This window comes from Diceros bicornis, unplaced genomic scaffold (genome assembly GCF_020826845.1).
Source record: "Diceros bicornis minor isolate mBicDic1 unplaced genomic scaffold, mDicBic1.mat.cur scaffold_92_ctg1, whole genome shotgun sequence".
Classification (NCBI taxonomy): Eukaryota; Metazoa; Chordata; class Mammalia; order Perissodactyla; family Rhinocerotidae; genus Diceros; species Diceros bicornis.
The window spans coordinates 612,109-756,287 of NW_026691812.1; the positions used below are offsets into that span (position 1 = coordinate 612,109).

General features: G+C 36.7%; 1 long non-coding RNA gene across 4 annotated transcripts; it reads right to left on the reverse strand.

The window, feature by feature from the left end:
- Positions 1-10,649: 10,649 nt before the first annotated feature.
- On the reverse strand, positions 10,650-58,869 carry LOC131403830 (uncharacterized). 4 transcript variants are annotated; one of them, XR_009219554.1, is made up of 5 exons: positions 58,734-58,869; positions 53,710-53,869; positions 43,109-43,190; positions 38,049-38,212; positions 10,650-10,731 (listed from the first exon to the last, which is right to left on the reverse strand). It is a non-coding gene; the product is annotated as an uncharacterized LOC131403830 (long non-coding RNA). The 4 variants fall into 4 exon arrangements; XR_009219555.1 differs by lacking the exon at positions 58,734-58,869 and having other exon boundaries at positions 53,761-56,457; XR_009219552.1 differs by lacking the exon at positions 58,734-58,869 and having other exon boundaries at positions 53,710-56,457.
- Between the last annotated feature and the right edge of the window lie 85,310 nt (positions 58,870-144,179).

The following is a 144,179-nucleotide window of genomic DNA, read 5'->3' on the forward strand; positions in this document are numbered from 1 at the left end:
CTGGATGAGACCCACTGGGACACCCTACTCGCTCCTAAGCCTGCAGGTGGCATCCTGGGAAAACTGGCAGAAACTGGCAAAGGGTAAGAATTCATACCAGTCAGCTCTCCTGATCTCTGTCTGTGGTGACTGGTCGAGAGAGGAAGGTAAAATTTTATGCTGTCCCTTCCTTTCCAAATTCAGATTGGCAGGAAAAACATTGGTTATCAGTCCTTTCTTTCCCAGGGACAGCTATTTCCTTCTTGTTTGTCTCATTTTGTGTCCTGAGAACTTGGCTTGGCAACCATCAGGTTGGGGGCCCCCAAAATATGAACAGAGATGTAAGTGGCACCCCATTTGTGGCTAGATATGGCTGTACATAAGTGTAAGTTGCACTCCATTTGCTGCGATGGTCCTGCTGACTGTTGCCAGCTCTCAGGGGAATCATCTAAGTCTTTCTTTTGGTTGTCTTTGGGAGTGGCTCTGGGTCTTGGGAGGACAGTATCTTTTACACTCTCTTTAGAGATGCCTCTTGTCCCCATGGTATTGTTCAATACTGTCAAGAACATTTACTGTTTCTCCTGGCTGAAACTTGATAAGATATTTAAAAGGATTTTTTTTTTAAGCAGCTCTATGGTCAGAAGTTGGCCATATTGGAAGCTGATATTCAGAACCTGATAGGCAGAATAAAAGTATTTAATGCTGTTAACTCTACAGACATGCCTATTTTAATTAAACCAACAAACTTAAACTAGCTCTTATTTAGTGAAGATTATCCTAGATCACATGAACTTGAAAAACTTTTGGGTTAGTTTCTATATTTCTGAGACTATACTTGATTTATATACATGATTGTCTTTGAGCCAATTAAATAGAGCTCTTTACAAATTAATTTTGGCAATATATCATCCAGAGATAGAAAAATATCACACATCTATAACTTACATATATAGACATACATAAACATATAGACAGGTGCAGAGATCTTCTAGCTTTTGTTTTTAAAATTTTAGCCATGATACAGGTATGATAATGCAAAACTCACTAGTTTATCAAAGAATAGTTGGATCCAAATTGTATTTCCAGCTGTTATAATAAGTTAAGGTTACCTGCTCAGATGGCTAAAGCTTTTACTAATATTTTTAGAAAAGGCTCCTGTAAGTCACCAAAGACAGAAAATCCTTGATTTGTCAACATTGCCAAGATCATCATGATATCTATTTAAATTTTAAAAATAAATAGCTGCCCACAATGACAAAGACCTACAGTAACAATTGTACTTATAAAGATAAAAGTTAATGTAGAGAAAGATGTTAATTAGGCTCATAACATTCTAATAATCAATCATAATGCAAGTTGAAAATAAATATGATATGAGAGTATTTTTATGTTTTTCTTTCAGGCACATAATTTTTTAATTATGTGACACTTTCTTTCAAAACAGAAAATCTGGTGGTTTTCTTAAAATTAGGGTGAAGGTAGGGAGAAATTACTTAATGGGAAGTAAAAGAAAGAGTCACATTATAAGTAGGTTACATTCATAACATAATAAATGTACCACAGGTCAGACTTTTAAATAATTGCCTGCCTTATTACTCTAGAAATGCTGCCGCATAAACTGGGCTAAAGAAATTGAGCAATTTTGTCACAGAAATTTGAAAATGATAGCACAGAGATTTTCGGTCCTACTGATGATTTGCCTGTCTATATAACTTTACTACATATGGGGGAGGAAATAAACCATTATTCCTATTATTCTGTTTAATAATTTACTGGTAAATATCCAGTAGCTTCATTTAAACAGATGATTTAAAATTATACATATCTTCAAAATTATGCCATGTATTTAGGTTTTTTGAACACATACAGCAATATTTATAAGGAAATTATGGGTAAGATTAGAACGTAAATAATAGAAATAAAGTGACTCACTTTTACCAAATAACTAAAATTTATCATATTTTATAAATATTTTGCTTTATTTATTTTATGGCACATGCAGAAAATACATAATAGAACATGTAATAAGAAAATGTTGAAGAAATAAACCAAAAATGGGTTTGATTGGTTATGATATTTAGAAAAATGTAGTGAATCTCCCTTTTAGTTGTGAATGTTGATTTTGGTATGAATTTGATGGTATTGAAATTTTTCCACCCAATGCTTCTGCATTGATTATAACTAATATTTATATGTTATCAATCATGTTGCAATGATTGAAATTTATTTAATTTTGTATATTTCAATACTTCAAGTGATTGAATTTTTATGTTTTCAATCATAATGCCATGTTCCTACTAGCATATTAATCACTTGAGGACAGAGGCATCGTGTATCTTGTTTAGTGCTTTCTTCCCAACTCTTAGAGCAGGACCTGTGTATAGTAGAAGCTCAATAAATATTTGTTGAACGAAAGACCATTTGAGACCTTTATCTCTTGTGGAAAGATCTGTGAAATGATTCCTTTTCTGGAGACATCAATGCCAATAGAGTTAAGACCAAATGTTAGATCATTTGATCATTAGAGTCATTTGACCTAATAGATTTTTAAACCAAGACCAAATGAGATTTCTGAAATTAGAGTGTTAACAATATCAACATTGTCATCATCATCATGAACAATTACTATGAGAAGCATTTATAGAGTTTAATATACATTCCACTCATTTTGTTAGCCATTTGCAAAGACCATCGCATTCTAGCCTTGCAAAAAAATATTATATTTATTTTATATAAGGGAAAATTGTAACTCTGACCTTACCCAAAGTCACTTGGTAGGCAAAGATAAAAGGAAGCAATCACATCCAGGTCTGTTTCCATCTAAAGTTTTGCTCTTTCTTTTCTACCATACTCTTTCAATTTTGATATATTTGTCATCAACAACATTTACCTTATTGCCGTACATATATTGATGGATGATTATGCAACCTAACATTGCTGAAGAGCTTTATTTTAACTTTATTTTTTTAATTTCAATGTAAAATTTTTCAAACATAGAAAAAATATAACAAAGTCAACATTAAGCTTCAACACCAATCAACATTTTTTATGACGGTTTCGTTTATTCTCCCGTTTTTCTTTTATATTTGTCTGTTGGTATGTTTTAAAACAAATCCCAGACATTATGTCATTTCCTCTCTAAATGTTTCAGATAACATCTAAAAATGTTAAAGTTCTTGACAACTCCAATTGACTTTGCTTTGTGGATCGTAATATTATTTTATTATTTTTTATTGAGATGCAATTGACATATAACATTATATTAGTTTCAAGTGTACAACATAATGATTAGATATTTGTATGTATTGCGAAATGAGCACCACAGTAACTCTAGTTAACGCTCATTAGGACACACAGTTACAAAATTTTTTCTTCTTCTGTTGAGGACTTTTAAGATCTACTCTCTTAGCAGCTTTTAAATCTACAATACAATATTATTAACTATAGTCACCATGCTGTACATTACACCCCAGGACTTATTTATTTTATATATAGCTGGAAGTTTGTACCTTTTGACTCCCTTCACCCATTTCACCCACCCCCACCCCCCAAATTGATTATTATTATTATTCAGTGACAAAGGTCCAAACATTAATTTCTTTTCACTTACTTTTCTCACATAAGAAACTATCATGATTCTCTTATTTTATTTATATTTGTTCTTAATCACATTCGTGTTGGGAATGTGGGGGATCAGAATTTGCCACCCCAAAGTGTGTCTCTTTGGCTTGATTATTTTTAAGAACAAAAGACTCGGAAAGAAATTTGACCTTCCCCCTAACTGCTAAAAGAATTTAAGATGGAAGGTCTGTTCTGGGAAGGAACTAGTACCATAAGGAACTATAGTATAGTATGAACTAGGTGTGATGGACAGGGAGGAACCTAGCAAGGTGCGTTGAATCAAAGTCCTCTCCATGTTCCGTTGTCTCTGCAAGGTATGGCAAACATTTGTTTACCAAACTTTTGCTTTTTCACCTCATATGGATTGCCTTCCTCCCCTTTGATGTCCCAAACCACTACCCCCAAGATCCTCCATTGTCTTTAACTAAAGATGGTATTTAAGGTGGTGGCTTCAGCCATTTTGGTGAGTTACTCAGTTTTCCTGGGTTTCTCCCATGTATACATGTTACTAAACTTTGTTTGATTTTCCACTGTTATTCTGTCTTTTGTCGATTTAATTCTTTAACTCTTAGATCAGCCAGAAGAAGTTAGAGGGTAGAGGAATAGTTCTTCCTTCTCTACAGGATAATTATTAAAATATTTAAATTATCAGAATTTACTGATGTTATTAATAGTGGATAAATCATCTAAAATTAGAGAGAAAAATACAAGTATCAAAAGTCAATACAGAGCCAGCCCTGATAGCCTAGTGGTTAAAGTTCTGTGCTCTCTGCCTCAACGGCCCAGATTCGTGTCCCAGCTGCAGAACCACACCACCCATCTGTCAGTTGCCATGGTGTGGGAGTGGCTCACACAGAAGAATGAAAAGAACCTACAAATAGAATATACAACTATGTACTAGGGCTTTCAGGAGTTAAAAAAAAAGGAAGACTGGCAACAGATGTTAGCTCAGGGCGAATCTTTCCCTGAAAAAAAAAAAAAGTCAACACAAAATACAGAGAAAGAATTGTAATAGTGCATGCGAGTTTTATTTTCATTTATTTTTCTCTGATGAACTTCATGCTAACAGAATAATTATAAATTATTCAGCTAAGTGGTCTTCCTGCACTAGAAATATGCATTTACAGAGAGAGGAACATAGAGGAAATCTCCCTTCCCATTTGCCATTCTCTCCTTCTTTGTCACTTCCCAGATTCTCTACTATGAAGAATTCATTCTATAACCCTAGTCCTTGTAATTCATTGCTTTGAAAGTTAAATAACACACAGAGGAACTCTATATTTTCAGAAAATGCAGGTCCTACATGGTCAGCAAAAATGCATAACATTTTGCAGAACCTGTGTCTTTAGCATTTTTTGTGATTACATGTCTGATGTATTCATTGAATATGCTTGTTATACATTAGGCTTTCTATCTTATCCCAAATCCTATTTACAGGAATAGATTTGTGGCATTTAAAGTAGAAACTAGAGGGGCCGGCCCAGTGGCGCAAGCAGTTAAGTGCGCGCGACCCACTTCGGTGGCCCGGGGTTTGCAGGTTTGGATCCCGGGCTCACACCAACGCACCACTTGTCAAGCCATGCTGTGCCGGCGTCCCATATAAAGTAGAGGAAGATGGGCATGAATGTTAGCCCAGGGCCAATCTTCCTCAAGAAAAAAGGGGAGAATTGGCACCGGATGTTACCTCAGGGCTAGTTTCCTCACAAAAAAAAAAGTAGAAACTAGAAATTTAGCCCAACATATTTTACCACGTTATTTACTCTGATACATTGTCATATCATATTAATCAGAGTAAATATCCCAAGATAGATTCTGTTTAAGAAATTCATTTTGATTATTGGTACACATACACACATTCACGCACGCAAACACACACACACAGAGGGAAAGAGAGATTTCAAATGCTATGTCTATTTGAAATCATTTACATAAATAGTTAAAACTGCATACTCTTCTATTCTCATTTGCATGTATGCTTATATTTAACCAAATTTTAGAGCCATTTGGGATCATTTGAAACCATTAGCTCTGACCAGAATTAAGCAGAATAAGCAAAACTTAGGCAAAATTAAAATACATTCACTGACTTTTCCATCTTCTAAAATCAAGAAAATAAAGTTCTCCAAGCTTGGACACTTTATCCTTATCTTCTAATACTTTTGTGACTGCTTATTCTTCTAAGCTCAAGTCTGTGGTAACTTTACACTCATTTCTCTCTCATATCCAGGTCATTTGAGGAGGGAATGTGAAGAAGATGAAGGAAAGAATTTCATTTTCTTGAAGAACTGTGTTGGGTCGTCACTCTACATACGATGCCTCATTTCACCATTAGAAAGTCTGTCAACACTGAACTTGTTTTTGAAAGATACAATTAATGTTGCATTTGGACCAGGTGGTATATTGGGGAAGGAAAGAGACTACGAAGGAGACAAAGAGGGAATATGCCATCAAGAACTTGAAAGAATCTCTAACCTTTTCTGATATAATTTTGCCCTTATTCCCCTTGTCCATTTCTTTCATACTCTAATGAAATTACTCTCTGCCTTGAAACCTTCCCCCTTCCATTCCATTTTCCATGCATGTAATGAAGACACCTTTCAAATCTCTAGATCTATATCATTGCTTTCTTAAAAAAAGGTAACCATTCCTTTCCACCACATGGACAAGATAAAATGTGTTAACATGACCCTCCATTATATGTGGCACTTGTCAATCTGCCACTTTTTCTTCACTTATTCATTTACTCAATAAATAAATCTTTTAAATGTCTGCACTGAGAGAAAATTTAGCATGGTGATTTAGGACATAGGCTCGGGAAACAGACCACCAAATTTTAAAGTTAATCAGACCTAAGAGGTGTATGAACTTGGGCAAATGACCTAAACCTTCCAAACCCCAGTTTTTACATTTATAAAATGAAATGGGAATAGACGCTACTATATGTAACTACGTGGGGACTAAATAAGACTATCAATGCAATTTATGTAGAACAATGCCTAGTACTTTGTGAGCACCAAATAAATGCAAGTCATTTTGCTGGTAATGGGCCTGGTTTCTAATGTATCACTGTGTATAACAGACTGAACAGAGGAAAAAATGGATGGCAAGAGTAGAGATGAGTTAGGTCCCTATTGTGATAGATCTAGCAATGGATGATGTTAGTTTGGAGCTGAGTGGTAGAGTGGAAATAGAGAAAAATGAACATATTCAAGAAAAATTTGAATTTAACATATGTAAGATTTAGTGATAGATTAGTTTTGTGGAATTAGGGAAGGGAGATGTCAAGGATCATTTCCAATGTTTTAAAATTTATTTTTATTGAGGTATAATTGACATAACATTATTAGTTTCAAGTATACAACGTAATGATTCAATATTGCAAAATGATCACCACAATAAGCCCAGTTAACGTCCATCACCATACATAGTTACAAAATTTCTTTTCTCGTGATAACTTTCAAGATCCACTCTCCTAGCTACTTTCAAATACGCAATACAGTATTATTAACTATAGTCACCACGCTGTACATTACATCCCCATGGCTTATTCATTTTATAACTGGAAATTGTACATTTGGACCCCCTTCACTCATTTAGCCCACCTCCTACCCCCTATCTCAGGCAACCATCAGTCTATCCCAATTTTTTATTTCTGTGATAGGATGAGGGAGGAGAAGGTTTGAAGGGGGCCAGGGCAAAGATCAGGAAGCGGAGTAGAAGATCCTGGAGTTGGTTTAGTACAGGTTGAATTTGATAAGCCTTTGAGTCATCAGAGGATAAATGTCAGGTAGGCAACTGGATATACATTGAAAGTGTAACAGGAAAAAACATCAGCAGTGGAGCTTCATCTCTCATTGATCAGGACCTGCAATTTATACTCCAACAACAGTGGTCTTTAAAATGTCCCTTAAGTTTTTTACATCTATGTCTTTTATCATGTTTTCCCCTCTTTCTGGAATGTTCTTACCCAATCTTCTTCATCTGAATGCCAGATTCACATCTTTAAAGTTCAGTTGAGATGAAATCTTCTCCAATAAGCTGTCATAAGCAATTAGTCAACAAACTTGTTTTTATTCCTCCTAATTCACAGCTTCCCTTGAGGTTAGATGCGGTCTTGTGACTAAGTTGTGGTCAATAGACTATGTCCCACTTCCAGGCCTAGCCTATAAAAAAAAAAAAAGACCTACAGGCCTTCTTGTCCCCTGTTTCCTGCCTGATGCACAGGATCCAGCAGTGGACTCTGAGGCCCTAGGAGATGCCAGAGCCATAGGATGGGAGCATTTAAAACACCAAGTGAGAGGGGCCCCACCAAGTATATCAAATATATAGAAACACATGAGCTAGAGAAAGTCCTACTGTGTTAAACCACAATAGTTTAGAATTATTATGGTAATTAGCCCACCCTTATGTCTTCCTAATTTTCCATGACCATATTGTGGCCCCCTATGTTCACAAAGCCCCATGGTACATTTGTATTATTATACATTCCATATAGGGTTCCACATTGACTTATATGCCTGTGTCTCAGAAACTAGAAGTTTTATGAGGGGAAAGTCCATGTCTTTCTCTTCTTTTTATCCCTAGAGCCTAACATCTTTCCTGAAATAGTTGGCTTGTGGTGAACATTTTTAGAATGAGAAAATGAATGAATTATTCATTTCATTTCGTTCATCCAAAATTTTCATGATGTTTCCCCCAAGACCAAGTTGGTGCCATAACACAAATTAACACCTATGCATTACTAGGGTTTCAATTCCTTAATCATATATTAATTTCTTATTTGTATTTGTCTTCCCTGATTCTGTCTCCTAATATCCAACTCCTCTTGAGTTGTTGGAAAAAAATTTTGAATTCTCTCCCAGTATATATTATTAAATGGATTTTGATACGTTAAAATTTTCTTTTAGGACCATAACTCTTCCTTATGAAATATCTGCATTTCGTTGTTGTCTTTTTTTCTTTCCACATTAACATTCTTGCTTTGTTTCTATTTCAGCCAAAATAATGAGCTTTTGATTCTATCCTTTGGATAAAATTTATCCTCTGCTTTTAGATTTCTAAAAACATTCCAATCAATTTTAAAAAATGAACAACAAATACTTCCGTCATGAGTACTGGAAACAAAAATTACGCTCTATTTTTCCTTAGCCCTAATGCCTTGCTGTTTTCTAAATTCAGCTTGGCATCTTAAAGTGCCATGAAATAATTAGAGAGATCACAGAAGGCTACTCCTCTCCTTGGCTAGGGAACAAAACATGTCAGATCACCATATGCTACCCCTACACGTCAATGCAACCTTCTGAAAACTCATAAATTTCCCACTTCAGCGTTTCTAAGCAACCACTTTAATATTTTCAGCCACGAATTGGATGAAAGCCTCAGTGACAGCACACAAAGAAGAATTCACGGAAAGAACCCTAGGAAATGCCATGTGCACGCTCAGACAAAGGGGAAGGGAAAGTGCCTCCTCAAAGGATGTCTACGTGTTGCAGGTGGGTTCTAGTCATCACAATTAACGAGCGTTTTACTGTAACAGCAAATGCTGTAAACATCAATAATTTTAAAAGGAAGCTTAACGCTTAATGCTGAGCTTTTCTCATGTCCTCTTGGTATATTTATGGTTTTAGTACATTTAAGAGTATGAGTGACTTAAACATTTGTGTATAAAAGAATAACGTGGCCCCTAGAAGTAATATTTTTCAGAGACTCAATTTTTATAAGCATTTAAGTTTTGTTTATTTGTTTACTCATGGTGTCAGTATGGTGTAAAAATGTTTGAATTTCATGAAGCAGAAATTTACAATATAATAAGAAAGAACAGACATAGAATATCCAATTTTCAATTTTGTCACAAAGATTTATCAAACATAGAGTCATGAATTTCTCTGAAAGATGTTCAGTAAACCAAGGAAAATTTTGACATGAAGAAACACTGATCAAGGATTGGTGTTTGGGAATCAGAGATGTAGGCAAAGAACATGACATCTAGAATTAGAATCATCTAGATCTGAATTCTAATCCACCACCTACACGCTGTGCAACCCTAGTCTAGGTATTTAAACTCTCTCAGCTCTAAAATGAAGATTATGATACCTATATGGATTGTTGTAATGATTAAATAAACATGAAGTCCTGAGCTACTATTAATTAATGGCTATCATTAGTATTTATATATGATTGACCTGTATCATCCCTCCTAATTATCTAACTGTTCTGTGGAGGAAACTGTGTGAAAATATTTTATTCCTCCAGGAAATGAACTCTCTGCCTTTCTGAAAAGGCCAGTGTGAAATTCATCAAGCAGCCGCAGAACTTGTCAGGGCGTGTGCTAACCACTTCTTATCCCAGCCCCCTCAGATGGCTGTTTACTTTCTGCTGTCATTTATTGTACTCTAATATATCGAAGGTCTTTGGCCCATCTATTTCCTTTTTCTTTCCCAGACTATCTGGCCACAGCAGTAATCAAACCTACCCAGTGAGTGAGTAATGAACAGAAATGTCACATATGCAGCAGGACTCTATACACAAGCAATCTCCTTATTCTCTGTCAAAATCCTGTGGACTTCCGGAGAGGGGAGAGGGGCTGGAGATTGAGTTCAATCACTAATGGCCAGTGATTTAATCAACCATGCCTATGTAATAAAGCCTCCATAAAAGCCAAAAGGAGGGTGTTCCGAGAGCTTCCAGGTTGGTGACCACGTGACTGTTTGGCAAGAGTGAAGAGTGTGGAAGCTCCACGTCCTTTCCCCATACCGTGGTCTATGCACCTCTGCCATCTGGTTGTTATAAACTAATAATCTAATAAGTAAATGTTTCTCTGAGTTCTGTGAGCATTCTAGTGAATTAATCAAACCCAAGGAGCGGTCACTGGAACCTCCGATCTATAGCCAGTCCGTCAGAAGCACAGGTGACAACCTGGACTTACAGTTGGCATCTGAAAGGGGCGGGGTGCAGTCTTGTATCACTGAACCCTTAACCTGTGGGATCTGACACCATCTCCGGGTAGATAGTGTCAGAATCGAGTTGAAGTATATGACACCCAGCTGGTGTCCAAGAATTGCTTAGTGTTGTGGAAACCCTCCACACACATTGTAATTGGAGTCAGAATTTTGCATCTACACATTTTAATAGCTGTAAAAAAAAAACAAAAAAAAATCTTTCACAATCATTATTGTTTCATTTGGAAAATCATCATAACATTATGAGGAAGGGAAAGCAAGTATTGTTCCCATGATGTGAGTTCAGTAAATCTATGTTGAATGAATGATTGTGAATGAGTGAACTCTTACCCCATGTTTGATGAGGGGGCTGACTGTTATGTAATGGACCTATTTCATCTTGAGACCAATTTTTTTGACTTGGTGTGAAAGATTCTTTTTACTACCCCATGCTTAAACACAGTCAAAATCTAACTCAGGCATTTAACACTGATTTTATTTTAATGACACTGTGCAAGGCTTTGCACAGAGAGAAAGATGTAGGTCTGGTTTTTGTCACCTAAGAACTTATATTCTAACTAGAGTGCATTGAGGCAGGCATATGAGTGCAAAAAACACAGAGGCATAAAAAATATTTAAAACAATGAATTTTTGAGATATATGGATGCCCAGTGGTTCTCTTTAGGGCTAGAAGTAAATATTTTCATATGGAATTCTGAAAAGTTAGAAGACTGATTGTCTATGAATATCCATCAATAGTTAACACAGAAAAGTAGTTGTGGGAAAACTATGGTCTGACCTGGTAGAGGGCAGCTGGCAGATCTCTATGTAATTTGGGAAGAGTTTGAAAGAGGTAAAAACTTGGAGCTACTCAAATAAAACTAGAGAAGTTAGAAGGGAAAAAGTGGAAGAAGCCAGAGTAGGAATAAACTGCTGTGATACTTCTAAAAAAATGGGGTAAGGAGCTTGGTTGACCTTCTCCCCAGAAAAATATCAATTCCACTGGTGAAAATTATAAAAAACAATCACTTAAAGTCTCTGGAAATTGTCACAAGAGTATATAGAAAATGCATAAAAATTCACTCAAGAAAAGCTACTCAATATTGGTAAGAACACTGAGAGTCTGTGGAATTTGAGCCAACCTCATTTCATTACCTACCTCCACTCCCCAGCTCCACATTATAAAAGCTCTACCCTAGGGATAGGCAGCCAAGAAGACAGGGATCCCTCTCCCCCAGATCCTAGGGTCTATGATATCATCCCAGGAGCAGCAACTGCTGGCATTTCTCATCCCTCCCTGAACTCCTCCCTCCCCCAGCCCCCACAGAACCTCTATTCCAAGCAGGTGTGGTAAAGGTGACCCTGGTCCCTCTTCCCCCATCTCATCCCCACTCTGCCCCAGGCGGAGGAGGTGGTGGACACTGGGGCCCATCACCTCTGCCCCAGCACCTGTTAGGGTGGAGATTCAATGCCCAGAAAGGCAAGCCAAGAAGACCAAGAGCTGCCACACACACACACTCTGGTGCCTATAGTGGATTACAGATGTCACTTTGGGAAAAGCAGATTTCTGCCCCCAGCTCCGGTATGGTAGCACAGGGATTCTGTCCAGGGAGAAAGGCAGGTCATAAGGGTGAAGAGGTTCTCAGCCCTGCCTGAGGAGAATAACGTTATTTGTAACAGGAAATAGAGAACTCTAAGTGTCAGAAAGACTTTCTGCGTGCACCAGGCTGCACCCACTCAGGGGCAAACACAGCAGGATGTGGGGCAAGCTTGACAGCATTCCCAAATGATACACAGACCCATCAACACAGGGCGAAAGTCTGAATGGCAACAGAGGCTGACAAGTTTGAATTTTACTGGAACCCTCTCATCCTGGAAAACCGTCATGGTTAAAGAAATCCCCCACTCCTTGTGTTCTGGAAATAAGTTACTGCAAAGGAACACCCTTTCCCATATGACTTAGATAAGACTCACATATGTCCCCCTCATTGACCTATGACAAGACCAGACACAGACATTCCAAATTCCCATTCTTTGCCTCTTAAATATTTGCTGAACTGCTTGTCCCCACTGATAAATCTGAACAAAGTACTTGTTAACCAAACTTTGGTTAAGTTTCTCTCTTTCCTGCAGACCCCTGAACTTTGACCTACCCTCATTCTGAGCCAGCATACAACTTCTCCTAAACAGCCCCTCCTGAAAATAGGCTGACATCAAGATAAAATATTCGTTGATCCGCTATCCCATCACTCCACCCTTTCATTCCCCTTACCCACATCAAGTTCTTTCTAGCCTTGTTTACTCCTCCCTGTAAAAGAAAAACTCCTTTTGCCTAATGCTTGTTGCTAAAGTTGTTGCATCCTCCCTGTTACAATAGTCCCTTTCCTCCACTTTGCAATAATCTCTTCAATAAAGTCTCTCCTTACCTAAATCTGGATACCTTTATGGCGGTGCTTAAACACAACTTCTGACTAAACACGGAGTGAACAATACTCTCATCCAGGGTTGACACCTAAGAAGCCAGGATTTAAAATAATATCACAGTCATCCTGGAAGTCTGGAAGATTGTGTGACGCCCAGGCTGTGCTTTCCTGTGAGAAATCAGAGACTAAAGCTCAGAGAAATCAGAGAATAGTACCAGGCTGAAGAGGGGACAGAAAAGACATAGAAACTCCCTGAACTGATATAGCAGCCTTCAAGCACACATGTATACCAACAGTAAAGGATAAAAATCTAACTAAATAAGGAAGCTTAAGCAAAACTTTAATCAATTAATTGTTATGCCAAACCAGAGGGTTCTCCTAGGTAGCTCGGATAAGAGAAAAACAAAAAGCAAAAGAATAGTCTTAGCAGGGGTGTCAGAGGTTGCACATGGCAAGGGAAAAAGACATTACAGAATTTAGGTCAAGTCACTCAGCATATAAACAAATGACCAAGCAACAGCAATAACTCCTTGGGAAGGTCAGTATCCAGAATTACTGCAATATACTATCTGAAATGTCTAGTTTTCAATGAAATCTAACAAGATATGCAAGGAAACAGGAAAGTGTGACCCATACTCAGGGGGAAAAAAGCAGGCAATAGAAATTGCCTTTGAAGAAGTCCAGATGGTAGACTTAGCAGACAAAGATTTTAAATGACCTATTATAAATATATAGAGAGAGTTTAGGGAAACCATGCTTAAAGAATGAAAAAGATATATAATGATAATGTATCATCATATAGAGAATATCAATGAAGAGACAAAAATTATTTTAAAAAACAAAAGAAAATTCTGGAGTTGAAAAGTACAGTAACTGAAATGAAAACTTTATTAGAGGGGCTCAAAAGCAGATTTGAACTAGTGGAAGAAACAACAAACTTGAAGAGAGATCAATAGAGATTATACAATCTGAAGAACAGAGAGTAAAAACAATGAAGAAAAATTAACACAGCTTCAGAGACATGTGGGATACAATTAAATACACTAACATATATCTAATGGGAATACCAAAAAAAAAAAGAGGAGAGAAAGAAAGGGACAGAAATAATATTTGAAGAAATAATGGCTGAAAACTTCCCTAATTTGATGGAAAACGTTGCTTTACACATTCAAAAAAACGAAATTAATTCCAACTGGATAAATTCAAAGAGATCCATGGTTGAAGTGTTGAAAGATAAAGAGAAAATCTGGAAAGCAACAAGAGGAAAATGACTCATCTCGTACAAGGGAATCCCAATAAGGTTAATATCTGGCTTCTCATCAGAAACAGTGGAGAACCGAAGGCAATGGGATCACATTTTCAAAGTGCAGGAAGTGTCAACCAAGAATCTTATATCCAGTAAAATTATCATTAAAAAATGAGGGCGAAATAAAGGTATTCCCAAGTAAACAAAAACTGAGAGAATTTGTTTCTAGGACATCATCTTTACAAGAAATACTAAATGAAGTTCTTCAAGCTGAAAGAAATTGGCACAAGACAGTAATTTGAATCAACACACATTAAAAAAAAATGTGTCAGTAAAGGTAATTATGTAGGTAATTACAAAAGACAATGTAATTGTATATTTCTTCACCTTTGTCCTTTAGACTAATTTAAGAAGTCTCATAAATCAATGCATATAAAATTGAATAGACTTTTAAACATGTCGTTAGAAGAATAACGTCCCCTTTCCCAAGATGTCCACATCATGATCCCTAAAACCTGTGAATATGTTACCTGACCTGGAGAAAGGGATTTTGCAAGTGTGATTAAGATGAAGGATTTGGAGACAGGAAGATTATCCTGGATTATCCAATGGGCCCAGCCTAATTATATGAGCCCTTAAAAGTAGAGACCCTTTCCCAGTTGAGGTCCATTAGAGGGAATGTGGAAAGAAAGTCTAAGGAATGCGATGTAAAAAAAAAAAAAAAAATGCGAACGTCAAAGAAGAAAATATTTACTTCTACCCCTAAAGAGAACCACTGGGCATCCATATATCTCAAAAATTCATTGTTTTAAATATTTTTTATGCCTCTGTATGCTAAGGCTGCTTTCAAAGATGGAGGAAGGGAACCATGAGAAAATGTGGGCATTCTCTAGGATCTGGAAAAGGCAAGGCAACTTATTCTGACCTAAAGCCTACAGAAAGGAACACTGCCCTGCCTATGGCTTGATTTTAGATCAATGAGACGTGTCTCAAACATCTTACGTAAAGAACTGTGAGATAAAAATTTATTTTGTTTTAAGCCACTAAGTTCATGGTAATAAGTTATGACAGCAACAGATAACCATTACAAGTGGTGAAATCTAGCTAGTAATTTTTAAACTACCCGAAAAGAAAAGACTCAGGTAGAACTCAGTTAGACTGAGTGAAACTAGACTCAGCTTCATTCATGTATTCTTTCAAACATCCAAAGAAAATTCATATCAGTCCTTCTCAAACTCTTCCAAAAAATCAAGTAAAGGCAACACTTCTCAATTCATTCTATGAGCCAGTATTACCCTGATACCAAAATCAGACAAAAATATCACAAGAAAATGTAACTACAGACCAATATCTCTTATGAATACAGATGGAAAAGTCCTCAAGAAAATACTAGCAAACCAAATTCTGCAACATATAAAAATTATATTATACACTATGACCAAGTGCGACTTGTCAGGAATGCAAGGGTGGTTCAACATAAAATCATTCACATTAATAGGAAAAAGGGAAAAGCCACATGATCATCTCAATTGAAGTAGAAAGAACATTTGACAAAATCCAACACCTTTTCATGATAAACACACTCAACAAACTAAGAATAGAAGAGAACTTCTTCAATCTAAAAAAGGGCATCTATATGAAACTCACAGTTAACATCATACTTAATGGTGAAAGACTCAATACTTTTTCCCTAAGATCAGGAACAAAACCAAGTTGTCTGCTCTTGCTACTTCTATTAAAAATTGTCCTGTAAGTTTTAGAAAGAGAAATTAAGCAAGAAAAATAAATAAAGCACATCCATATTGGACTGGAAGAATTACAGCTACCTCTATTTTCAAATTATATATATATTCTAAAGAGTCCATTAAAAAACTACTAGAGAGGACGTCAGGAACATGGTGGAGTGAGCTGTTCCCTGTGTCTCTCCCCTTTGAACTACAACTAAAAGGACATTCATCAACCAGTGGAGGATACCCACACAGCACACCAGGATGCCTGAGAGACCCAAGCAGCTGTACATCTGAAGGTGGATGGACTATCCCCCCAGAAGGTGATGAAGATAGGTGAGCACCCTCTGGACTCCAGGCAGCCTAGTGCACGTGTGTGACTACTTTCCTGGCTGGAGCAATCATAGCACTGCTGTGGCCCCAAGGGTGGGAGCATGCCTCAGCATGACTGTGGAAACAGGTGATGGCAGCCCTGGGCCCCCCATGTGATCACTTCCTCATCTAGTGGGGGAGCCCTCAGGGCCATGCAGTCCACAGAGAGCAGCACAGGCTTACACTCGGTGGGGAAGCCCCACCCACCAAGCACAAAGGCCAGTGCTACCAGGAGCAGAGGGCGACTGAGCTGCTACTGAGGAGAACAAGCTCCCAGTTGCCATGAACACCCCTAGTATTGCTGCAGTTCCAAAGGGGGGAAAAGTGTCTCAGCAGGATTGTGAGAACAAGCGGCAATGGCCCTGAGCCCAGTGTGATCACTCGTTCATCTAGTGAGAAAAACCACAACCCCACCATGGTCCCAGGGAGGGGCTTCGGCTCGGTCCCAGAGGGGAGGTCCCACCCACGAAGCACAATGGTTGGTGCAACCTAGGTGTAGAGGGTGGCTGAGATCCCAGTCCGGGTGAACAAACTCCCAGCTGCCGTGAACACCCATGGTACTGCTGCAGCCCCAAAGGGGGAAGCGTGTCTCGATGTCACTGTTGGAGCTGGCGGCAGTAGCCCTGAGCCCCCGTGTGATCACTCTCTCATCTGGTGGAAGAATCTACAATCCCACCTGGTCCCAGGGAGTGGCCTTGGCTCAGTCGTGGAGGGGAAGTCTCGCCCACCAAGCACAATGGCTGGTGTGACCTAGGAGCAGAGGGCGAGGGAGACTGAGATTCCAATCTGGGCAAACAAGCTCCCAGCTGCTGTGAACACCCATAGTACCGCTGTGGCCCTGAAGCAGGGAGCACAGCTCTGTGAGTCTATGGGAGCAAGCGGCAGAAGCCCTGAGCCCCCCATGTGACTACTTCTCCATTTGGTGGGAGATCCCACAGGGCCACTGTGATCCCAAGGAGTGACTCAGGCTCAGACAGCCACACCTGACAGGGATCGCAGCAGTGGGCTCAGACTATACAGCTCCTGCACCCCCTCAAGTGGCAGCAGGTGGAACCTGCATCCAGAAACTATCACTATGCATCAGCACAAATCCACTCCATCAAATGGTTTAAAGAAATATATCAATACTCCTGACCAGAAGGAAAAAGACAAACACCCAGAAATCCACCCTGAGGGCATGGAAATCTATGATCTAAATGACAAAGAATTCAAGACAGCCATCCTAAGATAACTCAACAAGCTACAAGACAATTCTGAAAGACAGTTCAATGAAATCAGGAACCAAATTACTGAACAGAGGGAATTCTTCACAAACGAGATCAAAACTATAAAGAAAAACCAAACAGAACTGTTAGAGATGAAAAACAAAATGGATGAGATAAAGAAAAGTTTGGCGTCCTTAAACAATGGGGCTGATAATATGGAGGACAGAATTAGCAATCTGGAGGCTAGGAAGACAGAAATGCTTCAGATGGAGGAGGAGAGAACATAGACTAAAAAGAAATGAAGACATTCTCCAAGAAATATTTGACTCAATTAGGAAATGCAACATAAGGATTATAGGTATTCGACAGGGAGAAGAGAGGGAAAAAGGAGCAGAGAGCTTGTTCAAAGAAATAACAACTGAGAACTTCCCAAACCTGGAGACGGAGCTGGAATTAACACGTAAAAGAAGCCAACAGGACTCCTAAGTACACCAATGTAAAAAGACCTTCTCCAAGACATATGTTAGTAAAGCTGGCAAAAGTCAACGATAAAGAAAAAATATTAAGGACAGCAAGGCAGAAGAGAACAACCTATAAAGGAAGCCCTATGAGGCTTTCAGCAGATTTTTCAACAGAAAGCTTGCAGGCGAGGAGAGAGTGGAATGATATATTCAAAATTTTGAAAGACAAAAACTTTCAGCCAAGAATACTCTATCCAGTGAAAATATCCTTCAGATATGATGGAGAAATAAAAACTTTGCCAGATAAACAAAAGCTGAGGGAGTTCATTGCCACAAGACCCGCACCCCCCCCCACAAGTTTGATCAAGAAAGCCCTCGTACCTGAAAAGAAAAGAAGAAAGGGTTTACAAAGCCTTGAGCAAGCAGATAAACAGGCAGACAAAATCCAAAATTGCAGCTCTCTATCAGAACAGATCAGCAAACACTTAATTATAACTCTAAAGATAAAGGAAAACAAAACATCAAAAATAAATATTATCACTTCATTTTAACCACAAATTCACAACACATAATGGGATAAGTTGTGACAACAACAACTTAGAAAGGGAAGAGGAAAGGGACGAAACCTACTTAGACTAAGGAAACAAGAGGCTATCAGGGAATGGACTATCTCATCTACGAGATCTTTTACACAAACTGCACAGTAACCACTAAACAAAACATCAGAACAAAGACACAAATGATAAATAAAGAGAAAACCATCATAGACAGCCACCAAACTGAATTAGCAGTCCAAAATTCATGGGATGGGAAACAAGGAAAATACATAACAACTGAAAAACAAGAGATAAAATGGCAGCATTAAGCCCTCATATATCAATAATCACTCTAAATGTAAATGGATTGAATTCCCCTATCAAAAGACACAGTGGCTGGATGGATTGAAAAACCAGACCCAACAATTTGCTGCCTCCAGGAAACACATCTCAGCTCTAAAGACAAATACAGGCTCAGAGTAAAGGAATGGAAGATGATACTCCAAGCTAATGGCAAACAAAAGAAAGCAGGTGTGGCCATACTTATAACAGACAAAGTAGACTTCAAGATAAAAAAGGTAATGAGAGACAAAGAGGGGAAGTATATAATGATAAAAGGGACACTCCACCAAGAAGACATAACACTTATAAATATATATGCACCCACCACAGGAGCACCAAAGTACATAAAGCAGCTATTAACAAACCTAAAAGTAAATATCAACAACAACACAATAATAGTAGCGGACCTTAACACCCACATACATCAATGTATAGATCATCCAGACGGAAAGTCAATAAGAAAATAGTGGACTTAAATGAAAAACTAAACCAGATGGACTTAACAGATATATATAGAGCACTCCATCCAAAAAGAACAGATTACATATTCTTCTCAAGCGCATGGAACATTGTCAAGGATAGACCATATCTTGGGAAACAAGTCAAACCTCTATAAATTTAAGAAGATTGAAATCATAACAGGCATCTTTCCTGACCATAATGCTATGAAACTATAAATCAACTATAAGAAAAAAGCTGGGAAAGTGACAGAGATGTGGAGACTAAACAACATGCTACTGAACAACCAATGGATCATTGAAGAAATTAAAGGGGAAATCAAAGAATATCTGGTGACAGATGAAAATGAAAATACACCATACCAATTCATATGGAATGCAGCAAAAGTGGTCCTGAGAGGAAAATTCATAGCAATACAGGCCCACCTTAGCAAACAAGAAAAATCCCAAAAAAGCAATCCCCAACTACACCTAACAGAATTAGGAAAAGAAGAACAAACAAAGCCCATAGTCAGCAGAAGGAGGGAAATAATAAAAATTAGAGCAGAAATAAACAAAATTGAAACCAAAAAAAACAGGAGAAAGGATCAATGAAACTAAGAGCTGGTTCTTTGAGAAGATAAACAAAATTGACAAACTCTTAGCTAGACTCACCAAGAAAAAAAGAGAGAAGGCTCAAATAAATAAAATTAGAAATGAAAGAGAAGAAATCACAATCACCACAGAAATACAAAGGATTATAAGAGAATACTATGAAAAACTATAGAAAAACTATATTCCAACAAAGTGGACAATCTAGAAGAAATGGATAAATTCTTAGACTCATATAGCCTCCCAAAACTGAATCAAGAAGAGATAGAGAACCTGAATAGACCAATCACAAGTAAAGAGATTGAAACAGTAATCAAAAATCTCCCAAAAAATAAAAGTCCAGGACCAGATGGCTTCTTTGGAGAATTTTACCAAGTATTCAAAGAAGATTTAATACCTATCCTTCTCAAACTATTCCAAAAAATAGAGGAAGATGGAACATTTCCTAACACATTCTACAAGGCCAACATCACCCTGATACCAAAGCCAGACAAGGACAATACACAGAAGGCAAATTACAGGCCAATACCACTGATGAACATAGATGCAAAAATACTCCACAAAATATTGGCAAACCGAATACAGCAATACATTAGAAAGATCATACACCACGATCAAGAGGGATTTGTACCAGGGACACAGGGATGGTTCAACATCTGCAAATCAATCAATGTGATATACCACATTAACAAAATGAGGAATAAAAACCACATGATCATCTCAATAGATGCAAAGAAAGCATTTGAAAAGATCCAACATCCATTTACGATACAAACTCTCAACAAAATGGGTATAGAAAGAAAGTACCTCAACATGATAAAGGCCATATGTGACAAACCCACAGCCAACATCATACACAATGGGGAAAAACTGAAAGCCATCCCTCTGAGAACAGGAAAAAGATAAGAGTGCCCACTCTCACCACTGTTATTCAACATAGTGTTGGAAGTTCTGGCCAGAGCAATTAGGCAAGAAAAAGGAATAAAAGGAATCCAAATAGGCAATGAAGAAGTGAAACTCTCACTGTTTGCAGATGACATGATTTTATATAGAGAAAACCCTAAAGAATCCATTAGAAAACTATTAGAAATAATCAACAACTACAGCAAAGTCGCAGGGTACAAAATCAACTTACAAAAATCAGTTGCATTTCTATACTCTAATGACGAACTAACAGAAAGAGAACTCAAGAATACAATCCCATTTACAATCGCAACAAAAAGGATAAAATATCTAGGAATAAATTTAACCAAGGAGGTGAAAGACCTATACAATGAAAACTTTATAGTTTTATAAATAATTTTATAAAACTATTATATAAAATTATAAAATAGTTTTATAAATAATGTCTATAAAACTTTATAGTCATTATTGAAAGAAATCAATGGTGACATAAAGAAATGGAAAGATATCCCATGCACATGGATTGGAAGAATAAACATAGTTAAAATGTCCATACTACCTAAAGCAATCTAGAGATTCGCATCTGTAGATTGATTTGCATCTATTGCAATGCAATCCTAATCAGAATCCCAATGACATTCTTCACAGAAATAGTACAAAGAATCCTAAAATTCGTATGGGGCAAGAAAAGACCCCGAATAGCTAAAGCAAATCTGAGAAAAAAGAACAAAGCTGGAGGCATCACAATCCCTGACTTCAAAACATACTACAAAGCGATAGTAATCAAAACAGCATGGTACTGGTACAAAAACAGACACACATATCAATGGAACAGAATTGAAACCCCAGAAATAAAATTCACATCTATGGCAGCTAATCTTTGACAAAATAGCAAAGAACGTACAATGGAGAAAAGAAATTCTCTTCAATAAATGATGCTGGGAAAACTGGACAGCCACTTGTAAAAGAATGAAAGTAGACCGTCTGCTTTCGCCATACACAAAAATTAACTCAAAATGGATCAAAGACCTGAAAGTGAGACCTGAAACTATAAAACTCTTGGAGGAAAATGTAGGCAGTACACTATTCATCATTGGTCATAAAGGGATCTTCTTGAATTCCGCGTCTACTCGGACAAGGGAAGCAAAAGAAAAAAAATAAAACAAGTGGGACTTCATCAGACTAAAGAGCATCTGCAAGGCAAACAAAACCAGAATCAAAATGAAAAGACAACATACCAACTGGGAGAAAATATATCTCCGACAAGGGGTTAATCCCCATAATATGTAAAGAACTCACACATCTGAACAACAAAAAAACAAATAACCTGATCAAAAAATAGGCAGAGGATATGAACAGACATTTTTCCTAGGAAGATATACAGATGGCCAATAGGCATATGAAAAGATGCTCAACATCACTAATCATCAGGAAAATGCAAACTACACTAAGACATCACCTTACACCCATGAGAATGGCTATAATCACCAAGACAAAAAATAACAAATGTTGGAGAGCATGTGGAAAAAAGGGAACCCTCATTCACTGCTGGTGGGAATGCAAAGTGGTGCGGCCTCTATGGAAAAGAGTATGGAGATTCATCAAAAAATTAAAAAGAGAAATACCTTATGATCCAGCTATCCCACGTCTGGGTATTTATCCAAAAAACTTGAAATCAACAATCCAAAAAGACTTATGCACCCCTATGTTCATTGCAGCATTATTCACTACAGCCAAGACGTGGAAGCAGCCCAAGTGTCCCTTGAGTAATGACTGAATAAAGAAGATGTGGTATATATATACCATGGAATACTACTCAGCCATAAAAAAAGACAAAATCATCCCATTTGCAACAACATGGATGGACCTAGAGGGTATTATGTTAAGTGAAATAAGCCAGACAGAGAAAGACAAACACTGTATGACCTGTCACATATGTGGAATATGATAACACACAGACAGAGAGAACAGTTTGGTGGTTACCAGGGGGAAAGGAGTTGGCGGGTGGGCACAAAGGGCGAAGGGGTGCATTTATATGGTGACTGACAAATAATAATGTGCAACTGGAATCTCACAATGTTATAAACTATTATGAAATCAACAAAAAAATTAAAAAAAAAATAAAGTAGGCTTTAAAAAAAAGTCACAACAACAAAAAAACTACTAGAACTATTGAACAAATTCATCAAGATTGCAGGATACAAGATCAATATACAAAATTTAATTGTATTTCTCTACACTAACAAAGAGCATTCCTAAAATAACATTTAAGAAAACAATTCATTTAAAATAGCAACAAAAAAGAATAAAATATTTAGGTATAAATCTAACAAAATAAGTACAAAACCCATATACTGAAAACTACAAAACATTGTTGAGAAAAATTAAGAATATCTAAATAAATGGAAAGACATCCCATGTTTATGGATGAGAAAACTTGTTATTGTTATGATGGCCATACTCCCCAAATTAATCTACTGATTCAAAGCAATCCCTATTAAAATCCCAGCTGATGTCTTTGCAAATTTATTTGGAAAAGAAAAGGACCCAGTACAGACACAACAATACAGAAAAATAATCATAAAGTTGAAAGACTTAGACTTTCCAATATCAGAACTTATGGCAAAGCTACATTAATCAATACAGTGTGGTCTGGGCATAAAGACAGATGTATAGATCTGGAATAGAATTGAGTCCAGAAATAAACCCTTGAATTTATCATCAATTAATTTTTGAAACGGGTATGAAGACAATTCAATGGGGAAAGAATAGTCTTTTCAACAAATGGTACTGGAACAACATGATAGTCACATGCAAAAGAGTGAAATTGAACCTATTAAAATTAATAAAGGGAAACTTCATTTAAAATGGAATCAGGAAGCCCTGTAGGGGGAGTTCTCACACACACACCTTCCATTGCAGCTTACTTTACAATTTGGGGCAGGAAGTGCAACCACTTTACTACTCCAGAAGGAAGAGGGAAGATTTTCTCCCTGCCCAGGAACAGCCCAGCCAATGAGAAGCCATCACCACCCTGAACTCTTACCTTCCTTCAATGAACTTTTATTTAGAACAGCCCCTCCCACCTCCCACCTTTAATCTATAAAGGCAAGCTCTCCTGCTTTGTTCTCTGGACTTGCTTATGGTTCACCATAGTTTGCATTTCCTGAACTGCAATTCCTCTGCTATTCCTGAATAAACTCTTTTTGCCGGTAAAATAACTTGCTAACTTATTTTAAAGTTGACAGACCTCTACCTCACACCATATACAAAGTTACTCCAACTGGATCATAGACCTCAATGCAAAAGAAAGCAAAATCTAAAAACTCTCAGAAGAAGACACTAGAGTAAATCTTCATGAGCTTGGGTCAAGCAAGCTTTCTTAGATATAACACCTGAAGCACAGATGGCAAAAATAGATAAATAAAACCACATCAAAATTAAAATCTAAACTTCTTTGCTGCAAATGATACCATCAAGAAATAAAAAGATATCCCACAGAATGGGAGAAAATATTTGCAAATCATATATCTGATAAGAGACTTACATACAGAATATATAAAGTTTATACAATTCAATAATAAAAAGACAAATAATACAATTAAAAATGGGTAAAGAATTTGAATAGACATCTAAAAAAGTATACAAATGGCTAACACACATATGAAAAGATCATAAATGTTATTAATGGTCAGAGAAATACAAATCAAAACCACAATGAGATATTACTTCATGCTGACTAGGATGGATGTAATATAAAAGACTGACAATAACAAATGTTGATGAGGAAGTGGAGAAATTGAAACCCTCATGCATTGTTGGGTGAGAATGTAAAATGGTACCCCTACTGCGGAAAACAGTTGGTGGTTTCTTAAAAAGTTAACCATAGAGTTACCAAATGACCCAGCTATTCCACTCCTAGATGTATACCCAAGAGAAATGAAGACATATGTCCACCCAAAAACCTGTTCATGAATTTTCACAATAGCGTTATTCATAACAGCCAAAGTTTGAAAACAACCCAAATGTCCATCATGATGAATAGATTAAAAAAAGATGTTATATACACGTAATGGAATATTATTCAATGATAAGAAGCAATGAAAGACTGACACATGTTACAACATGGATGAACCTTGAAAACATTAGGCTAAGTGAAAGAAGTCAATCACAAAAGACCAAACATTGTATGACTCCACATATATGAAATGTTCAGAATATGCAAATCTGAGGAGACAAAAGAGTAGTGGTTGCTTAGGGTTTGAGGTATGGGCAGCATAAAAAATTAATTACTAAGGGAGTTTCTTTTAGGGGAGACAAAAATATTTTAAAATTAGTTGTGGTTTAGTCAGAATCCTGTGATTAAAAAACAGTGAGGGGGCCGGCCTGGTGGTGTCGTGGTTAAGTTCGTGCACTCCGCTGTGACGGCCTGGGGTGTGCGGGTTCAGATCCCGGGCATGCACTTACACACTGCTCAGCAAGCCATGCTGCAGCGGCGTCCCACATACAAAATAGAGGAAGATGGGCACAGATGCTAGCTCAGGACAAATCTTCCTCAATAAAAAGAGGAAGATTGGCAACAGATGTTAGCTCAGGGCTAATCTTCCTCACCAAAAAGAAAAGAAAAAAAAAACACATTTAATTACACACTTTACACGGGTGAATTGGATAGTATACAAATTACATCTCAAAGCTATTTTTAAACGGAATAAGCTGCTGCTTCCAGAACTGGTTAAGGATCTTTGAGTAAAAGAGAGAGAGATCAACTCTGTCTAAACTAAGCAAAAAAAAATGTTGGAAAAAATTGGGGCATTTTACTGAAACGAAGAATAGAATGCATAACCAAGGCTTCACTGAGCAACCACAGCATCCCTGAACTCGTTTATGGACTCCACCTACGTTCATGCACAGCATAACGACGTTTCAGTCAATGAGGGACATATACGATGGCGGTCCCATAAGATGAGTACCACATAGCCTAGGTGTGTAGTAGGCTACACCATCTAGGGTTGTGTAAGTACACTCTACGATGTTTGCACAACAACGAAATCGCCTAATGACGCACTTCTCAGAACATATCCCAGTTGTTAATTAGCACATGACTGTATTTAAAAGAGAAAATAACTTGTCTAGGACAGCGTTGTCTTGAGTTTGCTGTCATATGTAGCTGAACCTAGCTCTAAGTAAACATGCATTTTATTAAATGAAGAAAACTCACTTCTCTTTTTAGCTTGCTAAGGGTTTTATCAGGAATAATTGTTAAATTTTACAAAATGCTTCTTACATATGGTTTTCTTTATTACCTTAACTTAGTGAATTTCTTAACGACTGTATTCTTGTCAAATCTGAATCCGTTGTTTATTTCTTCTTACTCTTCCTCATTGCAAAGCTTCCTCCTATTATTTCTATGATACCCTTGTTATGAGTTTATTTTCCTGGAACTTTATCTACCGGAATTTTTTGAGTCCTGCAATAAGGTCCGATCTTCCAGAGAGGATTTTCATTCGCCTCTGTCAACTAAAAAGCCAGGGCTACTTTACAATAAATTCTGAAGTTTGGGGTATTCAGCCATCCACTTTTTTTGAAATCCAGATCTATAGGCACATTAGGGACAGCTTACATTTAGATCTGCTTAGGGAAAAATATTCCCCCCTCCACCTACAACCAATGGTTGTAAATGGCATGTTTCACTGACGGTGTTAAAAAACAAAATTTAACCGAGTAAATTTGAAGCTCTAATTGGCTTTACTAAATGATTCATGGAACAAGCACTGTCCCATCTAGCAAGTAAAAGTGTGCTGCAAGGAGTTGTACAAAATGGAAGGTTTTTATAGGCAAAGGGAGGGTGAGGTAAGGAAGTTATTAGCAAAAGAAAAGAAAGGATTGTTTCAGGCCAGGACATCTTTTGAGAGGAAAGGAACAGTGGGAGTTTTATCACACAGATTACCTCACTAGTGCTGATCAGAAAATTTCAGATTGACTACTTAAAATCACATTCTTGGGAGATGTTTAAAACTGAAATTATATCTTGGTTTGCTGTCCTGGAGGCAAATTACTCCATTTTGGGCCTGTTATTTCTTTTCTAACAACAGCGTGAAATTTTTTATTTGTTTATTTATATATGAATATTTGTTTAGCTTTTCTATTTCATTAAGTTGACTTTATGCAGAAGTTTCCAATCTAATGGCTTATTGTGTTTGAGCCCTAGGCTTTGTCTTCTGTTCCTCGCAGAATAAAGACCCATTTGAAATGAAGCTCTGGGCGAACAGATATCGAGAGGCTTCTGTGTTCACTTACCCATCAGGATTTGTTCTGATCTCTTTTTGGTCTTCAGAATTTTCCACATTTTTTTGCCTTCTCCTCTGCTATGTTTGTAAAACGTACTTTTAATGTTTATCCAACACCTTAAGAGATTTGTTCTTGCCCACTTTCTATTCATTTCCTAGACAATATAAATATTTTTCACTGGTTTTTGAACTTTATATAAAGCTCAACATTGTGATTGTAAGAATTCTGTTGCTGGTGGAGGTGTAGTTCATCCAGTTTCGTGGCTGTATAATAGTCCAATGTACAATTATATAAAAACATTTATTTTTTATATTGCACATGAATATTTTGATGTGGAGAGTTGTAGAGTATTTCAAAAAAAAGGTTGCTATGAAAAATTTTTTACACATATATCCTCCAGCATATGTGCATGCATTTCCTAAGTGGATATTCATAGGAGTTGAATTTTTAGATGTGTGTACATCTTCTGTGTTGGCAGATTGCTTACTGACGTGGATGTACCAATTTCTATTCCCACCAGCAGTGAATGAGAGTTTCTGTTGCTCCACATTTTCACCAGCATTTGATTGTGTCACAGATTTTTTAACGTTGCTAATTTGGGGGGTGTGTAATAATATCTCGTTATCACTCTAACTGGCGTTCCCTGATTGGTAATGTGGTTGAGTATCTTTTCTTCCATTGTCTCCTCTGCTTTTTTTTCTTCTGTTAATTGCATGTTTCAGTATCTTGCCCATTTTTCTATTGGATTATCTGAGGTTTTTTTTTTCAACACAGGTTTTCTTTATCTCTTAAAACTCACTAGGAAGGACACAAACTAGGCTGGGTTGGAAAGTTTTCTTTTCCTCTAGATATGTATTAGCTGACACTTCTAGGAAATATGCACAAAGGGAAAAATAAGGAGCTATCTGAGGAGCACAAACAGGAAAATTCTCAAGGAAAAAGAAAATATTAAAATTACGATGTAAAGAAGATAGATGAAGAAGTGTTATCACATATCTGGCAGCTCACATGGAAAGAAAAAAATAAAAGAAGAGGAGAGGAAATCATGATTAAGACTCCCCTAGAATTAAAAAAGGAAAAAGATGATGTAAGCCTACGGAATGAAAGTTTTCCTCACAAAACAAATAGGATAGATAAGGGAAAAAAAAATACAGTTTTTTAAGATCAGAAGCAAAGAGACAGCAAAAGAAATCAAAAGAAACAAATTATCTATAAAGGAACACAAATTGACTCTGGATACAAGATGACAATGGGGCGATATTCTCAAAGTGCTGAAGGAAAAAATATTTGAACCTAAAATTCTAACGTCCATTTAAACTTTCTTTAGATGCGAAAACAAGATAAAGTGGGTCTTCAGACACACTAGACCCAATTTAAAAATGGTTTTCAAGAAAAAAGTCAAAAGAATCCAGGAGGAAATACTATGGAATCTCTTATCATGGTGATATAGTTATTCATATTAAGTAAATTTAAGAGGCATTCATCAATAAGGAGAACAAAAATATAGATCTTTAAAGCATAGATGCATATCTGTGACTATATGTTAAATACATTAGACTGGCTGCCCATGGTGGAGGGAGGGGTCGGTGTAAGAATGGGAATGCAGAATGAAGAGGAAAAAAATACACAAAAATAAATAAAACAAGAACCAAGTTGCGTACACTGTTGAGGCTGATGTGCCATGATTTGTGTACCTGCAGTCCCCCCCCCACCAAAAAACTGAAGCAAAAATGTTACAATAGAACCACAAACAGCAAACAAGGAGACTTTGAATTACACAGTTATAGTTAGAGAATTTGTCACATTATTTTCAGAAACAGATGAAGCTGAACCCAAAATAGGGAAAGACAGAAAAGACTTAACTAAATCAAGAATTATGAGTTAATAGATATAAACATGCATATAAACAATGCATGTTTTCCAAGCATTCAAAACCACCACAAAAATTGTGACTATATTGAAATTAACATTTCAGTTCAATAAAGAACGCCATATACAAAGTTAACCGTTCCAGACAGGAAATGGCATTTCGAATGTCTATGCCCAACAATTAATTAATATCAGGAACATAAAAGGTTCTGCTGGTAATATACAACAAACCGAAAATCTAACAGAAAAATGAGCAAAGGCCATAAATAGCCAACAAACAATAAAAGGAAATTCAAATGACTTAAAAACAGGAAAAGATGTACTCGGCCTCACAGATAATTAGAGAATAATTGAAACAATGGCATAGCACTTTCACCCTTAAGTTTGGCGAGAATATTATTGTTAAGTAATTCCAAAGATTATCAGATGTGGGAAAGCAGAATCCTTCATGCTCTGTTGAGAGGAGGCCAAACTGGTGAGCCATCTGAAGAGCACTGTGAAGCATTTCAGGGAAATGATGTAGGCATGTACACAATGAGTCAATAAGCCCCCCCTGAGTATATGAGTCAGAGAAACTATAAACAGATTCATTAGGGTACAGGTATGAGGCTGTTCCTCTCTGCACTGTTTAAGGTAAATGGGAGCTGAAGCAACTAAGGTGAACTTCACTTGGGAAACGGGAAAGTCAAAGATGATAGATATATAAAGTAGAAAATCATACAGGAGTCAAAAGCAATGTAATACACACACACGCGCGCACACACGCAGACAGACACCATTAGGGATATAATTCAAAATGCAGAACCGTAGCCTGCTCTCACCTGCTTCTGGTCTATCTCTCTCAATCCCCTCCTCTCAAAACTACTAGATCGGTTGGTCTAGAATTTCAGTTCTTGATTATTATGGGGTTTTTTTTTTCTTTTTTTTAGAGTGGGGTTAATCACGAAAAAATTGTTCATCTTTTTTACTTACCTTTATTTTCCATATTTCCTTTGGATCTTGTGGCAAAAAGAGGTTGTGTAGATCAAAGTTACAAATGATGAGATTCTGGACTAAGAAAGTGGTATTGTAAGGACTAAAACCCCTCTCTGGCTGGTCATGGAATTTCAGGGTCGCTGGAGTATCAGAAATGAAACATTTCAAAGGATTATCAGTTCAGCATTATTTGACGCCTGTTCTGCCCAAACTAGCACATCATGAGGAGCAGCACAGATTGCTACCCTACACAGAAAATGAACAGAGCCATTCTCATGACCACCCCCATTCTTAGGTAAAACTAATCTTGCCCCACCCAGTATTGCCATAAAATACCAGGACCAGCTGCTTCTCATAACCAATGCTTCTTAGCATAGAACTTTTTAATGTGTGTCATTATGTAGTAGTAATCCTTTCAGAGCAGAAGATGAAGACTGTGAATGCAAGAGTCTGAGCATCTGCGTTAGTTTTGCCACGGTGAATCCAGCACCGAAGTCAGTAGTGCAGCTTTAACTAAACCAAAAATATTAACCAATTCAGTTGTTGCTGCTTTTAAAATTAGTTATTTGGTCACTTGTATACTCTTCACGTGGGAATAGATATTTTTGCCACACCCACCTGATTTAGCCACCTTTATCTCTTTTATTCTAGTACACATTATTAATCCCATCAACCAATCATCAACTGGAGGAGATAGAAATGGATAAGGCAAGTAAATATTGTTTTGATAGAGAAAGAAACATTTAATCTTGGTATTTACCAATTTAGGCATGGTAAATTTTAGCACGGTAAAAATAATTAAAAAATAAATTAGTGTACTATATGAGCATGCTAAGTGACAATTGTATGTGAACAGTTTTGCAGGCTGAGCTCTTTTATGGATCGCTATGTGGTTAAACCAGAAGCATCTTTGTACGTCAAGAGGGCTCCCCATCTTATCCCTGTTAATTCAAGAGTTCTGTCTTTGAGACTAGCATTCACACATTTTTTTAAAGGAAATTTACATATTCTGAAGCTGTAACACCTCCCAGCTTTTGTCCCACAACCACACACAGGCAATACTCTCAAAAACACCAAAATTCTGTTCCTTTGTGGAACATGTTGGACTATATCCCTTGTCCAGTGTCACATTTCCCTTGTAATAGATTTAAAGCACAAACCCAGCTCATTCCAGGCAGTTCCCGGTATCATCACTGTCTAGGCATACAAGATTTGTGTCTGATCTCCCAGTTTTCTGGACGTGCAGTAACTTCCCTCTTTTCCCAAAACTGTTCTGGAAGAAACTTCCCTAAGTGAAGTAAATCACTTTCTTCTCAGTCTAAACTTCACGCTCATCAAGTCTTAGAAGCCATCAGAAAACGTCACTGGAAATGTCCCAGTTGAAAACAATCACATTTTCTGACCCTGACTTCTCAGTATCTGGGTTGCCTTATCATCACTTCTCACATTCTAGGAATCCACAAATCACAATGAATCTGCTGCCTGCCTGGCTGACTCTTTACCAGCACATAGGTCACCAGCTTGGTCTCAGCAATGGCTACCACGTGTCAGTGGTGGTATAATGGCTCCCCTCAGTATCCACCAATTTGCCTATATCTCTCAAACAGTTGGAGTTTCCTTTTTTAATTAAAATGCCATAAATTCTCTCTATTCAACATTTTATGTCCAACCCTTTCTATTACACACACACAGACACATAATCTAGAGAAATACGTGTGTACATACAAGTACGTACGTAATCATGAGTGCATTTACATATTTATAGTCAAAAAAATCCTAAATCATTTAATTCAACTCTACTTATATTGTGTGTATATAACTTCCTCTATCACATTTCAGGCAAGAGATCATTAAATCTCTTCTTAAATATCCTCAAAGATATAGAATTGGTTATCATTCAAAATTCTGACAACTGCAACCCTATAGAGTTAATTCCCATAATAAATTACTTTTTCTCTATATAACATGTACCCATTGGTTCTAGTTTTCCCTTCCGGAACCACACAATGTATTTAATCCACCATATGATTAATGACATGCAGTTTTTCATGGCAACTTTTTATGCGCATTTTAGTTTCCAAGACAAACTAAGGACAAATTAAAAGAAAAAATATCTGAACAAAAACTGGCCGGCCACCAAGCCAAGGTTCCTTGCTTTATGATTATTTGACTAATAATGATATGGGAATAAATTTGTGAAAAACTTATGATGGCACCAGTGGAACTATTTCTAGTACCAAAACAGCAGGAAGCCATTGAAAAGAGGATAAACATTCTAGCAGCTTCCTGAAAAATGTCTGAAAAAATGAAATCTAATAAGACAAATCCTTAAAAAGAAGAAAAACTTGAAAATAAAAGTTACTAACAGTAGGAAGCAACATGTAAAGACAGATGTGACTTCAGTTTTGCTTCAAAAGAGCATGTAAAAGTTACATAACTCCTTAGCTAACAAGAGGTCTAAGAAAGCTGGATTGAAAGCCGTGACAGAGGTTCTCACAAAATAAATTGCTAAATTATTCTTTTTCCCAAGAGAATGAGTAGTAGAAAGAAGAATATCATGTTTCCTTATATCACCTGGGGATACATATCTTAGTGACATTTTTAAAAAAGGTTTTGGTATAACATTTAAAAGAGGAACATTGTATCAAGGGTAGCAGCAGGGAATAGGGAGGTGAATTATAACTGCGACTCTATGACTTTTTCCCACTGGGGCTACTTTTACCTCAACTCTTAGTTATTCAAATAGACCTAATTGTGCTCTCAACTTTGAATTTTAGTGTACTAAAAAATGAACGAATAAAAGATGATTGGCGATGTCTTATGAAAAGAACAAAACTTAAAGGCTCAGAATAAAAATATATTTGGTCTGGCAACAACACAGTTGATAGAAAAAACCCCAAAGTATTATATAAATATTATTCCAACATCTCAGTGCTTAGTTCTGTGGATGGATTGTTTTATTTTCTCTTTTCCTTCAATTCTTTATGGTTCCCTCCACCATCATCCTGGGCCAGGAAAGCTGATTTTGTCCCATAGAATAACCAAATCTACTCTGTCTATCAAGAGTCCCAGACATATATCCAACAATTCCAAGAACAATACTGTTTACCAATATTCAGATCTTTTAACTCATTTTAACTAACATTATTTGAGCAGCTATGTGCCAGACAATTTAATTGTTGCTGGAGATATGAAAATCAATAAATATGACCACTACCCAACAACAGGCAAATATTTATTCAAATAATTATCAAGACATTTAAAATTCATCAGACAATTTTACAATATTCTGCCTCATTTTAGTTCTGCAAACATACTGTGTGTGTATGTATGCGTGTGGGTACATGATCTCAAGACATATATGATCCTCAGCGCCACCATTTATGACTTGAGACTTGTTATGTCTCCTTGAAACGCATTTCATTCTCTCTAAAACAGAATAGTCATGATTCGCCGTGAGTTGTTGGGGAAGCACGTGAGATAATCAATATACACATTGCCTAGGCCATAAGAAATACTCAATAAACATTAGTTATTATATTTTGACTATTATTAAATAGAGTTATTTAAATGAATAAAATGTTCTGGAATCATATAATTTTAGAGTTCACATATTTCAACAGTTTCTTCATAGTGTTCAGATAAACTGGTTACTCTAGGTAACGAATCATTGACAACTCCAAAAACATAACCCAGGATTCTTTATCTCAAGATCTTTTTATTTATATTTTTATTTAGTCCTTTTACTTAAACCTTACCTCCTTACCTCTTCCTTCTCTAGGGTACTTGTATATTTTAAAGTAGATTATCTACAACTTAGGCTACATAGATAAATTGTTCAACTTTTTATAAACATTTTTAGCAGAAGCAGGACAAGAATTCAGATCCTGACTCCTCATTAACTGCTTTTTTGTAGATACTACAGGCTCTAAGTAACCACCTACCTACCGAAGTAAGTACATATATATATACACACTACCATAGCAATGAGAACTGTGTTGCGATGTGAATAGAATTTATGTTAAGATTTCTAAAAACATACACACTTTTGTTTTCCAGTTATTGTGGCAAAGACAAGGACATAAAACGTCATTGCCTATTAGTGACTTTTACTTAATACATGAAGGAAATGTCTCTTCTCCAGGGTGAGTATTTCACTATCATTACCAATATGGGTAAAATTATCACACTTTCCCTTAGGTGTGACCATTCCGAGGTAATATTCTAACGGCGCCATATATTCTTGTAAGATATACGCTTTCAGGAAAAAAGTACTGTGGCAACCTGGAGAAAGATTGCCTGGGAACGTTAGGTCAAGAGAAGATCGTGACGCTCGAGCAGCAAGAAGCCAGCACTGGCGGGGCCTTCCTGAAACCCTCAGTCGCCTTCACCACACACGTGAAATGGGTTTTTGCTCTTAAGCAAGCCCCCTACTTCCCCCTCCTCTCGATCACATCGCCAGAGCTTTGCTTCAGACGCTCGTCACATCCTGGTTAGCGTATTACAGGCATCAACCTACTTCGGTCTCTCCACCCGGCAGGCCAGCCTTCATCATTTTGTCTCCGCAACACGATGTTTAAAACCCCCAAATCAAGTCACTCTGCTCCCCACTGGCCTCTCCTTTATTCTCCAGCCGCTCAGCTCTGCTTTCTCAAACAAATATCTATTCTTTTACTTTGTGTGTGTTTTAAAGATCACTGTCTATGATCTTCTCAAGAAGAAAAAAATATCATCCTCTTTCCCTACTCCTTTAATCCAGTTGCATTGTACCTGTCTTCTCCACCAAAGTTCCTCGAGGACTGTAGGTCAACCTTGTATCCTCCTCTACATCCCAAACTGTGGCATAGTACCTGACACGCAATGTGCACTCAGGGAATGCTTGTTGAATGAATGATCGAATTGAATAATATGCTATATTTTGTATACTACAGAATAAAACTGTTATAACGTGCGCTAAGTATATGAGTATTAAATATGAGGTTTTTTCTGGATGAGTTGGTGTATTATCTTCTCTCTTCAAACTGTGATATGACTGTGGAACTATGTGCATAATGACTCAGAAATAATGGAAAGTAGCAAGAGAGGACAATTGCTCCTGCCTTGGGTTAGACTGAAGCATAGATGACTGTCTAGATTCTTTTATCTAAGGATCATTTGAAAGGAAAGTAATATGTAATTTTTAAATTAATTCTATATTTTTTTAATATTCAGAGGAGAAACTAGCCTCTTAAAAAATAAAAAGCATTACCTATCAGAAACCAAACAATAACAACAAAAAATGGGAAATATAAAACTTCAGTAAAGCATGGCTTTCACCCCTGAATGCTACTTAATAAATGCTGCCTAAGATCTTAGTTATCAATTATCTTTGCTTCAGTCTCCATTGGTTCATTCCTTTATTCAATAAACATCTATTAAAAGATAAGAGTGGAAATTTGGTAAGAGCTTAAGTTCAAGCTTGTAGTTTGCATCTCACTTCCCACCCTCTCACTTAAGGCGAGACTCAAGGTGTCATAATTCCAACACATGAAGTATTTCTCAAAAAGAGTGGGTCAGGGGCAGGAGGGAGAGAGGAGCTAGTCACTTGACCTAAGATCTTAGAGTAAGGATGTCAGTAACAGAAAAAAACAGACCAGGAAGGGAAGATGGCAGAATGCTAGAAATAACTAACCCACTTCATAAATACTTGCAAAATGTATGAATTAACTCTGAACTTGAAGCTTCCACACACATAACCTCAGGGGGGGAAAAAGTCATGAGAATGGTACCAAGGAAAATACGACATTTTTCACTATCATAGGCAAGAACTGACTTCTCAGCCACTAGAACTGTCCAAAGAATAGAGAAGATCCTGGATGAAAAATGTGAGAGAGGACTCCACTTAGAAAACCCAAGTCAGCCCACCAAAGACCCTATCCTCTTCAAAGATAAATCTGCACATTTCAACTTTTCATTCATGCAACATTTTTAAAAATAATTTTATTATGTACCAATCACTATATTCACCAGAAGGGATACAAATATTCACAACAGACATAACTTTTGCCCTCATGATGCTTACAGTAGAGTAATGGAAAAATATAAATTCATCAGTTAGCCAAAAACAAATATAAGATTACATTCTATTGTTGTTAATTGAACACATATTTAGTGAAGATACAATCAGCAGTTTGATGGATCAAACATAGAAAGTGGACTGAGTTAAATAGAGAAAACTTTTCATTTATTTAAAAGGATTAGTTAAATGTCTACTATATGTCAGGCACATCAATGGATCTGGTGGAAAGAGAAAAAGAGTATGTGTAAAACATAGTCCCTAGTCCTTCAAGAAGCATATGGCTTAATGGGGGAAACAAGTATGTAATCAAATAGATACCAACACGCACATATACAATATGATGTAGCAGTAGAAATACATAATAATCATTTGTACATATATCTATTATATGCACATATAATCAGAACACAGAGAAGGAAATGATTATTACTTTAAGATACTATTATTTTGACATGTTTAAATTCACTATGAGAGAAAGCTGATACTAGCTCCGACCCTGCCAAACCTTCTGGGCTGCGTGCATTTCTTATTCTTACCTTCGTCCCTCACTGTAACCTCAGTCCTTCCCACTAATCCAGTTTTGACAAAAGTATATAATCTCACCTCAAACCAGATAATTCTCCATCTGAGACCAAACCCTAATCCTTAGCCCTGCCAAAAAATTAATCCGATTTAACCTCCACTAATTTGGCCATCCCTTTTACATCAGTCCCACCAGTACCCAGTGCTACCACTTCTGTATACTAAACCAAAGTCCTATAAACCTGTCCTCTCCTGCTGTAGTTAGCTTTTGGAAATGTACGTTGAGTCCATTCATTACACAAATACTCATGGAGTACCTACAATCAATTGAGCTTGGAAAGTAGTACAAAGGTGAGCAAAATAAAACTCCTATCCTCAATAATTTTCCATTCTAGTGAAACAGACTCTCAAAAAGGGTTAATTTCAGTAGCGCGTTAAAAGCATATAACATTGATAAGATACAAGGACAGAAAGGAGTACCTAACTCAAATTAGGAGAGATGAGGAGACAGGAAGACCTTCATCAATGGGGTGACCATGAGTCCCATATTCCCCTGAGCAGTGCTGGTTTACACTTGTCTTGACATAGCTTTTTAATAGTGTCTCATTTCACTTTAAAACGTTTCCTGCCTCAGATGAAAATCAATATTCATAAAGTGGTTATACCTTAGTTAATGTTATAAAGAAAAATGGGGTGAAACCAAGTGAAGTCAGAGAAGGATTCCAAAGATGTGTAAATGTGTACCATGTGTAAATCATGGAGGTAGGGAAGTGTGAAACGAGTAGTGGCAAGAAAATCAATGTGACTAGAATGTGGCATTCAAAGATTGGCAGCGTGTGAAGCCAGCAGGTAAAAAGGAACTACCTAAAAGGGAACTGAGCCTGATCCTTCAAGTAATGGGGAGGCTTGAAGGGTTTCAAAGAGACAAATGATGAGGTGAGATGCGACACCATTTGCACTTCGAAAACTCAGTCTGTTGCACAAACAGAGGAGGATTGAAGTGGTGATTTTGAAGCAACGTGATGCAGAATAACCATTAACATATAGGTTTTGGAATCAGATCAATCCAGGTTTAAATTACCCTCTGATTTAAATCCTGATATTGCCACTTAGTAGCTTTGTTAACAAGCACAGACTCCAGCATCAGACAGTCGGGTCTGAAATTTAGTTCAGATACTTAGCAACTCTATGACCTTTAGGAAGCTACTTAACCTTACTGTGCCTCAGTTTCATTACCTACATAATAAGGAAAATAATGCTTCTTACCTCACAGTATTTTAATTAAGGTTAAATATGTTAATACAGATACTTTCCTTAGAACAGCGCCTGAAACAGGGTAACCAACTTCTGTTCACATATATTTTGCTCAAGACTTATTCACAATGAAATACGTATTTGTTGAAAAATTTTATGACTATTGTAAGTTAAAAGTTTGATGACATAATATTTATAGAGGATCTAAGACATAGCTTAGTAGCAAAAAGAAAAGAAAAATTAGTTACTGTTCCAATGCCCAAGAGGAGCTCTGCTCTACCTACAACAAAAGGATGGATGGCAAAGATACTCTTTTAGATGTCAGAAGCATTTTTCCATTTTGTTAGCATGATCCCCTCAAAGAAAAACGTCTTGAAGAATTACAAGAAGAGATCTTCACTGAAATGATGTCTTCAGAATTACATAGAGCAAATTATCTCCAGCCTGTTAGTTAATAGCAACAACAAGATGTTAGAATGTACTTACCACATATGTGTCATGAGTGGCACATTATGACTTTTCCAAATTTGTTTCAAATTTTGCAAATTTTTAAGTACTGGGTTATTTTTGATCTCAGAGCAATTAAATTACAGAAATATACATCCTTATATTTAAAGTAGCTGCTTGAGAAATTATAAATTTAAGTGCAAATGCACATATACATTGGATACTGTTGGTGCCCCACACCACACACTGCAGGACCAGCTCTACCTTCAGCTATAGCTGTGATGGACAGTTCTTGCACATACTGCAGGCTCCCCTCCTCAAGCTCCCAAAGTGTCCTACTCTAAAGGCACAGTCCATAAGTGCGGTAAACATACATCTCCAGGAGCAACCTTCAGTCAGTGAAAGATGGGTGTCAGTAGGTGGATGTCCCAGCCTCATATTCATTGGAGGGACTGTTCTGAGATTCATTCTACATAGTTCCCCAAAGGGTCCCCAGTAAGACTGAGCCCAGTTGCCTAGAGTTATAACCAGTTCAAGAACCCACTTTTGATTGGGTTTCCCTCCATCCCTGTCTCACTCCCCCCACTGTTTCACTCCAGCATTCTGAGATCACCACCCAAATAAATACTCTGTGCCTAAATCAAAATCTAAGAATCTTCTTTTGGGAGAACTCAATCTATGACAAGGATCCTATTACTTTAAATGTTCAATCTGATCATCTTTGTAATTCTTGATAAGTTGAGGGGATAATCACATCAGTTGGTCTCCATGTTAATAATTCTAAACTGTTTTCAATGTTATGGCTTCCTTCTGTTATCCCCTGAATCATACTGCTAATATGAAGATAATTGCCTGTATCTTACTATTTCTATCACCATACCTGACTCATCATCATTAGAAAGAGAAGAATCTTTTGTAACATCTATTTAAATGTTCTATTGTAGAAAAGGGGTTACTATTAATGACACTGGAATAATTTTCAAATTTCAAAGGAAATGTATCTCAACAACAAAAAAATATTTCATGTTGGAAATATGAACTCTTCACTTTGCACGGCCCTTACTCCATATCCATACAGTTCACACAATATTTTGCTCAAGATTTATTCAGCAAAATAGATATTTCTTGAAAAATATTGTTCACTTTCTTTCCCTGCCAGATTGTCTGTTGACATGCCAGTGAATTGTTTATAAAATGAATGCTGTGTCTTCCTTTCAGCTGACAGGTCTCTGTGGTTTGCTGTTTATTAGTTTTGTTTGTTGTGATCTAAAATGCACGAGCTATTTTTCCCCAGTGTTGTTGTCATTTTTTTTCCTTAGTGAACTAGAAGAAGATAAACAGAATGTTCTTATTTATAAGTAACTACTATGTCCTTCAAACCCACTTTGAATTTCCATTAATCCCTCCCTCCATGCCTCAAATCTTAAAAATATAAAAGAATCTAGTGCACAACTTGAGAAGTTTTTATAAGCTCTTTGTGTTGGAGTTGTAAAATATAGAAATTTATTTCTAGGGTCAGAAAAGTCATGTCATTGAAATCTCTTGAAACTGTTGGCATTGAAATGAGAGCAAGACTAATGATATATTCAAAGCAATTATTTTTGGAAAAAGGCAAATTTTTGTCATTCATCTCTCCATCCATCCATCTAACCATTCATCAAACTTGTAATAAATATCTAATAGGCCAGGCTTTGTGCTCAATGCTAGAAATAGCAGAAATGAATATCTCAGTCCCTGACTTGAATAAGCTCAATCTAGTTGAATAAACAAACATGTAAAAGATGATTGAATTTTAATGTGACAGGTGCTATAATAGAGGTATTTTCTAGAAGCTGAGGGCATGTGGGAGCATAGAGAAGAATCGAATTCTCTCAGGGAAGCCTCATTGAAGATGTTATGCTTGAGATGAGTCTTGAAGGCTGAGGTAGGCATACAAGAGTAGGTGGGCATTTCAGGTACATGCAAAGAACAATGTATAACATACAGTTTTTATTTTTATTTTGTGTTGTTTTGTTCACATTTTGTTGGAGAATACAAATCTTTGTCCTAGTACAAAAAAAGAGTAGGAAAGAATCCATGCTGGCACAGAAGGCAGAGGTCTGCCTTAAAGGAATTTGGATTTCACATCATAAGTAATTGGAGTCCTTAAATAAATTTGAGCACTTTAGCAATATTTGTGTTTAAAGACCTGTGTTAGAAAAAAAATAATCTGAAGTCACTGTGGAGAATGAATGATAGGAAGTAGCGTTGGAAGGGGGAGGAGATGTGAGAATAGTTTGGCTTCTGATCATCTTCCCATTATCATTGGCATAAATGTCACCATGTGAGAGGGCTTCCTTGACTACTATCTGAAGTAAGTCCTTGGCACAGTGACTAGCTCGTAATAGATTCTCTGTAATGATTTTAAGAATATATAAATAGGTAAAAAGAAACACAATAAAGGATGCAAAAAGTAATAAAGACTTGAAAAGTGGAGGTCAGAATGGAATGGAATAAGAAGACATTTAAAAAATATCTTCAATACAAAATAATATGGTTTGGTCATAAATCTGAAGAAAGTAAGTTGTGATCATTTTTGAATTTTTTTTAAAAAAGTAAAAGTTGAAGTCAAAAAAAAAAAGAAAATTGAGACATTGACAAGACCCTGAATTTACTAGTTGAGAAACTGGTTTGATGATATTGCCAATAACCTGTCAGAAGTAGCAGATTCAGAGATTGTTGTTGGATGCAGTGGACATGTTGTACGGAGTAAACGGGGAACGTTTTTGAATAGAGAATGCTATAAATAAGCCTTCTCTTGGTTTGTAACCTGGTGAGTTTTAGATACCTCCCAGGACATTCAGGCAGACATCTCCAGTAAAATAGCTGTAAAAAAGCTGGGAATAGACAGGTAGGTAGGCAGGTAGATAGAAAGACAGACGATAGATGATAGGAGACAGAGAATTACAGTTTAGAAAATAGACTGGGCAGGATTCACAGGCGTGATAAATGTTAGTGTTTTGTGATGGTAGCTGAATGATTGTTGTGGATAAGTTTTCCTCAAAAAAAGGATATAGAGTAAGAAGATAATCAAAGGTATGAGAAGATCTAGCAATACAGACAATAAAAAAGTGGGAAAAGAAGCAAAATTGAGAGTTCAAAAAGAAGTTCTAAACAAAATGTTGTCAAATGTGACAAATGCTAAAGAGATCGTGTAAGGTATGAATAATGGAAGATTTCCAGTTCGTAAATTCATATATTTTCTGTAGCAATAGATAAATTATGCAACAATATTCATGCTTTCCAGATGAAAACTAAAAATTCTAAAATTCAGTAGCATGAAAGACAAAATGTTTTCAGTGCTACCATAGACCTGGTAATATGTTGTAGTAAGTCACAGCTCCCATAAGCTAAGATAATAACCTAGCATGTTTTGAATAGCAAAAATGAAATTCCAAGGGTGAACTGGCCACTGTTTGTATACTTACACATCCTTTTTTTCCTAATGTATTCCTAAACAGAACACATCTAGTTTGTATTTCTGATCTTTTTATTTAGTGTACAAAGTCTCAGAATTATTCCCAAGCACATAGTGATAAATGACTTAGAACTTCAAAGTGAAGCAATATTCTTCTACTCTCAAAGCTAATAATCATCCAGCATCCCATTAACTAGAATTAATTTTTGTCTGACCAAGGGAGCAGAGATATAGTGAATAACATGGCCCTTTGCCTAGGATATACGTATTTATTATTACATATAAAAATATAATACTTATTAGACTATATTTATATATATTAGAATTATTTTATTATATATACTAAAATAATTATGTAAGTTGTAAGCTACTTTCATATTTCAGATATATATTATATTCAACAGTGTTTCCTTTAAAAAATTATATAAATAAGAAATATATTTGTTTACCCATCGAAAAGAAACACAGAACCTAATTGAAATAATTTCTGTTAATGAAATATTTTACTATACATAAGCATTATAAAATTGGAACTATTTCCTCAAAGGAAGATCTTATACCATTATAAAAATAATACATAAGTATTACACACAACAACTATTTTTAATTATATTTAGAGAAAAACAACTTTTTACCATTATATCTTTGTGTTCTCATTGCTTATGACATCATAGGTTTCAATCACTATTTGATAATGATAATGATCATACCAATGGTATAAACCAAATAACCCATATTACTTTGATCACACAGTTATTTCTCTGTCATTATCTTGCTATTATAGTAATTACTATTCATTGAGCACTTAACATGGGATATACTCTGTTCTAAATGTCAATCCTGTGTTATCTCAACTAATAGTTTCAACCATTGTACTCTTGAGGTAACTGTGGTTAAATATTCAGTTAAAGGGGGTACAGCTAGCAAGTGGTACAGCTGGTTTTAAACTGAAGTCTTTTTAAACTTGTGGTCTTAATCACTATGCTAAAATGAGCTAATTCAGAATATACTTAACCAATCCATCTATTTGTTAAAAAAAAGTCATACTTTCACATCCAATCTAAGATGGAAGGCTGGAAACATGTATTTGCCTTTTATCCACCCCTACAACTACTCTTGGAAGATTTTGAAATACAAAATAAATAATTTCCTACCAAAGAAAAGAATGAGAGGTGCATCAGAGAATACAAGAGATTAGAACAAACTTTTCAAAGATGAAGGTATATGTGAGCAGATTGACAGATGAAACAGAGGTGAAAAAACTACAGGCCAGAATATACCATAAAAATACTGCTGAGTAGTTGTGAAAATATTCACTTGAAAGCAACCTGGGGAGGATTTGGGCTCAAAGTCAACTGATGCAACAAAGAACCAAAGTGAGAAATAACACTGAAAACAGGAAAATTCATTAAAAATATTATATAAAATAAATTTACCAGTCAGCAACCTAATTTCTCTTCCAGAGCCTCTGCATAGACAGCCAGGCTTTCCCCCAGGCATGACACTTGATAACATACTCTAAAAAAAATTGAAATCATCTGTTTAGAGAAAGTCGAAGTATGACTCTGAAGTAAGTACCCTCCAAAAATTCTTATTCTTACATTTTGGCCCACAGTTGATCAGATAGCTCTCTACCTGTGCTCCTCAAGGTCTATCAGTAAAATGCCCCATCTAGTCCCATACCTTGCCCCAAGTTGAAATTCTCAACCACCTAAAGAAACAGACCTATTTAAAAAGAGTCAAAGGAAACCCACTACACTCTCTCAATAACACTGTCCTCAATATGAACATATAACGAAGAATCACTATATATAATTCCAGAAACATAAAAGCTAAAATTCAAAATAAACATAGTAAAAGTGACCACCAGAGAAAACAGGTAATTCAGAACACAGAAACCAACTTTTAAAAATCTTTAATTATGTAATAGTGAGTTCAAGAATATATTACACCATAAAACAATATCAGAATACCATTGCTTAAAAAATAAACAAGAAAAACCTCTTAGAAAAAAAAATTAAATTTCTCCAAAAGAGAATGAAATTGAAAAGAAAACAAAATCTCCTAAAATATAGAAGAAAAAGACAAAAAGATGGGAAATATGAAAGAAAACATAAACAGTACGGAAGAGCATTCTACAAAATCCAACATGCGACAGTGGAAGGGAACAGAGAAAAATGAAGGGAGAGTGGACATGGTAACCCCAGAATTCCAAATTTGACCCCGAAAATGGTAAATACGACAAGATATAATGAGATGTCACACCTGTGACTATGTTACGTTCCATGGCAAAAGGGATTTTACAGACGTAAGTAAGGTTGTCAATCAGGAGAGTTTAAGTTAATCTGGGTGGGCGTAATCTAACCATATGAGCCTTTTAAAAGCATAGGATTTTCTCTGGCTGGTAGCAGAAGAAAAAGTCGAGATTTGAAGCATAAAGGGAATTCAACATGTCATTGCTGGCTTTTAAGATGGAGTGGGGCCATGTGCCGAGGAATACGGGCTACTTTTAGGAGCTGAGAGTGGTCCCCGGATGAGAGTCAGCACAGTAACAGGAGACTCAGTTCTACAGTCACACGACAATGAATTCTGCCGTCAACCAGAATGAGCAAGGAAACAGATTCTCCCCTCCAGCCTAAAAGGAACATAGCCCTACTAACGCCTTGATTTCAGCTGTGTGAGACCCTAATCCAAGAACCCAGCTGAACCCACCTGAACTTCTGACGTAAAGAACTGAGAAATTGTAAATAGGCATTAGTCTGTCGTAATTTGTTACATAGCAACAGAAAACTAATGAGGAGGGAATGATGATAATGATGAGTGCTGATGATGACTATGAAAGGGAATTCCACAGATTTGAACCGGCCATGGTTTTTAGATTGAAATGGCCTTTCTGGTGTTCAACAAAAAAGAACCACAACTGGATAAAATAGTGCAAAACTTCAGAATGCCAATTACAAAGAGAAGATACTAAAGTCTTCCAGTGGGAGAAGTAAACGCTACTTAACAGAAATATTAAAAATGAACTGGTATCAGAGGCAGTCGACCAATGTCTCTGGTTTTTAATCTAGACATTCGAATTTGAATCCTGACATGGCCACTTACTAGCTTGTGATCTTGAGAATGTCACTTGTCAGTCCCCAAGTTTGCTACCTGTAGAATGGGTATAATAATATTATCTCACAGGGCTGCTGTAAGGATTCAATGAATATATCCGTATAGATATGATATATAGCTATAGACAGACATAGACACAGACAGAGCTAGGGTGCTAAGAATAGTTTCTGCACAAATAAAACACTTTTTCCATCTTTCCTGGATCATTTCCGTTGACTTACAAACATGTAAGCTCTCTAGTCCCAATGAAACAAATGAAAACAAAAACCTTTCGTGACTGCACATCTCTCTCCAACTATAGACCCATTTTCCAATCCCCTTTAGAGCAAAACTCCACAGAATTGACAATTTTTGTTGTCTCTGACTCCTTTATGCCCGTTCTGTCTCAACCGATCTAATTTTTGCCCCAATCTCAAATTTATACTCTCAAAATAATGTCTGAAAAATGACAGGTAAAATGAAAACGACTCTTTATAGTAAACAATCAATAGATATTTTATTAAGTTGGTAAAGCAGAAAATAGAGGCATGATCACATTATCTAGTTAAGAATATCATAAACAGAACAACAATTTTAAAAGACTTCCTCTGGGCCGTGGGTCAGGGGGTAGGAGAGAAGAGGGTAGTGATTTTTACTTTGCATCACAAGCCCTTCTGATCTGCTTGATTGGTTACTACGTATATATATGATTTGAGAAAATAATTTAAATTTGTAACAGCATAAGTCACTCATTTTCTGCTATTTATTAGCTACAGAACTTTCCACACGGGAACCTATGAGCTATCTTTTAAAAAACAATCATTGGTCTTTTTAATTTCTAAAAGTATAGACTTCTGTTATACTTGAATACTTTTATTCAGGAAAACACTATTTCTGAATATTTGGGGATCTGATTTTTGCCATAGAGGCCCTACACAAAATGACAACCACGGCATTCTAAATGTAAGCAATTCTCAGTGACATAATCAGAACATTTCACTATCCTAATAATACAAAAACACATGATAACTTTGTAATAACAATAACAACCAATATTAGCCAATGAATGTCATATGGTAGGACCTGGATCAGAAAATGGCCTGAATGAGATATTGCACAGGCTCTCTGCTGGGGGTGGAGAGCAAGTGAGGCCCCACACCCCCAGATATATCAGCTGAAGCACAAGGAAGGATCGCTTAACTCACACACATGACCTAGGAACAGAGACAGTCCCTTTAGCCTGAATCAAATGCACGCTTGTGTGCTCACACACACACACACACACACCCCTCCTATAGACTTCTGACCTGGGAAGATCTCATGTCTTTTCAAGATGAATCATAATGAAAAAGGATCCAGCATAGGACCTATGTCAAAAACCACTAGTACATAGAAGGAAAGGAACAGAAATAAAAAAGCAAATGACAAAAGTTTTGCTATAGAGCAGGTGAAAATGGAGACAAAGGATTTTCCCAATCACTCAAAAAAAATAAATTTGTAAGTGTCTTTATTTAAAAAGAGCTCTAAGCAGAAGGGGCCCAGCAAGGAATATGATGACAAAAAAAATAGACGAAATATGAGCTGGAGGAAAGAGTGAGCCTGGACACTACAGTTAAAATTGAGCATGTATAGAATTTTTTTTTTCTACCCTCATCCTGGACATTGAGGACTCTACGGAGCAAGGCTCCTGCCCCATGGAACAGAGTCCACAAAATGGCTTTCACTCCCTCATTTTCCTTGCTGTAAAATATATAAGAAATAAAATCAGAGTTCTCCTTTTGTAATCATATCCCAGAAGGGTTGAGCCAGCAATTTATGCAAACCTGTGTTTTTCCTGTCTGCAAAACTGCGCGTGAGAACATTTCACCGTGTCTAGACAGCATTAGATGATATGACGATCAGCACCGGGTTATTTTAACCTTGACTCCAATTTGGGAGACAGGAATCCATGGGGAGGGAGATAAGTTTCCAATGCTCTTTCCAACCAATTATGTTACTTTTGAGTTGTGTGCTCTGAGAGCAAGCGGGACGATAAACAAATAAAAATGAAAATAAAAATAATTTTCAAAAAAGAAATAACTCACGATGTGACATAACTTTCACCTACTGGTTTTCTCTTGTCTGTCTGCTGGAGCGCTCACTTTGAGAAGGGGGGAGCCCCAAGTTGTCGTCCACACCAAGAGAAAAAGCAGAAGACCCTGCTTCTAGATTTTGTGGTCTAGAAAGAGAGAAGGAAATAAGCATTCATCCATTACTTTCACCCCGCTGCCTCAGTCTCCTCACTCGGACAGTGCTCAAGTGGATCCGTAATATTTTGAGATTTAAGTTTCTGGCGTACCGTATTTCTGAATCCTAAGGGAAATTGAAAATGGACGGCAGCAATTTCCTTCTGCTTTTTACGCGGAAAAGGTGCTAAAACCAAAACATGAATATTGAAAAGGAAAGAACTCTTAAATGTAGACACATTAACCTAAATATGTAAAGGAAAAGACTCCTAAGTAAAACACTAGTTTTAAGCAACTTTAAAGGTAGAAATTATCTTCTCTCCATAGCAGTGTTTCTATATCCTCCCAAAATTCTAGAAAATATTCACATGGAAATGTGACTCGTCAATGGCTGATGTAATAGCGGTGGCCCTAACCCGGAATTCCACTACACTCATAATGCCCCATCATCATCTGTCCCTGTGCTGCTCCGGTCAGCAACAAATAGGAAAAAAGACATATAAAATTAAGTGCAAAGTATAGAAAATTGTTTAGATATTTAGTAATAGCAAAAACAACAAGATGTACATCAAGATACATGAATTCCACTGGAGATAAGCACATACTGACGCCAATAAAAACATTAGGCTTTTGGGGTCCGCCTGGTGGCACAAGCTGTTAAGTGCGCGCGCTCTGCTGCGGCGGCCTGGGGTTCGCAGGTTCGGATCCCCGGCGTGCACCGACGTATTGCTCGTTAAGCCATGCTGTGGCGGAGTCCCATATAAAGTGGAGGAAGATGGCCACGGTTGTTAGCTCAGGACCCATCTTCCTCAAGAAAAAAGGGGAGGATTGGCATCAGATGTTAGCTCAGGGTTAGTCCTCCTCACAAAAAAAAATAAAATAAAATACTAGGCTTTTTTTCTTTTATGTTCTTTCTTATTTGTGTTAAACAGTGAAATAATAATTATGGTACATTTTAATGAAGATGAGAAATAAATAAAAATATTTTCAAAATATAATACAGATAGTGATATCTTAAGGAAGTTTAAATTTTAAAGGATCAAGATGGATATGATAGATATTTGTCCAATGTCCAAATCATTATGTTACTTTTTCCAAATGAATACCCATTTTTTGGTCATCTCTACATAAGGAATAAAAATTAACTAAACGAGTAATCAGAGATATCATGGTATAGCGCAAAGAGCATGGCCTTTGGAGTGAGACAGTGTAAGTTTCCGCCCCTTACTTAGCCATGTAAACTTAGGCAAGGTATTTAACTCCTCTGAACCATAATTTCCTAGTATGTACCAGAGATTATGATCCCATTTTTTTAGGATCAAAGGAAAGATTCAGATTAGGAAAAAAGCTCCTAGCACAGAGCCTAGCACACAGTGAGTGACGGCTGCCTAGCTATTTATAAATGTGTATGTGTGCATATATGTAACAAGCAATAAAAAGATTCTCTCTACCTTCCTTTCTCTTTCTCCTCCTCACTTCATCTCTTCCTCACTTCCTTTTTTTCTGCAACAAGTGAAACTATCTGACGCATAAAGAGAAAGTATCGTGGGAAAGTACCTCCTTTTTCTCTTAAACTATACACGAGCTGTGGTTTGAAAAGCAACAGCCTCCCCAACTCTCTTTTTATCCTCTAGGAATGTAAACATATTTTTTGTTGCTAACATCTGGTCTTTCTCAATGTCTCACTAAGTCCTGTTGTGGAAAAAATAGGAGAAATTGAGCTTTGGCTCAGATGGGGTTAAGAAAGGGAAGTTAAAAGGATACCAGGATTCAAACCCCTGGAGTGTCACTCCCAAAACAGTTTCCAGAGTATAATCTTTGGAAAATTTCGCGGTGAAAGATTCTGGAGGAAGACTTTTTTAAGAGACACATTCAAATGCCTCGGACCCATAGGGGTGCCAGGGAACTGACGCAGCTGGTCATTTCATGAACCATTTAAGTGAGAACACTTGGTAGCTACATACAGATATTTCTGCCAACTCAATTCACCAACAGAAATATTTTCCTGACTTTATGCAGAAGCCTCTTCTGCCCATTAACCATAGGACGGATATGAGACTTCCCCTTCTATATCATTCAGCTGCTCAGTGCGACATCTCCCAGCAACACTCGAGACTTTTTAACACCAACAGAGATCACAAGACTGCCAACTGAATTCAGAGGAGAAACTCCTGAATCTGTATTTTGGGATAGGATTGGGGACACTAGGCTACTCTAGAGTGGACAACCATTTTTAATATATATTTTATATAATAGCTAACATCTATTTAGCACCATGTGCCAGGCACTGAGCTAAGTACTTTACAGGTACTGATTTTTCACAGTAACTCCATGGGGTAGGCACTATAATCTTCTCCATTTAACAGATGGCAAAATAGAAGCCTAAGAAGTTCAGTAAACTGCAAGAAGCTCTCATGTATCAGTAAGCAATAGAGTCAAAATTCTACTCCAGGTGTGTCCAACCCCAACATCCATTCTGTTAACCATTAGAAATGGATTAAGAGAGACCATTACTCCAGAAAGCCAAGAGTGAAGAAAGGATTGAGGTGGCGAGGTAGAGAGGTGGGGTAGTGATGCTTCCTTATCCTGAACTCAAACCAGTTATATAGTTGCTCATTGGGAAGCTAAATCTTTTATATTAAATGTATATGGTACAGATGAATGTAACCCCATCTTGTTGAAAGAGTACGACTGGACATATACACCTTTGACAGTAACTGGTGTGAGTGTACTTACTTCCGAAATGCATCCTTCTTTTTATTTAGTTGTTTGGTAGGCAGCTCCTGCCTCAGCTTCTATATTATCCAAATCACAGATACAGATCGATGGGTCTCCATGAGGTTTCCATGCAGTGCCTCTAAATAGATTTGAGATGAGAAGAAAACAATCCACCACCCCAACACACGCACACACTTCTCTACCTTGGGGAGGGAGAAGAACACTGAGCATACCAATTCTGAAGAAATCTTCAATCTCATACTGCTTAGCCTCTCTGACTGTAATCACTTTATTGCTTTGGATGGGTGAGGGAATAAGTTTCGAGCACCAGATTCAGGCCATCTCCCTTGTAAGTCATGTCTCAGTTGTCTTTCCTACTTTGTGTGTGTGGGAGTAAATAGGATCTGTCTTCTTGGAGATTTGGCCAAACCTGAGATCACAAGAGTTCTATGTGAACATCAGTTGCTCCCCAAAAAAGAAAAGAAAACTTGAACTCTTTTATTCAACAATAAATCCATCTTCTTATCTCTACCATTTCATAAACTTCACTTTTTCCTTGCTGGTTATACAACAGTAGATCTGTGATGGGAGTAATGACTTCCATTGTAAACCTATGCAAATGAATTCCAAGTGTGCTGTCAGATGATGAAAGGAAAAATGATGACAATTTTATTCTACTTGTTCTAGAGTAAACAGTGGTAAACTAATTACACGATACACCTCAACTAAATATCTATGAATGGAGGAAAAGTCTCTGATTACTGGTTTTGTCTTTATTTCTATTTGATAAATTACATTTAATTATGGTGTAATTAGACAACACCTTTAGCATTAAAAATATAAGCCATGTAATAAGGTATAATTTCTGAGAACAGCATAAATTCTAATGACTGTAAATAAAGAGACCACATGATAACTCCGTGAATTCATCAGAACAGTTCGGTTTATATATTTTTTAAAAAGATTGTTTTGCATAATATGGAACTTTATTCAAAGTGTCAATTCTAGAATTCTTTATGAAAAAGCAATTGAAGAAATCAGTCTTACATGCAAATGCATTTTATAATAGATAGAATCTACCCACTAAATGAAGCCTTGGAAATTAAAAAAATTACCCACCAAATTCTCCTCTAATTGAAGCAACTAGTAATTAAATCAAGTGCTTAACTAGTTAATTACAATTAAACAGTAAATTTCAAAGCCTCTCGAAGTTGACATTGAGCCAGGAATTGCCTATGTCTCTTCAGTCCCCTCACAACCCCCCACTGCTTTCCTGCATTTCACGTCCAAGTCAGCAGGGTGAGATATCTGGAAACCACTTCCAGCAAGGTCCATTAGTCCAAGGATATTTCTATAAATCTTTTTGATCAAAATACAAGAAAATGACACTGACTGCTATTCATAACTCACTTTCATATTCTGTTATGTAAATATGTGCAGACTTGGCTGTTGGCAGTAACAATGGTGACTCCAAATCTTGCTACCTTACCAGATTAGAGGCAAAGGGGCAGAGGAGAGAAGGGCACCTTGGTACCTTTCATCCAACTGCTCATCTATACTTTTCCTACCTCTTATCTATTTGGAAGTGAAGAAAACATTTACTCAATGCCATGTAACATTTGGGGACCAAAGACAAAACTTCCAGAATACATCAGAAATTATATCTTCTTTTGCAAGTCTTGGCATGAAAGTTCTAACATTGCTCTCTTTGATCACTTTATAGTTATAAATTTCCTGTTGAATGCTAGCTCTAAAAAGCCTCTATACTATACTCTCTCCTTTCAATTTATTATTCTACAGTGATCAGAAAGTCTCTACTGAAAATGATATTTAAAATTCATGCCACTGCCATCTGGAATGCATGCCTCATTAACTGAAGATTCTGGATCATGGTCTCAATCTCCATTCCAACTCTTATGTTTGTCTTAGATGATTCCAAGGCAATGTCGCTGACCCAAATTACACAGCAGTCTTGCATCACCACCTTGCTGTCTCCAAGATCTCCACTTTACCTCATCTGTTGACTCCTCTGGGCGCCCTCTGGACACTGTCATCTACAAAACTTTCCCAGCTTTGCAATACTAAATTCAAATATCATCCTCCCTGAACACATCTGCCTATCCTTCTGTCTCGTTTCCTGAACCATTTCTGCTACATCTGTTCTCCTAACACACTGGGACTATTAATCCACCAACCCCTCTCTTTCTTCCTGTATATCAGTTCCCTGTTTCATAATATTGTTCCTGAATAAAGAAGGTAATGTGATATGGCAATAGTTCCTATTCAGACAAGACACTGAGGTAAGCATCTCCAGCTGTTGAGAGAAGTAACCAAGGAGAGAGAGAGAATGAGAAGAATAAAGACAAAAGGTGGATTTAACTGTCCTTTTCCCCCAACCAATTGGTATTGAACTCCTCTATCAACAAGCCATCTGAGAAAGATGAAGGCAAGACTCCTTGAGATGAAGAGAAACATTCACAAAAAGAATTCTGAACTTTGAATTCATGGGATATGTGTTCCCAAAGAGACTATTTTAAAGTACAAGATTCAGTTATCTTTAATCAGCAAATTTATTTTACTATCCTTAGTGGAAATGGGAGGTCCAGCTCAAGATGAGTTCAGGACTGAAAAATTCAGATACACTTTTTCACTTTGAAGTCATTGTGTGTAATTCCAGCCTACCAATTACAGTCTGTTGTCATTAGTTTAGTCATTCTTTTACTAATACTCTGACACAATTTCCCTGTTGTCCTTTAGTTACACCTCTCCCAACACCCGAATCCAGGACGCAGCCAACCATCTGTCTCTCCCGTGCAAGCTGTGGGGGCTGATGGGAAAGTTCACACATCTGAGATTAAAACCATTGCAAACTGATTGGGATTTCAGTCCTGCCCAGGAATCCTGCTAGGCTTCTCTTGTCGACGCTCTCTCACCTCCTGTCATTTCTCTCTCTCCCAAGAGGTTATCTCACTGCCTACATTTATCTATATATTTCACAGAGACTATAGAAGCCTTCAGAAGATAACCCAACTTTGCACCACCATACCCATAAGCCTACCTGAAATTGCTCTCTTCTTTTCCACTTTCTCTCCCATTACAATAGATGAGGTATCGTGGGAGGAGGTCATCAAGCGGATGTGAACAACTGGTTGACCTATCAGCTGGACCAGCAATCGGAGGCTCCTTACCCCCTCCTCTGCCCTTGGGATGTGTGTTCTGCCCACCGTTCCCACACTAGGAGTCATTTCAAGGACACAGCCTTGAGAGAGTAATATGTTGCTGAGACCATCTGGACAGCATACACGACTGAACCCTGTTAAGGCTTCTATATAAACTTTTAAGATTCTGGTGGGCAGTTGCAGGTATCTACTTGTCTTGGGGCCTCCCAAGACAAGCCTCATATGTAAGATTCCTTGCTTATTAAAACTGCCACCTACCAATCTGGAGTAGTCTGCCTCTTTCTTCAGGCTCTCCCTGCCCTCTGCATATGGGGGCCAGTTTTGAGTTTCATCTGGGGATCTCCTGAGGTTGTGAACCAACAGGTATCTCCATTCTCCAAGAAAAGAAATATTTCGATTTCAAAGAAAACTCCCGAATACTAACCTAGCTTCTCCTTCTCTTCGTAGGCAATCCTCTTTAAGGAGTTTTTTATTCTTAATAGTCTTCAGTGCTCTCCTTTCCTTTCTCTCCTATCTTCTCTAATCTGAAAATCTGTCCCATCACACAGTTGACAACCTCCCTGTGCTCTAGAACTTCAGGGACCAGGTATAAGGCAACTGAGAAAAGTATCAACTTCCGTTTTGTTCTCATACAGCTGCCATAACCATCCACGGGAAACCTTACAAGTTGAAGAGCACAGCACGAATGCCGAGTGTACACACATCTTGTACAATGACAGCTGCTTCTCTCCCCACACCTCCCCTCTCCATGCCTCCAACTTCTCCTCATTCCCCAACTCCTGCAAAATTTCCTTTGTGCTGATACAAGAACTTTCTTACTTGACTGTTGTCTTCATTGTGTTGTGGTTCTTCTCATCCACATATCCTTACCGTGATGGAAGAATACGTCTTCACACTTGGCAGAGTTCCAACATCAGACTTTGTGGGCCAAGCTATAATTTTGACTAGGTCTTTAACTATCCAAAAATGGGAATATTACCTGAAAAACATGTTAACTTGTGAATTTTACCTAGTCATAGATTAAATACAATTCGTTTAAGTCACACGTTTACAACGCTTACACATTGCACCACAGAGATCACCTCTCACTAGGGTCACCACCAACAAGCGTGTTCTAAATCCAGAAGGAACTTTTATTATTATTACTTGACTTGACTTTACAGAGGTATTTGACACAGTTCATTACGCGTTCTTATATACTCGTCATTTTACAAGCAAACAAAACACCTCAATTCTGTGACCATGTGACCACACCCTCCCCTGACATTCTCCTCTGTCCTAAGCCACTCTTTTCAGGCTCCTTTCTCAGCTCTTCCTCCTCAATTTGACTATTAATATTTGATTTGTACACGGCTCTAAAGTAAACCTCGTTTTCTTCTCACTCTGTGTTCTGTGCCCAGATTGTCTCACTCCGTCCACAGGCTTTAATTTTTATCTATGCATTGATTATTCCCAAATGTTTTATCTATAGCCCAAATTATTTTTCTGAGCTCAGATCCACACACAGACATCTAAAATTCACGATATGCAAAATCAAACTCATCATTCCCCCCTTCCCCCTCCAAAAACAGACTTCTCCATTATTCTTTATTTCAGTTATAGCACTAGCCTTTACCTAACTGTTAAGCCAGAAATCTGAGGTACTGTTTTATGAATACATGTGTGTATCTGAGAACATAAAATAGATTTCTTAACTTGAGTTGCATTCAGAAAAATGTTTGAAGGCCAAATTTAACATATAAAGTGCTTAGGAAAGTGTCTGACACACAGTAACTATTGTAAAATGTTAGTAATTATTTTAACTATTGTCATTAACCCCTCATTCTTCTTCACTGTCTCTTCACAGCCAATGCATCACCAAATCTTCTTGTTTTATTTCATAAACATACCTTTATCTCATCTACTTTCCTCCAAGCCTTCTGCACTGGCCTACTCTAAACTGCTATGTCTCTCACCCAGCCCACTATAACAGCCCCCTAACTGCTCTTCTGATGACCACTCTTGCCCCTCCTCAGATTCTTCCCCATCCGGCCTCCAGGTTGACCTGTTCGTGAAACCAATGTGATCCAGTCCACACCTCTCCCTCCTCCATTAGCATCTTTCAAAAAATTCATTATTAATATGGTCTATATAGCTTTGGTTTATATGCATATCGATTCACTCATCACTCTCCCACTCTGCCAATATATTCCAGCTATACCGTCCCTTCTCTCGGTTTCCTGATCTCACCAAATTCCTTTCCAATTCTGGGCTTCTGCACCTCTGTTTTCTCTGCCTAGAATACAACCATACACTGCCACCCATCCCCTACTTTTTGCCTAACTACGTTCTACTTATTTTCTTAGTCTAAGTTTATAGTTTAAAGTTTACATTCTCCAGGAAGCTTTACCTGATATCTTTCAATTAGTAAATTCCAAACCATACATCATGGCCCACAGTGTGTTATGGAATCAACTCAGTGTATCTACAACCAGTATTTTTCAAAAAGTGTTACGCTATGGTGTGAATTGGGAGGGGTGGGATGGATAGGATGGATACATAACGCATTACATGCAGTTAAGGTAAAGTACTATTTTAGAAATTTGTGTGTGTGTGTTGGTGATGAAAGAGAGTATATTTTTCTCACTGATTCACATTCAAAAATAAGTTTAAAAGCACAAGTTTGAAAACCACTCTTCTAAGTGATGTTCATCATTTATTTCTTTTTATAACACCAGCGTTTGCCTTTTAGTAAAATGAACACACTCAGGCTGTTATCTGTACATATCTGCAGCAGAAGTGTTTGTCTTACATAAAATTTAGGAAGTAAAGTATGCTAAGACTTAACCTCCATTAAATAATGTGTCAAAACATAACCTCCATTAAATAATAGATTATTTTCTAAAGTTGGGCCCTCATCACTGAGGGTTTCTTTTTTCAGCACCTATCATAAAGCCATAAAATGAGGAACATAAGGATGGATCTTTTGCTACAGGTGCTGCTACCCCTGCTAATTTCAGGTTCAGCAACCACATAAACCCGGGCCGGCAGGCAGACATGCCAGAGTTCCAATGCCTTCTCTGTTGGCTGCCAGTTTAAAACTTTTTGCAAGTTACATAACTCTTTGAAGTTTTTTGTTTCCTCATCTATTTTTTGGAGATGACACTCTGCCTTATTGAGTTATAAATGTTAAATGGGACAACATGCGCTTAGAATAGTGTCTTTCAAGTGTCAGGCCTTTAATAAATGTTGGTTCCATTCCTCTTCTCTATTTCTTTTCCTTCTCCAATCCCTAGATGTTGTTCCTTTTCTAAGTACAGTCAGCATCCTGAGACGACTGGCTTGGTCTCCTGACAATGGCTTTTCTAACATATAATATGTGATCCTATTTCACACTTATTTGCTAATGTAATTGTAATGTAATCAAATTAATTTCAATTACAATATAAGCCAAACTAATGACATCATGAAGTTTTTAATTTTTTTCATCTTATTCATATTCTCTTCTATTCTCCTATTTATAGCTGAGCAGGCCACCCGTTTGGACAATCTCTCTCAGTGATTCTACGATTCACATTCAAATATTCCAAGTCAGGTGTGGAAATGTGGAATCTCTTCTGTATAAATCGGACTGTTTGCTATACAATGTAGGTGTGCTGTCACTTTCTAGCAGATTATGCCCATGGGTTGAGGGAAAATAAAGTGTGTCTCAAAAGGAAGATCTTATTATGGCTCCACCAAAATGTGCTGTATGAAATAACTGAAATGGACATCATGATTTGATTGACCTAACAAAAGTTACTATTTTACTCATCCTCAGTTCAGGACTAAAGAATCTATCATCATTTCTTAGAGTGTCCATGAAATTCTATACAGATAACCTATTAAAGAAATAAGATGAGGAAAAAAAGATAGATATTTAACAACTCAATGGAAGTTGTAAGACAAGAAGCATTTCAAATACTAATAAAAGTCTCATTAAAATAACGATAACTGTAGTTAGTAATTTAAGGAAAGTGGGATTGAAAAAGCTTGATTCTCTTCTGTACACCTGGTTGCATTGATTTCACATGTCCCTCAACGTGGAAGACATACAGAAGAAATGAACAAAAGTGAATTAACCACAACTAATTCCCAAAATATCCCCAGAAATTCATATTAAAGCCTCAAGCATCAATACTAATTCTTTAAAGTTTGTTTCTTGCCTTTTAAATAAAACTCTTTTCATCCAGACATGCCTCTGTGTCTGGATGTCAAAAAGAAAAAGAAAATTGAACATAATAGTTTTAAGAGACATAACTTTGAAAGCAGCATCATCTTTTGAGCAATCTACTCCTCAATTTGTAACAACTCGGATTTTCTAAATGTGCTTATTTCATAAGATGTTGAAACATTTCTAAAGCCTGGTAACAATATTTATTCAAGTCTACATAGTCTTTATTTTAGAAAGTGTTAGGCAGTTTGCTCTTGAACAAGGTCACGCATTTTAAAAGCTGCTGTATAGAGAATAGGTAATAAGCATAACCACAATTTCTCTTTATGTTAGACATATTCATAAATAAAATAATGCTTCATAATTTAAAATATCTCCATTTTATTATTATTATTTGTTATATGTTATCACCAACAAATTCATGTGGGGTCCGGAATCCTCACTTTTTATAAGAAAAATATAAAGAGATATTCCTTGAGTGATTTTCCTAAGAGAGAAAACAAATCCTGGTCTCAATTTTTTAAGTCTGTAGTAACTAAGTAGGTGTCTGCTCTGTGAACTGAATACAGAATTCAGGTTTCTATAAACAAAAAGTTCTGTTAGAATTAGAAAAAAAAATTATGGTATTATTTCTAAGTTGACTTGCTAAATCGTTGTCATTATACACCTCCATCTGACTCATCTATTTTACGTACTTTATTTCAGTTTTCTCCTAAGTTCTGTTATCTAACTCCAGAAATCAGAAAGAGGCACCAGAATCATAATTCTAGATAGAAATTTGACAAAATTCTCTTTTGTAAAAATATTGAATTTGAATATATATATATATTCTATGTCTTTTATCTAATCCCAGGAACTGGAAAATCTCTTAATTTGTGAAAGACTGCATCCAGTTACACAAAACGAAAACATCGGTTTTGCTAAGTTTTGAATTAAATTTTCCCAGTGAAAAACTAAACTAATCAAGAGTGAATTTTTTAAATGATTTTTGCCACAATTCCTCATTTGGGGAATAAAAATCAGGTCTCTGAAATTTATACTTTAAAAACTATAATATGTCTGGGGCCAGCCCGGTGGCGCAAGCAGTTAAGTGCATGCACTCCGCTGTGGCGACCCGGGGTTCGCTGGTTTGGATCACGGCCACTCACCAACGCACAGCTTGGCAGGCCATGCTGTGGTGGCGTCCCATATAAAGTGGAGGAAGATGGGCATAGATGTTAGCCCAGGGCCAGTCTTCCTCAGCAGGAAAAAAAAGGGGAGGATTGGCAGATGTTAGCATAGGGCTGATCTGCCTCACACACACACACAAAAATATATATATATAATGTTTGAAAATTAATGATCAAACAATGTTTTTGTTTCCCAGATGGCTAACAGATAATTTTGGTTATTTTCTCTTGGGTCTGAACTGAACCATCTTTAACCACTATCAAAATTCTCACCTACTCCTTATACATCAATTATTAATATGGAAAGTAAAAAGGGGGAGAGAAAAACTAACATCATTGAAGTTTATAACTAGGAAGTTGTCATTATGCTGAACATTTTATATTTCTTATTATATTTATTATATATTACAGAAAATAAAAATTAATCAAGTAATATGTAATAATAGTAGTTTTAAGTCATTTGCAAAGAATTAGAGTTTCACCTTAGATTTCTAAAACATGATCTCTCTCTCAACATCACTTCCATCACCAGTGAAATATTTTGATGTTGTACTAGAATCATGTAACATAAGTCATTTTCACTTCTTGTCCTCAGTAGCATTGAAACATGTATATTTTAAATTAATTATATTTCAATTAATTTTGACTTGCAGCTTCTTTTCTATCATAATGAATTCAGAAAGTTAATTAACTTGATGACAAGATATAAAAACAGCATTAGGCAAAAGGCCCTTATCTAAAACCATAAAAGAAATAAAATGTCATCCGGCATTTCAATTCATTGTACCTTATCACTTAACTATCAAATGATATAGTTCTGACATTTAGAAGAAAGATGATGTGCATAATAAATGTCAGGGCTTTTTTCCCCTCCAAATACAACTTTATTTTCAAAAAGCATAACAACAAAATGCAGGTGTCATGTAATTTGTTCTTCTTTTCACATGGTAAGCTTTGCCTAGAAACAAGCATCAGCCAAACCTGATATCTGTTGCCTAGCAACCATCTGACAATTGTATGACTTAGATGACCTGGATATATTTCTGACTGTTAACGCTTACACAACTGAGTTACTTAAACACTTAAAAACTCTTAGGGTTCCCTGGTCAAGAATATTGAAATGAAATTTAATTTTAACCTGCAATTATTTAATTAGGTTAATTTTTCTTATTGAAGGAATTAAAGAATTAGAATAAACACAGTAAAGAGTTCTAAAAACAGCAATAAATTATTTAAAAAAACATTGAATAATGGCTTGAATTTTCTCATCTAGTAGGCTTAAGAATAAAAAGTACACTGAGTATCTCTTGTAATTAAAGCCTCGGTTTCTACCTTTATCATCTAATTTATATGCATCTATGTTTTCCCAAAATTTCAATGTCACAAAAAATTCTGAAAAATAAGATCATTGACATTAGTTCAGCTTTGTCAATAACAAACTTCTCCAGTGCTTAAAGCAAAAATTATAAAGCTAAACAAAGAGAAGTTAATCTGCCTGGCATTCAGGCAAACATATTAATCTCTAATATAAATATGAAGCAATAAAATTAAGGATTGCATCTGTTAAAAATAGTTAGACTTCCAAAAAATACATTTACTGCATATATTGTGTGAGCACTAGCAAATGAGGGATAAAGAGACAAAGAAGAAAAAGACTCAAAGTTTTTGCAAAACAGTGACATTTAAATAAGTACAATTTTCCCACTTCTTGAGGCTAAAAAGTACTCAAATGCTTTGCTGAACTCTCTGACAACACTGTGTCTTTAAAATGTTAATTTCCACTTGTAGGAACCAAGTGTTTAAAGTTCTTCCAACAAATTGAAGTAATTATAAACAAAATAATTTTTATCACATTAGTCAAACTACTATTAAATTTTATATGGATTGCAGTAGGCAAAAAAAAGTGTGTGTCTGTCTATATACAGTAATTAAGAACAAAACTAACTGGGTACTTGTATATTTAAATTTTAAAATTATTAATGCATAGGATATCTTCCTATTATAATTGAATAAATTCACTATAAAAATCAATTTATTAAACCCTGAAATAAAAAGCAGACTCATTTGTAAATGGGCCAAATGTTTGCAATATTGGAAGATGGCCCCTACTCATTGCAGAGAAACACTGATTCTCCAGGGATAATTTATAATACAGCTGATTGGAAATGCTTCTATGAATATATGAAGTATCACTTTAAAAACAAGAAATCAATTTGTATCATTCAGGCAATTTATAAAGTCGTAAATGTAATTCAATTGATGGTTTTTAACTCAATGATATATTTAACTCAATGAAATAGCTTAAATCGTAGAACTTGGAAGGTAATGGGAGAAAAATTAAGATAACCATATGTCCCAAGAGTTTTGCATCAAATGGAAAAAGAAAGGATGGTAATTAAAAGAAAAATCAGAATCAAATCAGGATATTTGTTGTTATTTTTATAGAGAGAAAAAAGAATATTCTCAAAGATAGAGATGAAGAATAAGGGCAATAATAACAATGAAGAAAAAGGCACCATTTATAGAATGAGAGGATGATTTTTGTGGAAGTAAATCTGAGAAAAATAAGGAAAGGAAAGGTTCCCTAGAGACGGAAGAACATCACCTGGTGTTGGGATTAAGGAGTGAAAGTTAGGGACTCCATTTATATACCGAGGTGAACATTGGGAAGGGAGGAGTATAGAGATGTAAGGTAAGTTTCATCTTTGCATTTCTCTTTACCCGGACATAGCGAGCTGGGTCTTTTCTGACCTTCTTAAAGATGAAGGAAAGACAAACAACCCTCCCATTACAAATGCTCCAGTGCCGTCTGACCAGTCTGTCCAGGAAAGACCTCTTCTGCAGCAGTCATGGCCGTGTTCCAGCTCTGCCCTGGGTATGAAAGCCCACCTGTGGGAGGGCAAGGAGGCCAATGCAACTGGGAAGGAGCCAAGAGCAGTTGGAGTGTCTTCACACAATCTGGTGGAAATGCCATTAAATTGTCCCTGCCTTGTTGCCGCAAACATCATACACTCTGTGCTTGTGCAAATCCAAAGGACACAGAACAGGAGGACGCTGATCCTGTAGGACAAGAAGGGAAAAGAAATTAACTTTAATGGATACAGACTTTATTCCAGCTGTTTGAAAATTGAACAGTTATGACCATTGAATTTTGGTATCAGATAAACCCAGATGCCAGTGTAGGCTTTCCAACCTGTGTGAACTTGGGCAAGTTATGGAATCTTTATGAGACAAGATATTCATTGCCAATTAAAAAGACCAATACCTTATTAAAATAAAATGAAATGATGTATGTAAAGCACTTAGGATACTGCCTGGCACATATTAAGTGCTTGAAAATAAAGGGGAAAAAATGTGTAATTGGGGGCTACAGGATGGAACAGATATTTTGCACTTATAAACACGTTCACAGATATTCCCATGATATGTAAATAAGAAATACAAGACTTTCATTTCACATCCACTCTGTACTCAATTTGAGTATATTAACTCATTTATAGTCTCAAAACTCTTTGTGAAGTAAACACAATTACTGTCACTTACTAAATGAGAAGCCTGTGATTAAAATATTTTTTGTAACTTATCAAAGTTGGCTCATCTAGCAATTTTTAGAATCTGTTTTGTGCCAAGTACTTCTCTAGATGTTCAGTATACAGAAGTCAATAACTAAGGCAAAATGAAGGCTGCCAGCACTAGTCTTCTAACCTGGGTCTTGTTATTCCAAATCCTCTGTTCCTTTCGTACACTTCTTTCTAATTTGAAACAGCTAAATTGAATGCCCTTTTCCCTGGTGGTGAGCAACCAAGAGAATTCTAAGGTAGCCACAGTTTTAATCAGCATGAAATATCTAAACCACAGATCGAGTGGGTTTAGTGTATAAATCCCAGAGGAAAGTTAATGAAACCAGAATGTTGAATATTGTTACACATATATAGTCAGCCATAATTGGCCAACAGTAAATGTTGGTTTTATATAAGCAATCAAGCTAAAATAAGTATATAGTTTTAATGTTAGTAAGGATTCAGCTTAAAGGTTAATAGAATAGCTCGTGCATTCAACGAATATTTATTGAACAATTCCTAAGTACCAAAGTGTAATTCCTAACTCCTAAATTAGGAATTACAGAGGTAAAGATGAGCAAGACTTAGAGTCCTGTATGGGATGTAAGTAAGCAGGGAATGACCATGTAGTGTGGTATGGGCTATGATGGAGGAAAGCAGGGTGTTATGGAAGCAGATAAGAGAGTAAGAATGCAATCTCATCAGGACTCGGGGGCCACGGAAATTTTTCTTGAGAAAAGAGTATCCAGAATGAGACTAGAAGGGTGTGACAGTTAATTTTATTTGTCGACTTGACTGTGCCACAGCGTGCCCAGATTTTTGGTTAGACATTATTCTGGGTGTGTCTATGAGGGTATTTGTGGATGAGATTAATGTTTGAATTGGTCGACTGAATAAAGCAGCTTGCTCTTCCCAGTGTGAGTGGGCCTCATCCAGTCCATTGAAGGCCTGAATAGAACAAAAGGGCAGAGTACAGGAGAATTCACTCTGTCTGTCTGTCTTTGGTCTAGGACATTGGACTTCTGCCTTTGGACCCTGACTCCAGCTAGAACTTACACCATCAGCTCTCCTGGGTCTCCAGCTTACTGACTACAGATCTTGGAACTTCTCAGCATCCAAAATCATGTGAGCAAATTCCTTATAACAAATCGTGTGTGTGTGTGTGTGTGTGTGTGTATCCTATTCATTCTGTTTCTCTGGAGAACCCTAACTAAGATAAAAAGTGAATCATAAAGATGGAGTAGAGAGAGAAGTGTCTCAGGGAAAGAAAACGGCAGGGCAGAATCGCTGAAGCAGGATAGTGAATGAGCTACTCCAGGAACCCGAAGAGGTTCAGTGGAGCTGTAGCAGGGAATGCTGGGAGGAAGAACACAGAGATGAGGCTGGAGAAGACAGCTGGAACAGGATCATAAAGGAAACTGTAACCCATGTTAAGGAGTTTTAACCTTAATTTTAGGGCAGGGAAATCCATCCACGTGTTTTAGGCATGGGAGTGAGGTGATATAAATAATTCTGTGACTGCATTTTTATCTACACAAGAAACAGGCTAACCAAATAGCATGCTGTTGCAGTAAAATGGGTAAATGATGCTGATGGCCCAAAAAGTGGTAGGACTGTGGGGATGGAGAGAAGGAAATAGATTAAGGAGGCAGAATTCAGAAAATGCAGTGATTGACTGGACATGGAGGTTGTTTATGGAGAAGGAGGCATTTGGATGACACTGTTTTCTCAAAAAATAAGCAACTATATGAGTGGTGGTAACTTTCTTTAAGATTTGTGAAGGAAACAGTGAGTTCAGCTCTTCATAACTGTAGTTTAAATGCCTGTAGCAATAAACAGCAGGCAGTTGAGAATGCAGGCATGGAGTTCAGGAGAAAGTCTTGGGTTAACTGCATAGACCCAGAAGTCTTTGGGACATTGCAATTGAAGCCCTTGGGGGAATGAGATCCTCCCAGAGAAAGCACCCCCATAGCATTCTTGTGTTGTAAATTGACTGAATATTAAAAATATGTAGAAGAGTCAATAACTTCATATAAGTGCTTTCCATTATTAATACAGCATTGCTAGTAAGGAGAGGATTTTATAGTAGACTGGAATCAAATGCTAAAAGTCATTGTATGACAACAGTTCATATAGAAAGAAACAATTAGAGAAGGGAAGAGCCAGCATTGATAAGAAGATATAAGAAATTATTATAACTAGTGTTACTTAGAGCAGGAGAATGTTGATATCAAATAAGATATATTTTCAAAGAAAGCGCCAACCTGTTAACCTCATATAATTTAATGAACACACAAGTGGCCATGGTTTGTTTCATTTTCTTCATAATGCGTTTGAACAATGTATCTAGCCACCTGTATCGAAACATGACTACAAATTTTATCTCAAGGTGAAATCTGAAATTCCCATTTCAAAAAACTTCATATCATTCATGAAACAAAATTGCATCTTGATGGTAATCACACAGCAGATTTCATGCATCATGTTACATTCAATTATTGTTAAATGGGTCAAACACCAGTATGCACTATTAATACAATGAATCACTCAAAGGCCAAGTAGTGAATCTAAAAATATCAATATCATAACAATTCATTTCTGAATGCACTTTGCTCTTCAAAAATTTTCTTTCTTAAATACTATCCAAATAAGACAAATATAGTTTCTTTTTTTTTTTTTCCTTTCCAACTTTTCCTTAGTATTTAATGATGTAGTTTTTCTTCCACTTTACCCTTTTTTCACTTTTCACCTTTAGGAACTCATCCTCCTGAGAAGGACATCAAAAAAAGCCAGTTCCTAGATAAGAGCATTCTCAGCATACATTTAGAGGAGAACAATATATATATGAGCAATTGGAAGCATAAAGAACTTTATTGGAGGGGCCGGCCCGGTGGTGCAAGAGGTTAAGTGCGCGTGCTCTGCTGCGGTGGCCCGGGGTTCGCCAGTTCGGATCCCGGGTGTGCACCCACGCACTGCTTGGCAAGCCATGCTGTGGCGGCGTCCCATATAAAGTGGAGGAAGATGTGCACGGATGTTAACCCAGGGCCAGTCTTCCTCGGCGAAAAAAGAGGAGGATTGGCAGATGTTAGCTCAGGGCTGATCTCCTCACACACACAAAAAAAGAACTTTATTGGAAATGGAGGCAGGAAATGTTGGGGTGGAAATATAAGGGTAATAATTTTAATGATGACTAATATTTGTTGAGTGATGTTATATGACAGACACTCTGCCAAATACTTTAAAATGCTACAAATGCTAATTAAAACCAAAAATGTAAATAATAAAGCACGTGGTACAAAAGAAATGGTGGCCAGAAATAAAGAGAAAGGATATAATGTTTGTTGAACACCAACACTGTGCCAGAATCTTTGCCCATATTACTAAATTTACTCTTCTCAGCAACCTTATTGGATGAAACTGAGATTCAAGATGGATCTGTTTGGCCACCGAATCCTCATGCTTTCCTCTGACTACGCTGCCTCTACCTGTGTCCTGTAGCCTCATGGAGGAGGGAGAGACCCCGGTCCTAGGGTCGCTCAAATTCATGCTGCTGGGGAAATTATCAAGAGAAAAAAAAAGGCTATGGAATTAAAAAGGAAGTTTGACTTTAAAAAATACAACAAACATGTCAGAACTGATGGTGTTTCTAAATAAAGGAAAACAAAAGAGGGCCTTGTCAACGGTACAGTCATTGGACACGCAAACTAAGAGCCAATGAGGCGTTTTCAGTAGTGAGAAATGAGGGGCTGCTGTTTTGAACAGAAAAGTAAATCTATTTACATAACTTGGGACATGGAAGTTCATCTTTTTTGACAAACAAGGGTCTTCAGAAGGAAAGCACCTAGAAGACACATTCTTAGTTAGCTACTTTCTAAAAGAGTAAAATTGTTAATGTTATGAAATACTGGACCTTTCAACACAATCTTTTTAAATGATATATTTTTTAAATGATCTGGGGGTAGTTTGAAATATGATATGTAACCATGGTTATTTTTAGTTGCATTTAAAGAGTAAATTATTGGAGAACTTGTCCTAAAATAAGAAAAAAATATCAGAGAAAGGCCAGATTTTACCTTGCATACATGCAGAAATAAACCACATAGCTATAATTCCAGGATTCCAGGGAAACAGGCCAAATCAGAGGGTCACAAACAGCCAATTTCTATTCCACAGATCAAGAAAAACTCAATCCTGAGATCTACTAAGTTGTGGAAGAATCTTTTAAGAGAAGACATGATTCTAACTCTATTTATTGTCACTGGATTTTTTAAAGATGCCCCATGGAATAAAAGTAGAGGCCAAGAACTCTCCTACAATAGATGTATACAGAAAAATGGCATTGAACATCGGGGCTAGGAAAAGAGATAATCAGTATTTCCTGTTAACGTCAGATATACAAGTCTGGAATTTTTGTCCGGGTATATTATTGAAAGGATATCTGGGAAAATACAGGCACTTTAATGAGTCATTATTCTTTCATTTGGGGGGGAAATAAAATTGTAACCCTAAACAGCATGTCTCGCATTCTAGTTAAAACAAGGTTGCCACTGGGATTTCATTTTAAATGACTATAAATTGACAAGTCAGAGGAGGAGATGAGAAACTGCTTGACTCTGATAGTGCAATGAGCTGGAGCACAATGTGACAGAAGCCCCGAAAGACAGGAGCGTTTGGAGTTGGTTCTCTCCGTTGACTTGTTAGCAAACATAAAAATCACGTCTGCACCACCGTCTGCTACCCCAGATACATCTGGTTGAAGAGAAGGAGGTCATTAATGGAGATACCATTAAATTGCAACATACTCTTTCATTATTCTATTAATTTCCCTTAAATTTGCAGGAATGTAATTCAGCTATCTTTAAACTTACAATCTTAATAAATATTAAAGACTTTTCAAAATGCAAACATAAAACTTGCCGTTTTTGTCAAAGTTGCCCTAGTTTGTTTTTCTTTAAATAAACACAAAGGAGAAAGTTACTTAAAACAGAGAAGAGAATTTAAAGAGCCATACCTCTCTACATCTGCAAATATCTAGACCTGCATATATTTTATATAATGAATTGATATTCACCCTAGCTTTTCCTTGTTTGAATATATTCCATGTTCCTTCCCCAGCAGTTAATTCAAATGTCTAGAGTTTTACCGTTTTTGTAGAAAAGATCTCTTGACATTGTGCCTCTGACAGAATAACATGCAGAGCACACGCCCACGCACTCACACACAATGGATGTCAAAGAACAGGACGTGACAAAACCAAAGCTTAATATCCTTTCGATCATTTCAAAATTTCAAACTCCATGGAATTTGCTGTGCTTCTGAGAGTTTAACCTTGTGAACTACAGCATGTTCTTTTTCTAATTATGTAAATTTTCAAATATATACAAATGTGAGAAAATAGTATAATGAATACACATTTTATCTACTATTTATCTTAACAAGTATTAACATTTACCAATCTCAGCATCTTTTAAAGTTGTATGCCCTTATAAAAGAAAATAAACTCTGAACCACAAAGCAATAAAACTACTACTATATTTTACATTATTCATTATAATTTGGGTTTAACTGGATCCCATAAACCCAAGAGTTTAATATACTTCCCTTTCATTAAACTATTGGGTTTATAAGATCCAGTTTAAATCTAAATTTTATATGTATATAAAATTTATATATATATATATCTCCTCTACCCTCTTTCTTAAGAAAGAAACACCTAGTGGATGCTAACTTCAACTGGAAAACATAGTATCAGAATTCTAGTTCTGGGTCTGTCGCAACAGATAAGATAAACATGTGCAGTCAGTTAGGTATTACATTTTCTGGTATCAGTTTCCTCCTTTTCAGACATAAGAGGTTAAAATCACTTCTAGCTCTAAGATCTTGTGATTTCAAGAGAGTACACTTCAGTTGCATGCATACTGAAATTATCATTATCATTTCAGGTCTTGCTCTAATTTACATGGCTTTACTACAAAATGTTGATTTTTCTTTTGTTAAAAGATGCCGATTTAAATCATTCAAGTGTGCAGGATGTATGTTCGACTAAAGGCAAACTTAAGTGATAAGCAGGAAATATGTTGTATACCCCATTAGAAATTAAATATTTTTTATTATTCTTATTTTTTCAGTATGTTATAAGGAGAATTTCACAAATGTCATAATTTTTGCAAATTCTTCCATCAGTAGTATGAGACTGCAAAAGAATATGTAAAAGAGTAAGATTGAAATTCATGACATGAAACAAACATGGAGTAAATGTTCACAAATCTAAGGACAGTAAAGAGCATTCTCCCCAGATTAAAAGGAAAGACTTTAACTCTGAAGACCCCATTGCAGCTCAGAACTGGATAGGAGTTTGTAGTAGTTTTCTATATTGCGGTAACCACAAATTTAGTGGCTTAAAACAACATGTATTTATTATCTTATAGTTCTCTAAGTCAAAAGACTGACATGGATCTCACAGTGCTAAAATCAAGGTGTCCACAGGCCTGCCTTCCTTTCTGTAGGCTCTAGGGGAGAATCCATTTCCTGCTCATTTTGGTGTTGGCAGAATTCAGTTCCATGCGGTTGTAGGACTGAAGACTTCAAGTCCTTCTGGCTGTCGACATCTGGGGCCATCATTAGCCCCTGGAGGCCTCTCTCCAGTATTTGCATAGAAGCCACTACATCTCAGAACCAGCAATGGGGTGTCAAGTCCTTCTCACACAGCCATCTCTTTCTTAATCAACCACAGAAGGTTCTCTGATTTTTAAGAACTCATATGCTAAGATTGGGCACACCTGGATAATCTCGCTATCTCAAGGTCCATAACCTTGATCTGCAATGTAGAATAATACATTCAGAGTTTACGGGGATTACGGCATGGACATGTCTGAGGAGCCATTATTCCACATACCACAGAATTACATCTTCAAAAACAACAGTAATTGGCCTGCTCTGCAAATTCCAAACTCAGGAAGAGCACCCTGCATTGCACACAAAACTTAAAATAGCCTCCCATAATGCTGAGCCTCCAAAGATTATAAAGAACAAATTAGGAAAAATTCTCTTTTCATGGAGAGATTTCCATTCATTCATTTGTCTGTTTATTTGTTCATTTATTCATCCATCTAGTAAATGTTTATTATGTGCCAGGCACTATACCAGGTGGTAAGGAAATACCTATAAATGAAACAGACATCATTCATCTGCCTTGGAACTTAAGTCTAGTGGTTGGTACACGCATGAGACAAATAACCATATAAATTCAAGTCCTGCGAGTAGGTGCTGTGAAGAAAACCACACTGTGGTTTCATTAGGGCCTGCTGCAGAGAGCTGACATAGCACGTGCTGGCGAGGAGAGCATCCCTGGGGAGGCAACCTTACGCTAAGAAATGAAAGATAAGTAGGAGTTTGCATGAAAGGTTGCTGGCCAGAAGAGTAGAGAAGCCGAGGATAAGAAGGCATGCAAGACAGAGAGAACAGCGTGTGAACAGGCTCTGAGGGGTGAAGAAGCATTGCCTATTTCAGGAATAAGTAAAGGACAAGAGAGAGAATACAAAGACCAGGCCTCCCTTAATATCTGCAGAGTCCAGGGAAGAGCACCAGTGCAGGCTCCTGACTATCACCTCCCTCCACCCCGGACCCATCATGCCCTTTGCAGGCTTCACACACATATATATGGACAGCCCAGGCTACATGTCCAAATTTTTTCCACTGTCCTCCAAACAGCTACCTCTTGACCGATTATTGGGCAGAGGGGTGCACACACTGGTGACTTGACCAGTCATTGAAAAAACATACTTGGGAAAGAAGCCCCTAAAGACCTTAGAAGTGAGCTGGGTCCATTAGCTCAGAGAATTCTGGGGTCCTGGGAGGAGTGCAGCGTTCGACGTGGGAGCGTCTCTTGACCCTGCAGATTCCTCGCCCCATGAGGAGGGGAAAGGCTGAAGCAAAGCCATCATATATAATGAACATCAAAACTCTTGCAAATGCCAAGGTTAAATTTGGAACGCTATTAGCATTTTTCTGTTTTCATAAAGGGTAACTTCAATAAGGAAAACTTTCACTGTCAATACTGAACGTGAAATGCTAATTTGCTAAATCGAAGTTTTACTTTATCAGTTAATGATAAGGATTTTTTCTTTTCTGGAGTAGATGCTTATTAAATGGCTATTGATTGATTTGTTGATTAATGAAAATAAAAGAGACATGTGAGGCTGCATGAAGATAGTAGACTAAGCACTATGCACTGCTAAGGGGTATGTATCATGACCCCGTAACCTCTGTATTGCCATAGTAGCTATTCGAGTCCCCAGCAGGTAATACACAAGTAATAAATGTATGTCAAATACAATTGACTTAAACTATCCAACCAAAGGCAATTTTTCCCATTTCAATGCACTGTATTCAGAGGAAATTGCCTAGATACTAAGTATAGAATCATATAATCTTAAGTTTAGAGTCATCTACTTTCAGCATAGGAATCTCTTCTGCAGCTTCCTCTGGTTCTAAGGTCTTGCCTGTATCATCCCTTCACTTTGTCCCCCAAAGCTTCATTGTCTCCAGCTGATTTTAGCCTCCAAATCCCATAACTTTTTCTGTTTAAATGAATTCACACTAATTTCATATTGATAATTCTAAAAATTATTTAACCTTATAGAAAACAGAAAGATATATGTGAACACTGTCAAATTAGAGATCCTGATTTAATTACTCACACAATTCTCTACTATCATTCACCTTGTGTGCTCTCTCCCATAGTTTGAATATATACCCCAGAGTCGTCTTCATACCATTGTCAGGACAGTTAAGAATTATAAAAATCTTAATGTATTAACGAGGATTCTACACTTCTTTAATCATGTTAAGTGTCGTTTTTCTTATTTCAATCATTTCTCATGGAAATCAATCTATGATACATATCTTTATACTTCAATTATAAAGAATAATATATGCTTTTTGAAAAAAATTGTAAAATGGATAATTGCAAATAGTGAATACTTCTCATAATCACATCATCAAAGGAAAAATAAAACAACCTTTGTTTAAACTTTTATTAAATATTCTTTCAGAACTTTTCTATGTGTTTAGAAATAAAGGGTTTTATTTTGTTTGAATCAAAATAAGATTACATTAAACATATTCTCGAGGAAGAAGTCAAGATGGCAGCGTAGGCGGACTCTGAACCCACCTCCTCCCCCTGACACGGCCAATTTACAACTACTGGTGGAAAAATTACCCCTGAGACGGAACTGCAAACTGGATAAGAGGAACTCCTGCAACAAATGACAATCCTAATTGAGGTGGAAGAGGCAGAAACTCCCTTCTGGAGAGAGAAAACGCCGCCTTCACAAGCCGCAGCACCTCACGGCTGCGGGGAGCAGCCCACAGGTACACAGGCTCCCTGGAGGCGTGGGGCCCCCAGCCGGGGAGCGCCCCTGCCATGGGCATTTTGTCGACCCAGCACAATCAAGACGAGTGGCAGAATATCTGACTTTGCCTGCTACTAAAACATTGCGGAGAACCCCCAGAAAAGCTGGTTCACAAAGATATTAAAACCGGCTCTTAAAGGGCCCACACACAAACTCACCCATTTCAAAGAGCAACCTAAAATCACTAGAAAGAAAGGTGCACAACCCTTTGGGGAAAAGAGACTCATATGATAGGTCCTGAGCGCATCTGGGTGAGAGGTGAGACCTCTCCAGGGACTGGGACATTGGTGGCAGTCATTATTGTGATCTGGTGGGGGCATGCTGACATAGACACCAGCATATGCCATTGGAGTTCTCCCTGGGGCCTGTTAGCCCAGGGTCTGCCCCACTCACTAGAGCACCGATTTAATCCAGCTCAACCAGGGCAGGCAGCCCACCCTAGAGACTGGCCCCACCCAACAACAAGCCCTCAGGGAACTTGTGGGCCTGCATAGATTAGTGACTGGATTCTTTGCAGCCTGGTGACTGGGTCCACCTCTGTAGGGCAGGGTGTGTGCAAGGAGGGGGTGGAGAGTGTGGGGCTCCTGTCTTGGAGAGACAAGGTCCACCTCAAGAGGTCAGGGTGCACGCACGGGGCAGGACTGTGTTGACTGTATGTGTGGGCCTGTGGGCGGCAGGGCTTGTCAGCTGCAGAAGACTTGTGCTTCTCAAAGACCCACGTAGGAGGTTGGCCCCACCTTCCAAAGCCTGAAACAATTGGGAGCTCCCATGCCTGAGGCCAGCCCCACCCAGCTGCAATCCTCAGAGAGCTGACAAGAGACCTGAAGGATAGAGGCTTATAGCAATTGTAAGCTGCTGAGCCTAACAACCTGCCATGCTGGGGGCCTACTCACTTAATAGAAATACAGCAACAGGATTGTGCTATTAGACCTTGCAGCCAACTCTGCTGGGACACCCCACACTCGATAAAGAGACTGAAGGGCCCACAACAACTACACGCAGCTGAGTATTACAACAGCTGGCCAGGGGCATAGCTCAGCCTCCCTGGGCACCTATGGGAAGAACAACCCTGCCACAACAGAAGGACACACGTAGCCCACACAGGGGTCACTCCTGGAACATTTGCAACTGGAGAGGAGAGGGAAGCACACTGCCACTCCTCCTAAGGCATCACTTATATAGGGTCACCTCTTCGAGAGCAGGAGATGTGGCCAACCTACCTAATACATAGACACAAGCACAGGAAAAGAGGCAAAATGAGGAGGGAAAGTAATACATTCCAAGCAAGGGAACAGGACAAAACCCCAGAAAAGGAACTAAGCACAACAGAAATGAGCAAGCTACCCGACAGAAAGTTCAAACAAAGAGTGTTAAGGATGCTCACTGATCTGGGGAGAAGAATAGATGAACTCAGTGAGAATGTCAACAAAGAAAGGGAAGATATAAAAAAGAACCAACCAGAAATGAAGAATACAATACTGGAAATGAAAAATTCACTAGAAGAACTCAAAAGCAGAGTAGAGGATACAGAAGAATGGATCTGCAAGCTGGATGAAAGACTAGAAGAAATCACCCAAACTGAGCAGATAAAAGAAAAAAGAATTAAAAAGACTGAAGACAGTCTGAGACCTCCGGGACAACATCAAGTGCACTAACATCCATGTTATAGGTGTCCCAGAAAGAGAAGAGCGAGACAAAGGGGCAGAAAATATGTTTGAAGAAATAATAACTCAAAACTTCCCTAACCTAAGGAAGGAAACAGCCATCCAGGTACCGGAAGCACAGAGAGCACCAAACAAGATAAACCCAAAGAGGCCCACACCAAGACACATCATAATTAAAATGTCCATAATTAAAGATAAAGAGAGAACCTTAAAAGCCACAAGAGAAAGACAAGTTACATACAAAGGAAACTCCATAAGGCTATCAGCTGACTTCTCAGCAGAAACCTTACAGGCTAGAAGAGAGTTGCATGATATATTTAAAGTGCTAAAAGGAAAAAACCTACAGCCAAGAATACTCTACCTAGCAAGATTATCAGTCAAAATGGAAAGAGAGATAAAAAATTTCCCAGACAAGCAAAAATTAAAGGAGTTTGTCACCGAGAAACCAGTACTACAAGAAATGCTAAGGGGACTTATTTAAGGAGAAAAGAGAAGACCACAAATAGAAAAAATTATCTATTTCCATGATGAGGGGGTAATGGATACAAATGCACAAAAATTAGGTTAGATATTATATCAAAAACATAAAATGTGGGAGGAGGGAAGTTAAAGAGTAGACCTTTCAGCAGAAGTCAAATTAAAGAGACTATCAAGTTAATATAGATTGCTATATACGTATGTTACTATATATGACCCCCATGGTAATCACAAACGAGAAGGCTATAATAAATACACAAAAAACTAAGAGGAAGGAACCCAAACATAATACTAAAGAAAGCCATCAAACCACAAGGGAAGAGAGCAAGAGAAGAAGAAAGAAAGGAACAGAGAGAACTACTAAAACACCAAGAAAAAAAGTTTAAAAATGGCAGTAAGTACATACTTATCAATAGCTACTTTAAATGTTAATGGACTAAATGTTCCAATAAAAAGGCATAGGGTGGCTGACTGGATAAAAAAAAAAGACCCATATATATGCTGCACACAAGAGACACACTTCAGACCTAAAGACACTCACAAACTGAAAGTGAAGGGATGGGAAAAGATACTCCATGCTAATGGCAATAAAAAGAAAGCTGGGATAGCAATATTCATATCAGACAAAATAGACTTTAAAACAAAAACTGTAAAAAGAGACAAAGAAGCGCACTACATAATGATCAAGGAAACAAACCAACAAGAGGACATAACACTTGTAAATATCTATGCACCCAACACAGGAGCACCTAAATATATAAAGCAATTATTAACAGACATAAAAAGAGAAATAGACAGTAACACAATAATAGTCGGGGACTTCAACACTCCACTTACACCAACGGATAGATCATCCAAACAGAAGATCAATAAGGAAACATTGGCCTTAAATGACACTAGAAGAGATGGACCTAGTAGATATATACAGAACATTCCATCCAAAAACTGAAGAATACACATTCTTTTCAAATGCACATGAAACATTCTCCAGGACTGATCACATATTAGGCCACAAAAATGTCTCCATAAATTTAAGAAGATTGAAATAACACCAAGCATCTTTTCTGACCGCAACGGTATGAAACTAGAATCAACTATAGGAAGAAAATCAGGAAAGCCACAAATATGTGGAGATTAAACAAAATGCTACTGAGAAATGATTGGGTCAATGAAGAAATCAATGGATAAATCAAAAAATACTTGGAGACAAACGAAAATGAAAATACGACATGCCAGAATTTATGGGATACAGCAAAAGCGGTTCTAAGAGGGAAGTTTATAGCAATACAGGCCTATCTCAACAAACAAGAAAAATCTCAAATAAACAATTTAACAATGCACCTAAAGGAACTGGAAAAAGAAGAACAAACAAAGCCAAAATCAGTAGAAGAAGGGAAATAATAAAAATCAGAGCAGAAATAAATGAAATAGAGACAAAAAAAAAATAGAAAAAATTAATAAGACCAAGAGCTGGTTCTTTGAAAAGATCAAAAAAATTGACAAACCTTTAGCTAGATTCAGCAAGAAAAAAAGAGAGAAGGCACAAATGAGTAAAATCAGACATGAAAGAAGATAAATTACAATGGACACCTCAGAAATACAAAAGAATATAACAGAATACTATGAAAAGCTATACGCCAACAGATTTGACAATGTGGAAGAAATGGATAAATTCTTAGAATCATACAATCTTCCAAAACTGGATCAAGAAGAAATAGAGAATTTGAATAGACCAATCACCAGTAAGGAGATCGAGAGTGTAATCAAAAACCTCCCCAAAAATAAAAGTCCAGGACCAGATGGCTTCCCAGTGAATTCTACCAAACATACAAAGAAGACTTAATACCTATCCTTCTCAAACTCTTCCAAAAAATTGAGGAGGCAGGGAAGATCCCTAACTCATTCTACGAAGCTGACATTACCCTGATACCAAAACCAGACAAGGACAACACAAAAAAAAAAAGAAAATTACAGGCCAATATCACTGATGAACATCGATGCAAAAATCCTCAACAAAATACTAGCAAATCACATACAACAATATTTTTAAAAGATTATACACCATGATCAGGTGGGATTTATTCCAGGGATGCGGGGAAGCTTCAACATTTGCAAATCAATCAACGTGATACACCACATTAATAAAATGAAGAATAAAAATCACATGATCATCTCAATAGATGCAGAGAAAGCATTTGACAAGATACAGCATCCATTTATGATAAAAACTCTGAATAAAATGGGTATAGAAGGAAAGTACTTCAACATAATAAAGGCCATATATGACAAACCCACAGCTAATATTATCCTCAATGGTGAAAAACTGAAAGCAATCCCTCTAAGCACAGGAATAACCAAAGAGGTGAAAGATCTGTACACTGAAATCTATAAAACATTGCTGAAAGAAATTGAAGAAGACACAAAGAAATGGAAAGATATTCCGTGCTCTTGGATTGGAAGAATTAACATAATTAAGATGTCCATACTTCCTAAAGCCATCTATAGATTCAATGCAATCCCTATCAAAGTTCCAACAACATTTTTCACAGAAATGGAACAAAGAATCCTAAAATTTATATGAACAACAAAAGACCCCGAATAGCTAAAAGAATCCTGAGAAAAAAGAACAAAGCTGGAGGTATCACACTCCCTGATTTCAAAACATACTACAAAGCTATAGTAACCAAAACAGCATGGTACTGGCACAAAAACAGACACACAGATCAATGGAATAGAATTGAAAGCCCAGAAATAAACCCACACATCTATGGACAGCTAATCTTCGACAAAGGAGCCAGGAACGTACAATGGAGAAAGGAAAGTCTCTTCAACAAATGGTGTTGGAAAAACTGGACAGCCACATGTAAAAATATGAAAATAGACCATTACCTTATACCATACACAAAAATTAACTCAAAATGGATTAAAGACTTGAATGTAAGACCTAAAACAATGAAACTTCTAGAAGAAAACATAGGCAATACGCTCTTCGACATTGGTCTTAGCAACATATTTTCAAGCACCATGTCTGACTGGGCAAGAGAAATGATAGAAAAAATAAACAAATGGGACTACATCAAACTAAAAAGCTTCTGCACAGCAAAGGAAACCATCAACAAAATGAAAAGACAACATAACAATTGGGAGAAGATATTTGCAAACCATTCATCTGATAAGGGATTAATCTCCAAAATATATAAAGAACTCATGCATCTCAACAACAACAAAACTAACAGCCCAATTAAAAAATGGGCAAAATACCTGAACAGACATTTCTCCAAGGAAGATATACAGATGGCCATCAGGCACATGAAAAGATGTTCAGCATCATTAATTATCAGGGAAATGCAAATCAAAACTACAATGAGATATCACCTCACGCCCGTCAGAATGGCTATAATTAACAAGAGAGGAAACAACAACAAGTGTTGGAGAGGATGTGGAGAGAAGGGAACTCTCATACACTGCTGGTGGGAGTGCAAACTGGTGCACCCACAATGGAAAACAGTACGGATATTCCTCAAAAAATTAAGGATAGAACTGCCATATGATCCAGCTATTCCACTGCTGAGTATTTATCCAAAGAACTTGAAAACACCAATGCGTAAAAATACATGCACCTCTCTGTTCATTGCAGCGTTATTCACAATAGCCGACATGTGGAAGCAACCTAAGCGCCCATCAAGGGAAGAATGGATAAAGAAGATGTGGTATATATACACACTGGAATACTACTCAGCCATAAGAAACGATGAAATCCAGCCATTTGTGACAACATGGATGGACATTGAGGGTATTATGCAAAGTGAAATAAGTCAGAGGGAGAAGGTCAAATACCGTATGATCTCACTCAGTAAGTAGTAGATAATAACAACAAACAAACACATAGAGACAGAGCTTGGATTGGTGGTTACCAGAGGGGAAGGAGGGAGGGAGGAGGATGAAAGGGATGATTAGGTACATGTGTGTGGTGATGGATTGTAATTAGTATTTGGGTGGTGAACATGGGAACATGATGTAATACATGCAGAAATAGAAGTACAATGATGTACACCTGAAATTTATACAATGTTATAAAGCAATGTTACCACAATAAGCCAAAAAAAATTTTTTTAAACAAAAATAAATTAAAAAAAAAACATATTCTCTAGTAAGTTGCTTTGTTTCCCTCATCACTTGTATTAACATATATAACACGCAATTTTGCAGGTGCCTGTGCATTTGTGCATGCATAGAGGTAATGTATTTCCGTGTCTATATACGTAATGTTATCAGACTCAATTTAATAGCTATGATTCACTATTACAAACAGTGCTGTTACAAATCATTTTGTACAGTATAGTAAATGGTTGAGAGCATGAACTCTAAGGTCAAACTGCTTGGATTTAAACCCTGGTCTGGTCAAGTACTGGCTGTGTGTCCTTGGGCGTATTACTCAACATCTCTCTTCTTCAATTTCCTCTTATGTAAAAGGTAGATTATTATAGTACTTATATCAAAGGGCTGAAGAGAGGGTTATTTATATAAAAAGTATATAAACGGTGCATGGCATATGGTAACAATTTGCTACAATAGAGAATGAAAAAACAGAGGATGTCAATGAAGCCAAAAGTTTGTTCTTTGAAAAGATTAACAAAAGGGACAAAACTTTAGGTAAACTGACCAAGAGAAAAAGATAGAAGGCTCAAATTACAAATCAGTAATGAAAGAGGGAGCGACCCTAACGACCTCACATGACTAAAAAAGAGTATAAATGAATACTATTAACAACTGTATGCCAACAAACTAGATACCTTGCACGAAACAGACAAATTGTGGGGCCAGCCCAGTGGCATAGTGATTAGGTTTGTGTGCTCCACTTTGGCAGCCAGGGTTTGTGGGTTTGAATCTCAGGAGCGGACCAACACACTGATCAACAAGCCATGCTGTGGTGGCATCTCACATACAAGGTAGAGGAAGATGGACACAGAGGTTAGCTCAGAGCCAATCTTCATCAGCAAAAAGAGGAAGACTGGCAACAGATGTTAACTCAGGGACCAATCTTCCTCACAAAAATTAAAATAAAAAAATAAAGAAAAGGAAAAATTGCTAGAAAAACATACTACCAAACCTGACTCAAGAAAAACTAGAAAATCAGAATATACTATAACAAGTAAAGAAATAAAATAATCAAAAACATCTGAAAAAGTAAAGCTCATGCCCCACTGGCTTTACTGGTGAATTCTGCCAAATATTCAAAGAAGAATTAACTGCAATTCTTCATAAACTTTTCTAAAAAAAATAGAATAGGAGGTAACAGTTCCCAATTCATTGTATGAAGCCAGTATTATTCTGATACCAAAAAACAGACAAAGATATTACAAGAAAAGAAAACTATACAACAATATTTCTCATGAATACACACACAAACATCTCCAAGTTACTAGCAAACTGAATCCAGTTTATGAAAACTGTATATGAAAAAGATTATACATCATTACTAAGTGAGATTTCTCCCAGAAATCCAAAATTTATTCAACATCTGAAAATCAGTTAGTGTCACACATCATATCAATGGAAAACATGACAAAACCACACGATCTCAATAGACAGAAAAAAGCATTTCACAAAATCCAACACTCATTCATGATAAAAAACATTCAACAAACTAAGAAGAGAAGGAAATCTCCGCAACCTGATAAAGGATATCTACAAAAATCCCTACAGTTAACATTATATTTAATGGGCAAAGACTGAATGCCTTCCTCCTATGACTGGAGACAAGACAAAGATCTGCTTTCACCACTTCTGTTTAACACTGTACTGGAGGTTCTAACCAAGGCAATTGGGGAAGAAAAAGAAATTTGAAAATATCCAGATTGGAAAGGAAGAGGTAAAACTATCTCTATTCTCAGATGGCATAATCTTATGTATAGAAAATCCTAAGGAATCCACTAAAAAATTATTAGAACTAACAAATGGATTCATCAAGGTTACAGGACACAGATTAAAGTAAAAAAACCAATGGTATTTATATACAGTTGCAATGTACGATTAGAAAATAAAATTACGAAAACATTTTCATTAATAACATCCAAAGAATAAATGACAGGGATAAATTTAAGAAAAGATGCAAAACATACTCTAAAAACTATGAAACATTGTAGAAAGTAAATGCAATCTAAACAAATGGAAAGACATTCATGTGTAAGGATCAGAAGACTTAACATTGTCGAATGGCAATGCTCCCTAAATTGATTTTCAGATTCAACACAATTACCATCAAAATGCCAGCTAGTGGTTTTTGCAGAAATTGACAAGTTGATCTTAAAGTTCATATGGAAACACAAGGGACCCAGAGTAGCCAAAAAACTTAGAAAAAATAACAGAGTTAGAGGACTCACACTAGCAGATTTCACAATTTCCTACAAAACTACAGTTGTTAAGACACTGTGGTATTGCCATAAGTAGACATATAGCTCAATGGAAAAGATTTTAGGTCCAGAAATAAACCCTCGCATTTATGGCCAGATGATTTCGAGTACCAAGACAAATCAATGGGGAAAGAATCATCTTTTTAACAAATGATGCTGAGACAACTAGATATCCACACACAAAAAAATGAATTTCGACACCTTTCTCACATCATACACAAAAGTTAACTCAAAATGGATCAGAGAGCTAAATGTGAGAGCTAAAATGCTAAAACTTTTAGAAGAAAATATAGGAATAAATCTTCATGACTTTGGATTAGGTAATGGATTCTTAGATATGACACAAAAACACAAGCAACGAAAGAAAAAGTAGATAAATAGGACTTTATCAAAATTAAAAACTTTTGTTCTTTAAGGAACACAATTAAGAAAGTGAAAATACAACCCACAGGATAAGACAATATTTGCAAATCATATATCTGATAAGGGACTTGCATTCAGAACATACAAAGAGCTCTCACAAGTCAACAATAAAAAGATAAATAACCCAATTAAAGATAGGCAAAGGATTTGAATAGACATTTCTCATAAATAATATACAAATAGCTAACAACCACATGAAAACATGTGCCATCACCACTAGCCATCAGAGACACACAAACCAAAACCACGAGACACGCTTCACACCCAGCAGATTGGCAATAATCAGAAAGACAGATAAAAACAAGCGTTTGGTGAGCATGTAAAGAAACTGAAAACCTCATATACTGCTGGTGGGTAGAGAAAACAGTCTGTCAGTTCCTCAAACGGTTAGACGTAGAGTTGTCATATGACCCAGCAATCCCTCCTAGCCAAGAGAAATAGAACACACATCCACACAAAAACTTGTACGTGAATGTTTACAGCAGCATAATTTATAACAGCCACAATGTGGAAGCAACCCAAATGTCTATTAAATGATGAATGGATTTATCTATTTATCAATAGATAATAATATTTGACTTATCTATATAGTGGAATATTATTTGGCAATAAAGAATAAAACGTAATTAAGTGTTGATCTATACTACAACATGGATGAAGCTCCAAAACATCATCCTTAATGAAAGAAGTCAGTCACAACAGACCACATGTTGTAAGATTCCATTCATATGAAACGTCTGGAATAGACAAATTTTGTGTGGGACGAGGGTATGGGGTTTCTTTTTTTATTAACGGTACAGGGTTTCTTTTTTGATTGATGAAAATGTTCTAAAATTACATTATGATGATAGCTGTACAACTGTGAGTATACTAAAATTAATATAAAAATTCAATTGTATACTTTAAATAAAGGGTGAATTGCATAGTATGTGAATTATATCTCATTAAAGCTTTTTCAGAAAGCATCTGCTATAGATTTGTGCCCAGCAACTTGGCTGTTTTGTATATTGCTTTCAAATTCTCATTCTTTCATTGCTTTTTGTTATCTTAATATGTTTACTAGGATCACTAGCCTAATGTTAAATAGAAACAATCATCAATGGTCTTTCTTCAGTCCTCATTTTAAAGGAAAATTTCTAACCCTTCACTGTTAACTACTATGTTTGCCGTAGATTTTAGGAGATACCCAACTCATATCTTACATCCTCCATAAAGAATTTTCAGCGCATTCCAGCCTTGAATCATGTCTTCCTCTTTGTGTGCCTTTGGTATTTATTGTCTGCCTCATGGATGTAAAGATAAAAATCTTTTGTGTTCTAATATTGCTTAACATGAAACAACCTTCGAAGAGTAAACCAAATGCTTGTAAAACTTCTCAGATCATAACAGCATAGAATGAGCTACTTCCCTTTAAATGCCCACACCAGTCACTTAGGATATAGCACTGCACAGATTTAAAACAGCTTTTGCATGATTATCAATTATATTTTATGTATCTTTTATGACTGGATCTTATTTCTCTGATCAAGCTCCTAGTGGGCATGGACTATATTTGTTTGTATTTCCATGAAGTTTTACAATAAGTCCTCAATAAATATTGGTCAAGTTGATGTAATATAGTCCTTTGAAGGCTGGTATTACCATTACCACCCCAGTGTTTTCTATCATATCCAGCACTTCCTCCATGTCTCTACAGGACACACATTATTTTCGAAGGTGAGGGAATATGGATTGAAAGCATTGGATGAATCAGTGTGAGCCTGGGAAGGGAGACTCTGCTGTACTTAACAATTCGTACAACTTCAAAGTCAGCAGCAAAACAGTCTTGGAGACAAGGGCCTGTAGAACGCCCATTTGGAAATGGGACACATCTTTGTTTTCCTTTTGTGGTTCTTTTTTAAATTTGACCGTTCTGTTTTAATGGTCAACAGCTTCAGCTCCAATTTTGTGCAGCAACAGAATCAAAGCAATGTTAAGAAGCTATTCTTGAGGTGATTCAGGCCTATACTTCTCATTTTGAAGGTGAACAAAGGAAAGAATAAATCATCCACCGAGCTCTTGTAGTGAACTACTGCAGCTAAACCACCCCAATTGTGCTCTACTGAATGAGCGACAAAACTACTACCCACCCGCTTTACTTTCCCTCTCCCACTCAAGACGTTTCACTTAATGAACTGGTTGAGGAGATTTGAATTGTTGCCATTCCCTGGGCTGCTGAGTTAAAAATACCCAGGCTTTATGAATAAGAATTATACAGCTAGATTTTCTCAAGTCTGCCAGTATCACCATAAAAATGTGAATAACATCTTCAGATCAAATAGTACATAAAGGAAACTTTAGCAATAAAAATTAATAGTGTATCCACTCACTGCTTTATGGTCTGCTGCTTACTGAATTAGTCCAGTTGCCGAGGATAAAATCATAAAGCTTACTAAAGAAAAATAACATAAAAACGTATTTGTTTATGATTTTTCAATACCAAGAGAGGAATCAAATCTGTGATTTGAAAACCATTTTTCAGAAATATAGTGGAATATGGAATAAAAGGCAATTTACCCTTCCTCAGTAGGGTATAAGGTATTAAGACTGCAGGAATAAGGCCAAGAAACTCTCCACCATGTGCAGTTTTTCAAGGTGAAAGAAAATCCTTGTCAAACTCCAGCAGTGAAAAGAAATGAGGAAGGATGATTAATAACACTGTTGGCAGGGCAAAATAAACCTTGAAATCTAAACAATCTTCCATCATACCGAAAGAGCATGCATCTATTGTCTCTCTGCATTTTAATTGTTGGTTTGTTATTCCTAAAGTACTGTGGCATCCTGTTTAAATGTGTGCAAATATTTCTCAGCGTGAAAGCAGAAACATGGAAATTGTTAGTGAGCCATATAAATATCCGATAGTTCATATTGCTCTCAAGTACATATAAATCCTTTAGCTTCTCCAGCGTCATTTAGCAATTCCTAAAATCTACATTGCTCACCCACTGTCTCACATAGTTATAGGTGTGAGTAAAGTTTCTAGCTACATAAACTAAATATCATGGCTGTGTGGAATGCTCTCCTCTGCAGCATTACTTGGATTACTATGCCTATCCTTAAACAAACAAACACAATCACAAACATCCTCCCCTGAAATAGTTCACTGATTAACAAACTCTTAAAAATTATTTTTCTTTTTTATTTTTGATTTATAGATTTTGAGGGATGATAAATTGTGTCTTCTCTGAAATAGGATACTTCTGTTCCATTTGAGATTGCTCAAATTTGAACATTTATTTTTCCTAGTAAGAAAATTATAAATAGCCAAAACTTGGAAGCAACCCAAGTGCTCATCAACAGATGAATGGATAAAGAAGATGTTTTATATATATGCAGTGGAATACTACTCAGCCATAAAAAAGATGAAATTGTGACATTTGTGACAACATGGATGGACCTTGAGGGTATTTTGCTAAGCAAAATAATTCAGATGGAGAAAGCCAAATACCATATGATTTCACTCATATGTGGAAGATAAAAAACGATCAAACACACACACACATAGATAAGGAGAGTAGATGGGTGGTTACCAGAGGGGAAGTGGATGGGGGGAGGGCAAAAGGGGTAAAGGGGCACATATGTATAGTGATGGATGGAAACTAGACATTTGGTGGTGAACACAATGCAGTCTATACAGAAGTTGAAATATAATAACATACATCTGAAATTTATACAATGTTATAAACCAGTGTAACCTCAATAAAATAATTTTAAAAAAAGAAAATTATAGTAATAGTAGGAGAGAACCCTCACCCTCTCTAATTGTACAAGTTAGGGTAACACTAGCTGTTGTTAACAAGTGTATCCCCAAATGATCTAAACGCATTAGATTATTGTGTTTTTCACACCACATTACCGGACAGGGGAATGTGTTGGCGGGGCAACTTTCATCCACACAATAATTCAGGGACTCATGTTCTCAGCAGCTCAGCAGTCTTCAAGGTCACCATTGATTGTCTCCAACCCAGCCAGCCTGAAGAGGAACAAAACAAGGAGGACTGCATGGAAGAGGCCTTTAGGAACCAGCACTAGAAGAGGCATGCAATTCTCCTCTCGCATTGTACTGGCTAGAATTCAGTCACATAGCCACAAATACCTCCAAGGAAGGCTGAGAAATAGCCTTCCTATGTACCCAGAGAGCAAAGGGAATGCATATTTTGATGAACAACTAACTAGTTTCTTCTTTCACAGTTAAATAACTTAAACCCTTGATACTTTTTAACTTGATGAAAAATGAATGTTTATATTCCATTAAAACCCAACCAATTAGGTCATTTATAAATTAGGCATAAATTCAGAATACTTTATCTGATGTAACACATTTTATGATGCATTATATCTATTTTTTAGGTAAGAAAACTTGGGCTCAAATGAGTCTCATGACTAAATCTAAGGTTACAAGTTGCCTCATCTTTAGGTCTAGCTCTTTGACTGGAAGATTTCAGCATCTTCAGTGAAAAATCAAGAATACTAACAAAGTAGTGTCTACTTTGCATCAAACCTACTTATTCATTTTTCTTTCCATCGATACCTTGTGCTAACTTAAGCCAAAACTCACTGTAGATGTAATAAATGTATTATAGAAATTGAGAATATATGTGAGAAAGTGACCAATATTTCAGATACATAATATGCGCTCAATTACATGTTTTAAACATTATTCTGACATTTTAACAAGGGAAAATCCAGACTCAGATTATTTCAATGGTGAATTCTTCAAAACACTTAAGGAAGAAACAATATCAATTACACATAATATCTTTCCAAAAATATAAGAGGATAGAACACTTTCCTCTTATACTTTTGTGGGGCCAGCATAACGTCAATACCAAAAGCAGACAAAGATATCACAAGAAAAGAAAACTACAGACTACTATCCCTCTTGAACACAGACACAAAAATTATTAACAAACTATAACAAATTAAATACAGTAATGTATATAAAAAGGATAATATGTCATAATCGAGTGGGTGTATGGGTATATCTTGGAAATGCAAGGCTGATTCAACATATAATCACTCAATATAGTTCATCACATAAACACACTAGAGAATAAAAACCATAAGATCTTTTCAAATAATGCAGAAAAAGCATTTTAGAAAATTCCACATCCATTCATAGTAAAAACAAACAAACAAAACCCTCTCAGCAAACTAGAAATGTACAGGAACTTCCATTAACCTAAGTAGCATTTAAAAAAATTTACAGCAAACATCATATATAATGGTAAAAGACTGAATGTTTCCCCCCAAACTTGGGGAAGGCAAAGATCTTCACCTACTCCTATTCAACATCAAACCACTAAGACAAGGAAAAGAAATAGGCATACACAATAGAAGGGAAGAAATAAAACTATCACTATTCATAAACTACCTGATTATCTACTTAGAAAATCCTTATAGAATCTACAAAAAAAAAAAAAAAAAGAGAGAGGGGACTCTTGAAACTCTCAGTGAGTTTACAAAGTCAAAATTATAGAGTCAATATACAAAGTTCAATTTTTTTATATACTAGCAATAAACAATTGGAAATTAAAATTTAAAAAGTAACAAAATGAAATACATAGTTATAAATTTAACAAAATATGTGCAGCACTTGTATGCTGAAAACACAAAATATTGATCAAAAAAATCAAAGGGAACCTAAATAAGAGAAATAATGTGTTCATGGATTAAGAGATTTTATATAATAAAGATGAAGATTCACCTCAAATAGATAGACAGATTCAATACAATCTCAGTCAAAATCCCAGCAGGATTTTTTGTTTTTTTGTCAGCAAGCTAACTCTAAAATTTATATGGAAAGACAAAGTAATTAGAATTTCCAAAACAATTTTGAAAAAAAGAACAAAGTTGGAGGACTCACGATACCTAATCTCAAGGCTTAATATAAAGCTACACTAATCAGTGTGGTATTAGAGAAAAGAATGACACACAGATCAATGAAACAGAATCAAGTCCATAAGTAGATCCACACCTATATGGTTAATTTATATTTTACAAAGATGCAAGAGCAATTCAATGAAGAAATGATAGTCTTTCAACAAATGATTCTGAAACAACTGGACATTTTATTTATTTATCTGTACTTCAATTTATATCTCACACCTTGTACAAAAACTAATTCAAAATGCATCATGGACCTAAATGTAAAATATAAAACTATAAAATTTCTAGAAAAAAAGTAAGAGAAAATCTGTATTACTTGATGTTATACAAAAAGATTTTAGATCTAACACTAAAAGCATGACTCATAAAAGAAAAAATTAATAAATTAGACTTTGTCAAAATTTAAAATATTTGCTATGCCAAAGATATTCTTAAGAGAATGAAGAGACAAGCCATACCCTAGGAGGAAACATTTGCAAATCACATATCTGACAAAGGATTTACATCCAGAATACTATAGAAAGAACTCTTGAAACACAGCCATAAGAAGTCAAACAACACAATTTTTAATAAATGAGCAAAATATTTGAACAGAAATATCTTCACCAAAGAAGATATAAGGATGAAATATAAGTAGACGAAAAGATGTTCAGTGTAATTAGCCATTAAGGAAATGTTAATTATAACCACAATGAGATTCCACTACATATCTATCAGAATAGCTAAAATCAGAAAAGCTGACAATACTAATTACTGTGAGGGAGTGGGCAGCTGGAACTCTCACTCATTGCTGGTGAGAATGCAAAATGGTACAGTGACTCTGGAAAACAGTTTGGCATTTTCTTATAAAGTTAAACATACACTCACCGTATGGTACAATAATACAATCAATTCTCCTTATTCACAGATTCCACATTTGTGAATTTGCCCACTTGCTGAAATTCATTTGTAACTCCCAAATCGATACTTATGAGGCTTTTGTGGTCATTCCTTGGCGTGTACAGAGCAGTAAAAAATTTGAGTCACTCAACATGCACATTCCCAGGTGAGATTGAACAAGGCAATGCTCTGGCTTCTTGTTTTAACTCTCATATTGTAAATGTGTCCTTTTCTCAGTCTATTTAGTTTTCTATGGTTTTTTTTTTTTTGCATTTTTGTTCTTTTTGTTGGTGACTTTGCTGTTTAAAATGGCCCCTAGGTGTGTAGTGCTGAAGTGCTGTCTAGTGTTTTTAAACTCAAGAAGGCTGTAAAGTGCCTTATGGAAAAAATGTGTGTTAGATGAGTTTTGTTGAGCCACAAGTTACAGTGCTGTTAGCCATGAGTTCAGTGTTAATGAAGCAACAATGTGTATTAAATACGGTGTCATTAAACAGAAAACACATGTAAAACAAAGTTACGTATTGATCAGTTGACAAAAACATTGCGGCTAGAGGCTCACAGAAACTTAACCCTGCATTTCTCCTAGGAACAATGTCTCATTACTCGCTAACTCAGTGTTCAAGGTGACTTTATAGAACATAACTACCACAAATAACAAGAATTGATTGTGACACCCCGAGATATTTACCCAAAATAAATGAAAATTTGTGTTTAAAAAAATCTATATTTAAGTTTTATAACAGTTTTTTTCATAATTGTCCCAAACTAGAAACTATCTATATTAATTTTCTGTTACTATCATAACAAATTACCACAAATGTAGCCACTTTCAACAACGCAAATTTTTATTTCACAGTTTCCATAGATCAGAAGTCCAGTCGACTCAGCTTAGAATCTCACAAGGCTGAAATCAAGGTGTTGATAAAGCTAAGTTCCTTTCTGAAAGTTCTCGGTGGCAGTCCATTTCCTTGCTCGTTTTTCCATTTTCTTTCCTGGCTGTTGACCTGAAATTTATCATTACCATTACATCTGGTTAAAGATTAGGGAGATTAGGGCAGTTTAGTCTTTGCATTGGCTAAAGACCCATGGGATCTGATGAATGCAGGATGATCACTACCAAAATGAGGATGGGGCTCTATATGCTGAGTCTGGATGAGATGGTGACCAACGCGAACAGAGTTGAGATGGCACTGAGCTGAGAATTCAATGAAGAGATATGAATGATGCAGATCTCCTTCTGACTCCAGGTATTTCATAGCTGCAGCTCCCAGGTCTGTAGAAAACTACTTGGAGCGCTGAGGTCTCACCTCTCTATTCTTGGGTATGTTCCCCTCCCACTATGGAGAAATTAATGTAAAAATACTCATTTCCCTATCTCTTCCCCTCCAGATCCTCCCAATCTCTCTAAGAACTTAGTCTCTACCTAGACAATTCCATTTGCTTCACTCGCAAGAAAAGTAAAAGAAGCATTATGGAGCTGCGTTTTTTCTTCTGTTGTGGATCCATTTTTATTAGGCAAGCTTGAGGAGCTCAGAAAGGGGAAGTGCTCAGTCTAAACTCTGGGATGGGCATAAACTTTGGCTCCTAGGTAAGATAAACCTTCGCCTCATACCTGCAATTATATCACTCTTGTCCAGGGATATAAGTAGGTACCAAAATAAATCATAGAAAACTAAGACGAAAGGTTCATCATTGAATCTATGTGGTTATTTGTATATGTACATTTATGTATGTATGAACTACTAAACCTTGATCACCTCACTAAATTCCCAGACATTTACCACAATGTAATAGTAGTTATCACAAAGTAGTTCTTGAATATAGGATATTTAACTCAAAACTCACTTATTTATATCAATCTCAACAACAGGAACTTGAGAGAGAAACTTCAATTTTCCTGCCCTATATCTTTCTCCATCCAACTAGATGATCCCCTGGCCACTACATTAATCTACCCATTCCTCTGCATAGCCCCAAATGCCAATGAACCCCTGCAACTGGAAGTCTCTACCATAACCTTCATATTTTTTAGAATCAAAGCCTTGGTCTTTCTCTACTTATCATCTGCCCCTTTGGATTTATTATTTCTAGCAGTTTCACTGTTTTTCATTTAATGACACAAACTAAAATTCTTGAATCTTATTTCATTTATCTCTTTCTCTTGCCTATACCACCTATATACACTCAGTCAACTTTTTAAAATATTTCTCAATTCATTCCTTTATTTTTATTCCCATTGCCACTGCCTTGGTCTAGCTCCTTTGCAGTCCATTCTTTGGCTATTGAATTACCTCTAAATCAGTCTCCCTGGCTTCAGTTTTATTTCATTCACCCATCAATCATCCCAGGTACCACAGGCAGATTGACCTACCTAATAAATGGAAGAGATTTAGTTTTTAGCTTATTGAAAGCTACCAGTGATTCACAGTATAAAAAACTCAATATATATTTGTGAAATGAAAGAATAAATATTACTCAGATTGTCTATCATGGAACTTTGCATATGAGAGGCACTCAAGAATTGGAATAAATTTCCAATTGATATTAATTTTTAATAGATCTTGAAAGAGAAAGTCTGAATGCATAGAAATCTAAATATTTTCCTCATAAAGAAGATAATCAGAATTGTCTCCTAAAATATGTCTCAACAATATTCCAGCAACACTCCCAGATCTTTAAAATGATCCTTTTAGCAACTTTAGTGCTAACTTCATCGTCTTAGTGAGCTCCTGGTATGCTTAGTTTCACGTAAGGGTCTTCACAAAGTGAAATTTCCCATAGATTCAAACATTTCTCCCAAACTTCTGATTTTTTTCTGTAATATTTCAGGTATGTCACTATCATAGCCTTTGTTAAATACAAACACACACACTTATGCACACACACATGCATTTAATAAATGAATTAATTTTTGAAACATAAAAGTAAAGCTTTATGCCAATTGCAATATTTCATTTCTTAAGTATTCCTTCAAGTTCAAAATTAGAGTAGTTTTATTTATTTTCAGTGTAAATAGAACAACTGAAATCCCTCATTAGAATTCTAAATACCTAAAAGTCAAAACATATATCAATTATACTAAACCATTTAGTCTATCAGGCAGTTTAATAATTCCCAAAGGAAATGAGAAAGCTAATTACTTGGGTAATATAAATCCCCAAAAAGCTAGTCTCAAGCATAAAAATAGAGGAAACAATAACACTATACAGCAAGGATAGAAAGTAATTTTTTCTAGAAAATCCCTTTTCTTCAATTTTCATGGTTCAGGTTATGCCAGTCGTATTCAATAGCTATGTAATTTTCTCTCTCTAACCAGTGACGACTATTTTTACAGTGGAGAATGAGTTCTGTACAAGGTCAAAAACAGTGTGAATGATTCTATAAGGAAAGTTCTTTGAACAAAGTTCATTTAAGACCATTTACTAGCAGAGGCAGAAAACTGTTTCCATTATCCACATGAACCAGCATTACTGCTGTAAGTCGGAAGCACGGTTGCCAAGAGTGATGTGAGTCATTAAGCTTCAAGCAGACGCCAAGACTCAAAGGTCCAGGGTGTTGCACGCTGTTCCAGTATAGTGCAGCCCTTATCATCTAGGCAATCAGAGGTCAAATGAAGAAAGCATGAGTCTACTATTACAGAAGATTATTTGGCATACACTCTCAATTTTTTACTGTCTTCCCTGGTGGTCAATAGCGTTAACCTGAAATGCCATAAATTTTATACAGAACTTGCCATAAGAAGCATCATTCCTTTAGATAAAACTTGAAAGTGAATTGCCTACATCATGAATAACTTGCTACTGCATGCCAATTTACTGCTTTGGGATGACCACTGATGCTCTATTTTTAGTGAAAAGAAACCTAATAATTTCACTAGTCCCAATCTTCTCATCACCACACTCTGATCTCTGCCCAGTCAGCATTAACACAGAGAATGTTCAGTCGGGAGGAAGCACCTGGTATTGCCTCCTTATGCATACAGCCGGAGGGATGGGATATGGAAGGAAGAACCACAGACTTCTCTTTGTAAGCTGCATCCTAAATATGAGCCAGAAGAATGAATATTTATTACACTGACTTTCAAAAGGAAATATTTAAAATTGAAGACATAATGAGACAGAAACAGAACACCAAACATACTAAAATTCATCAGATAATTTAATGGTTTTCCAGTATTCTCAGTCTCTCCCTCTATGACTTCTCCTTTTCTGCCTTCAAACATGTTCATTACTACTTTATTAAAAATCGATTTTTAACTCATGCTACCCATCGTGCCAACTAATGTTCTTTCTGTTTCTAACACTCAAATTCCCCTTGTTTTATGCCTTCATCCCTCTCTGTTCTCTCTTAGAACTCCATGCTCCAGCCGTACCAGACTAGGGACAATTTCCCAATGGGACCCGATCTTTCGTTCCTGGCCTTTGCCAATGCTGCTCTCCACTTCAAAAGTTTTCCATGCTTACCTTCCTTTCTTAACAAATTCATACTCTAATCACCTCCTCTTCCAGACCTGTTATGACAGTCCAATAGGTTCAACTTCCCTATGCTCCATTTGTATCCAATTTTTATTTCTATTTCATCACTTTTCATGCTGTGTTTTACTTGTCATATTATTTGACTCAAGAGTATATTCTCCTTGAATATAGGAACTGTGTCTTTTATCTCTCTAGTCCCGGCCTAAGCACAGTCCCCAGCACTCAACAAGTACTGAATATTTATTGAATAAATAAATACAAATAAACAAAATGTATTCAAAACAATGATTTCACTGTGCTTTTGATCCACAAATTCAGTCTCTAGGAATTTATCTGAAGTAGTCTATTAGACAACTGTGTAAAGATGTCAACACATACAGGGGACACAACTCTATGGTATTGTCTTAAGTCTTGAGCTTAGTGGTGAGTATATGTACGTCCATTTTATTTTCCTTTATATATTTTTGTTATGTCTGAACTATATCCTAATGAACTTTAAAAATATAAAGATACATATAAAAGCCACACAAGAAAATATTATTTATAATAGTGAATAACTCGGAAAAACTAAAGTATATTTCAATAGGATACTGGTAAAATTAATTATAGTACACGGATATAAGTTGAAGTCTACATAAGCATCGAAAATCTTAGATCATCTTTTTCATGGAAAAATGACCATGATATATTATTCAGTGGGAAAAACAAGCAGATTGCAAAACACAAATTATATTATGACCCTATTTATTTTAAACTGTGTATTAATACAAAAGGTACCTTAAAGGTAAAAGGTTCATTGTGGTTAATTCTGGGTGGTAAGATTTTAGGATATATACATATTCTGCTTTAAGTATGATTTAAATGTTTCTAAAATAATTGATTAATATTCAGAAAAAAATGTTGTTTTCATTTGAAAAACAATTTCCTCAAAATATTAGGTAATTTGTTTTTTATATTTCTTTCAAAATCAAAAGGAATCCAGAGGGTGTTTTGTTGCTGTTTTTGTTTTTATTTTGATTTTTTATTTGTTTGCTTCAAAACAGGTAATGATCTATAGTTAAATAATAAACCAAGGAACACACAACAAAACAAATTTATTTTTTAAGATAATATATAAAACATCTCATTCTTTCCTCTTTATGTTATAATTAGAAAGCACAGTTTTCCTATGTTCCTATTTTCTACCCATATTGTGGAAGGAGAAACAGGGGAGGGACAGGAAAGGGGAAAATGAAGACTTGATGAGACAAAATAAGGCTGACATATAAAGATAGAATAAGAATTCTCAAATTTATTCAGTCCCATTCCTCTTTGAAAATCTCATGAAAAATGTGTATCCTCACCGAAAAAAATGTCTATTCACGCAGCCTTTGCATATAACTTGAGTGGATTCATAGATTCTGTGAAGCAGATGCACACCTCAGGACACAAGACGTGATCTAGAGAGACAGAAAAAGCAGAACACCACACAGAGCTAGACGCAAAAAACTGGAGAAGCAAAGTCTAGATGCAGATTATCTGTACGGCAAACCTTTCTCATCTCCGTTAGTTATAGTTGCTACAAACGCATTTTAAAACCAGAGAGTCTTTATCACTTCAGACAGGAGTAGGCAGTAACATTTCTTATCACTTGTCTTAAAAAGAAGATTTTCTTTTGAAAAGGGTGGATTCCAGCTCTAGATGCAGAAATGCGGAAGTGAACATCTGCACCCATGCTTTAACAACTAGAAAAGATATGAGCATAGTAGGTTCATAACAGGTGACACTCTGAATGGAATTTCATCAAGCCAAGCTTTGTGATCTTGAAAGTCTGGTTTCCCATAATCCAAATCTAGAAACCTTGGAAGGAGAAGATGCATGAGGTAGGGGTTGGGGATTGAGTGTGGGGAAAACATGGAAGAACAAAGGAGGCTTAATCAGAATTTAATTTAAAAAAACAGTTGAATGGGAAATTAGACAATTTTGCAGAATGATATCTGTGGGCTAATTTCAATAATTTACATCTGAGGAGCAGTTGCCAATTTTTATTCATACTGTAACCTAAGGAACTAAAAGTTTGTTATATAACAAACTTTTTAATATAGGATAGAGTTTGTTATTTTGTCTACAACTAATCTATTCTTCCTACTGTGCCCCCCGTTGTTTGTGAAGTAAATACCCAATCTAATCTAAAGTTTAGTCTGATAGCAAAAAAGAGCCCCTCAGGACAAGTTCAGTCTCTTAGATAAAAACGCTCAGTCTTGCAGACAACATCCCTCCAGCCGCTTCTCTCCCTAAGATGAGACAGCTGTACTGCTCACATGCTCTAGACTAGAGGCAGAGGGGAGCAATTTACGATTCTTGAATACAGGTTGCTTCCCAACCTGTCGTCAGGCTCCTCTAGTCTCCAGCACAGAAGTTGGCCCTGGTAAACTTTTGGTCCATTCTTCTTTGGTTGGACCCATGTTTCTGCTCAGGGTTCAGGGACAGAAGGTCTCGTCGTATCTCCTGCTGGCACTAAAGATAGTTCTAAGGCCTGACTTTGATCCTACCACTTCCTGGCACAGATGATCCATCCTATGGCCATGGCTAAAGGGCCATGCTGCTAGTCCAGTGCTTTCTGTCAAGTTCTCCCAGCATGTGGTGTGGGTCAGTCTGCAAAGTGCACATCTACCTTCCTCCCAGAGTTGCAAAGAAGGGCTTGAAGAAGTCCCACCTCTCTTTACTATGTGATATACATATATATATATATATATATTTTTTTTTTTTTTTTTTGCTGAGGAAGATTCACCCTGAGCTAACGTCTGTGCGAGTCTTCCTCTATTTTGTATGTGGATTGTCATCACAGCACGACTGATGAGAGGTGTAGGTCCGCCCCTGGGATCTGAACCCATGAACCTGGGCTGCCGAAGCAGAGCGCGAGAACTTAACCACTAGGCCACGGGCTGGCCCTTACTTTGTGATATTTTTATCTATCTGACACATTACCTGCTCTAGATTGAAGTCTGGAGAATAGAAATTGAGACCCCTGTGGGGTTTTTTTTTTTTTCTTTTGGTGAGGAAGCTTGGCCCTGAGCTAATATCTGTTGCCAATCTTTCTCTTTTTGCTTGAGGAAGATGGTCACTGAACTAACATCTGTGCCTATCTTCTTCTATTTTTTGCATGTGGGACCCCGCAACAGCATGGCTTGATGAGCAAGTGTGAGTCTGTGCCTCAGATCCGAACCCAAGAACCTGGGCCACGGAAGTGGAGCACGAGAACTTAACCACTACACCACCGGGCCAGCCCTAGAGACCCCTGCTTTTGATCACTTCACACGATACTTTGTCTCTTTCATCTTTCTCCTTCCCACAATCCCTCAAGACTGGAAAAGTGAACTTTCCCCTTTTCCTCTTCCTCTTCTACCTATCAAAATTTCTTCTATTGAAAACCCAGTGTTCTAACCTGCTGAACAAGATTTCTCCCATGTTTAAAGAGAAATAAACTTTAAACAGTTCATCAACCACCAGCCTGGTTTGCAAAGCAAAGGATAGAAGTGAAAACTCTCCTTTTGAATTTCAGAACCTAAGATCTCTTCCTGGATTCATGGATGCTCAAGTGAACAAGAGTGAAGGAAGGCTCAGGAGGTCTTCAAAAAGGGAATCACGTTAAAAATTTAAGCTATTAACGTTGCTCTATATCCCACGTCATCCCTCTGTTGCCCCTGTGCACACTCAGATAAATTAAGCATCCCTTAACAGCAAAAGTTAATTTACAGGAAGCATTGACAGAAAAGTAATAGATAGAAATACCAGCGCCTGCCCCCTCCTCTACTTTCCCACTTCTGGCCCCAAGGCATGCTGGGATGGCTGTGGTGCACAGCTAAAGCAAAGATCATTGTTCCTCCTAAACCATGGTTCGGCTTCCAGCACTCAGTTCCGGGAGGAGATTCAGTGGAATTGCACTGAGTCTCAGGGCATCACCTTGACTGAAAGCAGGGAAGCACTTAACACTATGTGAATTAGCCTCCGCCCATGAACAAAACTATATAGTTCCTTTCCCAATGTCCGTCCATCAGAGTGGAACCTGTTTTATAATTCTCTCTCTCCCAAGGCTCTCATAGCAGAATTATTTCCTCCTGAGACTCCGAAAGAAGAGACTCGAATTGTCTATTAGCTCAACTACTTTATCTTACTTAAAAAGACAAGTTTAATAAATCAGAACATGCTTATGGCTGAATCCTGTCTGCCAGTATCATGCTATCTTTAATTCATGAGTGTACGGACGACACGAAATTTCAACAGTAGTATGGCCTTGAGTCTTTTTTTAATCTCTGGGGGAAAATTCCCAGGTACAAATTAAAATCTTATTTCACATTTTTCATCCCTACTTCCAAGTTGATATATTCACATCCAGAATCTTTAGAAATAAAAGAAGGTAAAAGCGATTCATGGTGAGAAGCAGAGGAAAAGAGGGCAAAGTTCAAGTCTACTTTTCTAACCACCCTAGAAAAACCAGATGTTCTCTGAAAAACCACATTTGAGAACATGGTGAGAAGGACATAACAATTTGCAGATGTTGGGGATTGGGGCTGGGACATGGTCCCATACAGAGTTAATAGTTAATGGGGAGAGGAAAAATTTGTTCCTTGTCAGGGTAAGCTGGAAAACACTTCCAGGGGATATGCCTTAGTCCATTTGAGCTGCTATAACAAAATGCCATAGACTGGGTGGCCTATAAACAATGCAAAGTTATTTCTCACAGCCCTGGAGACTGGGAATCCAAGATCAAGTCCACTGGAAGATTTGGTGTCAGGTGAGAATCTGCTTCCCCCCAGAGGGCTGTCTTGTTTGCTGTAACCTCACATGGGGAAAGGAGCAAGGGAGCTCTCTGGGGTCTCTTTTATAAAGGAACTAATCCCATTCACGAGGTCTCTGCTCTCATGACCTAATCCCCTCCCAAAGGCCCCACCTCCCAATACCATTACACTGGGGATTTTTTTTCAACATATGAATTTTGGGGAAACACAAACATTCAGTCCATAGCAGGAAATTGGAAAAAAGAATTCAAATTTGTTAGGCTAGAGTTTTCAAATTCATCATCATTCCAAGAGGTTTTGCTCTGTATTAACAGGGTTGTCACATTGTGAGGCAAGTTGCCCGGCTTCTGTTGAAGTATTCTGTCAAAACATTTAAGCTTCTCACCATCTTTCTCACTAAATCCTTGTGAGAATTATTCAATTTAACCCTTGCAAAGTATTGATTTCATAAAATTTTTGAAAACACAAAACATTTTTAAAGGAAAAATTCTACTTTAATTACCACATATCTCCCCAAGTAACTGAGCTCATTGAAGGCAAGTAAAGAGGTTTGATCATCGCTGGTCAACACTATGTTACACCTGGCATATGGCAGGCACTTGAGAGAAGAAGAAGGGAGAGAGAGAGAGAGAAAAACAAAAGAAAGAACAAAAGAATGGAGAGAAGGAAGCAAGGAGAAAGGAAATAAAGAACAAAGGAACACAGAGGGAAGATGAATAAGTAAATATTAGACAGACATAGCAATGTTTCCTGACTTATACAAAATAGTAAATCTTGTATCAGTTGCTGACAGAGAATACCTCAGGGAGTAACTGAAGGAAAACTGAAAAAAAATAAATATCTTTTAGGCCAGTAGTATTCTGAATATTTGAGAACGGTCAGGTCTGGGCCTGAGGAAAAGTCCTCAGATAGCAGATTTGGCCACGGCAGATCAAATCTCTATACCACGCAGTCACAGGGGTCTTCAACGCCTCGTGTAACTGGGGAACACACGCTGAGAATGTCCAAATAGTCCGCCTGTGCCACAGACACTACAGCTCTGGAAGCTTTATTAATTCACAGCTGCTCTCAGAGCTGATGCTGTAAAACAAAGAGATCTGTACTCTGGGAGGGGTGTGTGTGTAAATATGTGCTCACATAAGTGTATGCAAGCAGAAGGATCAGTCTTGTTTCATTACCTTTTGTGTATAATATTCAGTAACTTTGGATAGCTTTCTTCTGGTTACAAAACTAAAATAATGATTAAGAAATTTTGGAAAATCACACCAAAAAAGAAATAAAAATTATTTATAATGTCTCAAATAAGCACTATTAATATTTTGGTATATATCTCCCAGGATATTTTCTACTAGGATTATACTATGCATAACATTTTATAAAATATTCACATAATATTAATCATCCTGAATATTATTGCCTGCCATGAAGTATATATTCTTCTGCCATGCATTATTAATGCCTATAAGTATTCCCATCATATAGATTCGAGGTCCTTCAATAATACTCTATGGTTGTAAATGTGAGTAGTTTAGATTTTATTTTATGTTTGCTGTTAAATATTAGTGCTCTAATTCACATCCATGATTATTTCCTTAGGGTAAATTTTAGGAGAAAAAATTACTTGATCAAAAGATATTATCACTTAAAATATTCTGATACATATTACCAAATTGTTCCACACAAATGTGTCACTTATTCCCTTCTATAACATGTAAGTCACATTTACCTGAACTATTGCCAACACTGGCTATCATTTTTCCTCAATTTTTCATATTTTAAAATGAAAAAGGTATAGATTTTTATTTTCTTCAATTAATTGTGAGGTTAAATAAATCCTGTTCTTTTTTCATTTTGTATTGCTTTGTTAGCTCATGTCCTAATCACTTTTTTGTTATTTGTGTTTTCATTACTCATTCTTTCATTATTTTTTGTAAAGGCTCTTTATTTCATGAGAATATTCACTTTTTGTTTTTTTTTTTAATACTTTATCAAGTTGTTTTTTATTGTGGTAAGAACATTTCACATGAGCTCTACCCTTTTAACAAAATTTTAAGTGTACAATACAGTATTGTTAACGATAGGCATAATGTTGTGTAGTAGGTCTCTAGAACTTACTTATTTTGCATAACTGAAACTTACTTTTTTTAATTTTTATTCATAATACGTTGACATTCAAGAATTTTGAGTTTTTTGTAGACAAATGTACCAATTACCATTGTTTTTACTTTTAACGGATCATGATTTGAGGTAGAGATCTTATTTTCTTATATTTGATAATGCTTTCAGCTTCACTGTTTAAATAAACTGTTATTTTCCTACTGATTTGAAATTTTACTTTGCCATATATCAAATTCTGATTACAATTAAAGCCTGTGGCTGACATTTTTATTCAGTTCCATTAATCTGATTGTTGGGATTTGGTGGTAATCACATGCTGTTTTGATTACCATGGTCCAGTTTTGATATCAACTACTTGGTAGTGCTATTACACCTTACCCTTCATTTTAAAAAAAGAAATGTATACCCTTCTCCCCTTTTTTGTTCTTCCATTAAACTTTTGTATGACTTTAAGTTCCAAAAAATTCTTTGGAAGTACATAATGGAATTGAATTAAGCCTTTAAATTAATAGGATAAAATTAACATCTTTACAATATTCATACTTCCCATCCTGGAACATGATATACATTTATCTAATCAAGGCTTTTATTGTGTCTCAAGTAAAGTGTATTAGCTCTATTTATATAGGTTCTACACTCTTCTTGTTCATTTTATTAGTCCTTGATCATCCAGAAAATATTTTGGGGGGAGCCTTTCATGAACCAGGCAATGTGTTAACTTATTCCTGAAATTCTGCTACTAATGTGAATGAAAACTGTTCTCCACAACGTTTCGTGATCATTGATGATAAATAATATAGCTCTTTATTTTTCTACGTGTATTTTATAAATATCTAATTTCTTGTTAACCTCAATAATTTTGAGTTATCTGGATAGCAAGTCACATTATCTACAAATAATGATAATTTTGCACCATCTTTTTGAATATTTTTACTTCAAATTTGTGTTTCTTTATAGTATTTGGTAATGGATTCCAGAATAGTATAAAGAAGGACATATTAGTAAGCCTAGAATTAATCATAATAATCTTTGTCCCTATGATCAATTTTCATTCTTCATTTTGTGTATGTTTTCTCTGTTTTACTTCATTTTTAATTATGAGAGCTTTGTCAATTTTGTTAGACTTTTTAAGGAAGCAATTTTTGATATTAATCTATAACATGTGAAGATTTTTCAAATTATTAAAGTCTCCCTTTTGCCCTATTATTCATGCCTATGTTCTCCTTAATTTTTATTTTCGGGATTAAAAAACATATTTTTAATAGAACACAATTATTTCATTTTCTTTCTTCCTACTTTAATAAGGAAGGTTTCAAGGTATAAGTTTTTCTATTATTATATGTATGGATGCATTTTCTAAACGGGACAAAATTTTAATTTAAATTTAATTTAATTTTAATTATTTAATTTTTTCATTTAATTAATTAAAAATTAATTTTTTTAATTTAAAGTAGATTTAATTTCTGACCATGAGCTACCAGCCTGTTTGGTGCAAAGAACTTTCTCAAGTCTTTTCTGTGTTAGACTTTACACCGGTGGTTCACAAGGAGTCCACTCCCGGTACTGGGGCCTGTGGAGTTCTCTCCCATATTAATTTTGAGCTCGGACATGAGACTGGCTTTGGCCCCGCGTCAGCAGCCATGATGCGAGCCGAGGGTTGATAAGCATTTGTACACTGGGATTGTCTTCCTGGAACCCAGTCTCCATGCTATGAGGAATTCCAGGCTATTCTCCTAGGAGAGAAGACACACGAAAATCTTATGGAGGATAAGACACCACGTGGAGAACCGAGGTGATCTGGCCAAGCTCCCAGCTTCAAGCAGCTGACACTACATGGAGTAATACACCACCCGGTCAACCAAAAGGATCGTGAGAAAAAAATAAATGCTGTTATTTTAAGCCACTAAGTGTTGAGAATGTTTGCTATGCAACAAGAGAAAACTGACAGTTTTTCTGTTTAAACTTGATCTGACTCACTGATTTTTCTCTTTAGCCAAGTTTCAGAGAAAGCTGCCGAGCAGGAAGATATCTCAGTCTCCACATGTCAAGTACGCCACCACACCAAGAAGGCAGGAATGTCCACAACTAAATGTGGATTGAAGAACCATTTTTTTCTCTTCTGTTTTCTGGTGCTGATGAATCCTTGCATCATTTCTGTATCATTTTGTTAGGGATCCAACAGAAACACAGGGGATGACTTCCTAAATATCGATACTTTCAAAATCCTTGAATGTAATTCTAAATCATATCTCCTTTTGAAAATGTAAGATGTCATGCATAACATTTGACCAAAGATGATTTGCTGTGAGTTATAGATCTCTCTAAATAAATGAGAAATTTGTGTGCCCTCTCCTCAGAAAAATATGTCTGTATGAAGAAAGGAATTATTACAAACAGTTTCAGCAGGTTCATGGATCACCTGATGCAAAATCATGGACTCATTAAGGAAAATATGCGGTGATTTTCAAATATATTTTAGCCAACTAATCTGCCCTCACATAAAAGCTTACTGGGAAGAAAAACAAATAAAACAGAAAAAAACAGAGCTATCATAGTTGAAACCAAGGTGGTGTCTGACAACCCTCCTGTTGCCTCTATCCCTCCATCTACTAACCACCACCACACGTCCCTCACAGAGGGACCACTGTTTTAAAATGACACGATAGAATTTAATACATGCAAGAAAGAGGTAAATACGTGATGGGATGAGAGCCAGGGAAGTTCTGACCCAAGCTAAGGGCAAGTATAGAACAAGAAGAGATTGAATTCATTCAAGTAAACGTAAAAGAAAATACTGTATGAATCACTGTGGACAGAGGTTCAACATGGAATTAAATCATCTGCTGCTTTCAAATAAGTTGGATGACCATTGCACTTACAAATTTTATGTGTCAACTTGACTGGGCCATGGGGTGCCCACATATTTGGTCATACATTATTCTGGGTGTATCCGTGAGGGTGATTTTGAATGAGATTAAAATTTAGGGCCCGGCCCGGTGGCTTAGCGGTTAAGTGAGCGCGATCCACTGCTGGCAGCCCGGGTTCGGATCCTGGGTGTGCACCGACGCACTGCTTCTCCAGCCATGCTGAGGCCGCATCCCACATACAGCAACTGGAAGGATGTGCAACTATGACTTACAACTGTCTACTGGGGCTTTGGGGAAGGAAAAAAAAAAATGAGGAGGATTGGCAATAGATGTTAGCTCAGAACCGGTCTTCCTCAGCAAGGAGAGGAGGATTAGCATGGATGTTAGCTCAGGGCTGATCTCCCTCACAAACAAACAAAAAAATTTAAATTGGTGGACTAAGTAAAGCAGATTGCCCTCCATAATGTGAGTGGGCCTCATCCAATCAGTTGAAGTTCTAAATAGAACAAAAGGCTGGCCCACCCGGAGTAAGAGAATTCTCTTGCCGAACGACCTTCAAACCAGGACATCAGCTCTTCTTGGTTCTACAGCACTTCCAGCCTTCAGACTAGAACTGGGATATGAGCTCTATAGATTTTGGATTTTCCAGCTTTCATAAGCTCATGAGACAATTCCTTATAATAAATCTCTTTATATATATAATACATATAAAGAACCCTGGAGAACCCTGACTAATACAACCACATGTCCCAGTGTGTCCAGGACAGACTAGGTTTATGCCTGTGGTCCAACTGTGAACATGAATAGCTCCCCTTTTCACTCACATATGCATCCAGTGTTTTGTTTTTGTTTTTGCAAAGCAGGGAGAGGTTGTGTTTGCCTGAAACGCATCACAGGCAAGACTGGTGGTGGCCCCAGCTCAGTTTAGAGGGCAGGAGTTGCACCGAGTAAGGCAACCAGCGGACCTTCTGGGGCCCTGGGGATGAAAGCCCCCACGGGTGGCAGTGTGGGCAGGTGACAGGGTTGGCTGGCTGGGAAGAGGCGGCTGTTGGCCCTACCCAGGCTGTTTTTTCCAGGGCCAGTGGAGGCTAGTGGCAGTGTGGCCTGATTTAATGCTCCCTCCCAGCCCTGCCCTGCCCCTCGGGCATCTACAGAAGACCCTGGTTCTTACCAGGTTGTTCTAGTGGACGCAGCGGTATCGAGGTGTCTTTGCTCCTCCTCAGGGCAGTATGTTACAGCTTAAGCAAACCCTGCAGCACCAGCAACCCAAGAGGAGAGACACCAGTGAGACGGGACACGCTACTTAAATAACCAAAAAAGAAAAAGATAAGAGTTCTCGTGAACAAAATTCTCAAAATTTTTTTTTTCTCAAAGTTTACAACAATGGCTTAATGGAAATGCTATACCTTAGGTAGAAGGAAACACAAATAGGTTTCACATTCACCTTTTCCTCCACACAAGTGAATCGAAAGTTCTAAAGCCTTAAAATATATCACCATTTTAAGTTCCATCCTATAGGATTATATCTTCACACTTTGGTTCTTTTTCCAATTAATGGTCCATTTGCGGAATGCATATGTAGTTATTTCAGTTCTGTACAACTCATTAGAGAGCCCTCTCAGTAACGGGCTTCACTCCCCTCGGTCTGATGTGAATGTATTCATTAAGGACATACCATAAAATAACTAATAAAGTAAATTTGGAACATTTAAAAAGAATAAAGCACAACTTACTTTCCTTAAAGAAATAATTTAATCTGTTGTGACTGTTTTAAATATTTGAAATAGGGAAGAAATTCTTTACAGGTGGTTTTTATTGTAACTTGGAACTGACTCCTCATTCAAATGTGCATATTAATGTCTAATGCATATCAGAGCAACTCCTGTGGGAAGAATAAATGTGTTAGACTGTGCAAGTATAAAGAATAAACATGAAACCTGGCAGAAGGTCAGATGGGTGGAACTTCCATTCTGTTTCTCTTGCCCTGAGTAATTGCCCAGTTTGCAAGAAACCGTTGTCCCATTTAAATAGCAGGGTTGATCATGATGTAGTCTGACTTGTAGATGAAACCCTATGTAACTGTGTTGCTCATGCAATTCTACTCAATCATTTTTTACTTTTACTTTTCTATTGTTTCAAGGAGGGGCCAGTTTGCACCTTCTTGATTAAAGAATGATTTCTTCAGCAAAACTCTCCTACCTCAGACACGTTGACAGTTATATATTGAGAATAAAAACCCTAGATTTTTCACTGGCAACCAAAAATTAGATGTTTTTTCCTTCTCTACTGACAACAGGAAGTTAACAATAATTAAAAGGAAAATATTGAATAAAACAGTAACTATCCTAGATGCATCCTATAATATGAATTGTATATGACATATTAAAAGCAAGACTAAGTTGTTAATTGACAAATTGTGAGACTGTTCATTTGACCACAAGTACTGTCACTTACAAATAAATAATTCAACTGTGAACCAAGATCTAGAGATACCCTTCACTGCTTTAGACATAACATGGTTACCAAGAAGGTGTCATTTGTAAGGCAAATTCCCTCAAATTCACACGTGTGCTGTTCCATTAAACTCCCTGTCAATCTAGTCTTATACCCACATTTAACATTCAAATTCAAACCATACAGACAACAGTAAACAAAACCAGTGTACTATCCTTAACGTGCAATGCTAACAAACTTTTGAAGAAACAACCATTTTCAACTTATCTCTTTCTGGTGTATTGCTCCTGAGCTAAGATAGGTATTTTTTAAATGAGTATTTCAGTATCAGTGATAGGTGATACCACAGCTCTCTTGTTTTCAATATTGCCCAACTCATATATAATTGAAAGAGAGACAGGACATGGAGTTGAAAAAATGATGATGTTATTCTTAGCTACACATTATGATGGTCATAGATAACTGTAATAGTAAAATACCAAAATATATTAAGAATTCTATTAGTTTTATGAAATACACATCGAAACTCAGACTTCAAAAGGTCTGAAGTAGACTATAAATAAATGACATGAAGTAGTTTTCATAGGGAACATATAAATTTGTTTAGGTGAAATTAGGTCTTTAATTGACAGGATGGCAAGTTATAAATAGTCAATTCAAGAGGGTGGAAAGTAATAGGCCATTTAAGACCATTCTCAGACTTTTGAATCTCTAAATTTCTGTTTTCTCTGTCTTACCTCTCCCATCTCCTGCTTCAGCCATTTATAGCAAGGCATCTAGCCTCAAATAGGCTGGCTGGTCATGAATAAACCATCCATCTAGCAATGCATTACACAACCCTCGTATGGAAGCATATTCGTTAAATATTTAAGATATTTATATTCTGTTCTGGCAAGAAGGCTGATTCCTGGATGCAAGATTCAGGGTCACTGGATAAAGGGGAGCCACTCCTGTTATTAGCCAACCGAGGCAAGACAGAATGCAATGGAGAGGCCTTTGTTTAAAAGTAAAAATGATGCATACTAACTTGATAGACTCCTTCCAACCTGTGCTTTAATTCAGTGCATTTGCATCTCAGCCCAAACCAAGTAAGACAACTTATCAAAGCCCTTGCCTCATCAAACGGCAAATTTTAAAAAATTTTTGTACCTCCTTGGTACTGTTTCTCTAAATTTCTAAAACCATTTGTATGTCTCCCATGGGGAAGACAGGTCACTTACTTGATCCCTACTTTCTGTGCTTCTTAGACACCCAAGCCTTCTCTATTTTCTTTGACCCTCAGAGTCCTGAAGTTCTAATAGTCCAATGGCCCTGTGCAGCTTCTGAAGCCAATTTACTAGCACATTCCACCCCCCCCCCATCATCTTAGGTGAATTTTCCTAAATTTAAAGCTCCTTCATCTCACAAAGCCGTACCATTCCCCTGTCCCACCTACTGCTTTCCCCTTGAGTCTCAACATCCACTAGAAAAAGATTGGATTTGTAAAACCCCTGACTGAAGTTGGTCTATGAAAATTTTGGCCCACTGAAAGAGCCAAATTCACTTCACCTCATCTCTCCTGTACACTTTTTATTGCTTTCCCTTAACTTTCCTTCCTTACTTGGTCCACATTTGTTTACAGCATATGAGCCAGCAGTGATATAAATGTGTTACCAACAAAGAACACATTTCTTTTCATTATTAACATTATCTGCCCCATAGGATTAGGCTCAGATAACTATAAAGTAGAATTATGATATATTCAAGTTTTCAAAAATTATCACCACACTTCTCCTCTTTTGACAAGGGATTGAGTAGAGAGTTTGGCAATTTAAGACTTATATCCAATTAGAGTAGAAACACAGGTATTGCCATACATCAGTGCTGCAAAATACCATTTTTGCAGCCCTATGAGTAATATTATTTTCTAGTAAGCAATCATTTCTTCACTTAATCCCATATTAGATCGTACCTCTGTCAATGTTTGTAATGAAGGTGAGCAGTTTGTTTTTGGCCCCAGGACATGCTGTTAGAAATAAAATGTGCAACTTCCACTGTGCCTTTGGGAAGCATTTAGACATCTGTACACTTTACATCGTCTTTCCTATGTTGCCATAGAGAGTATCATCTTGTCTTCTTCTTTGGCAGCTCTGAGATAACATACAAAGCTGGTGTTGAGTTATGGAATGCCATTTGGAGACCCCTCAAAGCGTTCTCAAATATAATTCACTTCCTTTGGAAATATGTATTATCCGTTCTTCCAAAATACAATTTAATTATGCACTTTCATAAAATGTCATCATCCTAGTACACTTGACATTTTTAACACATATTCTATTCCTGTCATCTCTATCAATGACAAATGACAGAATAAAGGCCTCGTTAAAAAATTATATCATCCAAGGCATTTTATATAATTAGGGGCAATTAGAATTTATAAAACATTTAAATGAATTTAGCTTTTCTTTTAAAGCCGATGAAGCTCATAAGAAAGTCAAAGCAAGCACTGGACACTCAATCTATCAATCAAAAGGCGCGATTTGAAGCAGGTGCCAGATGGCATCCTGGCAGCATCACTACCTCACCTTTGACCTTAGACGAGCACCTCATCCTTCCCAAGATTGTTTCTTCATTTGCAAGACTAGAGAACTAAATTACAAGCTTTCTAAGATTCGTTCAGGCAACGAATTCATAACCTCTTAATATTTACTGGGTATCTATATGTCCAGAACTTACTAGATGCTATAAGAGATCTAGACATAGCTCTTATCTTGAGTTGCTAATAGTCTATTTTTGTAAGAAATAGGGAAAACATTAAAGCACAATAAAAGACAATTAATAAACAATTACCGGAGTATTTACTAGAGATTGTGTGGTAGCTAACCTGTGTTATAGAAACTAAGAAAAGGGAGAGATAAGTAACGGAAATCTCTGCATTTAAGTTTAATAAGAGCATCCAGATTCTCTTCAGGTGAACTATAGCCCGCTTTTCTTAGAAAATCTACACCAGATGAAATTATATCCAATTCAACTTGTATCTATTGAATACTTTCTACATAACTAGTTAACTTATTTCAACACAAAATTTTCCTTTCCTATTTTGTTTCATCACTGTTAGTTCTTCTACTAAACTTTGAATCCTCAAAAGCTCTTTGGAATTGTTTTTAGTCCTTTCTCCCTTAATCTAGGAAGTCACTCAGTGTCACCCAGCAACAAAGTAGTGTAGACAGAGTTAGGATTCAGGTTTTCTACTATTTAATTCTCCCCTATGCCCAGTGCCTCTATTACCACACTCTTCTGGGCGAGCTCCCTCTTAACAGTGCTTCCTGCACACTGCCACAACAAGCATCCTCAAATCACCCCTTTCCTGCAAATCCCATCAGACTATACCAGGCAACTCAGGCAGTGAGAAACCTTAGAAATCATCTAGTCTTCTTTCTCTCCACCACCCACAGGCACATCCTGTAGCAACTACAGAATGGCAGCGTCCAGTGCTATTAAGTGATTACTTAGTGCACTGACACTGTCAGGATTTCATCCCAAATTGGGACTTTTCCCACAATCAACCAACATAAATTTTCTCATTTATGAAAATCAAAACCTAATTCCTACCTTAAGAGTTACCATGAGAAATAAATGAGATAGTTTGTGCCTAGTATACAGTAAGTGCTTCATGCTGTATTAACCATGAATTTTTATTCTCTATATGCTGATGCTTTGACATCTGGGGCCCTAATGACCTGGGAGGGACTGCCCTTCTCAGGGTTAGCTAATTCCTAGTGATATCGAACAACTTGCCCATGAGCACAACTTTCACATGCAAATCAGTCAATGCAGAGCCCACACACCCAACCCTCTCTTCATCAGCCTCTCACATTGCAGGCCACTATCCATCTGCCCTAATCACCCTAGGGCCAGGTACCAAACTATTGGGGAAGCTCCTATACCCCATAGCCCACTGAAATCATTCAAACTAGCCAAAGCTAGTCTGCTTACCCTGCCTTGCCTATTCCTTCTCATGGAAACCACAACAAAGGATCTTGCCCATATTTTCCCCTCAGCGTGAGCAACTGACCCTTCTGACTGACACTGGTGCTTCCCTGTGAGGCCCTGTGTTGCGTGCCATGCCTCCTGATTCTAGGGGTCTGGGAATACAATAAACTTCTTCCTTTATGACAATCACTCCCATGTCTCAGCTTCCCATAAAACAAATACATATTAATTTTCCCCTTTCTGACCCTCCCCAAATAATGGATATCCCATCCTTAAACTTCAGCATCCCCAACTGTGACTCCTAGAATTCTCTCCTGCCTAGTAAACTCATAACCAAGACATATTATGTTCTATTTACCTATGGCCTGGCTATCTCCCCTGTCCCTCTTTCAATAGACACATCCAGTCGTGGGTAGAGTTCTACATTTTTCAAATGGTTTTCCCATGTCTCAGGTCGTTTTCCTCCTAGATCTGATGTTCTAACCTACCTTCTAGATTTTTTCCTATGTAGTTTTTCTTTTCTTAGAATAAACAAAACTTGGTTTTAGTCTCAAGTCTAGAAACTTTGTCTGTGTAGGTACTCCAGAACCCTCGTCTTACCTCTCAACACACTCAAAAATGAAAAGGCAGGATTGTGTTAAGAGTGAGAACAATGGATTAAGAAAGACTTGATTTTAAAAACTGAATCCACTGTCTGCAGTTCTTGGACAAACTGCCTCTCCGAGGCTCAATTTTTCACATGTAAAGTGCAGACAATCATACCACCTATATCATAGAGTGCTTATAAACATTAAATGAGATTAACGTATGTAAAGTATCTGATATACAGTATGCTCTAAAAATGGTAGCTCGTATTGCTGGGATTTTAATTGTGGTTGGTATGATGGTAATGTCAGTAGTAGTGATTATTACAAAAATAAGGTCATCACTGAAAATAAACTTTGTAAGCGCCTTTAAAATGTTTATATCTGTCACCTTGGAAAAGTATGGTTCAATATTTGGTTTTAAAATAATGGGCTTTTTTGCATACCTCCATGTAAATTTTTTTTTTAATTTTTTGTTTATTGCAGTAACATTGGTTTATAACATCGTAAAAATTTCAGGTGTACATCATTGTACTTCTATTTCTGCATAGATTACATCATGTTCACCACCAAAATACTAATTACAACCCATCACCACACACATGTACCGAATTATCCCTTTCACCCTCCTCCCTCCCCACTTCCCCTCTGGTAACCACCAATCCAATCTCTGTCCCTATGTGTTTGTTTACTGTTGTTATTATCTACTACTTAATGAAGGAAATCATATGGTATTTGACCTTCTCCCTCTGACTTATTTCACTTTGCATTATACCCTCAATGTTCATCCATGTTGTCACAAATGCCTGGATTTCATCGTTTCTTATGGCTGAGTAGTATTCCATTGTGTATATATACCACATCTTCTGTAAATTTAAAAACAAGTCCAACCATTTAAACATCTATCGTGTGGAGGCAATTCTTTTTGGATCAAACTTATTTTTTAAAGGAAGAGCATCAATTCGTTGGATGTATGCGTTCAGTGTTCATTTGCTTAAAACATGTCTACCTCCAAATATACAACAGAAAAATAAAGATTAAGTTTACATTTGTGTAACTCTGCATAGGTTGACTTTTCTCATGCGTTGTCATTGGATCCTTACAAAAATCTAGTGATATGAGCATAAAAAGAGTGTCATGAGCATAAAAGCATCATTATCACCATTTCACACATGAAGAAGCTGAAGGAGGGAAAAGTAATTAAAATTAGTAGAATGTCTAACTTCATATATAAATGATTTTCATAATAACCGTGACTACTCCACTAAAATGGCTCTTGTCAAGGCCACTTAATACCTCCAAATTAACCAATCCATCAGTTACTTCTACGTCTTTATTTTATTAAAGCATTTGACAAAGTTGACCCCTTCTCTTTTCTTGAAATATTTTCTTCACTTAGCTTATTTGACACTGAATTACATGATTTCTGTTCCCACTTTCTCTTGCTCCTTCTTGGTCTCTTTTTGCTGGATGCATCCCTTAGTCCTGACTTTAAATTATGGAGTAGCTCCGATTTTTCTCTTCTTTTTCTATAATTTCCATTTAGATGACCTCCTGCAGTCCTACTGCCTTAAATATCATCTAAATGTTGGTGACACCCAGACTCATGCTGTAGCCCCAGACCCGAACCCCATGAACTGCAGGCCTGAATATTTACTAACTTACAGTACATCTCCATGGAGGTCTTACAGACACCTCAAAACCTAACTTAGCCAAAACAAGTATATTTATTTCTGACCCCAACTCTAATACCATCTCCTCTCCCAATCTTCTCATGTCTAAAATGATTCCTATCATCCACCCAAAGTCAGAAACAGAGTCCTCATTTTTCCTAACTTCACAGAGCCAATCCTTCAGAAAATCTTGCCTGCTCCAACTGCACAGTATATCCCCAATCTACAACTTCTTCTTTCCACAGCTATCTCTCAGGTTCAAGTTTAATTATTTCTTACTTGGACTACTGAAATACCTTTTCACTAAGGTCTCAGCTTTTATTTTTGTTCTCCTACATTCCATTCCCTATGAAAGAGCTACAGTAACCTTTATAAAACATACATAGATTGTATCACTTATCTGTTTAAACCCTCTAAAGACTTCCCATTATTGGCAGAATAAAGCTGAGCTCATTATTGTGGCTCCAAAGCTCCTACATAATCAGTTCCTTGCCTACCTTTCTGATCACTTCTGGTACAATACTCCTCATTTATCACATTCCAACCATACGAGACACCTTTCTCCGTTCCTTGATCTTGTCAAAATTCTTCCCACCTCAGGGCTTTTTTACAAAAATTCCTCTGCCTGAAATGCTTTCCCCCTATATTTTCAAATGGTTGGGGGCCTCTCATCATTCAGGTCTTTGTTCAAATATATACCCAGGACCTAGTAAGAGCTCAATCAATGTGGGCTGAATCAGTGGCATGAATGAATGAAGTGGCACCCCCTCAGAGAGACTCTGCCTGAGTATCTGAAGTACACCCATCTAGGTATCTGTCTCAGTCATTCTTTAACATTACTATGTTTTATTTTTCTCACAGAACTTATCACTCTCTAGAATTATTTATTTTCAGATTACCTGTTGATTAGCTGCATATGCCACAAAAATGAAATGTCATGAGTGCAGGGATCTTCCCTGTCCTATGCTCGACTGCATCTCCAGTGCCTGGAACAGTGCCCAGTTAAAGGAATATCACAATGATAGCCACTTTGTTGAATGAATAACGAGTGAATAAATAAATGAACCCATTTTGCAGGTGAAGAAAATGTGACTCAGAGAGGTTAAATAAATTTCCTAAGATCATATAGGGCATATAGATTTGTGGCTAAACAAGGATTCCACGCCGAAACTGTTGGACATCAAATTCCTTTCCATTTCCAATATGCCATGGTAGGTGGAACTTGAGATCTGGACAAGATGTGTAGACTCATTTCTCCCTGTTTCTCCTACTAACTATAACTATAAATTCCAGAAATAACACAAGAGGCAATCAAAAGAAAACTCTGAAAGGCGACAAAAGGAAGAAGAACTGGTTTCGGATCCCAGGACTAGAAAAAATAATACAAGGGCAATTTACATGCACACTCTTCTCAACCTAGCAACAGCAGACAGGCTCATTCTTTCCCTCGGTCGTTTGGAAGTCTCTCCGACAGCACCAGGTGAGCTCAGCAACACCCATAAGGGGACGGATAGGGAACCACACTAACAATAAGCTGCCAGAGGAAGTGCTCTCCTCTGCACAGGGCCCGACATGCCCCTCCTTCACCAAGAGATAGGGGTAGCTGGAAAGAGGGATCCCGCCACAACCCCACTTGGACCTGGAAGACTCATAGTCCCTGTGGGCTGAGGCTCCTCCCCTCCACCCAGAGACGCCAGCTCCCCAGCCCCAGAAAACCCCTTGAGTCCTCTTGGGCAGCACCAGCAGGGCCCAATAGCAACCACATCAGTAACCGATTAACCAAGTAGACCAGAATAACACTGCAAATGCTCTGAAAGTTAAACTGAACCATAGACCAAAACTGTAGCTAAGGCCTGTGTACTAATCAACAGGGTAACTGCCTGATAAATATGAGATTTAAATAGGATCCAGAGTGTCCTATCAAAATAGATGAGATGTTCAGGATACAATCAAACATCACTCATCATGTCAAGAATCTAGAAATCACAACTTGAAAGAGGAAAGACAATCAAGTGACGCTAACAGCAAGATGAAGCAGATATTGGAATTATCTGACAAGGATTTGAAAGCAGCCATCATAAAAATGCTTTAACGATCAATTACAAATTCTCTTAAAAAACAGATGGAAAAAATAGAAAATCCCAGCAAAGAAAGGTAAATAATAAATATTAACTAAATGAAAATCACAGAACTAAAAATACGATAATAGGAATAATAAACTTGCTGGATGGTCTCAGTAATAGTGGAGACGACAGAGGGTTGAATCAGTGAACTTGAGGAAAGATCAATAGAATTTAGTCAGTATGAAAAAGAGAGAAAAAAAAACAGGAAAAAAAAATGAACAGAGACTAGAAGACTTGTGGGAATATAACAAAAAGTTTCAACATTCATATCATTGGAGCCTCGGAAATCAAGGAGAAAGACAGTAGGGTTGAAAGGGTATTCAAATAAATAGTAGCTGAAAGCTTCCCAAATTTGGCAAAAGACACAAACCTACAGATTCAAGAAGCTACATAAACCTTAAACAGGATAAACCCAAAGGCATTCTTGGCAAAATCCATCATAATTAAACTTCTGAAGTCTAAGACAAAAAGAAAATTTTGAAAGCACTCAGAGAGAAATGATGAGTTACTTATAGGAGAACGCTCATTCTAATGACAGCAGATTCCTCCTATGAAACCATAGAGGCCAGAAGGAAGTAGCTAAATTTCAATATTATGTTTTTTTCCTAAACAAATAGGAAGAATCATTAACTATCACAAACATGTAGATAAATCTCTAGTGCTACTTACCTGGAAGCAATCTAGATCAAGTTGCAGTGTGAGAAGCAGCTCTGTGCAAATCAATGCCTGGAGTTCCACTGGAGGCATCTCTTTGAGGGTCTCCTGGGTCTTCTCTACATGAATTTCTTATTTAATGCATAGCCTACGTGTTATGTCCTTAGCAGGATTTCTAAATTTGAGAAAATCTATCCAACCACTTTCGCTATATGCAGTAACCATCAGAGAGAAACTTAATTTTATTTACATAGATTAGCCAGGAGAGCAAACTCTAGCTTGGTACTTCATGCATTTTATAGATGCACACTCAATTTTCAACACTGTACTAAAAGCTTAAGTTTAGTCTGACCGTGCCTTGCCTCTAAAAATGGACAGGCACTCTAGAAATGGACACGGTATTTATTTTTGTGGATATATATCAAATACAGTTTTCAAATTTCCTTATAAGATTAGAAACCCCATTGAAAGATTGCAAAGGCTCAGTATTTAAATGGTAGGGAACTACTAGGAAAGATAGAGGGGAAAATAAGATTGCTGATTATAGCTTCTTTAAAAGTTACTTCATTGTTTGACCTTAGCATACCATTTTATTTAAAATATGCTTGTTTTATATATACAAAACTTCTTTTGAAATGATTATTAGACAGTTAATAAGTCTTTTGAAGACTAAAGGCAGTCTGTTAAGTATTTAAGGTATTTCAGCTTTGCCTCTGATAGTATATATCCTCAATGAAATGTAACTTGAAAATGGATTTTCTTATCATCCATGAAAAAGTATAAACTTAATCTAGTTTCAATTTCTTTATCTCAATACCCTTTTAATTGACACTTTGCCTCACCTAATGAAAAAGCACTCTCTCCACAATCACAACTATTAGAATCTTATTTTGCCCTTGACAAGACTAACAGACAGCAAGTTGAAGCTTAAACACTGATAGCTGAAAATCTTCTCATCCAAAAGCCTGTAAAAATCTTCAGTATCTTGACTGAATATATATCTATTATTCTTTATACCTAACTTCAAGAGGATTTAGAATGACAGATAACAAGATTCAAGAAAGTCTTAATGTACTTTAATTCCAGCTTTAGAAGTATTAGGTACTGCGATTTTTTTTCCTTTAAAACATATTTAAATATACAAGAGGAGCTAAAGGTAAGTTATACAGACTTCTTAAAATATACCATTTACTGTCTGTCTTTTTAAAAATAATTCAATTTGTTCACCATCCACGAAAAAAAGTATATCCGCTGGGATATAGCTGAGTGTAACTCTACATTAGCAGCCAAAAGTAATGTAAATCCACAAACAGAGTCCATAAGTTTCTGAAATTCTCAATCTTCCTTTGTTAAATAGCATAAATTATGATACTGGTAGTGAAATCAGAGTTCTACGTGTGATTAGAGAACTTATTAAATAATACGTAACTCATCTATATGATGCAATACCATGCATATATTAAAAATCAGGTCCTCACAGTATACACAAAAGTGGGAAAATGCTTACTCTTTATTGTTAAGGAAAAACAGAATATGAATTGTATTTCTGGAGCATCCAGATTTTTTATATATTTCTTACTCTTGTTTATTGTTTTGTATTCACATAAATTTCAAATATATGCATGTAAACTCTGATAGTAAGTCACAGCTGAGTTTGTATCAGTTTACCCAACTCACCAGCTGCTTTATTTTCATTGAATCTATCTGACACTACTCTCACCTCTAGGAGCGATGATTTGCTTTTAGTCAATTAAGAAGACACACAGAGTTTATTCGTGATGTCACCAAGATGGACAAGTAGGAGATCCCACAAACAGCAACAATTAGACAGCTATCCACAAACAAAAAGAGCTTTGAGAGAGCTCTGTGGTCCACTTAAGAAATTTCAGCAGCACAGTGGAACAAAGGGCTTGAGAATAACTGCCCAGAAAGGGAAGGAAGACAGCTTCGTTTTGCCTGTATCATCCCATCTCCCAAGCTGCATGGCTCAGCAGCAAGACGGAACTTCCCAGCTAGAAAGAGTTCCCTTTGCAGGGGAAGGAAGAGCAGGGTGAGCGACCAGCTTCCTCAGCCTTTCAGGGCACTGCATGAAGGTCCCGCCTTGTTTCCACCCCACCCGGAGACCTGCAAAGCTGAGACATACAGAGATGGCTCAGAACAAGGAAGAAAAGCAGGGGCTACCAGTAGCAGCCACACAGCGGAGCAATCCGGGTTCCCGGTAACCTACTCTGCACACAAACCCAGCTGCTTTTGCCACGGAAGAAAACAAACCCAGCACAGCTGTCATCACCGGCCTCCTCTGCCACGAGCCTGCAATGAACCAGCAGCCAGGGTTGTGCACACTGACAGCCAGGGGCACTGGCTGGTTGGTGGGAATGTAAATTTGTACAGCCACTATGGAAAACAGCATGGAAGTTCCTTAAAAAATTCAAAATAGAACTACCTATGATCCAGCAATCCTACTTATAGGTATATATCCAAAGATGATGAAATCACTATCTCAAAGAGATATCTGGACTCCCACATTCATCGCAGCATTATTCACAATAGCCAAGACATGGAAACAACCTAAGTGTCTTTGAATGGATGAATGGATTTCAAAATGTGATATATATATATATATATATATATATATATATATATATATATATATAACACAATGGAATATTGTTCAGCCATAAAAAAGAAGGAAATCCTGCCATTTGAGACAACATAAATGGACTTCGAGGGAATTATGCTAAATGAAATAAATCAGACAGAGAAAGAGAAATACTGTACGATCTCACTTGTATGCGGAATCTAAAAACATCGAACTCATAGAAACAGTAGAATAGTGGTTGTGAGGGGCTGAGGAGTGTGGGAAATGGGGAGAAGTTGGTCAAAGGATACAAACTTTCAGTTATAAGATGAATAAGTTCCAGGGATCTAATGTACAGCATGATGACTATAATTAACAGTACCTGTATTGTATACTTGAAAGTTGCTTTGAGAGTAGAGCTTTAATGTTCTCACCATAATGACAACAATTATGGTAATTATGTGATGGGAAGGATGTATTAACTAACCTTATTGTGGTAAATATTTCACAATACATACATGTATCTAATCATTGCATTATACACCTTAAACTTACACAATGTTACATGTCAACTACGTCTCAATAAAGCTGGAAAAAAATAAAAGAAGACATACAACTTTGCAAGGTCAGAAGAACAAATAGTTTTCCAATATGGTCATGTTGTGAGTCGATAAATATAGAAACACTTGTTCTTAAGAAGTAAATTCAAATGGTAGCTACAGTTTCAGATATACTTATCTTCAAACAGATGCAACAAAAATCTTCAGAATCCTCCACCATTTCAGATAAAAACTACTAAAATGAGCATGAGTGACAACCTTGACTAGCGGCATCTAAATCATAAGAATCATGTTCTGTAGTAAGAGAATAGAATACAGCTGGGGAAAGTTTGAATTTATGTAAAGAATGGTGCCCTTTTTATGTACAGGTCCTCTGTTACGCACATTCATGATCTTGAAGCTGGGTACCTGAGTGTTACTGTAAATATTCCATACGAGCATGGTTACCCTCCAACTTTGCTCCCAACACAGACACAGATGAAAAGAATAAACTAACTTAGTTCCCATTAGATGTATATGTTGTGTCCAAATGCTTGCTTCACAGAACATGCATAATTATAGCTTATTAACTTGTTGTTTACTTGTCTAACCAAAGGGGTCACTCAAGGTTCACAAGGATTTATGAGCTTGTTTTGCAGGAGAAAAAGAATGCCTTTAAGGAAGTTACAACTACCAGATAACCAGCCCCCCTCCCCCCCTGCACCCCCCACCCCCACCACTGCCACTGCCGCCAAGAAGTCTGGTTGCCCAAGGTCTTATCTAAAGTGAAAGAAACACAGATTTCCCCTTTGTTTCCCCAAAACTCCACCTCCCAAACCCCTTAGCCCTATGAAGACCCCCTGCTTTCTTCCTTTGTTAAGGCAGCTCTGAGAAAGCCTATTCTCCCGCCTTCTCATTTTGGCCAATTCAAATAAACCTTTCTCTACCTCCAAGCACCAAGTGTCTCAGTGACTCGCTTACTGTGCACATTGATCTGAGCTTAAGAGGTTCAGTATAAATCTCATCTAAAGTTTTGATCACAAATGAGAAATTTGTGTTCACAAAATCTAAGTAAATTTCTCACTGCCCAAAGCTGGCAAAAGGCAGAGCTTAGATGTCTCAATATCAATTCTTTTTACTACATAAGACATATTGTGGGATCCAAAATGCCTGAGAGAGTTATAAAGGAAGAATGGGTAGGTGATAGGCTACTCCAGTCATCTACGTATTAGATGAGTAAATAGCACCACCATTCCCCCAGTTGCTCAAGACATAAGTTTTTTATGCTTCTCTTTCCCTCAATACCTTTATCAATCTATGAGCAAGTCTTGTCTACTCTACCTTGAAATCGTATTTCAAATCCTTGCACTTTGCTCTGTCCTTACTACCATCACTCTAGTCCAAGGCATAACCATATCTTTGCTTGGCCAATGCAAGAGACCTGTGACTGGGCTTCCTGAGTTTACTTATGGCCCCTTCTAGTACATTCTTCACATGACAGTCAAAAAATATAAATTAAATAAAATATTGCCACTTCCTACTTACAACTTCTTATTTTGGCTCATACGTAATTCTTATTACTACAAGATTTATCCCCACTTGTGTCACTTCTCAATTTTCTCACCTATTATCTACTTCTCTCCTGACACGCTGACCTTTTTTTGGCTCCTCACATGCAACAAGCTCATCTGTAGATTTAGGGTGTTTGCAATAAACTGCCCCCTCCTCTCAGCATGTTCTTCTACCTGATCTTTGTATAGTTGCCTTCTGATCAATCAATTCCATGCTTCAATGTTACTTTTTCAAAGAGGCCTTTCCTAGCCTCCCAATTCAAAGTGACCACACAAACACTTTTTATCACATCATCCCATTAAATTTTTCTTTGTAACACTTACCACCATCTATTTTAATATTAGTATGTACTTATTACTGACTGAGTCTTGATTGTCTCTCTGTTTCCCCATCAGCATGAGTCTAATCCAGATGAGCAAGGACCTGGCCTCTTTTGTTCACCCCTGTGTCATCAGAACAGCCTGATGTAGAATGAGTGCCCCATAAATAATTGTTGACTGAATCAATGACCTCAATTACCTTTCAGCAACAGAGCCTTCTTTTCTTTTCATCCTATAGTCCCCTTAAAACATGTAAAACTCAGAGGTAGTTCTGATATCTAATGTTTTATCTATCACAATACTTCCTATCATCAGAGTTAGCCAAACTACAATAGTTTTATTCTTGTTATCATTTTAGTATTTTCTTTTCTATGTCTGTTCAGGAAATCCATTTAATCCTCATTAAGGAAAAGTCATCCACAGTCAATGAATAATAATAACTGAGATCAAAGTAGATATATTCAATAACTTAAGCTCATAAATTAATAGATAGTAACTCAATATAGCAATGGCATTTTGAATGTGGGAAGCCGAAATATGGTAAAACAGCTTTAGACACAACACACGCCATCAGCACAATAACACTGCATTCACGGCTCAAAATAAATTAGCAAACAGAATGAATAGCAAGCCAAATGCAAAATAATGAGGAGGAGGGGAGAGGAAAAGGAAGAGAGGAAGAAGGGGAAAGATATTACAAAAAAAATTCAACTATAAATGAAAAAGAAAAAATCGTCATGGGCAGTTGGAATGTGTCCAAGTATCATAATCCCTGTTCCAATGGTTTCCAAATCAGAAACACCAGGGAAGCATTTTAGAAATACAGTCTCAAGTCCGAGTCACCGATATTCATATTTCAAAGGCTTGGAGTGGAGACCTAGAATCTATACTTTTAACAACTATCCCATGCTATTCTGAGTTTGAAAACCACTGATTTAGTCCTACAACCTGCATTTTGCAGATGAAGAAGCAAAGATCCACAAAAATTCTTGATACCTATCCCACTAACCAGCGAAGATTAAGTTCCCATACATTTTTTTGGATACTAAAAGATCACTCTATAAGAGTTTTAAATACTCCAGAAAAATAGATGAAGGAACTGGGCCGGTGGTGTGATTAATAAGCACACCTGAATGTATCCTATGGACATACTCCCCAAGGAGTGCTTCACTGTTTAAAAGCACCTCACATGAAGCAAGTGCCATTCTATAACTTAAATTTTCGTTTTGATTACTTGGGCTCAAAGTAGAAAATCAAGTAGAGAGAAATCATAGAGGCTAGTTGTAGAGCTATTGTAGAAATTAAGAAAGAAGTGGCCGTATCTTGGATTCATGGGAGCGCTGTGTGAGGTCACAGAGGTGAGTCCAGCATAACTCCAGTGGGATCCAGTCACATAGACTGCAGCATGAATGGTGCACCTGAAATGGTAAGGTGAAACAAACCTGTGGGCTAAGGTGATGGAGGGAGGAAGGGAGAAAGAGAAAGAGGTAAAGAGTTGAAATTAAGATATATTTAGACATAAAATGCATCTAACAGAAATATAAGTAAATCATGAGTTTATGTGAATTTTTAGTTACATAGTTGACATTTCTAATATTACATATTCTTAGGATTATATTCTCTAAATTTCTGTTATCCTTTACACACATCATATCTTGCATACTTGATTTGCAGACCATGAAATAAAGAAAGAAGAGAACGTCTACTTATTAAAAGGATTTATGCTCCTTTTTGAATAAATGTCCTACACATTTTCCAGTGATTCCTATAAAAATAAAGATACTCTACCATCTTAATTTCTAAAATAGCTCAAAAAGAAAGAAGTTCTTAGTCATGAACAAATACACTGATGAGTAAACAGTATAAAATGATCAAATATTTCAGAAAAATATCTTTCTTAAAGACTTTTTTTATCAGAAAAGTACTATTTGCCATTTATCTCTTTGCTTAATTCCAAATCACCATTAAGTGTTTTTTTTTCTACTTAACTTGATTTGACAAAGAAAAGAAACTAATAATATGAATAACAGTCTCCTTAAAAAAATAAAATCTTAAGAATCTGGTATCAGTGTTCAGAAAGTCAGAAAAGCAAGAAAAAAAGTTGTTACATTGAAACCAACACCTAAGTTAATTTTGTTTATGGTCTCTCTGCTAATTAGACTAGCTAAAAGAGAAGCTCCAAATTTAGTATACACAATGCAGCATTTGCAGTGTCTAATTTAGTATCTCTAGGAAAAACAACAATCAAGTTTGCATGCATTGATTTTTTTTCCACTAAAATCTCATGTAGTTTATTGTTCATGACTTAATTTTCCATAGTTCTATAACTTTAATAAAACCTAACTCAATTAAGGAAGTTTAAATTTATTCCAAATCAGCTTGCAACACTTGCAAAAAAAAACTTTAGCAGAAAAAAGCTAACAAGGGCAAAAGTTACCTTGTAAGAAGACCTTTTGGTTGTTAATTTAAACTTTTTAATAGGCAAATTAAAGGTCATTTGTAAAATAAAGGACCAAGTAAAATTTTTGATGCTTGTGAGAATGAGCAAGTGTTATAAACAACTAGTTAATGAAACATTCTTATGGAAAGAATGGATTAAGTTCACACTTTATGCTAACAACTACAGGTTCAAAGAGGGGCCCTACTAGTTATACATTTGACAGTATTATTATCCACCCAGTCGGCCAACCACAAACCCAGGTCAGAGTTCACTCAAAAGAACACTAACTGGACTCTGGACCAAGATTGCAACATAAGAACATCCTGAATGTCCCTCTTCCCATGCACGCAGGAAATGTACAATTCCCTCTGAGAGAAACCAGAAATTAGCTGAGGGACTCCTACTCACCAGGCAAAAAAGAAAATATGTATATCAAAATGGTTAGGAAAGGCTGAGATCATCTCTAGCCATCACCCCACCCCTGGGGACAACCCCATACAATCTGGATGGAACCCTCAACTCCCAGCTTCTCCCAGAGGAGAGAGTTTGGACCACACATCTAGTGCCTCGGTGTCAACTGCCCCACCTGAGGGATGGACCCCTAAGCACCTAGCTCGGAAAGCCAGTGAGACTTGTGCTCACAAGTCCCACAGGACTACAGCAAACAAAGATGCAGTCCTTAATGGGCCTGCAAGCAGGGCTGCAGCTATCCCTACAGGGCTCAGCGCAGAGGGAGCAGGCAAAAGTCCACATCTTCCCGTTTCTCCCTGGAAGAGGTTTGACTGCATACTTTACAAGCTGCTGCCTGAAGGTCTGACTTCTAATTAGCATGCATCAGGGCTGACTACAATCTCCCCTGAGCCTGGAGGAGCCAGTGGGGACTTCCCCTGCCTTCTTCCCTCAGCTGATGCCAACAATAAAACCAAGTCACCAGCATCCCCCTGGAAGTAGCTTGTTCAAACATCTAGGGCCCTAACTATTAAAGCTGCTGCCTGAGGAACAAGCCCCCAGATCACTTAGCTCTAATAGCTAAGAGGGCTCAGCATTCAGGAGTCTCACGAGACAATAGCAAACGAAGAAATACTTGCTAATGAGCAAGCAAGCAAGCTCTTGGCCACAGTGGCTATTCCTCCAGGGCTCAGCACAGAGGGAGCAGGCAAAAACTCTTCTCTGACTTTCCCCCCTGTAAGGGACTTAACTACATTCCTGTAGACGGCCGTCTTCTTCCGGTGTCTTCACAGTCTTCCCTCTGTGTCTGTCTGTGTCCTAATCTCTTCTTATAAAGACATGGGTCATGGTCATAATGGATTAGGGCCCATCCTACCAACCTCATTTAATTTTAGTTACCTCTTTAAACACCCTATCTCCAAATACAGTCACATTCTGAGACACTAGGGTTTAGGACTTCAACATGTGAATTTGAGAAGGGACGCATTTCAGCCTATAACACCATCTGAAGCTCTCTTCCATGCTCCTACTCCCACCGTCCTAGTTGAGACCTGTCTCCTGAGGTCTATCCTGGAATCTCAACCCCAGTCTGCCTGCACTCTATCTCCTACACTGCCCTCATTCTTGCTTTAGCTCTACCAAGATTTTAAAATAGGATAAAATTAGACCCCTTCGAATATGTTGCCCAAGGGTCAGCTCTTGTCTGGAAAACAAATATGTTGATAAAGTATGCTCTAAAAGCTTTTAAAAGTCTGCAAGCCAAAACAAAACAAAATCATTAGTCCTAGGGGTTAGTGCAGGAAAATATAATAAATGTACTTTTATTAAACGCTAGTTGAGACATTAGAAAAATTTCATATATACCAAACACCACACCTATGCTTATGTTGATGCTTTGTACTCAGTAGACATTTCATTTCTTACCTATGAAATTTGTAAAAATGTAAACAAATTATATTACCCGCTACAGATAAGGATGAGCTCGTCTATTTTGCTTACTGCTATATCCCAGGGCCCAGAATCTACATAAAATTATCAAACACTACATTCCTGATAGGAGTGATAATGATATAGCACTTTGGAAAGTAATTTCTTCACATAAATTCAAAGCTTTAAAAATATTTATTGAGCCAGTAATTCCAATAAGATTCTAACTTAAGGACATTATTCTAAATATGGAAATCTTCTGCAGGAAGATATTTCTTTCTGCACAAAAGTGTAACCCTGAGAAGATCATTTACATGTGTTTATAAGCGGGTCAAATCTTGAATAAAATAACAATAAAAATAATGGCTTAATAATGGGCCACTTACTATGTGTCACACATTAAGCTGAGTGTTTTACAAATATTACCCAATTTAATCACCACAACACCATAAATTAAATATTATTATTCCTATTTTTATAGATGGAGAAACTGAGACTTAAGATTAAGTAGCTTGTCCAAATTTAAGCCACTATTCAGTGATAGAGCCAATGTACAAACTGCAAAATGTAATTGATATTAGGATTCATTGCCCCCATTTCTGATATTTTTCAAGTCTGTATTCCCTTCAAGTCTACATTATTCTCATTCTTTCCCTCTCTCTCACTCAGAACTTAAGAATTTAAGTGTAGTATCCTTTCCAAGAGTCTTTCAATTTAAAAGAAGACAGCTGAAAGAAACAACGATTAACCAATATCAGTGGCTCTCAAAGTGTCAGCTAGGAACCCATGAGAGTCCCTGAGATCTTTTCAGGAGACCTATGAGGTCAAAACTTATTTCATAACAAATCCAAGATATTCATTGCTTGTTTCACTCTCATTATTTTACAATTGTATAATAGAGTTTTCCAGAAGCTACCTGATAGGTGTTATCTCAACAGACTGAATGCAGAAACAGATAAGAGAATCTAGCTGTCTTCTATGAAGCCAGACATTAATCAGATTTACAAAAATGGGGGTGGGGTGGGGATGCCACTGTTCTCATTATTATTATTATTATTATTATTTTAGTCTTGGAAAATGTAGTTCTTTTCATGATAGCATTATGTTAACATGTAATGGTCTTATTATAATATTTAAAATTTTTTTCTTTTAAATTTTAATACAGCAATATCAATAGATATAACTCACATAAACCAGAGCTCTCTGGGGTCCCCAGTCATTTTTAAAAGTGTGAAAGTGTCCTGAGACCAAAAAGTTTGAAAATCATTGACATAAATTAGTAATAATGAAATCCCTGTTAGTGGCTCCAGGTCAGCCAAGAAAACATTTTGGAGGATGTGACATTTCTAGCAGGTTCGATCTGTTCCACAGACGTGGAAAGCTACTCGACCCAAGTTTGCTTTTTAAAATTATATCCACCTCCAATATACAGCGACTAACAACTCATTTGTCTTTAAACCTAATAAACATTTTTTGGGCACCTACATGAATCAAGTATTTAACACAATCAATATTTGGCAGTGCTGAGACATCAACCTAAGTTTTCTTATTCCAGGTCAATTGCTCTTTCCCCTAGGTTGCCACTAAATAATGTTTTAAAGCAATCGATATAAACACACCCAAGAAGGAACATCACCACCCACTGTGCCAGTATGCTCTCTGTCTCTCTCTGTCTCTCTCACACACAAACACACAAACAACAGTCACACACAAACACACACACACCCTTCCTTAATAGGAACTGACAGAGTTAGATTCACATTTTCTGAGATAAAAAGAGAAATCACTGTTCAACTTTTGTTCTCCTGTGGCAAAACAGTCCCTTGATTATAACAATGACAGAAAAGGCTCTTGCTTCATTTCCATTGATAATAGCATTATTGAGCTATTAAGCTCTCCCCTGCATCACTTACTATTCTTGATGTTTTCCATTCAGTATCTCAATCCTTGCAATAACCTGTGAGCTAAGTATTACTATCTCCATTTTACAAATGAGGAGACTAATGCTCAGAAAGAGTAAATAACTTGTCCAGGTCACACAGCTATTACATTACAGATATGGGATTCATACCGAAATTTCTCTATGTGTAATGCCTCAGATTCTTAACCAGCTCTTTACTCTCCTTTGTAATCTTTATTCTTATTAATTCTCTATGTGATGTGTGAAAAGGGATTACTTGCTTGGCTGTCACATGGTTTGATAGCCCAGAGTAAAGGTAGTGGCTGGATATGGTGATATGGTGCACAAAGGCATGGGGAAAACCAAGTTTTATTCCTATTATCTACTTGCTGACTTTTCGGATAGTTTTAGTTCCTACTGTGTTATGGTTCCTCAAAGGTTTAAACAACAGGTCATGAAGCAAACGAAATGATTCATAGCAGTACTTATTCACCCAGCTATTCTGAGTTCAGTAAAAAATAATAAACTGACTCTCTTTTTTTAATGTTAACTTAGACACTAGAGAGAGCTTGTGCAATGTAGAGAGTATGGAAAGAAACATGGACACTGGCAAGTACAGTTAATTGAACATTTTATAGAACATTGAGAGAGTTCAGGGAAAGTGCATTTCCCATTTTTTATCTTCCCATGTTTAATGAAAATCCACCTATTATGACTGCATAGAAAAAGAGGAAATAGAAGAGAATTATCATTTTTATTTCTACTTAGTAGCTCATCCAAGCATTTGAATCTACTGGATCTAGAGGCAATACATGCAGAGAGTCCACTGAAAGAGACAGGAGAAAGCATATACATCTGCCTTCAACCTTCCTCTCCCAGACTAAAACCTTCCCTTCCCTGACCACACAGTCTAGCCTTAAAGTAAATTTTGAAATAGACAAAAATTTCCTTCAACTCCAGGGACTCCTGTTTTGTGCTTTATCCCTCTTACCTTTCCAGTGGGGCGCCCCACCCCATTCTCCCTTGGGTACCTGGTGCCCAAATGAACTAAAAAATGTACTTGATCAGCTTTGGTGGAATATGGTACCAGTGTCTGATACCATTTATATTTCATTGATGACAAAAATCCATAAGTTAGAAGAATAAAGCCTTAGGATGAAATTTCAGGAAACGTGATTATTGATTAGCAGCTGCATTTTTGAAAAGCAAGTCCAGCCATATTGCTACCTTTTAAACCTAATCATTACATTTTTAAACCAAATTTTCAGTAGCAAAGTGTTTATAAATCCTGATGTTACTTTCTGCATATTCACTTTCTGATAATTATATGTCTTCCATGAAACGTTTTAAAGGACATTTTGTTTAAATTTTTTATAGCTTATACATATAGGAAAAAGGGAAAGAAAACGGAAGGAACAGGAGTCGTCCAAGGGAAGGAAGAGAGAAAAACTGAGTTTTTATAAAGAAATGATGCTTTCAAGGGATTTCACTATTAGAACATCGAAGGCTACCACTCTTCCTCCATGGGGCCCCATGTCCTAAAAGAAAAACAAGGGTAAAAACCCAATAGGCAGAGCTCCTATTGGGTAGAATAATATTCTGGATGTCAGACCATAATGCAAGAGCACACGTATAAAATTATGGAAAAGGCATATTATACTGACAGGACTCTGGCAACCAACATGCATGAAATGTTACACATAAAAGGAATCTCAGAGAGTATTATAAGGGAGGAAGAAATTTTCCTCTACCCTTTTAGATTTTTCTGGCTGGTCTAAGAATTAAATTGACATGAGACCGAATAACAGGAGAAAAATCAAACAAAGTTTATCCTAATAGCAACTGAAACCAAAAGACACAAGATCCAGAAAATTCACTCACAAAAATAGTCTAAGGAAGCAAAGACCTTCATTGCACAGGCGGTAAGGATGGTTTTGTGCTCCAGTCTCCCACAGGGTTTTTTCCAGCACTAACAAGCAACAAGGGTTGAGACAGCAAAGGTCCCTTATGGAATGGGACCCTTTATGACAAACTTCACTGACAGCTGACACAGCAGGACAAAGACAGTGCATCTCGGAACCCCAGTCAATTCAACTGGTCACCAAGATGCATGCCGGTGTGTGCATCCTCTGGATGGCGGAGATCAGAAAGGATATTCTCACAAAGCCAAGCTCTCAAGACCTATAATAAGACAAAAGAAAACCTCATCCTTTTTTTTTTTTTTCTTATTTGCACATAACAGCTTTAGCTAAGCTTTGGGTCTCTTGGTGCCAAATTAATACCTAAGAGGGATGTGCTGTGGAGTGGGAGATTGTGTATGGGTTTTACAGTGTACCTCATTCCACAGATGTTTCCTTGAGGTTAGTGGGTGACCTAGTGTCCATCTAACCTATTCCATGACCAACTTATCCTATCATGGGAGTCTTCTCAAGGTGGTGAGCACCCTAATGGCTCTTAAATGCTCCACCCATGCCCACCAACTTTGCAGCCTTGGCTTTCAAGATGTCCCTCAGCAATATCTTTTACCTCGTGTGCATATTAACCCACAACAAAGTTTCTGACCGCAGGGCTGGCCCAAACCACAGGTTTATAGGGCCTATGCCTGTGTCCTGCCCTATGGTTTTTCCTTTCTATGACAAATGACACAAAAGACAGAGACAAGGAAAAACGGTGACCATCTCTGGGAGGAGAAGGATCAATAAAAACCAAAAAGTACTCTACCAAATTTCCCAGTCACTAAGTCCAAAAAATTGTCTTCACAAATATTTTCTCCTGCTAATCCAAATTTAGAAAAGGAAAAAACCCACCACTCTCACTTCCATTGGACCCTGCAGGCAGAGATCTGGGAGACTGACATGGTAAGAACTTTTACCTCTTACCAGTTCTTGTCAGAGGTCCAGCATCTCTCAGCTGCAGCAGTTCCAGAGCAAGCTGTGTCCAGCCAGTTAAGTTGTCTCCCATCCTCATCGCAACTGTAGAAGAGGAAGAAATTTTCCTCTACACTTCTAGGTTCTTCTGGCTAGTCTAAGAATTAAATTGACATGAGACAGAATAACAGGAGAAAATAAAACAAGTTTAGTAACATGTATACTTGGGAGAAACTCAGGAAAACTGAGTAGCTCACCAAAATGGCCAAAGCCACCACCTTAAATACCCTCTTTAGTTAAAGACAAAAGAGGATGCTGGGGGTAGTGATTTGGGACTTCAAAAGGGAGTAAGGCAATTCACATGGAGATAGAAAAGCAAATGATTGGTAAACAGATGGTTGCCCTGCCTTGTAAAGACAATGGGACATGGAGAGGACTTTGATCAAATGGGCCTTGCTAGGTTCCTCCCTGTTGACTATACCTAGTTCATATTGTACTATAGATATCTATGGTGATAGCTCCTACGTGGAACAGGCCTTCTATCTTAAATTCTTTTAAGTAGTTAAGGGGAAGGCCAAACTTTCTTCCTGAGTCTTTTGTTCTTAAAAATAAGCCAAAGAGACACATTTTGGGGTAGCAAATTCTGCTCTCCTACAGTATTCTTATCCCATCCTCAAAATTACCATTGAAAGGAGGAAGAAAGGAAGGAATGGAAGGTGAGAGAGAGGAGGGAGTAGAAAGGAAGGAAGGGAGGGAGGGAGGGAGGGAGGGAAAGACAGAAAGAAAGACAAGAAAGAAAGACAGAAAGAGAAAGAAAGAAGTCAAAGGCAGGAAGGCAGAAAGAAAGAAAGAGAAAGAAAGAAAGGGAGGGAGGGAGGGAGGGAAGAAAAGAAAAAAGAAAGAAAGAAAGAAAAGAAGGAAGGAAGGAAAGAGAGAGAGAGGGAGAGAGGGAGGGAGGGAGGGAGAGAGGGAGGGAGGGAGGGAGGGAGGGAGAGAAAGAGGGAGGAAGGAGGGAGGGAGGGGGAGAGAGAGAGAGAAAGAGAGAAAGAAAGAAAGGAAGAAAGGAAAGAACGAAAAAGAAAGAAAAGAGTAAACTAACTAAAGCTGAAAATGCTAAAGATTTGTTCAAGAACAAAGAGCTAGAGAGTTGCTGAGTCAATTCTAGAATCTCCATTTCATTCCCAGTTCAGAAATTTTTTTCCACAGCTCCACTAGGATTCACTCTGTTTCAGTGACTTGGATTTAAACCCACTCATTTCTAGATGCATTCTCTGGAGACGTTTAGTAGGCACCATGTCCCCATATGTTCTCTTACTACCTTTTTTTTTTTTCGTAACCAAATAAGGCATCTGCATCTCTGTGATGTTTGATTTCCAAGTAGAAATTAAACATTCAATACTACATGATCTGGTCATTCTTTTGCTTACTCTCAGATCCATTTTCTGCCCTTCTGTTTCTCTGTTCTGCGTATTGGGGGAATTAACCCCATAAACAACACAGACACCCTTCCCAACTGATTTCCACCTAAAGTTGACTAACGGAAGGCAAATGCAGGAGAATGGAGAGTGAGAGGAAGGGAGAAACAACCTTGTTTCCACTGGTGCCCTCCTTCCCACAGCCTAGAGTGGCATCTATAACTACATCTCCCTATGGCTCCAGCCCACTCAGAACAGCTCATTCCTTCACAGACCCAGCTCCCACGGGACAGCCCTCACCACAGCTCTAGCTTTCACCTAGATCCCCAGGTTTGGGAGCTCTTGTAACAACATCTCCTCCTGTTGTCCCCTAGGCATCGTTGGTAATGATTTCTTCCTGTTGCTAATATTAACTGACTTGCCATCTCTTGTTTGGCTTCTCAGATCATCATCGTCTGTGTGACTATTTTCTTGTATCAAACTCTCTGAAATGCCTAGAGAGTTTGCTGCTTCTTGACTGGACCCTCATGCATCTCAGTTGCAGAGCTAAAGTCTTCTCCCTTTAAAAGATACTTCTTTCTTAGCCACTGATGTCCTCTCATTCTTGCATACTCTTTCCTAGCCCATCAGTCCCCAAAGCCAAGAACTCACATAAGAGGAGGTTTGTGGACAAAGAAGGAAGATGGATACTTGATTTGAGCAGCATGGTGCTCCTCTATTTCTTTTATGGGCTACTTTATAAATGACTACAGCCCAAGAAGAGCTCGATGTAATCAGAATAATTGATGAAAGTTAATATTTAGTCTACTAGTGTCTCCAATGCTCCCCTCGACACACACATACACATTCCCATATCCATTTAGAATAATCACTATTTCACAAAGTTGGAAAAAACTCTGACTTTGCATTCATATCTTATTTTATTTGAAACTAGCACCATATACCTGGTGTTTGACAAATTACAAGCCAGAAAATCGTATACATATGCCAACTTTAAGATGATATACGTAAACTAAGACTATACAGTAAGATTGATTACGCATTGATTATTTGTCTTACAAAATGATTCATCATGTTACTCCTTCAAGTATCAAACATCTCTAGCGTATTTAAAATGTGATTTGATTACCAAAACTTATATTATGCTAGCAAACATTTCTTACCATGAGAAAAAAAAATCAACATACGAAATTTCACTATATTTCAATTTATTAGGGCCCAGTTTCCTTCAGCTCAGAGTGCTGAAGTCTACAATGGAGACTGTTCTGCTGAAAATATTACGCAAGTTAATATAGACTAAATAGTTGAGTATTTGGATTTTGTTCTACTTTGGAGCATTTGCTTTATGGGGTTTCCTTTAAAATAATGGAGATTTACACCATGGAAGTTTAAAGGAGGAGGTGCTTTAGAATATTTGGGGTGCCATGAAATCTGGAGAGCAAAGATAGGACCTAAAGATCAGATTCAGGGAACCCCATTAGAAAAGTGTTTTCCTTTGCACCAAGAAGGCAGTCATAGGAAGCTACAGCTGAAAATATTTGCCTTCTCATTATAATAAGCTTCCAGAAACCCTCCACTCCTGCATGCCAGAGTGGCACAGCTTGGGGTTACTTATTCTGAACCCCTACAGCATCAGTATTTGAGGTGCATTCAAAAGTGAAAGAGCTATGGCTTGGAGAATAATTTATTCTAATTCCGTTGGTTCACCAGAGAAAGATGCGCTTACTGAATGATGACTCAGCAAGTCTGTGGACACACGTAGAGATCTATGTTCTTTTTGTTTGTTTGTTTGTCACTTTATAAGTTACAGAGTTTTTAAAGGTTTGAATTCACAAACACACATATACAGACATACACAATTATTCTATAAGTCAGTTCAACTTTCTGATGAAATTTACCTAGGTCAAAATTTGGTTTACAAAATACAAGATATAATTTTATTTTTTATTGCTTTTACTACCCTGTCAATATTTAAGCGCTAAAAACTCTGTGATTTTGGTTATTTCTGCATCATTTTCCACTTACTTTTCAAAGGTTAATAACTTTGTTAATTATTTTCAAATAGAAAGATGCAACACTAGAAATAGTAACATTAGAGAGCAGGCTTGGCACTCGGAGATATTCATGATAGTAAGAGAGATCTAATCATTCTCTAGTTTTAACCCTACAGCTCTATCAATGAATTTAACAGCAAAAGAGGTGATAGTCCTAACCCAACCACAATTTGTAAGTTGATATTAAGTAAATTTAAACCCAGCAAGATTTCTTTACAAGCTTATTTATAGCATTGATTTTATTGACTTCAGGGGAAGTCAAATGAGCCTAAATCTTGTGTCTTTTACGTGAAAGCCCTGCACCATAACTACAGAGGGCCAACTTACAACAATATTTACAATCCAAAAGAAGGAAATTTTAAAATCAAATCACCAGAGTGCTTTTGCCAACAGCTAAGGGGAGGAGGTGCGACCAGGGAACCAGGCAAAGAAAGGGTCACTGAGGGTCTGGTCAACAACTAACATGGTCTGTCAAATGTTTTTCAGACAAGAAGAAACTATGTGTTCTCTTTTGCAGAGGTTGCTGCCTCCATTTTGCAGATGTTGCTATCTTGCAGAGAAACTTACATGTTTGCACCAAGACCCTTGCAAAACGTTCCAGGCCCAAGTGTCCTAAAGTTAGTTTAAATTCATTAGCATCTAAAATTCGCCTCCTCTGGGAGGGTCCAAACAGCCATTTTTAGATCATGCAATGTATGTAATAGCATGTTTACCTGCTACACCTGTGCCCTAAATGAATACAGTTGTTACACAGTTGTTACAAATAAACCTTGTATCTTCTGCTCTGTTGTGTATAAAGTCTCCATCAGCCCTGAGCTCAGAGAGACACTGCATTGGGAGCTATCACAGGTGTTCTCCTTGCTTGTGCAAGCAATAAAACTTTTCTTCACCTACCTCTGCTTTGGCTGAGATTTTCGGCTCCATGCTCACCAACAGACAAACCCACTGAGTTCAGTTACAGAGGAGTTTGGAGTAATACAATGAAAATTACAATCAAGTAAATAAAGTAAAATTGCTTAAAGTTTCCTTCGAAGTCAACTTCAAAATTATCTTGGAAAGTAGAATTCACGTAGTAGGAGGAAATGGTTAAAGATCTCAGATGAGGAATAGCCAATCTGATGACTTATCAGATGTCCCAGGCATGTTAATATTCTTACTATATATATTAAAACAATTTGTTAGGCAAGAATACAGAATGATGAAACAATTATGTAGATCATGGTACACTATTTCTAGTGATGATGTCTATAAAAACGTAGAATTTTAAGGTAATCAACAGTAAAATAAGTGTTAAACAACTTTTCAACAATCCATCTGATGGTTTTTCCGAGAAGGAACACTATTGACTGGGAAAAAATAATAGGCGAATTTGAATGGAGTCAAATTTATGACAGTCACAACCACAGGAAAGTTAGCTTGGATCAAATTCATGAGACACCCAGCAGCTACAATGTCATATACTGAGAACTATGAACAATTTAACTCAAATAATTTGCTTCTAGATCATCTCACTGTGTTCAATAACGTGGTAGAGATGGTAAATATGAGAGCAAAGAACTGATTTAAATACTCTATGAATGTTCATCTATATATAAAACATAAGAGGTGAATACTAAGGATTGTTCTACTACACAGATTTTTCCTAGGATTCACAAAGGCAGTGTTCAGAGGCTTCTAATTTATTGCTAAAGTGTACTATTTTTTCTGTTGGAGGAAACAAAAAATGTAATGACAAAGTTATTAACTCATTTATATCCTTAATAATAGAGTAATTCTTAAAGCCAGTGTAGCAATCAAATATTCTCCCAAGACTGAATGCTTAAACATTGCCATGCAAAACTATGAATATTTTTACTGCAAAACACATGATTACTAGAGCAAAAATGAAGTTAAAGAATTTGACAAAGTTGATTGCAGGCACTGTAAGTTGTTTGACCCAGTATTAATGATAAAATTAAGAATCTTATTTTCATTAAAAAATCTCCTTGACATTATTTTTCCTAGAACAAAAAAAAAGCTAGAGCTCAAATAATTTTTCAGTTCACCATATAAAAAGTTGGTCTAATGTCTCAATCAGATGATAAGTATATAGAAATTTCCACTAAGAATAGTTTTAAAACTTTGCACCACACCACCTTTTTAGGAGCATTCTGGGTGTGTCCTCTTCAGTGACCTAAGGGTGAACCAGTTGTTATTTGTATCTGTACTTTTATGGAAGTCTAGATTAATGTAAAAAAAATTGCATCAATGGTGAATTTAAAATGTGGCTTCGTCTCTTTATAATTCAGCCTAACAATCATAATGTGATAGATCAGCATAGAATTGGATCTACAATGAAGTATCAAAACTAGGTAAAGGATGATTATTTATCCTAATGGAGAATAATAAAATATTGCTTTATATTGAAACATATATGAATATATTTTAGAGTAGAACTAAACTAATGATGCTTAATATGAAAGAAAGCACTTCAAATAAGTATGTCCTTGTGTTGAGCTATTTCAGGCTATGCCCTCAGATGCTGCCTTCCACCCTTACATTTCTTTGACCGTGAGGAGATATTTTTGTCAAAGCTTGTGAAACATTAGTGCAGTAGATACAAATTTGGATTAATTAATATCCTACATTATTGACTAGTTCTGTGACTTTGGAAATATGATTTAACTTCTCAGATTCTCAATTTATTCATCTTCAAAAATAGATAACAACATTTAATTCATAGAAGTACTTTAACAACTAAATGTAACAGTAATATAAAAATCAAGATGACTTGTTCTGTGTGTTTATCAACATTCAACTGTGGGAGACAAGCATGGAGGGAAATCATGCCTGCAGAATATGGTGAGTGCTATATCAGAATGGCTTCTAAACTCTCTGAGAGCACCCAGGAGAAACGGCTGAATTTGACCGAGGATAAAGGAGAAGTTATACAGAAGATGCTACACACAACAAAGGATATGACCAGAGAAGTTGAGGAAAAGCATAAGTAACCAAATAAAGGGAGTCACACAATATAAATGGTGAGAGGATTTTCAGGAGGTGTTGGGGACAAAATGGCAGATGAGAATTACAGGTGAAGGTTGGGGCTAAATTAAAGAGGTCCTAATAAGGATGTTGACTTTACAGCATATAAAGTAGAGAGCGGAGAAAAGAGTGTATTGCTTTTGGTTTTTTTAGTGATATATAATTGACATATAACACTGTGTCAATTTAAGGTGTACAATGTGTTAATTTGATATATTTATGTATCACAACATAATTACCACCATCATGTTAGCTAACGTCTGACACCTAACACCTAATCCTGTCACATAATTATCATTTCTTTTTTGTAGTGAGAACAATTATGATCTAGTCTCTTACCAACTTTGAATTTTATAATGCAGATTGTTGACTATAATGACTATGCTGTGCATCCTATTTCCAGGATTTATTTATCTACTACTTGGAAGTTTGTACCCTTAAACAACATTTATTGGGAAGAATATATTGCTTTTAGAAAGATACTCCTAGCAGCAGTCTGGAGCGTGGTGTGACAAGAAGACACAGATGAAGGAAACTGCCACAGTAGTTCAAAAGCCAAGAGAAGAAACGATGAGAAAATTATAACAGCACAATTTACATAATATTAGAGTCAAAAAGACACTTTTCTAAAATTTAGGAACATACAAAACATGAGGAAAAAAAGAAAAATGTATGAAAAAATGCACTAAATGCAAGCAAAGCTATATTCAGAGACAAATTTATAATAAGTATATTGTCTAACTTTTTAAAAATAAGCTAATCATTGACCTGGAGAAATTACAAAAATAATTAAGTTTTAAAAAATAAGAGTAAAAGTAAATTTGAAACAAAAGGAAAACAATAAATGAATCAAAGGGCTTATATTTTCTGTAAAAAAATATTGTTAATAAATCTCTAGAAAATCTGCTCAAGAATAAAAGATTGAAGTAAATAACTTAAACATGGAAAAAGGGATCTGCTAATAAATAAAAGGGCTGTTATTTTAAATTACCAGTGAATTAAATGCAAAATTATATGTTAAGATATTTGAAAAGAAATTTGTGAAATAGATAATTTTCTGCAAAAAAAAATATTAAATTACAAAATTTACTCAAAGAAAAACAGCAACCTAAATAGAATAATATTCAGGTAAGAAAAGAAAAAAATCTATCAAAATATAAATTTTTGAAAAAGCTTGGAAACAATTTTACTGAGATACCCCTTATGTATTAAAGTAATATGTAGTTTCAATTATTACTAAAAGTATAGCAAATTTTCAGTGGATAGATATCTAAAGATCAACAACTGGCAAACAAATAACAAGCATATTGAAAAGTGCAATGGAGAAGAAAGATTTCACTTATAATAGCTATCAAAAACAATATAAAATATCTGAGAATAATCCTAACAATAAATATGTGGTCCCATAGGAAGGAAGCTCCCAAACTTTCCTGAGAATAATCAAAGACCTAAATAAATCTTTCTAGAAGCATCTGATCTAGTACGACTAAAGATAACAAAGAATGAGTTAATTTTGCCAAATCTAACCAAGTAAAAATATTATTAGATTATTTGAAATGCATAGATTATTGAAAATGGAAAATAATTAGAAATAATAACGGTTAATACTTATGTAGTGTTTACTATGCGCCACGGCACTTTTACATAGATAACCCATATAATCTTCATATCTATCCCTGAGATGCATAATATGCTTTTCTGCACTTTATGCAGGAGGGAAAAAAGAGCTCAGAAAAGGAAATTGCCTGAGATCACATAGCTCGTAGATTTTGGAACCAAGAATTGAATCCAGACAGCATGACTCCAAAATTCAAGCTCTAACCTGCTATGGTATTCAGCCTTTCAATCCCAAATGTCCAAAAATTGGAAACTGGTCAAATAAATTAGGATAGACATATATGTCTTTTAAAAATGGGAAATGCTTAGATACAATATTAAGTGAAAAAAAGGAATAAATAGAACATTATAATAATATAATCCCAGTTATATTATTTTCGCCTATGTGTGTAGGCCTGTATGTAGAAAGAATGCATTAAACGAAAAAAACTGGACAAAAATATACCAAATATGTTAACTGTGATTTGAGGTAAAATTATGTATTATTTTTATTTTTAATACATTCCAATTTTTCTGTAAGCAGCAAGTGCTACCTGTATAAGAAAATAAACAACAAAACTGAATTTTAAAAATAGGCATAAATAGTGACCATAGATTTAAAAAGATAAAAATTTGAATTAAAATAATATTTTACTTAACTGAGACATTGAGACATAGAAAGTTTCCCTCCTTTAACCTTTCCAAATTACATGAAATCAACTAAGAGCCAATGATGAAGCAAAGCTAAAATACCCCTCCTGCCTGATCCAACTCCCAACCATACCCCTCCCTCCTGCCCCCAAGCATATATGATACTACAGGCTAACAGGAATTAAAGTTTGATATATAAACAAGAAAATTGGAGGAAGTCACACATTTCAAATAGTATAAAAAGTTTGAGTCTTTTATTATTCAATTAGTATATAAGGATCAGCAAATTATGCTCCAATCTGTCCGATTAGACACTGTGTAATCCTAGACTCCATTGCAGGCTTTTTCTAGTACATTTCTCTAATGCAAGACATGAAAGAAAATAAAGCAAGCCAAAATCTTTTAGATTATTTTATACCTAAATGAAAATAACAAATAAGCTAAAATATTTTACCTTTTTATTCGAATACTAGAATCTCTTACTTTTTTTTGTTAAAAGTGCAATATTACTGAAATTCTTATCGAATGAACCGTCCAGGATGATGATTGATTTCAGCTCCCTTTCAGTATCCTTTCTGCCTCAGAAAACAACACCCCTCAAAAAAACATGGATGTTTAACCAAATAATGATCTGTTTGAGTATCTCTCTCAAAGTCCACATCTCCTAACTCAACAGGTCTCAAGTTGCACCTGGAAACACAAATTGTATTGCAGTAATGAAAATGTCAGCACAGGCCTCTATCTGCAGCCACAGCCACTTTCAGCTTTCAATTTTTATTTAAAAGGCTTAATTGGAAGTTTTATTACTCCCAATTAGGCTTTTTAATTAAAAAGAAAGGTTGAAAGAGGCTGCAGGCAAATACTGCTGAAACCCATATCAGCATAAAATCAAAGGAAATAAAAACAAAATTACGCCGTTGTAAAACAGCAGTTAGAGGCACAGTTTTCAATAATGTTTACCTCTGGTCATATTTAATGTTGACGATGAAGCGGACGTGACTGATTGGAAAAACCAGACTGTGTCTAATGTAACAATAAAATTCATCAAAATGATACTTAAAAGACCACATTAGCATTCAAGGCAAAAATCTACCAAAATGCACAGTTGGCAATTCAAGTAGTTAGCAACTCTAATTCACCAACACTGCACTAACTCTACACACTAATGTAGACTCTTAAAATCTCTTTAACAAGCAGAATACTATGTATAAACAATGTGGGTAAGTGTTTATTGTTGTAAGATGATTAGCTTTTTAATTTCCTAAAGAATTTTTTTTCTTCTGTATAAAGACTTAGCTTGTCATTATTGTCGAGTTTGGCACTAGTGATGGTTTTTTAACTCAAAAACGAAATTAGAACTTGCATTCGCTTATATTTTTGGCATCTTTTGAATTTCATGTAATATCTTCAGAGCAAAATAGAGCTTCTTATATAGAGGTGAGTTCATCATCTGAGGTAACAGGAATATGTAGAAACATTAGATCTGTAGCAGACACAATTTCATACCTAATAAACTTGGCTATTTATCCCGAATTTTATAATAAGAGTCAGAAGAAGATATTTAAAACAGCTCTCATATAAGCTGTGATACTGAAGAAGTTATTTCTCCATATGGTAGCTTTCCAACTCACAGATTAGATTAATACTTGCCCCCAAATCACACAACCAAATTTTGGGAAAAAATATGCAAATGTCTATGCAGAGAAGGTAAATTTTAGTATGATATCAAGGCTGACAGAAATCTTTGTTGTTTATGTCCAGTCATTTAAGGAGTTCATATTTTGGCAGTTGGAATCTTGACTAAAAGATAATGCAGGTGGGGGCCACCCCGTGGCTTAGCGGTTAAGTCCCACGCTCTGCTACTGACGGCCCGGGTTCGGATCCCGGGCGCGCACCGACCCACCGCTTGTCCAGCCATGCTGAGGCAGCATCCCACATACGGCAACTAGCAGGATGTGCAACTATAACATACAACTATCTACTGGGGCTTTGGGGAGAAAAAGGGAAAGAAAAAAAAAAAAGGAGGATCGGCAATACATGTTAGCTCAGGGCCGGTCTTCCTTAGCAAATAGAGGAGGATTGGCATGGATGTTAGCTCAGGGCTGATCTTCCTCACAAAAAAAAAAAAAAAAAAAGATAATGCAGGTGTAATGCAGCCCCTCTGCATTTTTCTAGAGAAAATGATCGTGCATAATCTCTTTCAGGAGGAGACATTCACTAAACTTGAGCAGACCAGGAAGGAGGAGTGGGTATCTGTTGTGTCATGGATTACAGTCGTCTTCATCTCCCGGCTTCAACTCATGTCCTCTCCAATCCATTCTCTGCATATCAAATTTTCGTAAGGCATAAGTCAATTCAAATCATTCCTTGCTTTACAAACTCTTTTATGGCTTCTTCTAGTGGCTACGTGGCTACAATAAAATCCACACTCCTATGCGTGGCCTGCAAAGCTCCGCCTGATCTGGCTCATGACTTCAACCTCATCTTGCGTCTTCTTTCCAGCTCACTCTCCTCCAGTTACTAGGGCCTTTTCCCAGTTCTATGAGCACACTAACCAGCTGTCTCCTTCCTTGGGATATTAGCACAGGCCCCACTCTATGCCCAACACTCTTTCCAGTTTCCTAAGGGCTGGCTTTTTCTGTGCTTCTCAGTTTAAACACAGTCTCCATATAAACATTACGTCTTCAGAGAAGACTTCCCGAACCATTTAAAGGAAGTTCATCACAGTTACTATCTTATTCTTTCATAATTCATACATTTATATGCCCCATAACTTATCACAATTGTAATGATGATATTTAGTGGTCCACTTCCTTGTTTTCATATTTTTTTAATGTCTTCAACAAAAGAATATTTCAAAAAGGCAAGAACCATGACTGTTTTGTATGTCAATGTATCATACCACCTACCCAGCACCAAGCCCCATGCCTGGCATACAGCAGGCACTCATTAAACGTTTTTATCCCCCTTGTAACAATGTCTTTTATTTATTTATTTATTTGATTGTTTATTCAACAAATCTTTTTTCCAGCTTTATTGAAATATAATTGACATATAACATTGTATTCATTTAAGGTGTTCCATGTGATGATTTGATACACGTATAATTTGCAAAATGATTACCACAATAGGGTTAGTTAACGTCTCTATGACCTCACGTAATTATCCTTTTATTTTAGAGGTAAGAACATTTAAGATCTCCTCTCATAGAAACTTTCAAGTATATAATATAAAATTGTTAATTATAGTCACTATGATGTACATCATATCCCCAGAACCATTCATCTTATAACTGGAAGTTTGTACACTTGGACCAACATCTCCCCATTTTCCCCATCCCCCAGCCCCTGGCAGCCACCATTCTACTCTCTGCTCTGAGTTTGTTTTTTTTATATTTCACATACAGGTGAGATCATGCAGAATTTGTCTTCCTTCGTCTGATATTTCACTTACCATAAAGCCCTCAAGTTCCATCCATGTTTTCACAAATGGCAGAAATCTTTCTTTCTCATGGCTGAATAATATCCCATTACATATAAATATATCTATATTTATATATATTATATTATATATTATTTATATATTATATATAAAATATCTCATTACATATATATATATATGCCACATCTTCTTTACCCATTCATTGGTAGATGGATACTTAGGTTGGTATCATGTCTTGGCTATTGGGAATAATACTGCAAGGAACATAAGAATACAGATATCTCTTCAAGATCCTGATTTCATTAGCTTTGGCCATAAATCAAGAGAAGCGGGATTGTTGGAACATATAGTACTTCTATTTAGGATTTTTTGAGGAACCTACATACTGTTTTCCACAGTGGCTGTGCCAGCTGACATCCCCACCAAGAGTGCCAGAGGGTTCCCTTTTCTCCACATCCTCACTAACACTTATCTCTTATCTTTTTCATTATAGTCATTCTAACAGATGTGAGGTGATATCTCACTGTGGTTTGACATGCATTTCTCTGATGATTAGTGATGTTGAGCATCTTTTTGTGTCCCTGTTAGCTATTTGTATGTCTTCTTTGGAAAAATGTCTATTCAAGTCCCCTGCTTACTTTTTAATCAGATTGTTGTTTTTTTGCTATTGAGTTTAGGAGTTTCTTACATATTTTGGATATTAACCCCATATTACATAGATGGTTTGTAAATATTTTCTCCCAATCAATAGGTTGTATTTTCATTTTGTTAATTATTTCATTTGCTGTGCAGAAGCTTTTTAGTTTAAGGTAGTCCCACTTACTAATTTCTGCTTTTGTTGTTTGTGCTTTTGTTGTCATAACCAAAAATTTTTGCCAAGATCAACATAAAGGAACTTTTTCCCTGTTTTATTCTAGGAGATTTAGGTTTCAGGTCTCATGTTTAAGTCTTTCTTTTGAGTTAATTTTTTTTGAGTGATGTAAGATAGGGGTCCAGTATCAGTCTTCTGCATGTGATTATCCAGTTTTCACAACACTGATTAATGAAGAGACTATTCTTTCCCTATCGAGTATTCTTGGCTCCCTTGTCAAATATGGTTGATCACATATGAGATAGTTTGTTTCTGGGCTCTCTGTTCTGTTCCGTTGGTCTATGTGTCTATTTTTATACCAGTTTCATACTGTTTTGTTTTTGTTTTGCAGAGGAAGACTCGCCCTGAGCTAACATCTGTTGCCAATCTTCCCCTTTTTGCTTGAGAAAGATTCACCCTGAGCTAACATCTGTACCAATCTTCCTCTATTTTGCATGGGGGATGCCTCCACATCATGGCCACCAATGAGCTGTGCAGGTCTGCACCTGGGAACCGAATCCGGGCCACCAAAGCAGAGCACGCTGAACTTAACCACTAGCCATGGGGCCAGCCCCTGTTTCATACTGTTTTGATTACCATAGTTTTGGAATACAGTTTGAAATTAGGAAATGGGATGCCTCCAGCTTTGTTCTTCTTAGGATTGCTTTGGCTATTCAGGGTCTTTTGTGATTCCATATGAATTTTAGAATTGTTTGTTCTATTTCTGTGAAAACTGCTATTAGAATTTTGATAGGGATTGCATTGAATCTGTATATTGCTTTGAGTAGTATGGACATTTTAACATATTAATTCTACCGATCCATGAACATGGGGTAAATTCACATTTATTTGTGTCTTTTGAAATTTCTTTCATCAAAGTCTTACAGTTTTCAGTGGGCAGATCTTTCACTTCCTTGGTTAAATTTATTGCTAAGTGTTTTATTGTTTATGATGCAACTGTAAATCGGATTTTTTAAAATTTATTTTTCAGATAGTTCATTGTTAGTGTATAGAAATGCATTTTTTGTGTGTTGATTTTCTATCCTGCAACCTTACTGAATTTATTTATTAGTTCTAACAGCTATTTGGTGGAGTCTTTAGAGTTTTCTATATATCAGATCATGTCATCTGCCAGCAGAAACAATTTTACTTCTTCTTTTCTGACTTGGATGCCTTTTATTTCTTTATCTGCTGATTGCTCTGGCTAGGACTTCCAGTACTAGTTGAATAGCAATGGTGAGAGGGGGCACTCGTCTTGTTTCTGATCTTAGAGGAAAAGCTTTTGGCCTTTCACTGTCGAGTATGATGTTAGTTATGGGTTTGTCATATATGGCCTTTATTATGTTGAGGTATGTTCCTTCTATTCCCAATTTGTTGATAGTTTTTATCATGAAAGATGTTGAATTCTTTCAAATGCTTTTTCTGCATCTATTGAGATGATCATATGATTTTTGGCTTTCATTCTATTAATGTGGTGTATCAAATTTATTAATTTGCATATGTCGAACCATCCTTGTATCTTAGGGATAAAGCCTACTTGATCATTGTGTATGATCCTTTTAATATGCTGTTGAATTCAGTTTGCTAGTATTTTGATAAAAAATTTTGCATTTATATTCATCAGGAATATAGTTTTCTTTTTTTGAAGTGTCCTCATCTGGCTTTGGTATCAGGGTAATGGTAGCCTCGTAAAATGAGTTTGAGAGGGTTCCCTCCTCTTCGATTTTTGGGAAGAGTTTGAGAAGGATTGCATTAATTCTTCTGTAAATGTTTAGTAGAACTCACCAGTGAAACCATCTGGCTCAAGAATTTTCTTTGTTGGGAGGATTTTTGGTTACTGATTCAATCTCTTTACTTATTACTGGTCTGTTCAGATTTTCTATTTCTTTATGATTCAGTCCAGGTAGGTTGCATGTTTGGGGAATGTGTCCATTTCTCCTACATTATCCAATTTCTTAGCATATAATTGTTCCAAGTAGTCTCTTATGATCCTTTGTATTTCTGTGGTATCATATTTTATATCTCCTTGTTTGTTTCTAGTTTTATTTAGTGAGTCTTCTCTTTTTTTGATGAGTCTAGCTACAGGTTTATCAATTTTGTTCATCTTTTTAAAAAACTAGTTCTTAGTTTTGTTGATCTTTTCTATTGTTTTTCTGCTCTCTATTTCATTTATTACTGCCCTAATCTTTGTTATTTCCTTCCTTCTGCTAACTGTTGGCTTAGTTTGTTGTTGTTTTTCTAGTTCCTTGAGGTGTGATGTTAGGTTGTTTATTTGAGATATTTATTTTTTCTTAACATAGTCATTCATCACTATGAATTTCCATCTTAGAATTGCTTTTGCTGCAATTTTTTTTTTAAATTTTTGCTGCAAAATTTATGGGAATAAATTTTGATATATTGTTATTCCATTTTTGTTTGTTTCAATATATTTTTTTATTTCATCTTTGACCCATTGGTTGTTCAGGAGTGTATTGTTTAACCTCCACATATTTGTGAATTTTACAGTTTTCCTACTGGTATTGATTTCTAGTTTCAAACCTTTGTGGTCAGGAAAAATACTTGGTATGATTTTGATCTTTTTAAATGATAAGACTTGTTTTGTGATCTAACATGTGACCTACCCTGGAGATGTTCCATGTGTGCTTTAGAAGAATGTGTATTCTGCTGCTGTGGGAAGGAATGTCCTGTATATGTCTGTTAAGTCCATTTGATCTAAAAGATAGTTCAAGTCCAACATTTCGTCGTCAATTTTCTCTCTGGATAATCTACCCATTGTTGAAAGCAGGGTATTGAAATCCCTTAGTATTACCGTCTTGTTGTCCATTTCTCCCTTCAGATCTGTTAGTATTTGCTTAATATGTTTAGGTGCTCCAATGGTGGATGTATATATACATATTCATAATTGTTATATCCTGTTGATAATCTGACCCATTTGTCATTATATAATGACCTTCTTTGTCTCTTATTACAATCTTTGTCTTAAAGTCTATTTTGTTGGATATAAATATAGTTACCTCTGCTCCCTTTTGGTTTCCACTTGCATGGAATATCTTTCCATCTCTTCACTTTGAGCCTACGTGTGTCCTTAATTCTGAAGTTAGTCTCTTGTAGGCAGCATATAGTAGGATCTTGTTTTTTTACCCATTCAGCAATTCTATGCCTTTTTTTTTTTTTCCCAAGGAAGATCAGCCCTGAGCTAACATTCATGCCAGTCCTCCTCTTTTTTGCCGAGGAAGACTGGCTCTGAGCTAACATCTATTGCCAGTCCTCCTCCTTTTTTTCCCCAAAGCCCCAGTAGATAGTTGTATGTCATAGTTGCACATCCTTCTAGTTGCTGTATGTGGGACGCCGCTGCCTCAGTATGGCCGGAGAAGCGGTGCGTGGGTGCCCGCCCGGGATCCGAACCTGGGCCACCACTAGCAGAGCGCGTGCACTTAACCGCTAAGCCACGGAACCGGCCCCAACTCTATGCCTTTTGATTGGATAATTTAATCCCTTACATTTAGAATAATTACTGATAGATAAGGACATACTAATGTCATCTTATTAATTGTTTTTTGGCTGTTTTGTATTTCCCTTGTTCCTTTCTTTCTCTCTTGCTGTATTCCTTTGTGAATTGATGATTTTCCATAGTGGTATACATTGATTCTCTTCACCTTTTGTGAATCCATTGTAGGTTTTGCTTTGTGGTTACCATGAGGCTTACATAAAATACCTTATAGACCTAAAAGTCTATTTTATGCTGATAACAATTTAACTTTGATCACATACAAAAACTCTACTCTGTTACTCTTCCCTCTTTTTATGTTTTTGAAGTCACAATTTTCCTCTTATATTAAGTATTCATTAGGTTCATAGGACCACTTTGTGAGATAAAGTATTCTTTGTTGGCAGTTTTTTTCTTTCAGTACTTTCAATATATCATCCTACTCTCTCCTGGCCTATAAGGTTTCTGCTGAGAAATCTACTGATAGTCTTATGGGGATTCTCATGTAAGTGACAAGCTTCTTTTCTCCTGTTGCCTCTAAGATTTTCTCTGTCTTTTATTTTTGACAGTTTTATTATAATGTATCTTGGAGAAGATCTCTTAACGTTTAGTTTTTTTGAGGACCAATAAGCTTCATGAACTTGGATATCCAAATCTATCCCCAAATTTAGGATGTTCTCAGCCATTATTTCTTTAAATAAGCTTTCCATGCCCTGCTGCTCCCTCTCCTCTCCTTCTAAGAGTCCCATAATTTGCAGATTGCTTGTCTTGATGGTACCCAATGTTTCCACAGGCCTTCTGCACTCTTTTTCATCCTTTTTCTTTGTTCTCCTGTGACTGGATAATTTCAAAGCTTCTGTCTTT